Source organism: Pyrus communis, chromosome 9 (assembly GCF_041283825.1).
Source record: "Pyrus communis isolate YQ-2024b chromosome 9, ASM4128382v1, whole genome shotgun sequence".
Classification (NCBI taxonomy): Eukaryota; Viridiplantae; Streptophyta; class Magnoliopsida; order Rosales; family Rosaceae; genus Pyrus; species Pyrus communis.
The window spans coordinates 3,984,368-4,087,250 of NC_142573.1; the positions used below are offsets into that span (position 1 = coordinate 3,984,368).

General features: G+C 38.1%; 12 protein-coding genes and 1 pseudogene across 30 annotated transcripts; 6 read left to right on the forward strand and 7 right to left on the reverse strand.

Moving 5' to 3' along the window:
• The first annotated feature begins 8,576 nt into the window (after positions 1-8,576).
• LOC137738876 (uncharacterized) lies at positions 8,577-10,519 on the forward strand. Its single transcript, XM_088699975.1, has 2 exons — positions 8,577-9,059; positions 9,624-10,519. The coding sequence occupies exons 1-2, from the start codon at positions 8,897-8,899 to the stop codon at positions 10,343-10,345; spliced, it is 885 nt and encodes a 294-aa protein (XP_088556101.1). The 5' UTR covers positions 8,577-8,896; the 3' UTR covers positions 10,346-10,519.
• A 5,500-nt stretch (positions 10,520-16,019) lies between these two features.
• LOC137738881 (uncharacterized) lies at positions 16,020-23,320 on the forward strand. The gene is made up of 3 exons (XM_088700532.1): positions 16,020-16,510; positions 17,097-17,264; positions 22,393-23,320. The coding sequence occupies exons 1-3, from the start codon at positions 16,348-16,350 to the stop codon at positions 23,169-23,171; spliced, it is 1,110 nt and encodes a 369-aa protein (XP_088556658.1). The 5' UTR covers positions 16,020-16,347; the 3' UTR covers positions 23,172-23,320.
• A 7,157-nt stretch (positions 23,321-30,477) lies between these two features.
• LOC137739076 (auxin transport protein BIG) lies at positions 30,478-49,223 on the forward strand. Its single transcript, XM_068478560.2, has 14 exons — positions 30,478-30,885; positions 31,147-31,253; positions 31,640-31,805; positions 31,900-37,973; positions 38,096-38,713; positions 38,841-39,021; positions 39,522-39,756; positions 39,846-44,390; positions 44,493-44,715; positions 45,032-45,433; positions 45,975-46,118; positions 46,213-47,232; positions 47,578-48,084; positions 48,187-49,223. Exons 1-14 carry the CDS (start codon positions 30,627-30,629, stop codon positions 49,009-49,011), a joined length of 15,306 nt encoding a protein of 5,101 aa, XP_068334661.2. The 5' UTR covers positions 30,478-30,626; the 3' UTR covers positions 49,012-49,223.
• A 422-nt stretch (positions 49,224-49,645) lies between these two features.
• Positions 49,646-51,211, reverse strand: LOC137739974 (uncharacterized). Its single transcript, XM_068479744.2, has 4 exons — positions 50,996-51,211; positions 50,761-50,868; positions 50,213-50,287; positions 49,646-50,051 (listed from the first exon to the last, which is right to left on the reverse strand). Exons 1-4 carry the CDS (start codon positions 51,127-51,129, stop codon positions 49,820-49,822), a joined length of 549 nt encoding a protein of 182 aa, XP_068335845.2. The 5' UTR covers positions 51,130-51,211; the 3' UTR covers positions 49,646-49,819.
• A 3,813-nt stretch (positions 51,212-55,024) lies between these two features.
• LOC137740089 (rhamnogalacturonan I rhamnosyltransferase 1) lies at positions 55,025-58,786 on the forward strand. 2 transcript variants are annotated; one of them, XM_088700280.1, is made up of 9 exons: positions 55,025-55,524; positions 55,623-56,257; positions 56,540-56,607; positions 56,729-56,814; positions 56,925-57,078; positions 57,170-57,459; positions 57,550-57,754; positions 57,845-58,002; positions 58,155-58,786. In XM_088700280.1, the coding sequence occupies exons 2-9, from the start codon at positions 55,954-55,956 to the stop codon at positions 58,405-58,407; spliced, it is 1,518 nt and encodes a 505-aa protein (XP_088556406.1). In that variant the 5' UTR covers positions 55,025-55,524; positions 55,623-55,953; the 3' UTR covers positions 58,408-58,786. The 2 variants fall into 2 exon arrangements, with proteins under 2 accessions (XP_088556406.1, XP_068335990.2); XM_068479889.2 differs by having other exon boundaries at positions 55,082-56,257.
• A 1,255-nt stretch (positions 58,787-60,041) lies between these two features.
• On the reverse strand, positions 60,042-63,607 carry LOC137739967 (transcription factor BIM2). 14 transcript variants are annotated; one of them, XM_088700561.1, is made up of 8 exons: positions 63,375-63,607; positions 63,201-63,291; positions 62,987-63,071; positions 62,350-62,419; positions 62,151-62,246; positions 61,029-61,438; positions 60,529-60,658; positions 60,042-60,423 (listed from the first exon to the last, which is right to left on the reverse strand). In XM_088700561.1, exons 4-8 carry the CDS (start codon positions 62,410-62,412, stop codon positions 60,313-60,315), a joined length of 810 nt encoding a protein of 269 aa, XP_088556687.1. In that variant the 5' UTR covers positions 62,413-62,419; positions 62,987-63,071; positions 63,201-63,291; positions 63,375-63,607; the 3' UTR covers positions 60,042-60,312. The 14 variants fall into 14 exon arrangements, with proteins under 14 accessions (XP_088556687.1, XP_068335829.2, XP_068335830.2 ...); XM_068479728.2 differs by having other exon boundaries at positions 63,218-63,291; positions 63,375-63,575; XM_068479729.2 differs by having other exon boundaries at positions 63,218-63,281; positions 63,375-63,566.
• A 5,217-nt stretch (positions 63,608-68,824) lies between these two features.
• Positions 68,825-73,137, reverse strand: LOC137739897 (O-fucosyltransferase 27). Of its 3 annotated transcripts, none has more exons than XM_068479637.2 (10): positions 72,761-73,137; positions 72,242-72,326; positions 71,798-71,868; positions 71,618-71,706; positions 71,287-71,530; positions 71,057-71,169; positions 70,823-70,913; positions 70,589-70,717; positions 69,831-70,381; positions 68,825-69,712 (listed from the first exon to the last, which is right to left on the reverse strand). In XM_068479637.2, exons 1-10 carry the CDS (start codon positions 72,959-72,961, stop codon positions 69,226-69,228), a joined length of 2,061 nt encoding a protein of 686 aa, XP_068335738.2. In that variant the 5' UTR covers positions 72,962-73,137; the 3' UTR covers positions 68,825-69,225. The 3 variants fall into 3 exon arrangements, with proteins under 3 accessions (XP_068335738.2, XP_088556549.1, XP_068335739.2); XM_088700423.1 differs by having other exon boundaries at positions 71,618-71,725; positions 72,761-72,944; XM_068479638.2 differs by lacking the exon at positions 72,761-73,137 and having other exon boundaries at positions 71,618-71,725; positions 72,242-72,262.
• A 2,273-nt stretch (positions 73,138-75,410) lies between these two features.
• Positions 75,411-78,602, forward strand: LOC137738927 (phosphatidylinositol 4-kinase gamma 7). Of its 2 annotated transcripts, none has more exons than XM_068478393.2 (2): positions 75,411-75,630; positions 76,475-78,602. In XM_068478393.2, exon 2 carries the CDS (start codon positions 76,475-76,477, stop codon positions 78,353-78,355), a length of 1,881 nt encoding a protein of 626 aa, XP_068334494.2. In that variant the 5' UTR covers positions 75,411-75,630; the 3' UTR covers positions 78,356-78,602. The 2 variants fall into 2 exon arrangements, with proteins under 2 accessions (XP_068334494.2, XP_068334493.2); XM_068478392.2 differs by having other exon boundaries at positions 75,412-75,630; positions 76,195-78,602.
• Positions 78,603-78,645: 43 nt separating this feature from the next.
• CRLK2 (Protein kinase superfamily protein) lies at positions 78,646-82,280 on the reverse strand. Its single transcript, XM_068478394.2, has 8 exons — positions 81,701-82,280; positions 80,617-81,007; positions 80,277-80,430; positions 79,880-80,006; positions 79,581-79,666; positions 79,428-79,499; positions 79,118-79,321; positions 78,646-79,029 (listed from the first exon to the last, which is right to left on the reverse strand). Exons 2-8 carry the CDS (start codon positions 80,940-80,942, stop codon positions 78,727-78,729), a joined length of 1,272 nt encoding a protein of 423 aa, XP_068334495.2. The 5' UTR covers positions 80,943-81,007; positions 81,701-82,280; the 3' UTR covers positions 78,646-78,726.
• A 2,818-nt stretch (positions 82,281-85,098) lies between these two features.
• Positions 85,099-86,828, forward strand: LOC137738949 (GDSL esterase/lipase 7-like). Its single transcript, XM_068478418.2, has 5 exons — positions 85,099-85,398; positions 85,485-85,609; positions 85,837-86,085; positions 86,198-86,450; positions 86,537-86,828. The coding sequence occupies exons 1-5, from the start codon at positions 85,140-85,142 to the stop codon at positions 86,749-86,751; spliced, it is 1,101 nt and encodes a 366-aa protein (XP_068334519.2). The 5' UTR covers positions 85,099-85,139; the 3' UTR covers positions 86,752-86,828.
• Positions 86,829-86,921: 93 nt separating this feature from the next.
• LOC137738898 (uncharacterized) lies at positions 86,922-88,613 on the reverse strand. Its single transcript, XM_088700598.1, has 4 exons — positions 88,340-88,613; positions 88,194-88,240; positions 87,796-87,952; positions 86,922-87,356 (listed from the first exon to the last, which is right to left on the reverse strand). Exons 1-4 carry the CDS (start codon positions 88,419-88,421, stop codon positions 87,169-87,171), a joined length of 474 nt encoding a protein of 157 aa, XP_088556724.1. The 5' UTR covers positions 88,422-88,613; the 3' UTR covers positions 86,922-87,168.
• Positions 88,614-90,897: 2,284 nt separating this feature from the next.
• Positions 90,898-92,939, reverse strand: LOC148694062 (uncharacterized). Its single transcript, XM_088700771.1, has 5 exons — positions 92,804-92,939; positions 92,634-92,686; positions 92,283-92,436; positions 91,656-91,717; positions 90,898-91,446 (listed from the first exon to the last, which is right to left on the reverse strand). Exons 1-5 carry the CDS (start codon positions 92,889-92,891, stop codon positions 91,159-91,161), a joined length of 645 nt encoding a protein of 214 aa, XP_088556897.1. The 5' UTR covers positions 92,892-92,939; the 3' UTR covers positions 90,898-91,158.
• Positions 92,940-98,818: 5,879 nt separating this feature from the next.
• Positions 98,819-101,109, reverse strand: LOC137740248 (F-box/kelch-repeat protein At5g15710 pseudogene; annotated as a pseudogene). Its single transcript, XR_015966134.1, has one exon. The product of XR_015966134.1 is annotated as an F-box/kelch-repeat protein At5g15710 pseudogene (transcript).
• Between the last annotated feature and the right edge of the window lie 1,774 nt (positions 101,110-102,883).

Here is a 102,883-nt window from a genome sequence, read left to right on the forward strand (position 1 = left end):
TAATAATAGTTGTAGGCTATGATTTTAACTTAATCAGTACCCAAATGTAAAATTTTATGCTTATTTCCGCAAATACTATTAACAATTTAACATGGAGTTTTAATTTTTTTATGAAATTTTTGTAGTTGGTTGGGTTTGTAAGATGAATATTAGTATTCTGAGACACACTTGTTAGTCCAACTTCAAGCAAATTTGCAATTAGCAAGTCCATTACCTACACATGACAGCACTACATTACACATACCCTGTGACTCTTCACTACATCAGTTGTCCCCACCTAGCTTCAGTACACAGCACCCTATCCATGTGGATCCTGATTTCCACCTTGACAGACTAAGTGTGGTTCTATCAATACCAATGAATGTACATCCCATGCAAACAAGGTCTAAGAATGGGAAAAAGAAAGCTTTGTTACCTACTGTTACTTCAAAACCCAAAACATTCAAAACTACATCACAAGTTTCCGAATGGCAGATTGCAATGCAAGAGGAAATAGCAGCTCTTCACTCTCAACAGACTTGGTCTTTAGTCCCATTACCACTTGATAAGAATTTAGTTGGGTGCAAATGGATCTACAAAATAAATAAAAAATGCAGATGGGTTTGTGGCAAAGTACAAGGCACGGCTTGTAGCACCAGGGTATAGCCAAGAAGAGGGTGTTGATTATTTGGAGACTTTCAGTCTTGTGGTAAAACCAACAACTATAAGGCTGATCTTTGCCTTAGCTGCTCAATTCAAGTGGTCTCTTAGGCAGCTCAATGTTAAAAACATCTTCTTACATGGCATACTTCAAGATGAATATATATGGCACAGCCTCCCGATTTTTAGAGTGAAACACATCCCTCAAACTATGTTTGCAAACTTCACAAATCATTATATGGTCTAAAACAGGCTCCTCGAGCCTGGAATGAAAGATTCACCAGCTTTTTACCAAGTTTGGGATTTCAAGTTTCACAGGATGATCCCTCGTTGTTTATACAACAGTCTTCAAAGGGCACTGTGTTATTACTTTTGTATGTTGATGATGTCATTTTCACAGGTAGTAACTCTCAATTGATCAACCACGCGATCACAACCCTCACTACAGAATTCGAAATGAAGGATTTGGGTCTCTTGCACTACTTCCTGGGATTGTAAATTAGCTACACCTCAAAAGGATTGTTTGTGTCCCAAACAAAGTATATTAATGAGTTGGTTAATAAAGTCGACCTACAGGACTCTAAACCGTGTGCTACACTATGTCTACCATATCACAGGCTCATCAAGGATGATGGGAAGCCGTATCATAGTCCTGAACAATATAGGAGTGTTGTTGGAGCTCTTTAGTATCTTACTTTTACGAGATCCGACATAGCATTTTTAGTCAATCAAGCTTGTTAATTCATGCACAATCCCATGATTTCTCATGTTATTGCAGTTAAGAGAATCATTCGATATCTTAAATGGACATCCACTTATGGCATTCATTTTAAACCAGGACCAATGCAGTTGCAATCTTATAGTGATGCAAATTGGGCAGGTGATGCAAACGATCGAAGATCAACTTCAAGATTTGTTGTATTTCTTGGTTCAAACCCCATCTTATGGGCATCAATGAAGCAACACACGGTATCCCGATCATCCACAAAAGCTGAATATAGAGCTTTGGCAATCACAGCTGCAGAACTTGCTTGGATTCGATAACTATTCTATGATATGCATATACCTTTATATTCCTCTCCCATGATATATTGTGATAATGTCTCAGCTATTGCACTATCTATAAATCTTGTGTTTCATGCAAAATCCAAACACGTTGAGATCGACTATCATTTTGTCCGTGAGAGAGTCACTAAAGTTGATCTTCAAGTTCAACATGTGTTTTCGACAGACCAGTCAGCAGATATACTAACAAAGGGCTTGTCTGCACCATTATTTCAGCAACATTGCCACAATCTGATGCTTAGTGTCCTCGAGCATCAGCTTGATGGGGGATGTAAGAAGGATAAAGTTCAAGAGTGCGATCCAAGTGAGGAAATTAAATAGGTTGAAAAACAAGGCCACTTGTCAAGAGATTAAATAGGTTGTTATACTTATAGTTAGTTAGTTGGAATCTGGTGCTTTGGTTAGAGGGAGTTAGTTGATATAGGGAGGTAGTTAAAAAGGATTACTTGCTCTGTAAGTTTGGTATCAAAAACTCCTATATAAGTGAACAATGTAAACCATATGGTTCCTAATGAAGAAAACATTTCACTGATACAACTTTCTCTCTTCTCCTTCATCTTTCTCTATCTTAGAAACTGCAATTGTAGCTATCTCAACACTATCTAGTTGCGACCTTCCTTGCAAAGGAAGGAATCTTAACGGAGTCTTCAACCCTTCCCCAAAAGCTATGAATAAACTTTTAACGACGACGGTCCAATTATGCCCACTAACTTTGACCTTATTGTTATCGGAGCGGGCCTCCCTAGATCAGTGACAGCCATTACAACTTCTACTGCCGAAAAAATTGTTCTTCATGTACCTTGACACTAACCATTTTTATGGTGACCACTGCGCCTTTCTTCCCATTGATGATTTAACTGTCTTCCTAAATTCTCATGTTTCCCAACCCTTCACCACTACTGTTGAGGAAAAGCTTTAGAGTACACAACTCTAACACAAGTGTTGGAGAGACAACATAAGTAAACAAATTACTTGTATTACACACACAAAATATTACAACACACAAACTCTTAATGACACTTTTTGAAGTTATGACACTCACTCTTTCTAGAGACAAACTCTAAACCTCTCACACTCCTCACAAGACTACTCCTACTTCTCACTCTCACTTAGTCTTCTTAATTGATTGGTTGGTTGTTGATGATACAAATGGTGTGGATGCCTTCTCCTTTTATAGGCATGGATGGAACCTCGGAAAAGCATGAAAACATCATGCTAGAGATATCTAGATAATTCCACTACCTTCCTAAGCTAGAATTATCTACACTAATCTTGGATGTTGGTGAAAACCTCATCATTCTTTTAGACTCTTCCACCAACTTAAGAAACAACATTCTAGTCATTTCTATAAATGACTACTCTAACTTGGATAATCTAGCTAACCAACCTTAGTAAATGTTCTAGAATTCTTTATTCTAGATTTGTGTAGGTCCTTTAATGAGATGGGGTTGATTTCTTTAACAACTACTACCACCAATTTGATCACCTCTACAAGTACAAGCCATGATGATTGCATCGCCTTACCCCTCACCCACCAGTTGTTCTACGCCGATACAGAGACCGTTACATATGCCCCTCAAGTCCTTGCACAACATAATATAAGTAAACCTCGGTCAAATAATATAAACTTGAACTCCATTTTAAGCATTGTGAGATAAAGGAATGTGCCAGAAACTATTATGTTAAATTCATTACCATTCAAATATGTGATGTTTATTAATAAGCATTTTAGGAATATCTCTGACTATGTTTTTAGATTAACATGCGCTTAGCAAGAGAAAATTGTCACGGAGAAACGGTTGCCCAAACTTAAGGCTGCAATTTTGAGTGCTTAGAAGTGCTTGGAAGATTGCAACTATGTTAAGGGATTGGTGAGTGACGATCATACGTGGAGTTGGTCTGCATTTTTTAGTTGTACAGTAGTTGTATAGACAGTCCATTTTTCTACGTTAGAAGTACAAATTCTTTTTGTTTTCATCTTGTTTTTACTCTCTTTAATTGTCTGAACTGCAATACATTTCTGCAGCTTGATGAATGGTGGGACTCCCACCCACCATAATTGTTGCCTATCCCTAGGTGGAAGCAACCAGCAACAATTGTTGTTGACTGGGTCTGAGTCGATGGATTAAATGTTGCTGCATGGCATAATCATGTGAAGCATCTCCTTGAAGTTTATGATCAGGAACACTTGTGAATATTATTCGAGTACTCAGCAAACAAGATTTTCTGGGGATGTAACTGGTCTTCCTGTTAGCAGTCCCACATCGGTAGGGGAAGTCAACAAGGATGGCTATAAATATGATTATCCTACTCTAACTAACACCAAAGTCTTTTGTGGTAAAATCTCACACATGACGGATTGAGGTGATAAAATTGGGGATTTTATCGGTCTTGTTAGAGTGGCCCCCCGAGCCCCTCGATCTCTACAAAGCCCTTTGTTTCATTCATTCTCGCATCGCTAAAAACACCTTTTCATTCATTCTCGCATCACTAAAAACACCTACAAAGGCTTGGTAGAAACTCAAGCTCGACTTTATGCTTGGAAGGTTTATCTCTAACAGTCAGACCACATTAATTTTCATGATTGGCTTCATTTTAATTTCACCACTAAATCACTCATATTGGGAGGGTTTAGAGTAGATGTTAGCATTTTCCGTTGCTTGTTGGTTTATTTGGTATTGGCGAAATACATTTGTTTTCAAGCAAGATTTTGCAATGTTTGATGAGCCTACCGTCGCTATTTGTGCATATTTTCATGAATGGTTAGCCTTCTAATACTCACAAAATTGATAAACGTCGTAAGACTGAATCTTTGCTCCACTGGGAAGCTCTTCATTCAAAATTGATTGAAACTTAATGTTGATGGTTGTGTTGACCCTAAAAAATTACAAAGCCTTCGTGGCACGCAGGCCAAGTAACTAATGAGCTAACTACGTCCTTCGGTTGATGCGGGGCATACCAACTCGTCAGCCGAGCCTGGCTGAGGAGTACAATTTGTTGATGTTGCGTTGAGCGCGTTGCTGACTTCTTAATCTTGCGATTGTGGCCGAGAAAGGAACAAGTCTTGGCCTTTGGATTCTCGAGCCTGAAGACAAGGCTGCTAATTCTGCGAAGTTCACGAATCGTCAACGCCGGATTCGGTCACAGTGATTATATTTGTGAGAGTATTAGCACGTCGAATCGATACCAGACTATATGGACACAAGTACTCAAAGATGATGTATGTCTTGATGGTAAATGTGGTTCGGCCGTCAGAATGTTAAACTCTGAAACTTACTTGTGAGTATCCAATCATAAAACCACTCGGCGTTCAATGCGCCGAATGTAGTAACTTGTAACACCTTACTTCACCGAGAATGCTAATAAGATGACATCTGCCAATAAGGATTTGGAAACCCTTCTCGACCGAGACTTCGATAGGTAACCAGTCGGCCTCGACGCAGTGCTGTTTATCCAAACTGAAGGTGTTCCTTGGTCGATTGATTCCACGACAATAGTGTTGTTTATCCAAACTGAAGGTGTTCGCCAGTTGTCTTCACAGTGCTGTTTATCCAAACTGAAGATGTGTTGGTGGAAAAAGAAAATAAAAAAATCTCAAGTTGTTTGAGAGGTTTGCGCAGGGTAATTGTGTGTTGAATTGGAGGGGGCTTGAATGATGCATTTTTCTCTCTATTTATAGCAACAAATCCTTCTCAAGGTCGAGTTAAAACCATACTCGGACTAGGACTCCTCACCCCAATCTATCTTATCTCGGCCAATCCTCCTTCCATTAGGATTTTGAACTCAGCCCTTTATCAGGCCACATTCACTTCCAAGTTTTAACGTCCTTATCCAGCCAAGAATCCTTACTGTATCAGGACTCAACTTCTTCATCCATCCGCTTCGCAATAGGGTTCATCCACTTTCTATTCATCTGGAATATTCCTTTTCCAAACAGGACTTGGCCGACCTTGGTTAGGCGGCCCATGAACCGGACGGTTTATAGCAATCCTCGAGCAGAGCTTCTGGGCCAAGAACAATTCTATACTTTGCCCAACCCAATAATTTTAGGTCCAAACAGGTTGTAAGAAGGAAAAGAATGCTCCTTACATAACTAACCGGCAGCCGTGCCAGAGGCAATATGCGTATGGAATCATATACTGAGGATATCGTCACTTCTATGTTACGATTTGAGGAGAGAAAGGCAGAGTAGGGAAGCCGGTCAAGAGGAACAATTCCTAATCTTAGCCGGGAGGCAGGGGTAGCCTGGCAGACCAGATAATTTTTTTTTCCAAATTAATTTTTTATATAGAAGGACAAGGATACATTGTATCATAAAGTTATAACTTGGTCCCTTATTGAATGAAAGGGCAGGCTTCTGCTTTGAATAATACCACTTCAAACTTCAGTCCAATTATTGTCTTCCTGTTCTGAAAATTGACAACTCCCTGTGATGAAAAAACATCTCATGTATTATTGTACGGTTGAAAATTGCTGCTTTACACTATACATTTAAAGTGATTAGAAATTCCATGAAAATTTACAAACAAAACCACATAGGGATGTGTCATAGGCTGAAAAGGAGTAAGGATGTTTGTACATAGGCTGAAAAGGAGTAGGGATGTTTGTAAGTTCCTTCCCCACAGCAAAACCACATATCAAAAGGATTACAAACACAGCTAACAAATCAATAAACACAAAATCATCATTATATCAACGATTATATCACATGCACGTCAATTAAATAATTCTCATGTTCAACTAAGGTCACTAAAAGCCCCCTATTTGGCCTAATTAGATATGATCTTCGTGGTGATATGGTATTTGTAATAGCTCATGATTTAAAAAAAAAAAATTCAGATTTAAACCCTTGTGGTGATAGGGTATTTAGAAGGCAGGTGAGGAGCCGGGTGATATAATATTAGACACTGCAATTGTAGGCTCGGACGACTCAAGGAGAAAAAGGTTGCTCGCACCACTACAGGAAAATTACAAATCAACATTGCAGAGGTAACATGCATGGTCTTCTCTTCTGCCATGAAAAATTCATGTTGCTTTCATATAATTAACTAATTAACTAGTTATTAGTGTTAATTATTCTCTAACATTTCCTTCCTCCATCGTTTTCTTCTTCTTCAGATCAAAGTTTCAATCTTTTTTTTTTTTTTTAAATACCTTTTACTTTAACAATATTAGCGATTCCAATTCTACTAGCTAGTTTTAGGTTGTATTTTAATTAGCTCGTGTGCTTCTGTTGCAGGACGTGTTTGGGGAAAAAGCGAGCATACTTGAACCGGCAGGAGCTGTAGTAAAAGTAGCCTCTATGAAAAAACATAATGAACTCCTTGTAACGAAACAACGTCGTTTGACTCGTTTCATTTAACTTTTTTGTTTTTCTCAAGTGCAAAAGCGACGTGGTTTTGTTAAAAAAAATTAAAAAAAAAAACTAAAACGGAGCAACGCCCCACTGAAGAAAACCAAAATGCAGCACCGCAGCACCAGAGCAGAGGGGTGGAAACCTGGATTTTGGGAACGAACTCCGGCGACCGGAGGTGCGAACACACCTCCTTGCACCTCTGTGGCTTCGCCAATGCAGGTCTCAATATTATTTACGAGGAGTTCATGATAATTACTTTAAAGTGTTAATAACAATTCTCTTTCTTATTCTTAGGTCTGGTACATCCTACAATCTTAAAATATATATAAATTCACTAACATAGAATGGGAAAATGCCATATGTCACCATTTGGAAATTGGTGAGACATGAAAAAGTCCTTGAACCTCGCTCCCCACGCAAGGCAGGCTTAAACTCGCCCGTGATGAGAAGACATGTCTTTTGTGAATGACAGGAAATTGGACGAAACCATCCCTTCTCTTTTTTTTTGTTAGTAAAAGCATCCCATGCATTATATCTTCACTGACTATTTCGAACACAAAACATCAATACAAGTAAACAGTCTGTTGGAGTTTGAGATCCTCCTGTCTCACATTGGTCAATAGTATTTTTTCACTAGTCTTTATATAGGCTTATTCCTTTTTCTTAGTAATTAGAACTTGGACTATTTGGAAATGGATGGAAGGCTTGGGCCTTATGGTTGTGTGGATTAGGCTTGATGATTATACTATAATATTAATATTAATTAATATTAATTAATCAAGACAAGGGCCTATATAACTGGAGTCCTCAGTTCCATCAAAAATCATCTTTTCTTCTTCCTTATCTTCCGTACAAACTTTCCAGAGAGTAAACACACAAAGCAATTCGCTAGAGTTCTATAATCCAGTGCGGATTGTAGAATTAGGTAGTTGTATCCTGGTCGAGCGGATTGTAGAATTAGGTAGTTGTATCCTGGTCGAGCAAACGTTGTAGAACCACAAGCAAACGAGTGGGACGGAAATACTGTTCGAAGGACATAGCGTTTGCGCTAGCCTCTACCTTCAATTCATTCAAGTTAGTATCATATTAATTTTTTGTAATTATTGTGTTATTGCATTCTGTATTGCAAGTATTTTTGAATAATAAAGTATAAGTATTTCAGTTCTATATTTCTATTATTTTATTGTTTCTAAATTGTTCTCCAACACAGTCAACATTCTTATTACATTAGTAAAATGAAAACTTCTTTCTTTTATTCAATAATTATTATGAGTTGTGTATATTGATCAACCTGTAAGTAGATACAAACACTAATAATACAATTAGTTAGGAAAAAAAAATCAGTTTTTTTTTTCAAGTTTCTCAACTAACCGGGACCCAAGTATTCCCTTGGCGTTCTTACACCAATAAAGAAACAACAACGAAACACACAGGAACACAAAAATTGGGGACCTCTTTTTATCTACTTGCCCACGATCACAAATATTACCTTTTTTTTCTTGTATGGTTTGGTGGTAGGAAATGAAACCTAGCTACATTAACTTCTTCTGATTTGCAGTTGACTGGTTTTTCCATGAGTGTAATACTGTAGCTCGATGGACCCCAGGCTATATAATATTCGAAAATAGTCGTTCCTTATTTGTCTGTCAATCACAATCAATTTGAAGAGTTAATTTTGCGTACATCTAAAGTGTGTATAATCCTACAGAGAATATTTACATTAGTTACAATAAGACCTCAGCATTTGATATAACTAAAAAGCAACCTGTATCAACTCATTCTTTGAGTCAAGAATATCAGAGCTTCTTAGAGGGGGAATAGATAGGCTATAAAACCATGTCTTGGTTTTTTACAGTTATCTTTCTTGTTACTGCTCTTACATTTCATACTCCTTCAGAGGCTAGCCATGAGAACGATCCTTCTGCAGTTGCTGTAGGCACTGTCTACTGTGACACATGTTTCCAAGAGGATTTTTCACATACCAGCCATTTCATTTCAGGTAAATTAATCTCAAAATTTCAACAAGTTCTTCATCAAATTTATTTTTATATTGTAGTTCGGCTATAAAACAGAAGTCCGTTCAATGATTTCCGTACACCTTCTCCTCCATACACTCATGTTTATTTTGTAATCTTTAAATTCGAATGAATCAAAGAAAATCAAAAGAAAGAAATAAAAAGGGTACAAAATGAAAAAAAAAAAAAAAAAAAGGGTAAAATCCAAGAAAATGACTGAAAACCTTTATACAAGTATTTCCTATATATGAATCAACTATACAACTATGAAAAGTAAATAACAAATCTATTACGAAAAAGCTCGCCTAATTCCTTGGCGGTAAGACTCTGCTTTCAATCACGATTTCTTTCCAACAGACAACGAGTGTAGGGATATTATTTCTCTTGAAGAAAAGTTGGAGGATATGTCATTTGTATGTGTTGATATCATTGTCACCAAGTATGTATGTTATCAGTAACTTCGATTTTATTGTTAGTCAACAAAACGTCCCAACATGTTATGCATGCATTATCCACAATATCAGTAATCTGGTGGGGTTTCTGTGCAGGGGCATCTGTTGGTGTGGAATGCAAAGATGGGACTTCAACAAAACCAAGTTTCAAGGCAGAAGTGAAAACAAATAGCCATGGACAATTCAAAGTCCAACTGCCCTTCTCAGTGAGTAAACATGGCAAGAAAATTGAAGGATGCTCCGTGAAACTAATCAGCAGCAGTGAACCCTACTGTGCTGTGGCATCATCAGCTACTTCATCTTCCCTACATCTCAAGGCAAGAAAGCAAGGGACACACATATTCTCTGCTGGTTTCTTCACCTTCAAGCCTCCCAAGCAACCCAGCTTATGCAACCAGAAACCCAGCATTCAGAATTCCAAAAAATTAAATTCCCAGAAGTTCTCATTCCCTCCTACTGATGTGATGGCGTTCCCATCCCCCTCTCAGGTGGACCCCACAATGCCCGATCTCCCTCTCATCCCAAACGATCTCCCAGGACTCCCAGGACTCCCAGGACTACCAGGTCTCCCAGGTCTCCCAGGCCTCCCAGGTCTCCCAGGACTCCCAGGCCTCCCAGGCCTCCCAGGTCTCCCAGGACTCCCAGGCCTCCCAGGTCTCCCAGGACTTCCTGGAACTCCAGGTTTGCCCCATGTTTGTGGAAAACCTTCATGTGGGTCCTGCAACTGCAAAACTTCAAAGAATGGGCAACTAGGTGATAATAAAGAAGTAACCCATCTAGATTCTCCACCAGCAGTTTCAGCACCATGGTTCCCGTAAACGTGCCTCCTATACCTGGTTCCTGTTGGGTTCCTATCCTATTGGGTGCTACCCGTTTAAGTATAATAAGCCCATTAAGGTATTCTGAGTTGTAGTTTCCTGAACTTCTATGTATTTAGGTCTCTTCCTACTCATCTGAGAATTATGAATGAAATGTTGAATGTTTTAGTGTTACATGTACTCTTCCCCTTTTCTCTCTACTTCTGCCTCTTTCAGAATGGGTCCCATCTAGTTTCACTTTATGACCGTCACCGCCACCTCCAACCCTCCTGTTCCTCCTCCATTCCCATTCCCAGTCTCACCTGCGCATCGGATGCCCGGAATCCCCTAGCTTGTTCTTCAAAACAAAGTATTCACCTTGATTTAAGCTAATTACTATATTTAACTACGAATCGTGTATAATTACCTTCGAAATAGTGTTTTACATGTTTGTTTAAGTTTTTAATTATGTAAAAGTTCTTGTATGGTTGGTTGTGCAAGTGTCGGAACAGTATATGTTTTACATAGTAGGGTTTGTATGTTTGTGCTTTTTGTAATGAGCATGCGGTGGACACAAAATTATTGTAAGGGTAATGGTAGTGCTAGGCCGACTAAAATTTTAAATTAAATTTGCAAATCAAATTATATGTTATTAATAGAAAATAAGTACGATAATCAATACTTAACTAATAATCTAATTATCAACAACCACATCATTTGGTTTACAAAATTTGGTTTAAAAATTGGGAACTTTAACGAAAAGCTCTCCGTACTGTTAACTTTAATGAAAAATCATATTTTTACATTAAAAAGTCAATCATGGTACTATTCACTTTACCCTTTACTTTGTCATTTTCGTTAAAACTCAAAGTTTTCAAGCCCTTTTCATTAATTTTCTTTTAAAAATTTGGTCTTCTTAGCATTACCTTACTTAGAATAAGGTATGGTTCCTATCATCTGACACACTTGATTTACTGTGTAAAGAATCTCAATTTGTGGTGAGATTTTGCACTAATATTTTCATAATACTACCTTGTATATAAGATAATTTTAACTATAAATCAGAGTCTCATATATATACAATTATACCATAAATTTTGAACCCCATATATGCATTTCAACTACTAACATCATTCTCCAAAACACATACAAGGGAAGGAAACAGAGATGAAAGAAAGTTTGAAGCAAGTGAGTAGGGTTTATATACATAGAAGTAGTTTCATTCACAAAATAAGAAAGGTTAAGGTATTCCCAGTTAAGTGATTACTTCATGTCTCGTTCATAGACAGATATGAGTACAGCGATGTAGTACGATACACTTATTAGTTCAAGACATATGATTATATCGTAGAAAAAAGACAAATGCACAAACCCAAATTGAAGAAAGAGATGCTTGAGTCTCTTACGCCACTTTGAAACTGATTCAGTATAACTTCTCACTAGTCCGGAGAGAAGCAGGGATTCAGAGATAAAATAATATTATAATTGAATATTAACCAACGATGAAAAATGATATAGTTGTTGGTTGGGTAACCTTTGCCGAGAGAAGAAAAACAGAAGTGGGTCGATGGTCATGCTTTACTATACGGGCCATTGAGAAACCTGTTAAAAGACCAATGAAATGAAGTTATGAACCGTTTCATTAAAAGGAGCCCAATAGCTGTACGGACGATAACGTCTCAGAATTAGGTCATCTTCTTCGAGCGCGACAAGCCATATCACATACCCTTTCCTGTTTTCCGATCGACTTCAACTCCTATTTCGACCGAGTAGTAGGGTAATGATTTTGTGACTAAGGTTTTGGGTTCTGGAGAATAATTTTGTGACTAGGGTTTAGGGTTTTGGATTGTTTTCACAAAATCATTTCACTTTAGCCACCTGCTATGATTTTAACTTAATGAGTAGCCAATGTAAAATTTTATGCTTATTTTCATCAAATATTATTAACAATTTAATGCTTATTTTCTCGGGATCTCTCTGTTCTTCCTGGATCAAATTTGCCACTTCTTCAAAGCCCTGGTCTCATTGATTCTTGCATCACTGAAAACACTTACACAGGCCTGATAGAAAAGGCTTAAGCTCGACTTTCTGTTAGGAAGATGAATTCGTTATCTCTTGCTGGTTGGGCCACTCTTGTTCAGTTTGTCACCTTCGTTATATCCCATGTAGACAATGGAATTTACCAATTACCATTTGTGATCAACTTGACAAGTTGAATAAGAATTTCATATGCGGCTCCACTCAATCCAAAACTAAAGTTAACTTGGTTAAATGGAGCTAGTTTTGCCTTCCGAAGTCTCTTGGTGGGCTTGGGGATTGATGCATGTGGATAATGGTATTTGGGCAATAATAATTCTTACATAACTAACCTCCAGCCCTGCCTGAGGCAATACATGTATGGGGTACACTATACATTTAGAGTGATCTAAAACTCCTTGAGAATCTACCATACATTGTGTTGCATTGACGAACGGGTGAAATTTAAAGAAGCAAAATTTTATACTTTTATTTATTACATTTGTCACATCCTGGCCTCGAGTTCGACTCCACCGTAGCACGATATTGTCCGCTTTAGGCCCCAACCACGCCCTTATGGTTTTGTTTCTGGGAACTCACACGAGAACTTCCCAGTGGGTCACCCATCATGGGATTGCTCTCGCGCGAACTCGCGTAACTTCAGAGTTCCTACGGAACCCGAATCTAGTGAGCTCCCAAAATGCCTCGTGCTAGGTAGAGATAAGAATATACATATAAGGCATAGAGGATCCACTCACTTGGGCGATGTGGTATCTCACAACATTTATGCTTCAGTGCACAGAAAGTCACAATATGTTATCATGAAGAGAGTTTATGACAGTGTCGAAATCAGCATAGGGTCATTGGTTGTTCTTGACCCTAACAATTACTTAAAAACCCTATGTATATTTGTTTGTATATTGTATTTGACGCCTATAAATAGCTAAGTCAAACTAAATTACAACTTCCTCCTTCTACATCTTCTATTTTATTCTTTCATATTAGTCTTCCTTTTCTCTCTTCTTCTTGTATGAAATACTTTAGCTGAAAAGTTTTGGTAGTCTTCAACATTACTCCATTATATCCTGCATCCACCCTCGACCCACTTGTACAAATAATAGTAGTTTTTGACATATGATGGCATAAATTTTTGGCATATATTGACAAGAATTGACAGGTGATTATTAGGTGCTCGACGAAATGGTCTAATGAAGCTTTTTTGGTTGATATTATGACTCTATTATTTGGAAATCCTAACTACACTACTGGTTCATGATAATTATTTTAAAATGTTAATAATAACTCTCTTTCTTATTCTCAATAGCTCGGCTACATCCCTACAACTATAAATATGCATAAATTCACTCATAGAATGAGAAAATGCCATGTTTCAAGTGTGACATGTAGATTATAGTTCGAATAATAATAGACCATCCAGTCAGAAGTAAATAAATTACAATAAACAGTATTATCTTATATGTTTCAAATTTGACACCATTTGAAAATTGGTGAGACCTGAAAACGTCCTCAAACCTAGCGCCCATCTCACTCCCCCACAAGGCTTAACTCGCCCGTGAGGAGAAGACATGACGTCTTGGAACCCGTGTGATGACAGCGAATTGGACAAAAGCATCCTTTTTTAACTTCGACATGCATTATTACTTCACTAACAATTTCGAGATATGATTCTCGTCGGATCTTCTTTACGAGGATTTTGGAAATTTTTTAATTCTATTCATTTATCGTATATCGTACGGTTAGTTTTTGTTAACTGTTTGTATTCAATTTTAAATAATATAATTTAAAATGATTTTTGACCGCACGATATACAATGAAAAAATATGATTAAAGAGTTTCCGGGATCCTCACAAAGAGGATCCGGTGAGGATCCTATCTTAACAATTTCAAACACAACACGTCAATGCTAGTAAACAATCAACACCGTTTACATCTTATTATATTAGTAAGATGAAAACTTCTCGATTTATTCAATAAATATGAATTTTTTGTACATCGATCAACTGTGAGTAGATAGGAACACAAATATAGATAAATCAAACACTACTGAATTGCCACCCATTTTTAACTGTATAAAAGAAAAACATTTCATCACAAGATAGCAGTGGGGACAGATAGGCTTGTGGTTGTCGTAGATAAAACTTGGACATTCAAGAACCGCCTTACGTTGTCAAAAATTGCAACACGGACAAAGAATGAAACGGCACAGGTTTGTGGGTTTGTGAGCAGCTCAATGCAAAACTTTGTGCAGACAATCTGTCAATTCCAGTGCAGATCCATTTGACAGTACTATTCTGGAGTTGTGCCTTTGTCATGTGGGGGAATATTTCTTGCATGTCACAAGGTACGTTACGATTGTGGACACAAAGACTGTAGTTATATAATGAGTAATATATTTTAGACGAGAATATATTTCCAGTAACACCGAAATGTTTCCCTTTTGTCAGTAGAGAAGTTTTTCACTAAACCTTCAAGCAGTTATTGGAAAATGAGAATTGTTGAAGTAGCCTTAGGTTTCCTCACAAAGCGGAAATTGAATTAAGGACAAAATAAACAGATTGTGGGTAGGAAAGGATATTTCGAAAAAGAAACTTGGTGCAAACACCAACACGAGTGTACGGACAAACCCTAATTTGGATGTTATACACATCATCACATTGGCCAAACTTTCTGTCCTTTTACTGTTGCTTTGTCAGTTGCTGGTGACAATTTAAAGCAAATTTTAATAAGAGAAATGTTAAAGAAATTCTTTGAAAAATGAAATTTTTCATGAACTTCTTGTCATCTTATATTTTTTATACAATATTTTTTAATATTAGCACAGAAATTGACATTAAATTGTGAAGTAACAAAGAATTCATAGTCTCACTTTAAAGGGATATCTATAGCATTTCTCTTTTAATAATGATGCTAATGATTCAGTTAAGTGTCCTTCATAGAAGTAGAAGACATCCCAGAGATTTGGAGGTCACACATACAAATAAAGCCCCTTATTAATGTCACATTATTATGTCATGATAAGATCTTAATTATTCCCTGCTCACATGCCATATTCTGACACCATGGAAAGTTGCCATTTTTGTTTTTGTGAGTTTCAGTTTTCACATGTATTTATGTCCTCCGAGACAACCGCAAATATATCTCATTGTATCTATAATTCTTATCAAGTCTAAGATCCATAATTAAGATATTTTCGTTTATATATATATATATATATATATATATATGTTTATAATCAATATAGTAGGAGCTTATCATTTGTACGCGATAGATACAAGGAGAGATCCTCAGTTATACGGTAAAATCTCACAATACCTGTTTCTAACCAATGTAGTAGGCGCCCATGCATCATTTGTTTCTATGTGAAGAGAAAACATGAATAAATACATGCAGCAACCTGTTGTTGCTGACGGTGTACAGCTTCATACTCATGAAATTTGTGGTCACTCTACTTATCTCGTGAACCAACGGGGACCCAACTATTCTCTTTGGCATTCTTACACCAACAAAGAAACAACCTCAATAAATGTAAAATAAACAAAACACACAGCAACACAAAAATTAGGGACCTCTTTGTTTCTACTTGCCCACCATCACAAATATTACCCTTTTTTTCTTGTATGGTTTGGTGGTAGGAAATGAAACCTAGCTACATTCACTTCTTCTGGTTTGTAGTTGACTGGTTTTTCCATGAGTGAAATAATGAAGCTTGATGGACCGCAGGCTATAAATTTCGAAAACTGTCATTCCTTATTTGTCTGTCAATCACGGTTAATTGAATGAGTAAATTTTGCGTACGTATCGTGAATTGCAGAAAATAGTTGAGCAGTGTTTTTTTTTTTATGCCTAAAAAAGTGTCTAATTCTACAGAGAATATTTATATTAGTTATAAGGCGTCAGTAATTGTATAAAAGGCAGCCTGTATCAACTCATTCTTAGAGTCAGGAATATGAATGCTTCCTAGAGGGGGAATAGATAAGCTCTAAAAGATGTCTTGGCTTACAGTTATCTTTCTGGTTACTACTCTTACATTTCATACTCCTTCAGAGGCTAGCCACGAGAAGAACGATCCTTCTGCAGTTGTTGTAGGCACTGTCTACTGTGACTCATGTTTCCAAGAGGATTTCTCACATACCAGCCATTTCATTTCAGGTAAATTCATCTCAAATTTTGAACAAGTTCTTTTTATATTGTAGTCCGGCTATAGAACAGACGTCTGTTCAATGATTTCCATACACCCCTTCTCTCTCCCTGCATACTCTCATGTTTCTTTTTAATTTTGAAATTTGAATAAATCAAAGAAAAATCAAAAGAAAGAAATAAACAAAGGTGTACAAAAGGAAAAAAATGTAAAATCTAATAAAGTGACTGCTGAGAGATAGAATTGGCCAGAATGAAACATGTCATTACTGCTGATTGTAAACCCTTTATACAGATATTTCGTATGAGAAAAAGTAAATAACGCAAATAAATTACAACAAAATCTCACCTAATCTAACTTATTGACAGTAGGATTCTGCTTTCAATCACAATATATTTCCAACAGACAATAAGTGTTGGGATATTATTTCTCTTAAAGAAAAGATGGAGGATACATCATTTGTATGTGTCGATATCATTGTTGCCAAACAGATATATCATCAGTAACTTGTCGATTTCGTTGTCAGTCAACAAAACGTCCCGACATCATATGAATGCATTCTCCACACATCAATAATCTGATGGGGTTTTTGTGCAGGGGCTTCTGTTGATGTGGAATGCAAAGATGGGAGTTCAACGAAACCAAGTTTTAAGGCACAAGTGAAAACAAATAGCCATGGACAATTCAAAGTCCATCTGCCCTTCTCAGTGAGCAAACAAGTGAAGAAAATTGAAGGATGCTCTGTGAAACTAATCAGCAGCAGTGAACCCTGTTGGGGTTTAAAAATGCTTCACTACTTTGGAGATGTTTATCTCACAAAGAAAAATGTAACGCAGCGGAATTGATAGGCAAGAGAAAGAAAGAATTCTCAAAGTATTACACAAGGTTTTTATTCACTCACAAACTTAGTACAAGAGGAAACACTCAAACACTCTTAGAAGCTTTGTTGCTTCTTCTTACTTCTTACTTGACACTCTCACTTCTTGCTACTTGCTCTCTTGGTTGTTCCAAATGGTGTGGATGCCTTCTCCTTTTATAGGCATGGATGGAACCTTGGAGAAGCATGAAAACATCATGCTAGAGATATCTAGATAATTCCACTACCTTCCTAAGCTAGAATTATCTATACTAATCTTGTATGTTGGTGGAATCCTCACCATTCTTCTAGACTCTTCCACCAACTTGAACTTTGCTAGAATTCTCTAGCATGTGCATGGATCTTTCTTTGTGTATGGGCCGGATCAATTATCTTTGGGCCAAGACAAGATTACAATTCAACATCCCCCCTTAATCTTGTCTTGTGACGCCAATTGAGTTTCTTAGTCTGACAAAGTCTTCTTGTTTGAGTGGCTTGGTGAATATGTCGGCAACTTGGTCTTGAGACTTCACGTATTCCACTTGCACATCCTTTCTTGCAATGCACTCTCTTATGTAGTGATAACGGGTATCTATATGTTTGCTCCTGTCATGGAATACTGGATTCTTTGCTAGAGCTATTGCAGACTTGTTGTCGACATAGATCTTTGTTGGCTCTTCTTGTCGCATTCTTAATTCTTTGAGCAAGTTTCTCAGCCAGATTGCATGGCAGACACATGAAGTAGCAGCTACATATTCAGCTTCGCAGGTAGAGAGAGTGACAATCGGTTGCTTCTTCGACATCCATGTGAATGCAGTGTCTCCCATGAAGAACACAAATCCAGTAGTGCTTTTTCTATCGTCGGAATCTCCTGCCCAATCACTGTCGCTATATCCAACAAGTTTGTAGTTATCAGAACTTGAATAAAACAAACCAAAGTTAACAGTACCTTTGAGGTATCGAAGAATTCTTTTGGCTGTTTTCAAATGTGTAGTTGTGGGATTCTCCATGTGGCGACTGATTAATCCGACAGCATAGAGAATATCTGGTCTTGTGCAAGTCAAGTAGCGCAAGCTTCCAACTAGGCTTTTGAAAAATGTTGGATCTACGCTTTCTCCTTTGTCATACTTAGTTAGTTTGACTCCGCACTCCATTGGCGTGCTCACGAGCTTGCAGTCGTCCATTTTGAACTTTTTCAGTATCTCCTTTGTGTAGCTTTCTTGGGAGATGAAAATTCCTTTTTCGTTCTGCTTGACTTCAATGCCTAGGTAATATGCCATCAACCCGATGTCGGTCATCTCAAATTCTTTGGTCATCACTCTCTTGAACTCTTCAAACATGCTTGGATTACTCCCAGTGAAGATTAGATCATCCACATATAAGCACACAATCAAAATATCTCCATCTTTGACTTTGACGTAGAGAGCATGTTCATGAGGGCACTTGATGAAGTTGTTTTCTTGAAAGTACTTGTCGATGCGACTATTCCATGCTCGTGGCGCTTGTTTTAACCCATAGAGGGCTTTCTTCAGCTTCAGAACTTTGTCTTCATGCCCTTTGATCTCATAGCCTGACGGTTGCTGAATGTAGACTTCTTCTTCAAGGACTCCATTTAGGAAGGCGGACTTCACATCCATTTGTTGAATCTTCCAACTGTTTTGAGCTGCCAAAGAAATTAGTAATCGTATAGTTTCCAACCGAGCAACGGGTGCGAATACCTCATCATAGTCGATTCCGGCTCTTTGACTATAGCCTTTCGCCACTAGTCTTGCCTTGTATCTTTCGACCTCTCCATTGGCATTTTTCTTTGTCTTGTACACCCACTTGACTCCAATGGCTTTGTGTCCTTTCGGAAGAATAGCGAGTTCCCATGTATCATTCTTCTGGATTGCTTCAATTTCTTCATCCATTGCTTTCCTCCACTTAGTATCTTGCACTGCTTCTTGGAAGTCGACTGGTTCACAATCAGCAAAAAGACAGAAAAGTGTAGGATTATCAAGTCTTTCAGCTACCTCATAAAGATCTCGTATACTTCTTGTGCGTGGTACTTCTCTTTCATTTAGACTCCCACTTGACAATGCTGATGCTGATGAATTACCATGATTGGTTGATGTTGGTGAAGCAGGTGGAGTAGTGGATTCTTGTTGAACCTCTCTTGCTTGCTCCATCATCCCTTGTTCATTCTCTTCTTCAAATTGAGGAAAGAAGTGAAGATCACCTGCATGCGGGCCAAAATCCCATTCTCCTTCTTCATCGAACATCACGTCTCGACTGATCACCGTCTTCCCATTGTTTGGATTATACAGCTTATAGCCTTTTGAATTGGTGTCATAGCCGATGAAGATGAACTTCTCACTTTTGTCGTCGAGTTTGGTTCTCCTCTCGTCTGGTACGTGTACATGGGCTATGCTTCCAAAAACTCTTAGATGAGAAATACCTGGTTTTCTTCCACTCCATGCTTCTTGTGGAGTTTTTCCCCACACACTCCTTGTTGGAGACCGATTGGATAGGTAGACAGCACATGTTACAGCTTCTGCCCACAATTCCTTAGGCAATTTCTTGCTTTTGAGCATGCTTCGAGCCATGTCGAGGATGGTTCGATTTTTTCTTTCTGCCACGCCATTTTGTTGAGGGGATCTTGGAACTGTCAAAGGTCGACGAATTCCATTTGCTTCACAAAACTCTTGAAATTCCTTCGAAGTGAATTCTCCTCCTCGATCAGATCTCATGGCTTTGATCTTGCAACCACTCTCATTTTCTACAGCGGCTTTGAACTTCTTGAATGCTCCAAAGACTTCTGATTTTTGCTTCAAGAAATACACCCAGGTTTTTCTTGAAAAATCATCAATGAAGAGAAGGAAATAATTATTTTTACCCAAAGAGCTTGGTTTTATTGGACCGCACACATCGGTGTGAATGAGCTCGAGTGGCTTCTGGGCTCTTGTGGTCGACTCCTTTGGAAAGCTTTTCCTGAACTGTTTCCCAAGTAAACATCCTTCGCAAACTTGATCAGGGTGGCTGATACACGGTAAGCCTCTCACCATCTCCTTCTTGGATAATAACTCCAATCCCCCAAAGTTAAGATGCCCAAAACGAAGATGCCAAAGCCAAGATATGTCTTTGTAACATATCTTAAGACACTTTGCAACATCGTTTTGAATGTTCATGGGAAACATCCTATTCTTTGACATTTTCGCCTTGGCAATTAATCTTCCTTTGTCATCTCTAAGAAAAAGGATATAATTTTTCGTATGAAAATCATAACCTTTTTCTAAGAGTTGACCCAAACTCAAAATGTTGCTTTTCATATTGGGCACGTAGTAGACATTTGAAATTAATTGGTGACCGCCATTTTCCAAGGGAATAAGGATGTTACCTTTTCCTTTTACGGGTATTTTGGATTCATCTCCAAAAGAAACGTTGCCACTCACTGATTCATTGAGCTCTACGAAGATGCTTCTTCTTCCGCACATGTGGTTGCTGGCGCCGGTGTCAAGGTACCATGTATAGTCTTGGTCTCCATCATTGTTCTTGCATGCTAGTAGCACAACACCATTCTCTTCTTTCTCTTCTTTCACATAATTGACCTTCTCATCAAGTCTGCTGTTTGGAGCTCTACATTCCCAAGCATAATGCCCAAACTTTTGACAATTATAGCATTGAACTTGAGATTTTTCATACCTTGAGTTTGAGCGTCCTCTTCCGCGACCTTTTGTTGAGCTTTCTCCTCTTTCGTAGTTGCTATGGTTGTTTAAGTTCCAACCACATCCACGCCCATGTCCACGTCCGCGACCTCGACCACGACTTCTTCCGTATCGGCTTCTCTCGTTGTCGAAGCTTTCTTCTTTCTTCTTTGGCTGAACATGCGTCTTAAGGAGCTGCTCATCATTCCCTTGCCTCTTCTTATGTTTCTCTTCATATGCTTGTAGTGAACCCATTAATTGCTCTATACTAATTTCTTCCAAGTTTTTAGTTTCTTCAATCGTCACGACAATGTGCTCGAACTTGGGGTCCAACGAGCGTAGTATCTTCTCCATAATTCTAACATCTTCTAACTTTTCTCCGTTTCTTTTTAATTGATTGGAAACGGCTAAGACTCTTGAGAAATAATCAGAGATTGATTCAGACCCTTTCATTTGTAGAGATTCGAACTCACCTCTTAATACTTGAAGACGAACCTTTTTCACTTGTTCGGCTCCTTTGTAAGAGGTTTGAAGCTTCTCCCATGCTTGCTTGGCAGAGGTTGCACTCGAGACCTTCTCAAAGCCATTGTCATCTAATGCTTGGTAGATGAGGTAGAGAGCCTTCTTGTCTCTCTTTCTTGAATCTTTCAAACTCTCCTTCTGGGATTGAGACAGAGTAGCTTCATCTTCTGGCTCAGTGTAGCCTTTCTCCACGACTTCCCAGACATCGTGTGCACCCAAAAGGGCCTTCATTTTGATACTCCAATTATCGAAGTTGTTGCTGTCGAGCACTGGAACTTGGAAGGCTGCCATAGCATTGCTAGCCATAGCTCTGGTACCACTTTGTTGGGGTTTAAAAATGCTTCACTACTTTGGAGATGTTTATCTCACAAAGAAAAATGTAACGCAGCGGAATTGATAGGCAAGAGAAAGAAAGAATTCTCAAAGTATTACACAAGGTTTTTATTCACTCACAAACTTAGTACAAGAGGAAACACTCAAACACTCTTAGAAGCTTTGTTGCTTCTTCTTACTTCTTACTTGACACTCTCACTTCTTGCTACTTGCTCTCTTGGTTGTTCCAAATGGTGTGGATGCCTTCTCCTTTTATAGGCATGGATGGAACCTTGGAGAAGCATGAAAACATCATGCTAGAGATATCTAGATAATTCCACTACCTTCCTAAGCTAGAATTATCTATACTAATCTTGTATGTTGGTGGAATCCTCACCATTCTTCTAGACTCTTCCACCAACTTGAACTTTGCTAGAATTCTCTAGCATGTGCATGGATCTTTCTTTGTGTATGGGCCGGATCAATTATCTTTGGGCCAAGACAAGATTACAATTCAACAAACCCTACTGTGCTGTCGCCTCATCAGCCACCTCATCTTCCCTAAACCTCAAGGCAAGAAAGCAAGGGACCCACGTATTCTCTGCTGGTTTCTTCACCTTCAAGCCTCTCAAGCAACCCGGCTTATGCAACCAGAAACCCAGCATTCAGAATTCCAAGAAATTAAATTCCCAGAAGTTCTCATTCCCTCCTACTGATGAGCTGGCATTCCCATCCCCCTCTCAGGCGGACCCCACAATGCCTGATCTCCCCCCCGTCCCTAGGATCCCTTATCTTCCACCACTGCCACAGCTTCCTCCTCTCCCTCCCACCCCAACTGGTCTCCCAGGAGGTCTCCCAGGCCTCCCTGGACTCCCAGGCCTCCCAGGTCTCCCAGGCCTCCCAGGCCTCCCAGGACTTCCTGGAATTCCAGGTTCTCCCCTTGCTGCTGGAAAAACTTCATCTGGGTCGTCCAACTCCAAAACTTCAAAGAATGGGCAACTAGGTGATAATAAAGAAGTAGCCCATCCAGATACTTTCTTTCCACCAATTATCCCTAATCCATTTCAGCCCCCACCAGCTCCATTAATTCCTAATTTGCCTCCTCTTCCAGGTTCTCCACCAGCAGGTCCAGCACCATTGATTCCCAACCTGCCACCTATACCTGGTTTCACTCCATCGCCGTCGCCGCCACCACCAACCCTCCCATTCCTCCCTCCATTCCCATTCCCCCTCCCACCTACGCCTCGGATCCCTGGAATCCCCCCAGCTTCTTCTTCAAAACAAGGCACTTCACCTTGATCTAACCTAATTAATAGATTTAACTACGAATCATGTATAATTAATTTTCAAATAAGGTGTTACATGTTGGTTTAAGTTTTTAATTATGTTAAAATTCTTGTATGGTTGGTTGTGCAATTATCAGAAGAATATATATGTTTTACATAGTAGGGTTTGTGTTTTTTTAACTATCATCTGACAGACTTTTATTTACTTTGTCTAGGATCCTTATTTGTAATGAGAATTTGCCTTACTATTTTCATAATATATACTACTAGCTAGACTCCTTGTATGTAAGAGAATTTAACTGCTAATCATACATGTGCGATTATATCATAAATTTTGAACCGTATATGCATTTCAACTACTAACATCATTCTCCAAACAAACAAAAAACCTGACTCTCCAAACGAAGAATAAAAACTGACCCTTTGAGGATGCCTGAACTTCTTCAAAACACATACAAGGGAAGGAAACAAAAATGAAAGAAAACTTGAAGCAAGCGATCAGGGTGTATATACATAGCAGCAGTTTAAAATAAGAAAAGCTTAAGATACTGTCAATCAAGCCATGTGTCGTTTATAGACAAATACAAATACGGCGATACAATACGTCATATAATTATATCGTAGAAACTCAAACTTTCAAGATAAAAGAGCAGATTCAGAGATAAACATAATATATTATCTCAATTATTAGCCACTTAATTAATAGTACGGTCTAATGGTATTCCTTTTCACTGATAAGTGAGGGGTCTTAGTATTAATTCTCACCAAAGGCAAATTTGAATCACATTATTGCTAGCCTATTGTGAGGTTAAGCCCGGTACAATGATAAATTTTTCAATATGACAAGAAAACAGTTTGGTACATTAAGTGTCATAATATAAGTCATTGGATACTTGAAAAAAAAAATTTCAATCACTTGTATTATGAAAGGTATGTGAGCCGTGTTCCCGGTACACCAAAAAATATCTCTGAAAGGACAACGTTGCATAATTAGGTTGTCTTCTTTGAGCGCGACGAGCCGTATCACATACCTTTCTTGTTTCCATCGAGTTCGATCTACTTCAAGTCCTATTTCAACCGAGTAGCAGGGTAATAGTTTTGTGAAAAAAAAAATGTTTAGGGTTTAGGTTTTGGAGAATAAGTTAGTGACTAGTTACTATGGTTTTGGATTGTTTTCACAAAATTATTCTCCTTTTGGTGAAAAAAAAAATCATCATAACCTTAGCCACCTGCTATGATTTAAACTTAATAAGTACCCATATATAAATTTTATGCTTACTTTCCGCAAATATTATTAACAATTTAACATTGAGTTTTGATAGCGATTTTACCGTCTATGTAAATAGGGTCAAAATCACATGAAATACTTGCAAGAATATAAGAATGTTGTAGTATAGATGTTCATGCAAGATCGTTCTCCTCAATGACTATTTGAATAATTTATGTAGAAACAATTCCTAATTAACTACTTAGAATTAAAATTTGAGAAAAGAGATATTGGAATTGGATAATATTAAAAATGAATTTTAATTAAAAATAATATGATAAAACAAAAAAAGTTTTAAATACCAATTTATAAAAGCACTAGGGTTCCACCATCACCTAGCAATCTATGCATTTTTACCAATTACTTATGATCTACACATGCCACTTTGAAAGTTAGGTTTTCCTAATTTATATTCTACTTGGAACCTCCAACATAGAACGTATATCTAACATGCAACCCGTTCGGACGGTCGGATCAAATCTGAACATGAGAGACTCATTGTGCTTTATGAAAACCCTTTGAAAAACCATGCAACCCTTAAGACGTGGTGTTCATCCTAAGTGAATTCCAATAATTAGTCACAAGAAGCTAACGTCAATTTCAGGGAACATTCCGACCAAAATTGCATTAAATTACTTTTCTAAATATCATAATGGTGATCAGGCATTAAGACAATTAGATAGTTTTAATCACGGTGATTAATAATTCAACGCTTGCATGCAATCAATCATAAGCAATTAAATAAAAATTACATATTCATGCTAAGGCTCAAGGCTTCGCCCTAACAAAACAAATTAGTTATGCATATTCATAATTAAAATCATAGAAAATATTATTAAGAAGAAAATGAATGAAAACACCTTAAAGTAGAAAATCTGAAAGCCTAACAATTACTCTCTGTCTCCAAAGTTGCATAAAAGAAAGCGTACGTAAAAGTGAGAACGACAAAGCAATATGTGCTGCTATGCCATCGCACAAACCTAAATTGTAGTCTTTTGTTCCAATTAGGAAACTAAATAATAATAAAATAACTTAGAAAATAAAGTCTTAATTAAACTAGGAGAATCTGCCAAGTATTTGTCCATCCACGTTTTAGCCTCAAATATCCTCCAAATCCAGCCAATGATAGCTTTTTTTTTTTTTGAAAATCAGGACGTTCTAAACACATCTCCAGAAGGCCATGAACCCATCAGAGGTCAGTTTGGGCTCCAAAAATGCAATTCAAGCCCAAAATGTCACTATTCCAGCACTGCACAGTGCTCATTTATTCTATCACCAGAAAATAACTGTTTAGTGGAAAAATCTAATATTTTGACACAATCGACCTAAGTGACTCACGAACTCCTCCAATTGGAATGACTCCAAAATTCATCCATTTGATTATGTTTTGCTTCAAAGGAAGTCGAAAGTCCTATATTGAAAATACAATTCAAAGTATCAAAATTCTTCCAAAATATTAACCAAAATATACTAAGAATAGGGTTAAATATATAATATAAAATATACTCATCAAGTTTTAATATTTTATGAATTTTTTTGTAGGTGGTTTGGTTTGTATGATGAATATTATCGTGCTGAGACACACTACTTGCTAGTCCAACTTCAAGCAAATTTGTAGTTTGCAAGTCCATTCTCTCTATCTGCAGGGACCTTCCTTGCAAAGGAAGGAATCTTAACGGAGTCTTCAACCCTTCCCCAAAAGCTATGAATAAACTCTTTAATGATGATGGTCCAATTAAGCCTATTAACTTTGACCTTTATTAAACGGGCCTCCCTGGATCAGTGATAGCCACCGCAGTTTCTACTACCGGGAAAGCTCTTCTTCACCTTGACACTAATCACTTTATGGTGGCTACTTCGCCTCTCTTCCCCTTGATGATTTGACCTTCCTAAATTCTCATGCTTCCCAACCCTCCACTATTACCACCACCAATTTCACCTCTACAAGTACAGGCCATGATATGTTGCGTCGCCTTACCCCTCACCCGCCGGTTGCTGTACTCCGACATTGAGACCGTTACGTACGCCCCTCAAGTCCTTGCACAACATAACCCCAAAAGACTCCACATTGACCTTACTGGGCCTAGGGTTTTGTTTCGTGCAGACAAAGCCGCAGACCTTCTGTCGAAATCGGAAACTGCCATACACTTTGTTGGCAATGCCAATTTGATAATTTATTCACTAGTTAAGAGAAACAACTTATATAATACGGATACATTGTCATATGACGTTCTGTGCAAAAAAAATAAGAACGAAAACTTAAATTGTCATTATTATAATTGCATGGGACACCACCGTAACGGTGTAGCAAAGTCATATAAGTCATTCTTCCAGTTTGAGATATGTTAGTTAGAAGTTATCTATCACAGTAATGCACATGAAATACAACATATTTGTAATACCCAAAAACAATTGTAAAACATCTTTCAAGTTCTAAGTACTAAAAAAGAAACATCTTTGTGAGCATGCCCCTCTTTTTTGGGCTCACAAAGAAACAAAAAACGGTGCTGGCGGATCTTGTATTATCACCTAATTACCAACTTCATTTTACTTTCTTGTTTTCCCTGCTTCTACCGCCACCGTTTGAAGACGACCCAACTCCAACTCTTACTCCTGTTGAATCCCACAACGGCCACAAAAAAAAGAAAAGTAATACTTTAAATATCCTAACCCCACTTTAACTAACACCAATGCCTTTTGTTGCTTGCACCTTCGAGCTGCTGTTGTTGCTGCCAATAGTCCCTGTAGAAATGGGGTGCCCTTTGGGAGCAGTTCGTTTGACTCCTCGGTTGATAAGTCTGTACTTCTGCAAAAACCACAAAGAGGATATATATTTTTTCCATGAGATTCAGTACTACATCTATCATCAATGAGGTCAAAGTCAGTTTTATGTGGGACGATTACACAATTGCATAATATTACTAATTTACCTGATATAATATAGGTAGACGATGAACTTCACATGATTTCAGGACCTGGGCTGGGGGTAAATGACCTAACTAGTTGGTTTGTTTGCGCTGACACTGTTTCATCGGGCAAGTTAAAGTTTTATCTGGGTCTCTAGCAGTTATTCCTATATCTGAAGTCTTGTGTTCGAATCTCTCATCTCCTAATATCACTTGCATTAAAACAAAAACAAAAACAAAAATATATATGTATTCAGAGTTTCAAACCAACCTGCAGATCGATGACTCTTGACTTGGTCGTTGGTTAGCCCATCGACCTGCATGACAACTTGTATTTGCTTTGGAGTTGCCTCTGCTCAACAATAAGCTCATAAACAAACTACATATTAGTATCAAGCAAAAAACTTGCAGTACTAGATATCATATCCCACCATAAAGAATTACTCAAATATTTCTATGAACATATTGTCACAACTCATTAGCCTCACCTTCAGGACCTCCAAGTAAACTCAAGGCCTCCAGAAACAGTGCTTGGAGCTCCGGCGTCCAGCTCCTCGTTCTTCATGTTTGGCAGCGCTAGTGGCAGTGGAAGCTGTGACTGTGGCTGTGGCTGGGACTCCGGTTCTGCCTGTGGTTTTGACTCTTATCTCAAAATCGTCGGGCGCCATGTTCAAATCACATGGGAACGGCGTAGGGTTGGCTCTCTTTGTTCATCGCCACCATTCCCATCCGACTAGATGATTGGGAACATTAAGGTCATCACCTTTTTCAAAATAATTAAAATGAGTCAAATTATTAGATGAAATTAGTAGTGAACATTTGCATGTCTATGTCACCTTGTTTACCTGCTTGTGATCAGTAGTATCTATAACGGAGGAGACGAGCTCTTGTATTTTTTTTGAACGCACTCCGCCGTTCGGATTGATGATCGCTGAGTTTCGATCTGTCATTCCTGAGGACTTCTATAGCTATATGATCACAACAACAACAACAACAAAATTGAATAAGAAAAAAAAATCATGTAAACCCATTAGAGGTAACTTTACTTGTATCAAACCCTTCAACTAATTTCTTAAAGAGAAATAAGGAATAAAAATAAAATAAGGGCCTGCCGCATGTGTAAAATTCAGTAAAAACAAGTAGCACCCTTCCGTTTCATACAATATTAATGAGGCAAAAATAAATAAATCAAAATAAATCAAACCTTTCAACTATTTACTTAAAAGAGAAATAGGAAAGAAAATAAGGATCATGTGTATATATTTGAGAACAAACAGATAGCACTCTCACCGTTTCGGTAACAGGAGCACACGAGGAGAAAAGAAAAAAGATCAATCAATATAAACCCAAGAGAGGTAATTAATACATATCAAATCATTCAACTCTTTTCTCTAAAAAGAGAAATAGGGTAAAAAATATAAATAAGGGCCGACCAGATATGGATTAAACAGGTAGCACGCATGTCATCAAATCATTTGCAATAACAGAGTTCTTACATTATGGTGTGGTTCAAATTTCGTCGATAACTAATATAATAAAATTTATTGTTTGTCAATAATAATAAAAAGCACACGATGAGGCAAAAAAAATTAATCAAAATAAACCCATGAGAGGTAATTATTTAACATATATCAAACCGTCCAACTATTTTCTTAAAGAGTAATAGGAAAAAAATTAGAGCCAGCCAAATGTGTAAATGCATAAACAAACAGATAACGCGCTCATCGTCTAACAAGAGAAGCACACATTAAGGCATCTCCGTTCTAAACGCCTCTAATTTACGGAGCTCTTCTGGATGTTTTTGTGAAACATATCCAATGTTAGCCAGTTTAAGACCCAATGTAAGCTCTGGAGGATTTGAAGAAGCCATTTTTTTTTTTGTCACTCTAAATTCTAGAGGCCGATCTTGCTAGCTAGCTATGTTATCTCTTTCTCCCTCTCACAGATATTGGTTGGTGGTGGAGATTAGAGGACAGAGAGGGATGGTTCATACAAAGAGAGGGAAAGTATAGGATGGAGTGAAAAGTGAAGAAGAGAATCCACAAAGTTCAATTGATGCTATTTGCTTTAATAAAAGTGCATTTTATTGACCCAAAAGAAAAAAGTGCATTTGGAAATCCCAACAAGACAAGTTAGATTGATTAAATTACATATTCGCCCATACACTCTCTTAGATTTAGAAAACTAAATACTAACTTGTAGAATTAAAAAAATAAAATAAACAAGAAAGGAAAAAATGTAGGTCATTTTTTTTTTCCTTTTTGGCTACATATTTCTAATAAAATTAATTAATTTGTTCAGGCAATTCTTATATGAGTTTTTTTGATAAAATTAAAGATTATTCTGTTTGTCTGAAGAGGAGAGGAGTTCGACAGGGAAGGTTGAAGAGATTCAGTCACAAGGAAAGATGCATTTCATATAAATAATTAACACCACAAGGACTTCATTACAAAGTAGTATTCACAAGCTAATTATAATTAGGGTAATGTTAGGGAGATCAATTTTTTTTTAAACCAAATAATGTGGTTGTAGACGATTGGATTATTAATTAAATATCAATTAACATGCTTATTTCTTATTGGTAACATATCATTTGGTTTGCACATCTGATTTAAAATTTTAATCTTCGTAACATTACCCTTATAATTAATTCACTTTAAATCAAAGTAATAAGATAATTTTGTTCAGGCGAATTTAGTAGTGTGATCTTATAATTAAACAAAACTTTAAAATAATATGGTAATTAAATTTGATCTTAATTTTTTATTGTCCGATCTAATAGAAGAAATTAATGGCAAAAAACTAACAAAAATATGCGCTGGTGAAAATAAGTGTATGAATAACACTATACTTTGTTCTTTTGTTGTTTGTTTTAATAGTTAAAAACAAATCTTTTACTTTTTACTAAGGACTCGTTTAGATGTGCTTTTAATATGACTAAAAGCGCTTTTAGAAAAAAAAATATTTTTGAATTCCAAAAACACTTTAGGTATTTTTTTAAAATTTACTTACATTTTTAATAAAAATTAATTCAAAAAATAATTTCATCAAAAACACTTTCAATTATTTTAAAATACCTCATTCGTCACTTAAAAATCCTCTCCGCCGCCTTTAAAACATTTTTATTTTCTTCCCTTCCCTTCCCTGAACCCATTTTTAATATACTCCCTCACTACTTCCGACCCCAAACAACACTCCTCCCTCCTCCTCCTCCTCCTCCTCCTCCCCCCCCGCCCCCTCCCTCTCTCTCTCGCTCTCTGATGCACTGACCATCTCACCGATCGTCTCGCTCGCCATGGCCGAGACCTTCGCCAGACTCTCCGAGTCTGTCTACTCGGACGGCAAGCCTATCTCGTCCACTGATCTCCTACAGAGACTGCGCTCCTCCTCCGACTCGATCAGACCTGGACTCGAGAACCTTCTCCCGATTCTAAAACGCGGCGTTGAGGCCGACGGAGACGGCAAGCTAGGGCTCCAATTATGGACCGATTCGCAAATTCAAGCTGTGTATTCGATTGCCTACGCCGTCGCTTCCGCCTCTCGTTCTCTGTTGGGTACTGTGGCCTTCTTTTCATCTTCTTCTACGTGAAATTAGTTGCCTTTTGTTTGTTTTTTGAGTCTTGATGCTTTCTTGTTAATATAGAAGTAGACGATATTCGAAGTAGTTATTTCTAAGTTGCAGCTACTTTTCTATGTATTTCTAGTATTTTTTATTTTATTTTATTTCTTATAAATCTTAAAGATTGCAATTTTGGAGCGTTAATGAAGTGTTTTGGTAATAAGTTTACTTAATCTTGTTGTGATTGCGTGTACAGTGGATCAAGCGGATGCTATAATAGTTGCCATTGTGCAACAGTCGTTGGAATTTGCGGTATGTTATTTGGAAAGATCAGAATTTAGCACCGAAGATATGAGCATTCAGGTTAGTTAGTTCTTCTTCCCATATCAAGTTGCTATGGCTAGTTTAGTTTGAATGTTACTTTTGCGCGTTAATCATTTGAAAGGCAGCTGGTTTTATTTTTTGAGGGCTATGAATTATTCATGCACATTTTGCTATTATTCTCTAATATCAGCTTGTATGGTTATTGGTGCTACAAAACAGATTACTTGGTTTTCATATTTGTTAAATCAGCTATTATGGTGGGGATCAAACTTTTTTTTCTAGTGCAGTGCATTATTGAATTAATTGTCTTTTCTTATTGGTTGGCGCATTTTATGAGTGGTGATATGTGTTTATGCACGCTTGGGGAGGGGGTGAACGGTGGCTCTAAATTTTCTTTATAATCCAACTTTTGTTTGGTTTTGCAGAATAATATGGCGCATCTTTTGGAGATGGCATTGATCGATGGAATGGATAAAACACCTGGCGCACTGCGACCTTGCTCTGTAGATAGCCTGGTGGACTTGTTGCCATCTGTTACCCATAATTCTTGTGGTAATGATCTTGACAACCACAATAAGTGTGGTCCTCAAGGTAAGAGCTTTGCTCATAAGAATTGATGTCTTCTAGTGTTATTGCATCATGGTTTACTTGATACTGATGAGATACTTTTAATGTGTCTGAGAAGGTGTCAATTGTTCAAGGGCAGAGAAACCAGTGGATCGTCTGTTTTTGTCTTTAGCTTCTGAGTGCATACAATCAGATAGGCAGACCACTGGGTTTGGTGGGCCTGCTTTCCACCAGGATTTCAACAAATTAGTTTTTCTATCTCAGCATTGGGCAGCTGTTCACACAGGGTGCATTCAACGTTTGATTTTGCTCTGCAAGGGACTCATTGCGCTCCCAGATATGTTTGATGAGAAGAGTGCTGGGACATACGTCTGTAAGAGGTTGTCTTTTAGTTTGAGGATCATAAAGTTACTTGGAAGTCTCACAAAGGACATCCCATATATTGAATATGATGCGTCATTGGTGCAAGCAGTTGCTTCTTTTGCTGATGCAGTGCCTGGGTTGTTTAGGCCTTGCTTCGAGTTTGTAAATAGCCACGTTGCAGTTGAGGGTAGTTTTGAGAGCCTCAGTCTTTTGCTATTGGAAGACTTTCTTGAACTTGTTCGCGTTACTTTCTGCACCAGCAGTGTTTTCCTGAATGTCCAAGTCTGTGTGGTAGCTTCCATGCTAGACAATTTAGATGCTTCTGTATGGAGATATAACAAGGCTGCTGCTAACCTGAAGCCCCCACTAGCTTATTTTCCACGTATTGTTGTGTACATGTTGATGCTCATTCAAGACCTCAAGAGACAGACTAGTCGGGCTGTCAATTGGAAGGAGTTAGACACAGAGCTTACTGGAAGTAGTGCCAATTTTATTGATTCTCCTTCGTGCCTTGTTCATTCTGAGAAAATTCCTTTACTCCAAAGGTACACATTTGAACATCTTGTGCAAATAATATTCCCTTCCTCAAAACAATGGATGGACGATCTGATGCATCTTATCTTTTTCCTTCATTCCGAGGGAGTAAAACTGAGACCAAAAGTGGAGAGGTCATATTCTAGCTGTGCAAAAACTACTTGCAGCTCTGAATTAGAAAATGTGGTTTGCCATGAAGATGAGGCCCTTTTCGGAGACCTTTTCTCTGAGAGTGTTCGTGGGTCTACAGACGGATATGATCAGCCATCCGTGGTTGCTAATTCTAGCTCCAGCCAGAGTAATATGCCAATGGAAGCTGCTATGGAACTGTTGAGCTTTGTTAAAGTGTGCATCTTCTCTCCTGAATGGCATCCGTCTGTTTTTGAGGATGGCTGTGCAAAGCTTAGCAAAGGCCATATTGATATTTTTCTGTCCTTACTCCACAGCCAGGGATATCCCGAGGATAGGACTCCTGAGTGCCATTCCCTTTCACATGAAGAGAAAAAGATTGGGCATACCCATGAACTTTGTTTTGATTTGTTGCAAGACCTGGTCACCCGCCATGCATTATCTGATTCGATAGAAGAGGACTTGGTTGAGAAGATTTTGAATGTTGAGAATGATATTTTCGTTTACAATAATCAGACCCTTACCTTGCTAGCTCACACCCTTTTCTGTAGGGTGGGTTTGGCTGGTAGCGGCTTGAGAACCCAAATTTTCAGGGGGTTTGTAGATTTTGTTGTTGAGAAGACCAAAACTGTTTCTTTAAAATGCCCTACCTTGAAGGAACTTCTAGAGGCCCTTCCATCTGCTTTTCACATTGAGATTCTTCTTGTGGCATTTCACTTATCGTCCAAAGAGGAAAAGGTATCACAGGCGAACTTAATTTTTTCTGCTCTTCAAGCGATTGGTGCTCCAACTTTGGGTTTTAACAGTACGCATTTGTCTTGCTGGGCTTTACTGGTTTCAAGGTTAGTTTTAGTGCTTCGACATATGGTATTCTACCCACAGACATATCCTTCATCCTTGCTTGTACATCTGCGGTCCAAATTGAGGGAGGCTCCGTACACCAATGCACAGCTTGGGGTGAATGATCATTTGTCATCTTGGGTCTCAGTGATATTTAAGAATGTAATGAGTGCATCATTTGAAGAAGAGTCCGATATCAGTCCCTTGATTCATCAGCTGATTGATACATCTGCCTTCCCTGCTTTGCTGTCCATAGATTATGTGAATATTGACTCCTTATGCTTGAACTGGGATGAGATTTGTTCAACCATGTCCTTAATTCTGGGGTTGTGGAAAGGCAAACAGGCTGCAGTGGTGGAGGATCTTATTGTTGAAAGATACATTTTCATACTTTGTTGGGATTTTCCAACAATCGGTACTTCAAAGGACCATCAGGTTCTTTCAAGTAGCAATCCACAGAATCTTGACATTTCTGACATGGAAAATTTCATTTTCTTCAGCCATTCAATTCTAGGTCATCAGGCCGCTGTTGGTGCAAAAACTAATTCTGAAGTTATAGTTCAGCTGCTTCAGCTCTTACATACTGAACATATATCTGATCACACTGAGGAATTAGGCTGGGGTTTCTTGAGAAATGCAACGTGGCTGTCTTTGGCACTCTCCTTGCTTGATGTTGGGATCTGGAGGTATGGCATGAAGAATAAAGTCCCAGGAGTGGGTTCAAACTGGATAGAGAACACGTCTAAGGACAATGAGTATGTTGCTGTTGCTGAAGGGCTGATTGCCTCTTTAATGAATTCTGATCAAGTTTCAATATTGTTGAAGACATTTTCATCTTTGCTGAACAGTTACTTACTGGCTTATCAGAAAGCTTTTGTTGCTACCTTTGGTAATAGCCAGAAGGATGCTGATGGGTTTTCGCCATTATTGCTTTTTAAGCATTCAGGATTTGACAAATGCCTTCAGGATGAGCTAGGAAAGACTGGCACTTATTCTTTCCGTCTGGAGTCTCTCATTGACCCTTTGGCAAAGTTTGATGTTATTATTGACAAAAGAGCTTCAGGAATTTTATGTAGGGCCTCCTGGGAATGGATGCTGCATGGTTTCCCATTGAATCTTCGGACTTCCAGTGGTTTCCTCTTTTCTTGCATTCTTAACATTAGAGGGATCGTTTCCATTCTGGTTGGTCTGCTTAAAATGAAAGATATGATAGGAAATGTCTGCTTGGAGACTGAAGTGCTCCATCAAATTCTTGATATGGTAGTGACAATCAAGTTTGATAGGATTTTTGAAAGCATTCATGGGAAATGCGAAACCATATATGACAGCTTGAGTGTAGGCTTGGGAGCAACAGATTTTGCCAATTTAATTCTATTAGAGCACCTAGAAGGATTTTTAAGGGATATCAATGCCAGAGGAGTAAGTGACAGCAGTATCCATGAGTGCATAGTTACCAAAGCTATTGATACGATGGATAGCCTAAGAAAAGACCCTGTAAAAGTTGATTATTTTAAACTCTATCTTGGTATAGAAGATGTCCCCGAGCAGGTGAAGAAGCTATTTGGTGTGCAGCGTGGTGATCTACTGGTTCTAATTGACACTCTACACAATTGTGACTCTGAAACAGTTAACATAAAGGTTCTTAACTTTTTTGTTGCTCTGTTAACTGGTGAGCTGTTTCCTGGTCTTGAACAGAAGATCCAAAACAAATTTCTTGGCATGGACTTGGTTTTGCTTTCCAAATGGTTGGAGAAGAGGCTGTTAGGTTGTGTTACGGAAACTTCAGGTGGAGTTAATAGTGCAAAAGGAAGTTCCGTCTCTCTCAGAGAGTCAACCATGAACTTTATTTTATGCATTGTATCCTCACCTTCTAATTTGAAATCAACAGAACTGCAGAGTCATATTTTTGAAGCTATTCTGGTTTCCCTTGAACCTGCATTTTTGCAATTTGATATTCATGTTGCCAAATCATTTTTCCAGTTCGTTGTTCAACTATCTAAGGGGGATGCTTCAGTGAGATTGCTTTTAAAGCGGACCATAATGCTGATGGAGAAGCTTGCTGGCAATGATTCCCTGCTACCAGGCCTGAAGTTTCTTTTTGGCTTTTTCGGGAGTGTCTTAAGCGATTGTGGGTCTGGCAAGAACACCCAGGAAAGGTCGTCTGGGAAGTCTCTGCCTGTAAATGCTCTTGGTGTGGGATCTATGGCTCCAAGGCCAGTAGGATCAAGGAAAAACTCCGAGGCATTGGTCCTTTCTTCTAATCAAGAAGGTGGTTCCATGGCTCTTGAATGTGACGCAACTTCTGTAGATGAGGATGAGGATGATGGAACTTCTGATGGTGAGGTGGCCAGCCTGGACAAGGATGATGAAGAGGATACTAACAGTGAAAGGGCCCTTGCTTCTAAAGTTTGCACATTTACTTCTAGTGGTAGCAATTTCATGGAACAACACTGGTACTTCTGTTATACATGTGATCTAACAGTGTCAAAGGGCTGTTGCTCTGTGTGTGCAAAAGTTTGTCATCGCGGTCATCGTGTTGTTTATTCTCGCTCTAGTCGTTTCTTTTGTGATTGTGGAGCTGGGGGTGTTAGAGGAAGCAACTGTCAGTGCTTAAAGCCACGCAAATTCACTGGAAGTAGTAACGCGCCAGTCCGTAGTGCTAGTAATTTCCAGGCTTTCTTACCCTTCACGGATGATGGAGAGCAGCTGCCTGAAAGTGATTCAGATTTTGATGAGGATACTAGTACTGATGTAGATAACTCTCTCAGACTATCCATCCCCAGGGAGCTTCAAGATGCGATCGCGCCATTACTTGAAGAACTTGATGTTGAAGGTCAGGTGCTTGAACTTTGCTCTTCATTGTTCGCATATATAACTTGTAAACGAGACTCCAACATGTCAAAAGATATTAAAATCACTCTTGGTAGAGACAAAATGCTTTCTTTTGGTGTTGATCTCTTGCAATTGAAGAAGGCATATAAAAGTGGGTCCTTAGACCTGAAGATAAAGGCCGACTATTCAAATGCCAAGGAACTTAAATCACATTTAGCTAGTGGGTCTCTTGTCAAATCCTTGCTCAGTGTCAGTCTTCGAGGGCGACTCGCTGTTGGAGAAGGTGATAAGGTTGCTATATTTGATGTTGAGCAGTTGATTGGACAGGCCACCATTGCACCAGTGACAGCAGACAAGACCAATGTTAAGCCTCTCTCTAAGAATGTTATTCGGTTTGAAATTGTGCATCTTACTTTCAATCCAGTGGTAGAGAATTATCTTGCAGTAGCAGGATATGAAGATTGCCAGGTCCTCACAGTGAATCCTCGTGGTGAAGTGACTGATCGTCTTGCCATTGAACTGGCACTGCAAGGTGCACATATTAGACGGGTTGACTGGGTTCCAGGTTCTCAGGTTCAGTTGATGGTCGTTACCAACAAATTTGTCAAAATATATGATCTATCTCAGGACAACATCAGTCCTATACACTACTTCACTCTGCCAGATGATGTGATTGTGGATGCAACACTTGTTGTGGCTTCTCAGGGAAGGATGTTTCTTATTGTTCTCTCAGAACATGGAAAGCTGTTCAGGCTAGAATTGTCAGTCGAAGGTAATATGGGGGCTACACCTTTGAAGGAAGTAATCCCGATACAGGATAAAGTAATAGACGTGAAGGGCTCATCGTTGTACTTTTCTTCAACGTACAAATTACTTTTCCTATCTTATCAAGATGGCACTACCTTGTTAGGACGGCTAAGCCCCAATGCCTCATCTCTAAGTGAAATATCTACCATTTATGAGGAGGAACAAGATGGTAAACAGCGGTCTGCTGGACTTCATCGTTGGAAGGAATTGCTGGCTGGCAGTGGTTTATTTGTTTGCTTCTCAAGTATAAAATTGAACTCTGCCATTGCTGTATCAATTGGATCGCATGAGTTATTTGCACAAAACTTGCGACATGCAGTGGGTTCTACTTCACCTCTAGTTGGAGTCACTGCTTATAAGCCTTTATCCAAAGATAAGATTCACTGTCTTGTTTTACACGATGATGGTAGCCTTCAGATATACTCGCATACCCCAATGGGAGTTGATGCCGATGCTAGTGCAACAGCGGAGAAAGTGAAAAAATTGGGTTCCAGAATTCTCAGCAACAAGGCTTATGCTGGCACTAACCCAGAATTCCCACTTGACTTTTTCGAGAAAACAGTGTGCATAACAGCAGATGTGAAACTGGGTGGTGATGCCATCAGAAATGGTGATTCTGAAGGGGCTAAGCTGAGCTTGGCATCTGAGGATGGCTTTCTAGAAAGTCCAAGCCCTGCAGGATGTAAGGTAATTGTTGCTAGGATCTAGTGACCTGACACTCATGGCATGCTTTAGTTCGGATGTTTCGGTTTTCATCTCCTTTCTTCTATAGTTTATGGTTCTAACATTACTTCTTTTTTTCCCCTCAGATATCCGTCTTCAATTTGAACCCTGATATCATCATGGTTGGGCTTCGTGTGCATGTGGGTAATACATCAGCAAACCATATACCTTCTGATATAACTATTTTCCATAGGGCGATTAAATTAGATGAGGGCATGCGGTCTTGGTATGATATACCGTTTACAGTTGCTGAGTCACTCCTTGCTGATGAAGAATTTACAATCTCTGTTGGACCCACATTTAATGGATCTGCTTTGCCTAGAATTGACTGTCTTGAAGTATATGGTAGAGCTAAAGATGAATTTGGCTGGAAAGAGAAAATGGATGCCATACTTGATATGGAAGCTCGTGTCCTTGGTTGTAATTCGTTGCTTTCAGGATCTGGGAAAAAACGCCGGTCAATGCAGTCTGCTCCTATGCAGGAGCAGGTCATAGCTGATGGTCTTAAGATTCTATCCAGGATTTACTCATTGTGTAGATCTCGTGGTTGCTCAAGAGTTGAGGAAATTAGTCCGGAGCTGAGCAAACTCAGGTGCAAGCAGTTATTGGAAAAAATATTTGAGAGTGATCGAGAGCCCTTGTTGCAGGCTGCTGCTTGCCATGTCTTGCAGGCTGTGTTCACCAAAAAGGACACTTACTATCAAGTATGTGAATTAGCAATTAATAAATTACCCACTGTTGATCTATGACAGTTAGCAATTCTATCAGCGTCCTTATTTATGCATGAGGAAATGAAGAAATTTGTTTGTTAACTGACATCGTCTTCTTCAGGTTAAGGACACCATGCAGCTTCTTGGAGTGGTGAAATCAACCTCTGTACTCTCTTCAAGGCTTGGGGTTGGTGGTACTGCAGGGGCATGGATAATTGAAGAGTTTACAGCCCAGATGCGTGCTGTATCTAAGATTGCATTGCATCGGCGATCGAATCTGGCGACTTTCTTGGAGATACATGGTAGTTTCACATTATCCAGTGCACTGAATTGCTTACATTTTTAAGAATTCACTCTCTTGTGTTGAATGTAGTATATAAACCTTAAGCAGGAACCAGATCTTCATATAAATAACATAGGGTACATGTCCAATCAATATAGTTAATTGTTTAAGTTATTTACATCTGATTCATGGTAGGTTACTTTCCATAATATTTATTCAAGTGCTTGTTGAATCACTTCCTTTGTAGTTTCTCTTGTAAAGTTGATATGATTCTTGTACATTAATCATATGGATTGTTGAATTACTTTTATGTTATTTCTCCTGCAAAGTTTTGCTAAAATGTTATGTTGGAATTTTCGTGATGTTAGCTTGGTTAATTTTTGTACACCCAAACTTTGGGTGGTGTTACAAGTTTAAGTATAAGTTTCAGTTTGTTATCACGAGTTGCTGTATTCATCCTGCATCTGTCATTTATTTCATTTGCAATTAACGGATCTGTGATTCCTATCCCTCATCCAGGTTCTGAAGTTATTGATGGGCTTATTCAAGTTCTTTGGGGAATTTTGGACTTAGAGCAGCTTGACACTCAAACAATGAACAACATTGTTATTTCTTCTGTAGAGCTCATTTATTGTTATGCTGAATGCCTGGCATTACATGGAAAGGATACAGGGGTACACTCTGTTGGACCTGCTGCTGTATTATTCAAAAAGCTTCTCTTTTTGTCCAATGAGGCTGTTCAAACATCAACAAGGTAGTAAATTCTTATTATTTATTTATTTATGTCTTCAACTTGATTTTAGCTTATTCTATTATTCACTTGGACTACCATTTCTGTTTCAGCTTGGCAATATCTTCAAGGTTGCTTCAGGTTCCATTTCCAAAGCAAACTATGTTGGCCACCGATGATGTTGCAGAAAATGCAGTATCTGCACCTGTGCATGCCGGCACAACTGGTGGAAATGCCCAAGTCACAACTGAAGAAGATTCAATCACTTCATCCGTTCAATACTGTTGTGATGGTTGCACCACTGTTCCTATACTCAGAAGGCGATGGCATTGTACTATTTGTCCTGATTTTGATCTGTGTGAGGCATGCTATGAAGTACTGGATGCAGATCGTCTCCCTCTACCACACTCCAGAGATCATCCTATGACAGCAATACCCATTGAAGTGGAATCATTAGGCAGAGATGGCAATGAGTTTCACTTCACACCAGATGATGTAAGTGATTCAAGCATATTGCCAACATCTGCAGATGCCAGGACTCAGAATTCTGCCTCATCAATTCATGTCCTGGAACCCAATGAGTCTGGGGAGTTTTCTGCTTCAGTGAATGACTCTGTTTCAATTTCTGCTTCGAAACGGGCTTTAAATTCCTTACTTCTGTTTGAGCTTCTTGAACAATTAAAAGGGTGGATGCAATCGATGTCGGGGGTCCAGGCAATCCCTGTTATGCAGCTCTTCTACAGATTATCATCTGCTGTTGGTGGGCCTTTCATAGACATCTCGAAGCCTGAAAGCTTAGATTTGGAGAAATTGATTAGATGGTTTCTGGATGAGCTTAATCTGAACCAACCTTTTGTTGCCAAATCCCGCTCTACATTTGGGGAAGTTGCAATACTTGTTTTCATGTTCTTTACGTTGATGTTACGAAACTGGCACCAGCCTGGCAGTGATGGTTCTACACCAAAACCTAGTGGGACAACAGATACACATGATAAAAGCATCATCCAGATTTCGCCCTCCACCTTGGTTGCTGCTTCATCTTCCTTGGATGATCAAGAGAAAAATGACTTTGCATCCCAGCTGCTCCGAGCATGCAATTCTCTTAGGCAACAATCTGTTGTCAATTACCTGATGGAGATACTACAACAGCTAGTGCATGTTTTCAAGTCCCCTTCTGTTAGTTATGAAAACGCAGGACCTGGTTCTGGATGTAGTGCTCTATTAACAGTTCGAAGGGATGTAGCAGCTGGCAATTTTTCTCCTTTCTTTTCAGACTCATATGCAAAAGCCCACCGTACCGATATCTTTGCGGACTACCATAGATTGTTGTTGGAGAATACCTTCCGGCTGGTGTACACCTTGGTTAGACCTGAAAAGCAAGACAAGACTGGGGAGAAAGAGAAGGTTTCAAAGATCTCTTCTGGCAAGGATCTGAAGCTAGATGGATATCAAGATGTTCTCTGCGGTTACATTAACAATCCTCACACAACTTTTGTGAGAAGATATGCAAGGAGGCTTTTCCTCCATCTCTGTGGAAGCAAAACTCACTATTACACTGTGCGAGACTCCTGGCAATTCTCAAGTGAGATGAAAAATCTTTTCAAGCATGTAAACAAGTCGGGCGGGTTTCAAAGTCATTTGTCATATGAGAGAAGTGTTAAGATAGTTAAGTGCCTCTCTACTATGGCTGAAGTAGCTGCAGCACGACCTCGGAACTGGCAGAAGTACTGTTTGAAACATTCAGATTTCCTACCATTCTTGATTAATGGAGTGTTCTATCTTGGAGAAGAGTCAGTTATTCAGATTTTGAAGCTGTTGAATCTTTCCTTTTACACAGGAAAGGAGATTGGTCATTCGTTAAAGAAAACTGAAGCTGTGGATTCAGGTATGAATTCAAACAAATCAGGGACACAATCTCATGATCCCAAAAAGAAGAAGAAAGGTGAAGAAGGAACGGAATCTGGTTCGGAAAAGTCCTATGTGGATGTGGAGTCTCTGATAAATATCTTCACTGACAGGGGTGGAGATGTCTTGAAGCAATTCATTGATTGCTTTTTGCTTGAATGGAATTCTAGTTCTGTGCGTGCAGAGGCCAAGTGTGTTCTTTATGGTGTGTGGCATCATGCTAAGTCATCATTCAAGGAAACTTTGGTAGTGACTCTCTTGGAGAAAGTAAAATGTCTACCAATGTATGGTCAAAATATAGTTGAGTATACTGAACTTATCACATGGTTGCTGGGTAAAGCTCCGGATGACAGCTCAAAGCAACAGAGCAGTGAGCTTGTGGATCGATGCTTAACCCCTGATGTAGTCAAATGCATCTTTGAGACACTTCATTCACAAAATGAGCTTTTAGCTAATCATCCAAATTCCCGCATATACAACACTTTAAGTGGATTAGTCGAATTTGATGGGTACTATCTTGAGAGTGAGCCTTGTGTTGCCTGCAGTTCTCCAGAGGTGCCATACAGCAGGATGAAGCTAGAAAGTCTGAAATCTGAAACAAAGTTCACTGACAATCGCATCATAGTGAAATGCACTGGGAGTTACACCATCCAGACAGTGACCATGAACGTTCATGATGCGCGGAAGTCTAAATCAGTGAAAGTTTTGAACCTGTATTACAACAACCGACCTGTGGCTGACTTGTCAGAGTTGAAAAATAATTGGTCTCTTTGGAAACGTGCCAAGAGTTGCCATCTTACTTTCAATCAGACTGAACTGAAAGTGGACTTTCCCATTCCAATAACAGCTTGTAACTTCATGATTGAGCTGGATTCCTTCTATGAAAATCTCCAGGCTTTGTCTCTTGAACCATTGCAATGCCCACGTTGCAGTCGACCTGTCACTGATAAGCATGGTATATGTGGCAATTGCCATGAGAATGCTTATCAGTGCAGGCAATGCCGCAACATTAATTATGAAAATCTGGACTCCTTTCTATGCAACGAGTGTGGCTATAGTAAATATGGTAGATTTGAGTTCAACTTCATGGCAAAGCCAAGTTTTGCATTTGATGACATGGAGAATGATGAAGATATGAAGAGAGGGTTGGCTGCTATAGAAACTGAATCAGAAAATGCTCATAGGAAATATCAGCAACTTCTAGGATTCAAGAAGCCCCTGCTTAAGATTGTGTCGAGTGTCGGTGAGATTGAAATAGACTCGCAACAGAAGGATTCGGTGCAGCAAATGATGGTCTCCTTACCTGGGCCTGTATGTAAGATTAATCGTAAAATAGCTCTTCTTGGTGTCCTGTATGGTGAGAAGTGCAAAGCAGCTTTTGATTCTGTCAGCAAAAGTGTCCAGACACTGCAAGGGTTACGCCGGGTTTTGATGAATTATTTGCACCAGAAACAGTCTGTTAACAGAGTGGCTGCTTCCAGATTTGTGGTTTCCAGGTCTCCAAATAATTGCTATGGCTGTGCTTCTACATTTGCGACACAGTGTCTTGAAATCCTACAGGTCCTATCAAAGCATCCAAATTCCAAGAAACAACTTGTTGCTGCTGGCATTTTAACGGAACTATTTGAAAATAACATTCATCAAGGTCCTAAAACAGCTCGTGTCCAAGCTAGGGCCGTTCTTTGTGCATTCTCTGAGGGTGATATAAATGCAGTGACCGAGTTGAACAGCTTAATTCAGAAAAAGGTTACGTACTGCCTTGAACATCATCGCTCCATGGACGTTGCTCTGGCCACTCGTGAAGAGTTGTCATTGCTGTCAGAAGTATGTTCTCTCACTGATGAATTTTGGGAATCAAGATTGCGTGTGGTTTTTCAGCTGCTATTTTCTTCTATCAAATTGGGTGCTAAGCATCCTGCCATTTCTGAGCATGTCATTCTTCCTTGTCTGAGGGTTATATCTCAGGCATGTACTCCTCCAAAACCTGAAGTACCAGATAAAGAGCCTAATACAGGAAAAGCTAACACTGGTTCGCAGATCAAGGACGAAAGTAATTCAAGTATGTCTGGATCTTTGGGCGGACATAGTGGTGGTACCAAGTCAGCAGAACCACTAGATAAGAACTGGGATACATCTCAGAAGACTCAGGACATTCAATTATTAAGCTATGCGGAGTGGGAGAAGGGAGCATCATATCTTGATTTTGTTAGAAGGCAGTACAAAGTGTCCCTGTCTGTTAAAGGTGGTAGCCAGAAGACTCGACCTCAGAGACAAGAATTCCTGGCTCTTAAATATGCACTCAGGTGGAAGAGGCGTACTGGTAAGACAGCTAAGAATGACTTGTCAGCATTTGAGCTGGGGTCTTGGGTTACGGAACTTGCTCTTAGTGCTTGCTCTCAATCTATAAGGTCAGAGATGTGCATGTTGATAACTCTGCTCTGTGCTCAGAGTACATCAAGACGATTTCGGTTATTGAACTTATTAGTGTCCTTGCTACCAGCAACTCTTTCTGCTGGTGAAAGTGCTGCGGAATATTTTGACTGTCTGTTCAAGATGATAGATTCAGAAGAGGCTCGCCTGTTTTTGACTGTGCGTGGATGTCTTGGAACAATTTGTAAACTAATTACTCAAGAAGTAGGCAATGTTGAATCTCTAGAAAGGAGCATGCGTATTGACATTTCTCAAGGATTCATACTTCACAAGCTTATAGAGCTGCTGGATAAATTTTTGCAGGTTCCGAATATTCGATCCAGGTATGACTGGTTTCTTTACTAATTTCAAATTTTGTGCTTAACTGATTCCATTTTTTTCAAACAACTTTCGTGCTTAACAAATTTTGTTTGTATTAATGTCAGATTCATGCGAGACAATTTGCTGTCGGAAGTTCTTGAGGCTCTTATTGTTATTCGCGGCTTGGTAGTGCAGAAGACAAAGTTAATTAGTGATTGCAATCGGCTTCTAAATGACCTTTTAGATAGCCTTCTGCTTGAAAGCAGCGAAAATAAAAGGCAGTTCATTAGAGCCTGTGTCTGTGGTTTGCAAAACCATGGGGAGGAGAGAAAGGGACGAACTTGTCTGGTATGGATGATAAACCAACACTCGGATTTTCTCTGCTTTGTAAATGATGCTTTTAGACTGGTTTATCAAAATAACTCATCAAAGTTATAATATACTGATACCTAATTATACTTTTGTAGTAGGTAAAATTTTTGCTGTCTAGATAAAAGTCAATATTTCTTGGGTTCTTTATAGTTTGTACAAGGCTTACGTTCTCATAATTGCATGCGTTCTTCGCTTTCTTTTTTGTTGTGTTTCTGTATATGTAAGCATGGGGTTCGTTTGTTTTGCTTTCACTGACTTAGGTGCCAGCACTAACATTCAACTATATGAACAGTTTATCCTGGAGCAGCTCTGCAATCTGATATGCCCATCAAAACCAGAGCCAGTGTATCTGCTGGTTCTTAACAAGGCACATACACAAGAAGAGTTCATCAGGGGATCTATGACAAAGAATCCCTATTCTAGCTCTGAGATTGGTCCTCTGATGCGTGATGTCAAGAACAAAATTTGCCATCAGTTGGATATGCTAGGTCTTGTTGAAGATGACTATGGGATGGAATTACTAGTTGCTGGGAACATCATCTCTCTTGATTTGAGCATAGCTCAAGTCTATGAGCAAGTCTGGAAGAAGTCAAGTCAATCTTCGAATGCCATGGCCAATACGACATTGTTATCGCCTAATGCTGTCCCATCAGCTAGAGACTCTCCGCCTATGACAGTGACCTATCGGCTTCAGGTTTGTTATAGCTGTGTATTTTCCCATGTACAAGTCTGCATACTGATAAGGATTTTCTTCTAAATGACAAAGGAGTCGCCTTTTCTCCATTTCTGTACCAATATATGATATATAGGCTGTTTGGTCACACTTCCATTCAAATTGCATAAATGAAGTTCAAACAAAACTGACATTTAAATTCCATAGAAAAACGAAGTTATTTCTCTATCAAATCATGTATAATCTCTAACAGATCATGTAAAGCATAGATTTAAGATGTTATGCTTCACCCAATCATTTTAAATTCATTTTGTGTTAAATTTTGAATCCATCTATGAATTTTGCTAAAATCTAAAGATAGGTACTCATTATAATCTTTCAGCCAACTTAAGCTTGATATTGAAACTAATCTCATATTTCAAAATCATTCATCCAAATGCAACCTGACATCATTTTTTCCCAATGGATCAATACGTCACGTTTTCTATTATTTTTGGTCTTGCGACTCTTACCTTGATATTCTTTTGATCATAACTATTCTCTTTTGGGGTACAATTTCCAGGGCTTAGATGGTGAAGCAACTGAGCCTATGATTAAAGAATTGGAAGAAGATAGAGAGGAGTCACAAGATCCAGAGGTTGAGTTTGCCATTGCAGGTGCTGTTCGTGAGTATGGTGGGCTGGAAATTATATTGAGCATGATCCAGGTGCATTTCCTATTTCATTATTCCTACTTGACATTTGAAGTGAAACCTTTTGCTACATATTGTTGAAATAACTGACTTTTAATATGATTTACAGCGTCTGCGAGATGATTTCAAGTCCAACCAAGAGCAGTTGGTAGCTGTTCTAAATCTCCTCATGCATTGTTGTAAAATAAGAGAGAACAGGCGAGCTTTGCTGAGGTTAGGAGCTTTAGGTCTACTCCTTGAAACGGCGAGACGTGCCTTTTCTGTTGATGCCATGGAGCCAGCTGAAGGCATACTTCTCATTGTTGAGAGTCTGACTCTGGAAGCTAATGAAAGTGATAACATTAGCATCACACAAAGTGCTCTTACTGTCACTAGTGAAGAGACGGGTGAACAGGCCAAGAAAATAGTCCTCATGTTTCTGGAGAGATTATCTCATCCTTTGGGTCTTAAGAAATCGAACAAACAGCAGAGGAACAATGAGATGGTTGCAAGAATCTTGCCCTACTTGACATATGGTGAACCTGCTGCAATGGAAGCGCTTATCCAGCACTTCAGCCCACCCTTGCAGGACTGGAGGGAATACGACCGGCTGGAAAGAGAACATGAAGATGACCCTAAAGATGAAAGCATCGCCCAGCAAGCTGCCAAGCAGAGGTTCACGCTGGAAAATTTTGTAAGGGTATCTGAGTCTCTTAAAACAAGTTCCTGCGGTGACAGATTGAAAGACATTATTCTTGAGAGGGGTATTACTGGCGTTGCAGTTAGACATCTGAGTGATAGTTTTTCAGTTGCAGGACAGGCTGGCTTTAAATCTAGTGCAGAATGGGCAACAGGCTTAAAACTGCCATCTGTCCCACTGATATTGTCTATGCTGAGAGGCTTGTCAACAGGACATTTGGCCACTCAAAAGTGTATTGATGAGGGGGGAATTTTACCTTTGCTTCATGCTTTGGAAGGGGTCCCGGGGGAAAACGAGATAGGCGCTAGGGCTGAAAACTTATTGGACACCCTTTCAAATAAGGAGGGAAAAGGAGATGGCTTTTTGGAGGAGAAGGTGCGGAGGTTGAGACATGCCACTAGGGATGAAATGAGGCGTAGAGCTCTAAGGAAAAGAGAGGAATTGCTTCAGGTAATTCATTGAGCATTTTTTTAATAGTTATTGAAAATTCTTTTTATAGTTTATTTATGAATTATATGAAAGCAGGTGCTGACTGAAGTAGATTGTTATCAGGTTACAGAATTTGATATGGAAAATGAGGGTAGAAAATAGCTATTCTCGACTTAAAACAGGAGTTTAGTTTTCCTTAGGGTCAGCGAGTGAAAGCAATACGATTCTCATGGTAAATTAGGATAGAATTTAGTCCTTAATGTATTTATTTTCTTATTTGACGTTCGTGTAATTAGTATTGAGAAAATGAGTAGAACTAATTACTAGCGGTGAAACTGATGGTTCCTTTCGTATCCAAATACTCAGGATCTTGGAATGCGACAAGAGCTAGCTTCAGACGGTGGTGAGCGTATTGTTGTTTCACGACCATTACTTGAAGGTTTAGAAGACGTGGAGGAAGAGGAGGAGGATGGCTTAGCATGCATGGTTTGCCGAGAGGGTTACAGTTTGAGGCCCACTGACCTACTTGGTGTTTACTCTTACAGCAAGCGAGTGAATTTAGGTGCAGGGACTTCTGGAAGCGCACGTGGGGAGTGTGTTTATACAACTGTTAGTTATTTCAACATTATTCATTTCCAGTGCCATCAGGAAGCCAAGAGAGCAGATGCTGCTTTGAAAAATCCAAAGAAAGAGTGGGAAGGAGCAACTCTTAGAAACAATGAATCTCTTTGCAATTCTTTGTTTCCTGTGAGAGGTCCATCTGTTCCTTTACCTCAGTATATTCGCTATGTTGACCAGTTCTGGGACAACCTCAATGCTCTTGGGCGTGCTGATGGGAGCCGTCTTCGGCTGTTGACTTATGACATTGTTCTGGTACAGTATTTTCCTTCACTTTTTTCTGTCTTGTTATTTAACCTTTCTGTTGTATATTATCTTGAATGTGGACCTTATATTTATGAATGTTTTGTTATGTAGATGCTAGCTCGTTTTGCGACCGGGGCATCATTTAGTGCAGAAAGCAGAGGGGGCGGAAGGGAAAGCAACTCCAGATTTCTTCCTTTCATGATCCAAATGGCACGTCACCTTCTTGATCAGGGAAGCCCATCTCAACGTAATACAATAGCCAAGTCTCTGAAAGCATATTTGTCATCGTCTGCATCAGATTCTAGGCCTTCCACTCCTGAGAAACAACCGTCTATGGGTTCTGAAGAAACTGTCCAGTTTATGATGGTGAATTCACTTCTTTCGGAATCTCATGAATCTTGGTTGCAACACCGCTGTGCCTTCTTGCAGCGTGGAATATACCATGCCTACATGCAGCACACTCATGGCCGGTCAGCTGGTCGCACATCATCCAGTTCATCTCCTATAGTCAAGATAGAGTCTGGTGATACAAGCCAAAGTCCTAGTGCAGAGATCGGGGGTGCTGATGAGCTTTTGTCCGTCATTCGACCAATGCTTGTCTACACTGGCTTGATTGAGCAGCTCCAACGTTTCTTCAAGGTCAAAAAACCAGCAAATGCGGCACCCACCCGAGCAGAAGGTACATCAAAAGTATCCAAAGGGGACGACAGTGGAAGCTTGGAAGCTTGGGAGGTAGTGATGAAAGAGCGGCTTTTGAACGTGAACGAGATGGTGGATTTATCAAAAGAAATGTTGTCGTGGCTTGACGAGATGAGTTCCGCAAGCGATTTGCAGGAGGCGTTTGACATAATTGGTGTATTAGCTGATGTGCTGTCTGGTGGCATTACCAACTGCGAGGACTTTGTACGTGCAGCAATCGATGCGGGGAGAGGCTGAGAGTTGGGTTAAACTACCGGCGTCATATGCGTTGCTGTCGTAGTATCTGCCGGGCTTTCTTTTAATTTAGGCGATAGTGATGATTGTAAAATTACATACCCCATGAAAAATGGGGTTCAGAATCTTGAGACTACGTGCATATCTCTGTATCTTCTGTGTGTTGTGCGCATATGGCTTCTTGGTAGTAAAATTATTTTTTTTTCTCCCTAAAATCTGCAATTTTGATAAATTTATGTGTTTCGCCCTACGAGTCTACTGCGACAATTTTGACAATTTTACTTTTAAGTGTAAGCTTCTCTTCAAATTCGAGTTTTGTGTGGGAAGTTGCTTGCAGATCGGTTTAACTCACATCAATCTATAGACTCGTTTGGAAGTGCCTTCAAAATGACTGAAGTTGTTTTTGGTGAAATTGATTTTAGAGTTAGGACCCCAAAATAACCAGATGTGCTTCTCGCAAAGTGTTTTTTCAAGATCCACTTAATTTTTTTTACTAAAAATTGGGTTAAAAAATATTTTCACCAAAAGTGTTTTCAATCATTTTAAAAGCACTTTCAAACACATCTGCAATTATTACGGGACTTAGCAATGAAAGTGAGGAGATTAGGAGAGAAGCCGAACTCATTTCAATAGGAAATTCTTGATAAGTATGTATGTATTGAACCCGTAGAGAAAAAAAGTGTTTAATGCAAAAGAAGGAACCCTCTCTCCGAGGTGTTTAATACATGATACACCAGGCAAACCAAATGTGGTTCTCTTTTTTTCGGCCACCAACAGAAAGGGGCCGAAAGAACCCTAAAGTTACGGTGCCCTAATTCATTGCATCGTAGTCGTCCAGCTTGTCATTGTACTGCAGCACCTTTCTTCTAATCTTCGATGAATCCACCCATGTAATGAAATCTTCCATATTCCTTGTCACCAGGAACGCTGGGTCAGTAACAGTTTCTGGACCGACACGGATGTGTCCTTGCTCGATGTATGTGACAGCTTCTTTCAGGTGTTCAGCAAACTTCAATCGAACCAAAACAGTTGAAAGCCTCCGTCTGAAAACATAGACATGGTAAGCCATCATCACTCGTGATAGTGTCAAATAAACTAGTGACACTAGCAATTACTAAGGCAGAATGTGTTCCAACTTTTGTTGCAAACTTTTCTGTCAATAGTTTCGTAAGAATTCATCGAGCGTAAGGAAGGAGAAGATTACCTGCAAAGGGATGACACCGACAAGCGTTCACACAACGCCAAGCTTTGCTTGGATGGTATCACACCGATATTGTACCTGTCATCAACATAAACCCTTTAAGTATAGAGCACGTAAGATGATGCTAAAACAGACATAAACCTATTGAGTTTAGATCATACAATATCCAAGTCATCTACAACCGGAACCTCTTTGAATAGATCCCGAACACTTCTCTCTTTATGTCACACAATAACGAACACAATTCGGGGGTAAAGTTTCTCAATTTCGATACACCCATACATCCCAAACACTTCTCTCTTTATGTCAACACAATAGCGACCAAACTTGAGGGGTTAAACTTTCTAAATTTCGACTCGATCACTACTTTGTTTTTCGATAACCCATAGTGTAACACATAATGTCCATAAGAAACACTCCTTAGGACCTAATTGACCAAAATTTGGCAACTTTTTATGGGTTTCTTATGCAGCTTTGAAATATTAATACTTTCAACTGACACATCAATTCAACCAATGCAGCACCAGAAGCACACAAAAAATAAGACTCACAGTTTTTCCAAGAGCATATCGGTCATTTCGATCCGATACGGATCGTTCGGGTTCAACTGCTTCAATATGTGCACCAGCTTCTGCACCATCCGGCACAAACCCGAGTACCTATTTTCCAATTTTCCAATTTTTTTTCAAATTTTTAATTGGAAAGAAACAAAACCCAGTTCATCGGAAGATTAATCGACTGATAAAACCTGAAAGAAATTAAGGGGAAAAAAAAATGAAGTCCTACTTTTTGTAGTCGTCGCGACCGGTGACATGGTAGCGCTGCAGAACCTGAGTTTCTCTGTGACCTGCTTCTCTTTTCCAGTCCAAGAAGTTAACTTTCTTCAGCAGCTTCTTCTCATGAAACTTGAGCTGCCTCATGCTTCCTTCGCGCAGAGAGAGAGAGACGAAAGAGCTAAAACCCTAGCTGGAGTAACAAAGGGGATAAAGTGTTGCAAAACCCTAGATTGGGACGAGAATTTCAATCTTAATTACCAGGCAAGCCCATTTGAATATTTGGATCGGGCCTTAAAGCCCAAACACCTCAAGCCCTTTTACATTTATGCTAAATATTCAACAACGTTTGCTTATTGAACTCAGTAATGTTATCTTACTGCGCTTGTAAAAGATCACGCAAAAACTCAACAATGACGTAATTCACAGTTTTTAATTGATTTTTGATGAAGATATAGTCATACGAGTATTAAAAATAGGAAGTCTTAACGAAATACTTTTGGTACTGTTCACTTTTAACGTTAAAGACATTTTAACTCTAAAAAGTCACTCATAGTATTATTCACTTACAACATTTTTTTTATCATTTTGATTAAAACTCAAAGTTTTTAAGCGTTTTTCATTAGTTTTCATTTAAAAATAAAAATAAAAAATGCATGTGGTCCAATATCCTAATGGATAAGGTGTTAAGTTTTCACTCAGACGTTCCGGATTCAAAACACTCCATCTCTTAAATTGTTGTAATAATTTCATATCATTCAACTCTTTTTAATAAGAATAACATTTTTTTTTTTTTTTTTTTTGAGAAAAAGTCATAGAAGTATAAGTAAGACCACTTTAAATTTGCTCAACTCAATGACGAGAATGAATAGCATATGTAGGGGGAGATAAAGGAGAAGGGTGGTGCTACCTACATAATTTTTTTTTACCTTCCACGTATTTCTCTCAATTTCTGATCGTCGGATCGAATAAATTGAAGAATATCAAATGACATAAATTAATAAGGATGTGTGAAAAATAAAAAAAAAATGTATAGGGATGGCGCCACCCAAATGAGAACTTGCGCGGGGTATCATAACTGTGACAAACCGTTTAAAAAATACATATCTTTGTATCATTACTACGAGACACTACAATGACAGTATACCAATGTTATAGAAATTTCTATGAGAAAAAAAATACATAAAAATCACTTTAATTATCCCATGGTCGCTTGAATGATTCTTGTACGCAAATCATTGATCGTGTAGAGCAACTGAATTACACAGTTTTTATGGCGAAAGTTCATGGTTTGCCCAAGACTCAGATGAGGGCACCGCTCATTTACATGGTAAAGCACAACAAAATGAAGAAAAGTTTCACTTTTTGGCCAAAAAGTGAATGTGAATGATGAGTGATGGAAGAACAATGCACAAGCATGTTATCTATTAATATTTAGACGTAGATGTGAGTTATGTGGGTTAATTTAACGCTTGATTTACCCTTTCGTTATATATAATGGAGTTGAGATCTTCTTCGGATTTCATTGTCTAGAGTTTAAGAATCAAGAAATTCAAATTGTTCAAAAGAGAGATCGGGCCCTTGTTTTGTGCGAAGTAGGCCAGTAAAATGGAGAGATTTTTCAGTGTGATCGTCACAAGAGATGGTACACTACGTGTCCTTATATAAATGGTGGCTTATGTGTGTTAAAAGTTTAATAACTTAAAAATTAAAATTTTTCACCACTTGCATAAAAGCACGTGGTGTATCATTTGTATTTCCTTCACAACTAAAAATTTCTCCAGTAAAATGGATTAATAAGAACCATATGATTCAATTTATTTAGTTCGCAATTCCTTATCTTTGAGATCCGGACAGTAAGATCAGGAGAAGATATTCGTTATAATGGATTAGAATTCGCTTTCTCAAAAACAAATGAATATGTGTTGCATTTTCAGACCAAATGACATTCAAAACCAAATTGGTCAGTTTCCCCAACCAAAAAAAAAAAAGAAAAAAAAGGCCAAATTGGTCTGTCAAATGACTGACAGATATCACGGGGATTTGTCACAATCGCAAACTCCGAACCTTCTCTCTCTCTCTCTCTCTAAGCAAAACATGAGCACAGAGTCACAGGACTCTCACTGACTTAAATGAGAGAAATAACAAGGCAATTGGCTACTTTACCCCTAAATGTAAGAAAAGAAACTTGTATACAACGGATAAGTCACTATTGCGGTAATCGTAAATCAATCATATACTATATATACTATAAAATCGCATGATAATGTTTTATCGGCTTGAATTACTATCACAATGATATCTCCGAGAGCTATTAACAGCTAGCCAAAACTGTCCAAAACAAAACTTGTGTTGGTTTAATGTCCACATGCGGTGACAGGGAAGTAGTCAGGCACCGCAACAACTAAATTAAGCTCTGGACATTGCCCCATCACTGTTTGCAGGTTGCAAACTTGCAAGTGGCAATCACAAGGTTTACCTTCATTTGCCCATCACTAAAATGCAATGCCTGATTGCAGAGCAATAAAATAGCAATGCAAAACAATGTAACCACTCAATTGAACTTTCAACATTTGTTTATAAAAAGAAAAAAAAAAAAAAAATATATATATATATATATATATATTGCAGATTCATGACACCATTTTTTTTTTACACAATCTTTTAACGTTTTTGTGGGGTTCATCCCGTAATATATTTTAACGATCCGAGCCCTTTTTCTTTTAGAACACCATTCATATCATCCTTGCAAAAATATTAGATAGTTCCAGAACTATTACAGTATTCATTTGTAGTAAATAAAATAGACGAATACAATTCTACAAAGAAATCGTAAACCCTTAATCCAACGGTCATATAGTTTCAAATTTGGGTGATATTTTATAGACATAATTTTTTTTAAGGGAAGACCTAAGAGGTCGACGATTCAGATCGTTAAAATACATTACTGAGTGAGTTCCACAAGAATATGTGTGTGTAAAAAAAAATAGTATGTCGTATCCGTCTCATATATATATATATATATATATATATGCTTTTTTTTTTTTTTTGAAATGAGCAAACAAAAAGGCCCCAAACAAATAGATGATTGTACCTTTTACCCAAAGGATTACCTAGCATGATTGTTTTGGCATCAGTTGTACAAAAAATGGACATCTCATAACTAGTAATATTTGGATTGGTTAAAAACTTTGTCCTCTTACAATAATTGTGTCTTTGATTTTTTCCAAGAAGTCATATGGTATGTAGTTCAGCTTTCTTTATCAATATATATATATTCCCAACTTTGGAATTCCCAATGTGAACAGAAAAGCTCTACTTAATTTTGTTTTAATACATCGATATACTTTTGCACTAAGGGAATGAGGAGTTTGGCTAATGGATAACCTAATTTGGTATTGAATTCGCCATCTATGAGATACCAACCTAAGACTTCTCACTTCCAAATGAAGAAGAATATCACCAGACTGTAGTACTGAGTGACAAAAACTCTACTTAATTAGGTAAAATGAATGATATGTCAAAACCAATAAATTAAAATAAAGAGCAAATGCATCCATTTTACCACAATGGAAACTACACCCACCCGGATCAGGATCCTCTCTTGAGCAAAGGGTGAAGATCATCTTGATCAAGTTCATTGGATCGTTGAAACTTTATCCAACGGCTACAATTATTATAATTTTTAGAGGAGCCCCCTGTTTGTAACCGTTGGATAAAATTTCAACAGCCGAATGAGTTTGGTCAAAAAGATCCTCATCCTTTGCTCAGGAGAGGATCCTAATCCTACCTACCCTAACGCAACCAAATTAGACAAAATTTTGAGTGTCGTGGATTGTATACACTTTAATAGAAAGTTAATTCTCTCTAAATTAACAAGGGATAAAAAAAAGTTTCTATTTTTTAAATTTAACAGTATATTTACGCTAAGAAATGAGGAGTTTGAGTAAACTACACAATAAACAAGTCATAATAATTTAGAACTGAAGTCGGCAGAAATAAAAAATCAAACATAAAAACTTTCACTTACAAATGAAAATGAACAACATTAAATCGCATAAACATGGTTTTAATTTTGTTTACAGGAGTCAACATATTTGACAAAATAAAACATATAAAAAACGAATTACTTTGGTCATACGGCAAAACAACTGACAAGTGAGTATAGCATCCATTAATTCTAGTACTTTGTAATTAGATTCTGGTTACAAAATCCACTTCCCTACCAACAACAATCTAAAAAAATAATCAAAAAACAAGGGTGACTTGTATTTGATTTCATCTCTGTCCTTTCTTACCAAGTATTTCTGGTGTTTTTTTTTTTCAGAAAGATTGTAATCTCAGTCTTTGGTGTTCTTCTTTGGCTCGGCCTGCTGCAATAGATGCGTTCTCTCCAGCCTTGATTCAGCCCTTTTTTCTGCTTCAGTTTCTCATTGAAACTTCTACGACTCTCTTTCCAGCCACCACATTCTTCAAGTTTCCCGGCGACACTCGCCGGATTATTGGCCGGAATCTCACCGGAAAATCAAAGAGCAACGCAAAGTGAGTGTTGGGCTTGTCGAGATTGGTCATAAAGTTGCATTCTTTGAACTCTTTTTGGAGATTTACTGTTTTTCCTGTCTGGGTTTTGATTGGTGAAGCTTTTCAACAATGGCGGAAGCTTCATAGCCGTACGAGGGGGAAAGTGTGTTTTTTGGGGTGGTTCCAGGGAAAATCTGAGTGTTGGGTTTTGATTATTTTAGTGCCGGACTTAACCAGAACCAAGAAAGATTTAATCTTTTTTTATTCTTTCGAGGTGGTTTCGGATATGTCAATAACTACTCGAGCATCCATTGACATTCATCTGTGAAATATTTTATGTTGAATTGCAACAAGTTTGGTGCTTGAATGGTTGAATGGTTGAATGGTTGACTGGTTGAATGGTTAAATGATCGGTTGAAAAATTGAATGAGTTTTTTTTAGATCCTTAAAATGTGCAAAGCTGAGGACTTTGAGAAGTTTAATTACAGAGAAGCAATGAAGGTGGGATTTAAGTTGATGGGGAGAGTTAAAAGGTTGAAGAGCTCAATGTTGAAGATGAACTCATGGCTGCTGATCATCCGGGCGATCGTTACAGCGTTGGTGTGGGCGTCGGCGGTGCAGCTGGTTGGGATTTGGCTGATTAAGGGGCCTAGTTTGTTCAATGTTTGGCGTCCTTGCACTCAGTTGGAATTGCCTGTTCATGCTGCTGAATTGGCTAACAAGCTTCCAATGCCAATTGTTCTCCCACCAAAGAGTATGTTTTGATCTTGTCTGATGAAAAATCTAGATCGATTTCGTGTTTAATATTTTGCACACCCTCGTTTATTTCTCCTTTGGTTTATTCAATCGAAAGAATGGAAATAAACAAGGTATGCAGGGGCAGGCGAGAAAAATTGTGCACGGAAATCGTTTCTCCTTAGAGAACTGATGTTTGAGGGAGCACATTGAATTTTCATTCTTCATTCTAATCAGTTGCTTGCATGCTAAATTGTTTGGATGAATAAAAGTTGTGATTTACGGGTGCTGTTTGTTTCAGGGGTCTACAAAAACAATGGCTATCTCATGGTTTCTTGCAATGGAGGATTGAATCAAATGCGAGCGGCAGTGAGTTGCTAGCTACCTACTTCATCACAATTCTGAACATTCTTTCCTTTGGTTTTGATGTTTTATCGCGGTTCTGTCTCCCACCACCATGTTATTTTGCTCATTGTTCGATTTCCTGCAGATCTGTGATATGGTTGCAGTTGCCAGATACTTGAATGTCACACTTATAGTTCCCGAGCTAGATAAAAACTCCTTTTGGGCTGCAAGGTAGGTCAATTTGTTTTCGAGTAAAATTACAAGGAATCCATAATCTCATTGTAAACCCTTTTATATGAATAAGGAAAATCTGAATGTCCCCTTGTGTTGGCACTTGGCAGTGAGTTTCAGGACATTTTTGATGTTGATCATTTCATTACATCCTTGAGAGACGAGGTTCGGATATTAAGGAAATTGCCACCGAAGCTCAGGAAAAGAGCTGTATACTCAATGCCACCAGTTAGTTGGTCTAACATGTCCTACTACCTTCATCAGGTTGGTTAGAATCCGAGCATCATTCTGTTTCCTTTTTGGTTTATGATCATTCTAAGCAGTTGAACTAACTTCTAGAGGTGTTTTCCAACAGATCCTGCCTCTGGTGCAGAAGTATAAAGTAGTACATTTGAATAAAACTGATGCTCGAGTAGCTAACAATGGGCTACCTCTTGAGTTCCAGAAGCTGCGCTGCCGAGTTAATTTCCATGCTCTGAGATTCACTTCCCAGATAGAGGAAATCGGTAGAAAGCTTCTCAGGATTTTGAGAGAAAAGGGCCCTTTTCTGGCTCTTCATCTCCGATATGAAATGGATATGTTGGCATTCTCTGGCTGCAGTCATGGTTGCAGCAATGATGAGGAGGAAGAACTCACCAAAATGCGGTAAATCCTCTTTCCATTTTTAATCTTTTTGTGCATCAGTCATTACTAGTTTTTCAATTATTAACCTCTTTTAATTATGGAAATTGTTAGATATGCTAACCCCTTGTGGAAGATCAAAGACATAAATTCAGAAACAAAAAGGCTAGAAGGCTTGTGCCCCCTAACACCAGAGGAAACTGCTCTGGTGTTGGTTGCACTTGGAATTGATCACAACGTCCAGATTTATATCGCCTCTGGAGAAATGTATGGCGGAAACAGAAGGATGCAAGGTTTAAAAGCTGCTTTTCCGAATTTGGTAAGTAGAAGGAAGAAGAAGAAGCAACCTATTCAACAATTATACATCATAGGACTGCCATAACAGTTATCTTGAACTTTGGTGCAACAGGTCAGAAAAGAGACGCTGCTGGAGCCTTCGGATTTGAGGTTTTTCCCAAACCACTCTTCCCAAATGGCAGCGTTGGACTATCTAGTCTCCTTAGAGAGTGACATATTTATTCCTACGTACGATGGAAACATGGCTAAAGTTGTTGAAGGCCAACGCAGGTAAATACATGTTCAGTCCCCATCTCCATAGATTACTATAGTTCAGAACATCGTCTAACCTTTTAACTTTTTAGCAAGATAAGATCTGTTAATTTCAAATGATGTTTTGATCCGAGATATAAGTTTCTCCTTGGCTTTTTTTCATGCTTCAGATTCTTGGGTTTCAAAAGGACAGTTTTATTAGACAGAAGGCTACTGATTGGATTAATAGAACAATTCAGCACCGGCTCATTGAGCTGGGATGAGTTCTCTTACATTGTGAAGGAAGCTCACGCCAATCGGATGGGGAGCCCAAAGAAGCGAGTTCCGATCCCAGATAAACCAAAGGAGGAAGATTACTTCTACTCAAATCCACATGAATGTTTGCATCTGTTAGATGAACCCTTGAGAACCACAGGATCTTAGCATGACAAAGAGATTGTTTTTTTCCCCTTCAAAATTATCTGCATTTTGTACCATTGAGAATTTTTCACAGGCAGTAGTTTAATGTACATAGAATTGGGTTGGGGGGTTTCGATCTTGGAGCCACTGCTTCGGGGGAAGGATTTAGGACGTCACGCTGCGTTCTAGAGGTGCATGTAAGTCTCTCCCTCGGCTTCGGATACTCTTCATCAAAAAGCATTTGGAAAAATTTATAGAGTTTTCATTAATGAATCAAGGTTTTATGGAGAGAATACCAAATAAGATCATTGTAATTAAATAAGGGGCAATGTAGTTCACTTCCCTCAAAATCTCTCATGTACTTGTGCAAGCATATTTTTTTGCAACAAGATATTCACACCTACCCCTCTCTCTCTCTCTCTCTCTCTCTCTCTCTCTCTTAAAATGACTCTAGTATTGGTGAACTAATCCATGGTCATATCATCCGAATGGAATTGAGATTCTCTTTGAATTTCTGTATTCAAAGTCGACAGACCTAAATATCTGGACCACTCATTTTAAATCATGCAATCTTCATTAGTTTATTTCACTGGCTCATCTTACACAAACTAATAGTCTGAATCTATTTTTCTCTTTCTTCAACTATTCAACTCTCTGAATCCTTAGACACTAAATACTAAAAATCCGGAAAGAATGTCGACTATGCTGATTCCATAAGAAAATAATTAACAAAAACTTCAATTACTTTTGTGGATAAAATACAAAAAGTGAACTTGATGAACTAGGCATGCGTAAGCTATTGAGATTGGTGGGGCCAAAAGCATCCAATGTTGACAGCAACATGACATCTGGAAAGCTGATGTTTCTAAGGTAATGATCCCCATCATTTCATATCCTTAATTTCTTATTAGTTTAGGAGTCTGCACCAAACCTTGTTTCTCGAACGAGGATTTTTCTTGGATTTTTTTTGTGAGAATTTTAGGAATTTTCAAATCGTATTCGTTCATTGTATAATGTACGGTTATTTTAAATATTTTTATTTAAAATTAAATATAACTAGTATCTAATAAAAACTGATCGCACGATATACGATAAACGAATACGATTTGAGAATTCCTAGAATCCTCACAAGAGGATCCTCCTGATTGTTTCTCCTGCATTGTTTAGTTTCTCGGTTATACCTAGGTTGCTTAGTTCCCATTAAAATAAAATATGTGTATTATTTTAGAAGTTAGGGTACACCAACCCCATGCTTCAAGCATAATATTAAAGAAGAAATCATGCCTAATAGAATGCGGCGAACTTTTAATAAAAATGTTACTGTAACAGTATTTCAGATTATTATTATTATTTAAAATCATGATATTGTATGATTCAAATATTATCACAAGGCTTCTCAATGTATGTTTTCTTTGAACAAATTGTTTTTAGAGTTTTAGTCGTTGAATTCTTAGCTAAGAGTTCAACAGTTATGAAACTCAGTACATGTTATGAGCCAGTTCATTCTAGAATTTTTCTTCAGTGTGGTTTAGAGAGCAAGAGAAACCATGTTAGTTGAAATAAGTGATCCAAGAAAACTTGGTGCCCTAAAATCCAATTTCGTAATATTGGATAGTATGTAACAACTCCGTCTTAATAAATGAACGAAACAGCAAGAGAACATAAGAAGGACCGAAAGCCGCTTCACTTTTGATGCATGGAACCATCCATCTGAAACTTCAAAAGTACCAACAAATGAATATCTCACACTTCTATCTAGGGAAAATCCATGCACAAAGGAGCACAAACCATCTACAATTGACCTTTAGCCTAGTTGTTCTGTTGCCCATGTAATTTCCAAACAAAATGTGACCTGCCCGAGAACCCCGTCACCCCAATAAAACCACGAAAACCAAATATCACACTAGGAAAAGCTAGAAACTTTCTAGCCTAGCCGTCTCTTGTTCTGAACCGCTTATGAGCCGGTTCAAATCCCCCATCACAGCTACTTACTTGAGCCTGTGTCATCATTTGATTGTTCATGGATCGATTTGCATGTGCCTGAACAAACAAATATCAAGGGATAAGGGAAATATTGTGAATTCCTATTGGTAGCAGATGTAGAAACAATGGTGTTTAGCATGATGGTGGAGATTCTAAACGAACCTTCGAACTAGATGCTACAGATGTCAGCCCACTGTCAGCTCGATTCGCGACATCCATTTGAACAGAGATGCTGGCCAGGGACAAGTCCAGGCCAGCAGATTGCAGTGCCTGCGTCAGATTGTTCAAAACCCTGCTCAACACAAAACCTACCTCAGAAACCGTGGAATGATACTTTACAATAAAAACCCTTATTATGACAACTTCTTGTAACATGCCAATCGACTTTCAAGTCTCTGCTGGTAACACTTTCAAAGTTTTAACACAAAATATCAACCTAGAAGCATGCTTTCCATAGAAAACAATCAGGGAAATACAAGCACACATAATCAGTGCATGAATCAGTCAATGATGGCTATGTGGCATGGCTACTGTGTCAAAGATAATATAGCACAGGAAACAAGCTTGAAACATGGCTGGTCCTCCAAGAAGATAAACATGTTAATTAAAAAATTTGGTAGCTGGTGCAATAATGTTATCGAGAGATATTTCTGGGAGCTCACCCTTGAGAGTAGGCACTTGAGATGCTACCAGATCCACTATGTTCATCCTGTTTATTCAGTTTACCATCTGAAACGGTTGAAGATGTTATACCCGCCAACGATGGGAATTGGGGTTGAGAAGCCATGTTCCGAACATCAGTAATAGATTCCTGCAACGGCTGTGTTGGTACTCCACTCCCAACAGAATCAAAGATGCTTTGTTGCTGCACATTAGGAACTGATTGAGTAGCTAGCCCGGCAATGTGATCCAGTGCTTTGTAAACAACAGTGGAACCCAAGTCAGATTCCACTGAGTTTTGAGCGTTGGGGAGCATTGCTGGTGAGACAACCACATTATTCTCATGACCTGAACCATTGTTCATAACTTGAGACTGGTCTGCTAAATTTTCTCCAGACCTATTATGATTTCTCTGTGGCAAACAGACAAATGGGAGGTCACTAAGTTTCCGCAGGGCAGACTGCTATAATCAATACACTAGGCAATCTAGATATATTTGGTAACACCATGACAGTTGCTAGCTATATTATTTCTTAAAGTCCAAAGTAACCTTCAAAAATCCTAAATAAGCCCAAAAATATATAGAGTTGGAGTCATCGCCCGTACGGTCTTGTTCTCCAGTAACAGTAAAAGAGCCTCTCTGCCTAGATTTGGGTGCATGTTGCAACTGTTTTGTGCAGGTGTCTATGTGGTGTTTGTCTCATGTACCATATACATGTTATGAAGTCAAGCACAACAGAATTTTATAGTTTTCCAATTTTGTTCTTTCACCCGTAATGTGAATTAAAGGACATAAACTGCAGCTTCCGTCTACTAATTTGAAAATTACACAAAAGAACTATTGCAAAAGATACAGTCCGACAGTGAATCCCGTGGCATAAAGGCAAGTTTCTATTGTCACTAGTTGGACATGCTTGTTAGCACATGCCAATCCAAAGTATGTCTAGTACATGTCGTCTACTGTTCAAAACAGGTCCTTTCACTTTTTTCAGGTTCAAAGTAACACCTATAGAGATTGACAATGAAATACAAAACTGATAAAGACGTATGACTCCAATACCATAGCACATGCAAGCAAACACTACCTCACACACAGAAACAGATATCGAGCATTAGAATTTTACCCATGGCACCAGTTTGGTTGGCTCCGGACTCCACCCTTGGTATGACCCCTCGTATAAATTTACCCTCTCCTGTAAAAATTGTACATACTCTATAACCTGCATATAGATAAAGTAATATTTCAACATGATGCTCAACACATTCCACCAAAATAATAAGATAACGAGGATAAAACATTAAAAACACGATTGGAATGCATACCTCCAACAACAATGAAGCCTTATCTCTTTTCTGATCATTTTGGGGTATGATATCTCTCAACATCTGAAATCTGCCACAGAAATATATATTGCCCAGGTGAGTGAAGAGTTTACACCCATGCTACTAGAACAAAAAGACCCGCATGGCACAAAACAGCAGCAAAAAAGGATAAAACTTTATACGACAACAAGAAGGGAGGGAAGACTACAATTGAAATTCAACACAAAATGCTTTCATTAGAAACAAACAAACAAACAACCACTGGGTAATCGCTTCTCAAATTTGCTAACTTGCATGACCAATTCGCAAATTGAGTTTCGAATAGCCAATAGGCTTGGAAATTGTTTGCCTACAAGGTATCAAACATTTTGAAGAATTTGGTAATCGTAAAGTTTCGATTTTTAAGAAGAAAAAAAATCACTTTAATTTAACAACTCCTAATTTGAGAATAACATTCAACAAAATATGTACTGTCAACTTTTCCAGTAGATACATTGTGACAATTGGCATTCGAATCAGAAAATTTTCAAGTTCAAGCAACACGGAAAATCGAATAATATAAAACCAAAATCGACAAAGAACAATTAAAGGAGTGCTTGAATTAGAAAGGGTAAAGCTTTGAGCTTGAAGAGCTTGCCTCTCATTAATCTTGCTCCTCCGACGCTGCTCGGTTTCGGAATGTTTGGACCGGTTCTTCTCCCTGCCTTGCCCTTCTACCTTCACTGCCAATTCCCCTATCAATTCCTCATGAGCTTCACTTGCATACCAATTTATTATTTTTCAAAAAAATAAAATTCTTTATTTCTTCAAAATAATATAAAATAAAAACCAACAGTCAACTCATAGCTCACAGAGGAGAGAGAGAGACCTCCATGAGACACTTCATCGTCGTCTTCAAATTCATCGTGGTTGCCCGTTGAAGCTTTCGCCATCTACGACAGCCTAAATTACATAAATTTCTCCCGAAATTAAATATAAATACACAAAAAAAAAAATGATGACAATATTACAGAGAGAGAGAGTACTGAGGAGCTCGGGGAGGAAGGCGCGGCGTGAGGGTGAGAGGTGGCGATGGTGGCGGCGGAAATGCGGAGGTCCGGGACCAATATGGGGGCCCGAATTGGGTCCAACGGAGCTGGAAATAGTGGAAAAAGAGTCTGGTTTTTGGTGGAGCTTTTTGTGCTGATGCGTTGTCGTTTTGGAGTTTTGTATTTGAGCCAACGGTTACAGTGAGACAACCATAGAAATTTGGAGCCCTAGGTGGCTACTCCTACTGTTTCTGTCGTTTTCCTAAATCATTAATAAATTATTATTAAATATTAAACATTAAATCTTGATTCACACTGAGTATTACGGTCTGTTGATATTTCTTTTCACTTGGACCTAAGAGATCATAGGTTCGAATCTCATAAATGTCAAATTCGAGATCATAGGTTCAAATCTCATAAATGAAAATTTTGAGATCATAGGTTCAAATCTCATAAATGACAAATTCGATATCAAATTAGGTTGTTCAAACATTAAATTTTGATTATTCACTCAATTAATCTTATTTTTTATTTCTTCAATTAATCTTAATTTATTAATTAATATTCTTCTGTAGTGCCCGCCACTATTTCTAACGTGACCCGCCACCGCGCCTAATTGGCGCATTTTTTCTTTGTTGTACGCCTAATTTGTTTTATTTTGTTTAGGTTTGAATCTCGTAAATGACGAAGTCGATATCAAATTAGGCTGTTTATTATGTGGTTTAACCGAACTCTCTCTCCCCTTAGTATAAAAATATCAATGTACTCAAAAAAAATAAAAAAAAATAAATCTTGATTATTCTCTCGATTAATCTTATTTTTTTTATTTTTTTTCTTCAATTAATCTTAATTTATTAATTAATATTATTCTGTAGTGCCCGCCACTATTTCTAACGTGACCCGCCGCGCCTAATTGGTGCATTTTTTCTTTGTTGGACGCCTAATTTGTTTTATTTTGCCCACTTGATTATCATATTAATATTATAAAATATTATGTAAAAAAAAAAAATGAGATGATAAAAAGTACATTGAGAGTTACATTTTTTTGTGAGTCTCCTTAATATTTATCTTCCAATTTACGATAAAGAGATTTGAATTTGTGTGCAAGAATGCAATAAAATATACGCATTATTCTGGTCAACTGGCGTATCCTGTAACTTTAACCTGACACTGTTCAAGAATTCTGATGGTCATCATAGTTAAGCACGTGATTTGTTTTTTTTTAACAATAGTGACGTAGGGGAACGGGAGGGGAAAATGACTCTTCAAGTATATGAGTTAGAGTAAATGTCCTTAACCAACTGAGTTACAAATTATTTGCAATACATGATTTGCTTTTATATAAATACAAGGTTGATTATTTGATATAATATTTTACATTAATTATATTCTTGCTACATCAACAGTGTGACAATTGATGTAAGTCATGTGGCTTATCACATATCTTACATAATTTCTCCATCATTGGATTGTAAAAATGGAAAATAATAATCGCACACCGTTTTCCTCTCCTTCCACACTTGTTGATACACCAAACACTTTGATTTCCGGCCAGATGTTTCCGTTTATTTTATTCAATTCGATGCCAAAAAATGAAGAGAGATGTGTAAGAGGAGAAAAAAAGCGTGTTGTTATCATTTTCCACGACAATTAACTTCTAGGAGATCTCAAGGGCTTCAGGTCAAAGAGAGCCATAGTACTCTTCTTCCTTGGCTATGCTTGGAACAGGTTGAGACTCATGGTATGAGCCGTTGGTATGCCGTAAGTTCAAGTCCAAACTAGCCAATTGTTACTTTGTTTGAGAAGTGCTTAGCAGCGGCTAGATTCCACGCCTCCGGTCCATCCTCCGGTCTTGCACTCCTTGAACGCTTCGTCTCTCCGTGGAAGCAACCGGACAACGACCTCAACAAGGACATGAACCAACTCGCCATGTTCTTACTCATGGTTTTGATCTTAACTTGGAAGGCAAGGAACTGATGAGGTTGTGTTTCTCCTGGTTTTGTTGCTGCTACTTGGACTTCTGTCTTTGCTTTATATACAGCTTCTTTTTCTTGGAGCTCAAGTTTTTACTTGTTGAAAAATCAAATACTTTAGGCCATGGCATGGGGTTTTTTACTTTTCCTGTTGACACTTTGTTGACCAAAGTCTCCCTGTAGACGAATTTTTCGTGTTCACACTCCCATAATTTAGCAGCAAGTTTCTTGGAAGCCAAAGGTTCTCTTGAGAGGCAAACAAAGATTAACCAACATGAACTTCAAAACCTAATTATATATCTTTCTAAGGCTCCACATAACTTTGACCAAGAAAAGAAATCTAACCAATACTTGAACGAGGAAAAACTCGAGTAGGGCATTCAGAGCACGTTGATGACGTCAACAGTTGGGAGAATTCTGGTAAAAATCTAAGAGCTTTTTTGGTATTTTACTTGAGTCCAATTTTTTAAATTCAAAAACAATTTTCAAGTTTTAGGCCTTAAAAACTTGTTTGGTATGACTATTTTAAAAAACAGAACTCAAAACTAACTCAAAAATATAGTATATTCTCTAAAAGCACATAAAGTGAGTTTTTAAAGTTTTTAAACTTAAACTCACTCATTTCTTTTCTCTTCCTCCTCTCCTCTCACTCCAAATCTATCTCTCTTTTATTCTTTCTCGCACCCATTTCTTTCTTTTCTTTTTTTTTTACCTTTTTAGTCTCTCCTCCAATCCGCTCTCTTCATTCTCCTAGTTCTTTTTCTCACTCCTCTTCCTCTCTGTCTCCTCTGATCCTTTCACTTCTTTCTCTTTCCTCCAATCATCTCTTACTTTCTTTCCTCATCTATCCCCTTTCTCTCTCAGACCCCCTCTTTTTTTATCTCTTTGTCTAGTTTAAGTTGTAAGATTTAGAATTTTTAAATAGTATACCAAACAAGTTTTTGAATTTTAAAGAAAATTGTTTTCAAGAAAAATTCTTAAGAAATGTTTTGAGAAATTATAAAAAAAATTTAAATAAGATACCAAACAAGCCCTAAGGTTTTATGTATTTTAATCTCATTTGATTGTATTGTGGTGGCCCTATGAAGCTTTTGTCATCTCCTATTACCTAAATTACATAAAATTCTCCCAAAATTAAATAAAAAACAAAAAAAAAATGAAGACAATTTTACAGGGAGAGTACTGAGGAGCTCGGGAAGGAGGGCGCGGTGTGAGAGTGAGAGGTGGCGGTGAAAATGCGGAGGTCCAGGGCCAAGATGGGTGCCCGAAATAGGTCCGTCGGAGCTGGAAATAGTGGAAAAAGGGTCTGGTGTTGGGAGCTTTTTGTGCTGATGTGTTTTCGTTTTGGAGTTTTGTTTTTGCGACAATGGTTATAGTAGGACAAACAACCATAGACCTTTGGAGCCCTAGGTCGCGACTCTTACCGTTTCTGTTTTTGATATTTTACTAAAGAAAAGAGAGTGGACTTAACTTCACAATATACTAGTATTAATATGATTCAAATTCATCTTTGTTGATAATCGAACCTAAGACCTCTCACTTACCGTCATACTAAGTGGGACTCTTACTGTTTATGTCGATTCCTAAATCATTATTTTTCTTAAGAATTAATTATTAAGTAAATTAAACATTTAATCTTGATTATTCTCACAATTAATCTTAATTTAATTAATATTAGAGTTTTTATCACAAATGGTCTTGAAATTGACACACATCAGTACAATGCAGTTGCGGACAAATTAGCCAATTTAGGGCTTTTCTCGTCTTCACTTGGTTGACATACCGCTCCTTCTATAGAGATTCTTCATTTTCTGCATTCAGATTTCTTGGACATGCTGGCCTATAGGTTTGTCTCTCCTTCTTGATGTGTGATTTTCATTTTTAATTAATCTTTTGGATTTTCAATTTTTGTTTTGCAACTTGTCTTGCAAGTTTTTACCTTTTAGGTTTTATATTAGAGGGGTTTGCTCCTATATCCACCCCTCTTTTTCTTGTATTTTCTTTTTCAAGAGTGGTACAGTGTATGTCCTCCCATTTTCTTGTATTTCTTTTTCAAGAGGGGTAAGGTGTTAGGTGTACGTCCCTCCCCTTTTCTTGTATTTTTGTTTTTCTTGCTTTATAAGGTGTAAAGTTTATGTCCCTTTAGACTAGGTGTAACTTGTTTTTTCTATATCAATAAATTTCCCAAAAAAAAAAAAAAAAAAAAAACTTGGCATTGTCCAAGATTTCTGATGGTCATCATAGTTAAGCATGTGATCTTTTTTTTCCCTAATGATACAAGTGATGTAGGGGAGGGGGAGCAGAAAAATGACTCTTCGAGTATATGAGACAGAGTAAATTCTCTTAATCAACTATGTTACAAGTTCTTTACAATATGTTGTTTGTTTTTATATAAGTACAAGGTTGATCATTTGATATAATATTTTACATCAATTATTACATATCTTACATAATGCCTCCACCATTGGATTGTAGCAATGGAAAATAATAATCGCACACTATTTTTCTCTCCTTCCACACTTGTTGATGCACAAAATTGACACTTTGGTTTCCGGCGAGGAGTTTTCATTAAATTTCTTCGCTTCAATAACCAAACATGAAAATAGGTGTGTAAGAGGAGAAAAAGAGCGTATCGTTGTCATTTCCCACTACAATTAACTTATAGAAGATCTCATAGGCTTCAAGTCAAAGAGATCCATAGTACCCTTCTTCCTTGGCTGTCTGGAACAAGTTGAGACTCATATGATATGAGCCGTTGGTATGCCATAAGTTCAAGTCCAAACTAGCCAATTGTTACTTTATTTGAGAAGTGCTTAGCAGCAGTGGCTACATTCCACGCCTCCGGTCCATCCTCCGGCCTTCCGCTCCTCGAACGCTTCGTCTCTCCATGGAAGCAACGGGACAACGACCTCAACAAGGACATGAACCAACTCGCCTTGTTCTTACTCATGGTTTTGATCTTAACTTGGCTTTAAAGGAGGCTTTCAAACAAGGAAGGCAGGAACTGATGGGGTTGTGTTTCTCCTGGTTTTGTTGCTGCCACTTGGACTTCTATCTTTGCTTTATATATAAATTATTTTTCTTGGAGCTCAAGTTGTGACCGATGTCTCCCGTAATTTCTCGGCAAGTTCCAGGAACCCAAAGATTTTCTTGAGAGGCAAACAAAGATTAACCAACAGAACTTCAAAACCCATTTATGTATCTTTCTAAGGCCCCACATCAACTTTGACCAAGAAAAAAAATTTGACCAACACTTGAACAAGGAGAAAAACTCGTGTGGGAGCATTCAGAGCACGCCAATGACGTCAGCAGTAGAGAAATTCTCGCAAAAACATGATCTTATGTATTCTAGTCTCACTCGACCCCAAGTTGATCCAACCTGATGTGAGAGTTGTCCTAATCAAGCATTTCTACACAAGTTTTTTCTCTCGAATGAGTACAGTAGGTAGTGCTGCACACTTTATGACGAAGATATGCAAAGAATTAATTCAATTGCCCAAGACTGACAAAGACATTTACCCTTCTGCTCGACATACTTCAATACTTGTATCAGTTTGAAGCAGAGTAAAAAATCTTTTGGAAAAATTAGAGGTTTCCTGAAAGAGATCATCTAAAGCTATACTTTGATGGAGAACATATCAGCTTACATCAAAATTGGCTGTGGGGTTAAATAATGACTTTATTTTACCTAAAAGGGTTCAAAGATGGGACAAATTAACACGTGGTCATTCCTGTTCTTGAACCACGGTTGGGAAGCTTGCATTCCGTTTTGAAATTGGCATCGAAGATGATTCCAAACTTGCTTGGATCATACTAATGAAGCTATCTTTTTATGTACAGAACTGCCGGCAATTGATGCCACTCAATCGGCCTCACTACCGTTCTCCACCCTCAAGCTCTTCTTGATCCTCCAACTGAGTTTCTTCTTTGTTGCTTATGTCTCCATTGCCACCATCATGATCTCCATTATTTTTCCGGAAGAACAATCCCGATGAGGTGGAGTCATCTTCATCTATAGTTTCTTCATTTTCCTTGTCTTTTGACTGCAATGTCAAATCATTCTCCATCCAAGCAGGGCAATAGTGCACAACTCCAAGAGCGGAAAGAACTTGAGAATGACTAGGAGTTGAAGCATGAGGTGATGACGTGGCATTAATTGATTTTCCAGCAGGATCGTGCCTTAAGCAAGAACATTCCGGGACTGGATGAGAAATAAAAGACAGCGGTTTTGATCTTGCTGAAGCTTCTATTAATCCATCAACTAATCTCTTCCTCAAATGCTTGCGCACTGACATCAGCCAAGTATGGTTTGCATGGTATAGATGGTCATGAATTTCATGTAAAAGCTTGGCGACTTCTTTTCTGCATTCAGAAAAACACAAGAAAGAATTTTTAAGAAAACACAGACAATCGTCATCATCAAGGGAGCAACTGAATGTAGCAATTCCTCACACACCTATGTCCAGATAAAAGTACGTACCTGTCTGGTCTATATGTCTTTGATTCAGCTGATTGATAGAGTCGGTGTCCCATTACCAAGCTCGCAAAATTTGGGTGTCCCTTACCATCAATATCGAATCCAGGGATAAACACATCAGCTTCAATGCATATCACATAATCAATTGCTTCCAACAGAAGTTTATGAGCATTGGTCCTTAATTCGATAACTGTACTATCAGGCTCGTTATCACTCTCAGCTACCCAACCCCACCAACCTTCAATGTTATAGGATTTGGGCCTGGCCGGGGGTGGTGGAAGTGGGCGAGGGCGTGGGCCTGCATTTTTCCATGCTTCCATTTTCATCTCTTCCTTAATCATTGGTGGACTCCTGGGATTGCGATCAACAAGGTTAGTTTCGCGACCATACATCCTACCAAGCTCCCACGGCATGCTGAGGGAAGTCCTATCAACGACATTTTCAAACATTGCACGAAGAGGGATCAATGTCCTTTGGCCACCAAAGATTTCTCCCCCCGAGACATATATTATTGTGTCCCACAAGTACCCATATGCACGAAGAATAATACCAATCTGTAGCAATCCAAGGAATATACACAAAGGGTTCAATAAGAGGCCATTTCTTATTAAAGGGTGTAGACAATATTTTTCTCGAGATAATTCTGTGCTAAATAGAATTGCAGTGTATATTAGAACTAACTTTGTAATATTCACTCCATCGTTAGGGTGCTGTTCTGATTATGATCATTAATTTTGTTTTGTAGCCACATCGTATCTTACCTCTTCCGGCATCAGTGGGCAAGAACCTTTAAGGCGCTGTTCTGCAGAATTCACAGAAAGCTTTCCCTTGACAATTCCACGTTTTAGCATCCATTGTCTTTTGTGCTGAATGAGTTCAGTGTGTACATCCTTGGGAAGACAAACACATGCAAATTAAACGCTATGAAAGAGTTCCAAAAATTAATTTATCATGCAATTGAGGGTCAAATGCCATGAAAGGTTCAAAGCAAATACCTGGAAGAGTTCAGCACAACCATGAAATGCCAAAGCCTCCCGGGTCATTCCAGGGTCAAATGCAATGAATGGCTGTCCAGGAGCCTTTAATCTAAAGAGATAGTAAATATACGTTAAAAGCTTTGGTGATGAGAAAAAATTAGATACCACATACTTGGAGAGAGAGAGAGAGAGAGAGAGAGAGAGAGAGAGAGAGAGAGTGAGTGAGTGAGTGAATGGGAGCTGGTAAATGACCTTTGTAAAATTTTGGTGGCAAGTTCCTGGACCTCCTGCCGGAACCTAAGAGCATGAAAAGCAACCCTACATCTCAGCCTCTGATATCCTTCAAGATCGGGTGGCAGGATAGCCTGTATTCCATCCAAACGAGGTAGTAATTATTGTATCATCAAACCAAGAAATACAATTTTCAGTTCCACAAACCCAAGTTATGAGTACACTGCAATAAAGAGAGTAGGCACTGTTACCTGCAAGCATCCACCATCAGAAACAACTAGTTCAACTACTAAATGCTTCTTCAAAACTGGAAGAACATGGTTCTTATAGTAATACGGAGAAGCAGAGTAAGGCACTTTAAACACCGGAATGTTCTTTTTTCTCCTTTGCCCTTTGAGATTTTTGGGAAGCGTCTTCACAACTTTGACATCTTTTGACAAGGCTGCCATGAATTGGTCCTCGTTGTAGAGATAGGCAAAACTCTTAAACTGAGAGCTACATAAAAACATAAGACGCAAACAATAAGTACGACTACATCAACTTTAGGTCATCAACAAACCAAACCGATCCAAAAAGCCAAACCTGATGCCCTTGCTGCTCGTGGTTGATTGGATCTCAGGAATCACTAACGTTGCATTAAGAAACCGAGAAACCACAACCACATCACATATCTGAAAAATCAATAAAATGCTGCAGCTGTAAACTTATAAGACAATTGAATACAATGAAAGGCTATTCATACATGACTGATGACACCCTTACCGAATTCCTGATCTCATGAAATCCGCCTTGTATCCTGACAAAGATAAACCCGTTGGTGTCTGAACCGGGATCTGTGACACAAACACTTTTCGCTTTAGAATGATTCCATGTTTGTTCACATAGATAATTAAACATCCTTTCAAGGTTTCAACATTCAAATTTTAGACATAAAGCATATCCTCCTGGGCCGTAGTAATCACGATTATAATAACAATGATCAATCTAATCCGAGGACCCCACTGGTTGTGTTAAACCTACAATCCGACATAAAGTAAGAGTGTAAACTTTCTTTTTCTTAGGAGAAAGAAAGTGTTATCATCAACCTTTTGGTAACATTGATTCTGCAGAGAAAATCCTTAAACCGAAATAACTGTCTAACAAAAGCCTCCACAAAGCATTAAACCAATACAGAAATCACTATAGCAAGATGAAAAGTAGGCTAACCGGCATAATGTCCTCTGGGATTTGCATTCGGCTGCAAAGAGTCGAGATGCCGAACCGGACCCCATAGCCTTCTATACATTGGGCTCTGCACTCCAAAGTAGAAGGATAAGTGAAGCTGATTTCGGAAAACCAACAAAATTGATACGGAAAAACATAATTGATATAAAAACAAAAAAAAAAGGGATCCACACTAAATTCACAAACTCAAACGAAAGCGATATCAGAAAACCAACAAAATCGATTCCTATATATCCTGCCTGAATTTTCCAAAATACCAAAGAAAAATTCCCCAAAAAATCAATGTCACCAAAGCAACACTGATTGCCACTTTTAGAGCAAGAACAAGACTTTCCCAGAAGAAAACAACGAAACTGTCAAAACCCAGAAACAGAAACACACTCAGGAGTCAAGCTCCACAAAAACATGAGAGAGAAAGAGAGAGGAGAGAGAGAGCATTTAAGCAGAGCAGATGAAACTTGAGAAAGATGAGATCTTTGATGGAGGGTAAGTGAAATTTACATTCTTGGAAAAATTCAAGCTTTCACCAATGGCTCTTCTGGGGAAGATTGTGATGGAGGAGTGGAACTCTGAAGCAGCAGCCCCTTCTGTGAATCTGGCCAGCAGAAAGTGCACAAAGAGAGAGATAGCTGAGAGAAACAGTCCAACCAGTCCAACCCATTTCATCTTCGACTTCAGAATCATCTTCCCCTCCCCTTTCATTGAAACCCCACTTCAGGATCGGAACCTCCAACTCCAACCAGATTTTACAGGAGCAGAGGGGAGAGAGAGAGAGAGAGAGAGAGAGGGTTTTGTTTGAGCAGAAGGAAAAGTCACAGAGAGACGGGGAGGGGAGGCACGTGCGGCACGTATGTTGCTTGAATGTTTGAGTTGACTGAGAGAGACCAGACGCGGCATTTTATTACATTAAATATTTGATGTTTTTCATAAATCTCTGTCTAGTAATACCCCACTCTCGGCTATAGCGCGTGTGTAACACCTCCGGACCCAATGGGAAACGAGGGCATGAGGGTGTAGGATAAGCAATGGAGAAGTGTTGGATACATCCGGTGATGCTGTATGATTGGGAAGCAATGTGGGATGGAGTTCGAGTTTAGTCACGTGCGGTAAAGGTTGTATCTTTTTGTCATGAAGAGGTTTTGTAAGAGCAGCTCCAGCGGGAGCTCCAGCCCGAGGGACAAGCTGAGAAACAGGGCTTGAATGCCCAAGTGATGAAGCTCAACGTGTGTTGGCGAGCGAGCCTAAGCAGGCCCAAGGAAAAGGTCCGTGGATTCGTGCCAACCTGAGCGCTTGAAGGTAATCTGACATGGACTGACATGGCGTTGGGATGCCATCATTCTTTCGCTTTGGCTCTTTCTCTATCTTTTCTCACAGAGTTTTACATAAGGTTTTGGATTTAGGTTTTCTCTGAGGAACGGAGGAGAGCGAAAGAGGAGGTTGCGTGGAGAGATCTTATGTCAACTAGCTTTGATTTGGTGGTGTTTGGGGCTCCGTTGAAGCTTTGGATTTTAACTGCTGCTTGCTCTACCATCTGCTTTATGCTTCTATGCTTTTTCCGATAGAGATTCAACCCAGTGATTCGACCTGTTTCGATGAATTTGAGACCAAAAAGGTACATGGGTTTTTGGTTATTTTCTCTAAATCTTTGTTAAACCCTTGTGGGTTTTTCGATTCTGGGTTGATTTTTTTAGTTTTTTTTTAATTTAAATCTTACTAGTTGTTGAAATTTGTAGGATTTGTTTGGATTGCAATATTTTGGGGCTTTTCATATAAAAAAAATAATATTTTATTACCAATTACCAGGGCTATTCAGTGTAGGGGTGGAGATATAAAATGCGGTAACTATTTATTAAGGGCAATTACTATTCACTGGGTGGATAGCATAGTTGATAGCCCTAGGGGGCCTCCACCACACTGGAAGTGTTCTAATAGGAGACGACTCTGCCATTTTTGTGACGTCTTGTGTTAATAAAACTAAAGATATGTAAAATAAATAACATAATATAATTTTTTATCATAAAATGTTAACCGTGACATAGTACTCGTATCATATGTAAGTCATTTTCTTGTAATAGTTGGTATTTGTGCGAGTATATGTGTGGATTATAAATCAAACGGTGTTTGTGAAAAGGAAAGAAAGGAGCTTTTGGGTGGAAGGATGAGGTGCGGTTTGAAGAGTAGGAACTGTTTTGGGGTGGGGCAGAATCAATGGAAAGTAAATGCGGTTAGAAATTCTTGCTTGACTATGAAATTTCAATAGGGGAAGAAGAAACTGATGAAAATGCAGTGATGTCGACAAATGAAGAAATTTTTAAATGCAATAAAAAATACGGTTTTTTGTATCTATATTATTCGTCATGTAATAATAATATCTATAATCGATTACTCATCAAAATCTTTGAGTAGGACTGGCATGAAAGTGTGCAGATAATGCCATTACACGGGAATCTCGATTTTGATAATAGTGCTTGAGAATTCGGGGACTTAAAAGGATAAGATTTTATTCTTCTTTTCCTCTCCTTTCTATTTAAACGGCTCAAGATTCATTTTGTAAAAAGATAAAAAAAATAGAGAGAGAAAACAAAAATGTGAGGAGGAGAGAGAAAAAGGAAGGAGAAGAATCTCAAAACCAAAAAAAATACCTGTAGAAATGTATAATTACCCACAACCAAAGAAGTAATAAATGGTAGTTTTTTTTTAAAAAAAAAGTAATAAATGGCTTTACTTTGGATAAATTTTTAGTTGTGAAGGGAATACAGATGATATATCATATGCTTTTATATAAGTTGTGGAAAATTTTATTTTTTAAGTTATTAACTTTTTAACACACATATCTCATCATTTATATAGCGACACGTAATGTACTATCTATTGTGACGGTCACATTGAAAAATCTCTTTTTATTTTGAGTTCTAGATGTTTCTCGGGACCCACCGCTGTAAACACAACCGCCACGCGTCGGCAATCGCAAACTCTCATCCAGTCATCCTTCACTGCGATTGGCCGTCAGGGCGCGTAGTAATCACACACACGAGAATCACATCAGATCAACGTCAACATCAAACGAACCAGGCAACCCCACGTGGCGCAATCAGCGCGCGCATAGTGTCCCTGCCCGTACTTTAAAAAGCGACCTCAATTAGTCGTCAAACCCCTTTCCGCTTCTCGCGAGAGGGAGGTAGAGAAGAACTCCGGGGAGAGTGAGAGAGAGGACGAAACTGTCACGGATTTTGAGGTCCGATCGATCGCCGCCGTCGATATTTGATCGTATCCGATCTCCACCGTCCGTCGGTCTCTGATTCCCTCTCGTCTCAGCGGCGGTGGATCTCCGGTTAGGCTCCGCCGTCCGGTTCTCAATCTCGCGGTCTCCGGTAAGTCTCACAAGTTTGCTTTTTTTTTTTTTTTTTCTGAGCTCAGCATTAGGAGACACAAATACTTGGCGAATTTTGCAATTTCGAACCCCGATTAGCCTTTGAATCTTGTGTTTGTGTTGGTACTGCAAGTTTTATGATCAATTTCTATGAATTTCATACTTGCAAGTTGTTTTTCTTATACAAATTAAACGATTACTGGAAATTTCTAAGTTACCGATTTTGGAGGAGAAATATTGAAAAAAATAAAATAAAAAGTAAGAAGCTTCTGGATAGGGGAATTGAATGGACAAGAAATTGAAATTGGATTCTTGGGGTTGCATTTTTGGATTGAAAGTTCATGATGCAGACTGTTTTTGGTGATTTGAATTTTCGGAGAGGAGAGTTACGTTGTTTTCCCCTTATATGTAATTTGTATGTATGTATTATTGGGCCACCAAATGATTGAATTATTTTGAGATAGTTTTATGTATTTAAAGAAGGTTTATCTTTGAATTTCGTTTCTTTTGTGAAATTTCTGTTTAATGAAATAATTTAACGAATATGATCTTTTGGAATGGCCAGCATTATCTCCAATGTAGAAAAATTTGCAAAAGTAGGTGGCTTCTTCGATGTAGCTTTTTCCAATGTGAAAATCGCAGTTGTCTTCTACTTGGTTTGATTATGATTGTTTACGGTGCAAACATTCTCCGTCAATTGGTGCCGGCGTTTGAGATTGGCGTCTGCTTGAGAGAGAAGCTCTCTTCTGCTGCCGCTGCCTCTACTGCCGGCATTGGAACTTGCCATTGCCACTTCTTTGATTCCTTGCATGTCTCCTGAATTGCATAAACCTGTACGTAACCAGATGGCAGTTGCAACCTTCAAAGGACCTCTTAATGGTGAGTACCATGGGGATAAGAAATTTGAGAGAAGAAATTCTGGCAAGAGACGTGTTTTTGTGCAGACTGAAGCCGGTTCTGTTTTGGGTATAGAGCTAGATAGGAGTGATAATGCACACACGGTGAAGAGGAAATTGCGGCTTGCACTTGATGTCCCAACTGATGAGAGTTCATTGGTATGTGGTGACATGGTGTTGAAGAATGATCTCAGCATTGTTAGAAATGATTCTCCTCTTCTTCTCACCAAGAACTTCTTGCACAGAAGCTCCTCTACCCCTTGTCTTTCACCTACCGGGAAGGATCTTCAGCAGAGGGATCAGAGCGGTCCAATTGAGGTACTGGGATACTCGGATCAGTTTGCCAGAACAAAAAAGCTGGTTCGGGATATTGTGAAGGCAATAAGAAATGAGATTGATCCCGTTCCAGTTCACGGTGGTCTTGGAGGTGCATATTATTTTAGAAATTGCGATGGTGAAAATATTGCTATTGTGAAACCGACGGATGAGGAACCTTATGCTCCAAACAACCCGAAAGGTTTTGTTGGGAAAGCTCTTGGACAACCAGGTCTCAAACGTTCAGTGCGGGTTGGGGAGACAGGATTTAGAGAAGTTGCAGCATTCCTTCTTGACTACGACAATTTTGCTAACGTCCCTGCCACTGCACTTGTGAAAATCACGCATTCCGTTTTTAATGTTAATGATGGAGTGAAGGGTAGTATGCATCAAAATGGAAAGCAAGCAAGCAAGATTGCATCATTGCAGCAATTCATTCCTCATGATTTTAACGCCAGTGATCATGGGTTTTCTAGCTTCCCTGTTGCTGCTGTGCACAGAATAGGGATCCTAGATATCCGGACTCTTAACACGGACAGGCATGCTGGGAACCTTCTGGTTAGAAAGCTTGATGGTGCTGGGAAGTTTGGTCAGGTGGAGCTTGTACCCATCGATCATGGCCTTTGTCTGCCCGAAAGCTTGGAGGATCCATACTTTGAGTGGATACACTGGCCTCAGGCATCAATTCCTTTCTCAGATGATGAGCTTGCATATATCGATAAACTTGATCCTTTGAAGGATTCCGATATGCTTAGAATGGAGCTACCCATGATTCGAGATGCATGCCTACGCGTCTTGGTTCTTTGCACGATTTTCCTCAAGGGAGCTGCAGCTTTTGGCCTCTGTCTTTCTGAGATTGGTGAGATGATGAGTAGGGAGTTTCGTGGTCATGAGGAGGAGCCGAGCGAACTTGAGGTAATATGCATCAAAGCAAAGAAACTGTTAGAGGAGGAAATATCTTATTCTGAACAGAAAGCAATCAAGGAGGAGGTTCAATTTGACCTAGACTGTGGGGAGGAGCTGGATTTGAGTCCAAGTAAGGAAATGAAAATGGAAAGTGAAAGGAATTGCCCTTTTGGACCAAAAGGTGCAAACAGAAGATATACACTTACCAAACTAGAGGAGAGTGCGGAGGAAGACATTGAAGGGCTCGAAGATAATGAATTACCTTTGAGGATGGATGAATGTGTTAACGTGGTGCGGGATCAGATTCTAAATGTTTCGAAGCTGTCAGCATCATTGAGAAACATCAGCATTGGGGAGAAGAGTTGGCGACACCTGGGTTCAACGCAGAAGAATGGCTACTTGGCTGGCATATCATCTGGAAACAGGAGCGTGAATGAGCAGCTGCCTGTGAGCAGCAGTTTTGTGAAGCTAGCGGATATGAACGAAGAGGAATGGATGCGGTTTCTTGAGAATTTCCAGAGGTTGCTGCGTCCTGCTTTCGCTAATCGCAAAGCAGGGAATGCGGGTCAGAGGCAGAGACAGAGGCTAGGGACTTCATGCCAGTTTTGAGGCCTTAGTTTGTTTGATAAATAAATCGAGTTAAGAGTTCTTGTAAGGTTCGATGCTTGGTGGTGTTATTTTATCTGTTTCAGAAGTTTTTTCGCGGGAAGAACTGCTTCAAGAGCCTGAACTACCCTTTGAGAGTCGGCCAATGGAAGGCGAGAACTGTCTTTTCGTTTGCTTGATGTTTTTAACCTTCAGGCTGTGTTGGCTTCTTGACTTTGTGTGGAGAGTGAATAAATTTGTTTCAAGCATATATATATATATATATATATGTATGTATCACTAAGACGGGAAAATTCTACAATATTTTGGTGTATGATATTCAACGTTAAAATGAACAGACGCAAGCTCAAAACTGGAAACAAAATTCTTCTTGTTCATTCAGTTACTCTTTCGTTCACGCTCGCTATTCTACTCAGCTCCACCTGCTGAACTTCTATTCGACTTACAGCCCTTGAAAACTCTTCACCTGCAAAAGACATGGTATCTTTTTTAGCGAGACGCCGCTGTTTTATCTTCAATATAGCCTGTGACACTTCTGCTATGGAAGGCCGCTTTCTCGGTAATTGATGTAAGCATTTGTGAGCAACTCTAGCTAGCATCCTCACTTCTTCGATGTTGCATTCTCCAACCAGTTGCTTATCAAGTATTTCATCAACGCCATCTGGAGCCATAGCAGCCTTGGGGGAAAGTGGAAGTAAGTTAAAACAGTTGGGCAACAAAGTAACCGTAAGAATAAATTTGTTTTGCAGAGTGCAAGGAACTCACGAGATTAATGTATTCCATCAAGTTCTGGTGAGGGTGGATGGCTGTAATTAGCTCAAATATAATAATTCCGAAACTGTAGATGTCGCTCTTCATTGTAAACTGGTTTGTAGATATGTATACTGGATCTATGTAGCCGTAGGTACCTTTCAGACCAGAATTCCGGCCATCATAGACCTCTTCCTTGGACAATCCGAAATCAGCAACCTGTTAAATGCACCGGAGAAGGCAAGGATAGAATGACATGAGCACATAAAGAACATAACTTTCACCATTGACTACCGTGCATGTTGATCCAAATACACCAGATTACCTTAGCTCTCAACGACTCGTCTAACAGTATATTTGCAGATTTTAAGTCACGATGTATAACTGGTGGGACCGCCTGTCAAAAAAAACTTCGAATGAATTAGATGAACAAATGAACTTGTCCGGTAACAAAATGAGGATACACTAAATATCATACCCCTTCATGAAGGTAATCAATTCCATGTGAAATGTCAAGAGCAATTTGTAGCCTTTCATCCCAGCTCAAAACCTGTTGTTCTTCACCTACATGAACGTAGAGCAAGATGATTCTCAAATCAACCGAAATCCTTCCCGATATAAGTTTTAGTCTAAGGTTTGAGGAACTGAAACAAGAAAAGACTGGAAGATGTCTCTAGGTCTAGGTCAAATCAATGAACGGAACCTCTGAGTATGATTTAGCCCTCAATCAAACTTAATATGCTATTTCAATGTATATGCAGAAGATTCTGAGCTTACTGTACAGAAGGTTTGATAAGCTTCCGTTACTCATGAACTCGTAGATTAGCATACGCTGCCCTTTATCTACACAATATCCTACTAGATTCACTAGATTCCGATGATGCAGTCTTCCTAGCAGAGATACCTGCAATAGGACCACCGAAAAATTAAAAACTCGATCTGCTTCAAGGGTTATAAACCTCATGATAAGTATCACAGATAGTACAATAATTAGGTTAGCAGATTGTTGAAATTTTAATTTCTACTTGTATTATTTTCGACCAAAGGGCAAAAAGTTACGTTATGGTTGCGAATTCTACAATATGTGTCAGAGTATTTTTATATCAGCTCTGTAGGCATGAAGGAAAATTGTCCACCACAAATCCTACTCGAAATATACTTCGTGAGTCTTTACCTCTGTTTGGAACTCTTTCTCTCCCTGCTTAGAATTCGAAGCAAGGACCTTAACAGCTACTACCTCTCCAGCAGGCATTTTTGCTTTATAGACCGGACCAAATGAACCTTGTCCCAAAAGTGTTGTGAAATTCTGAGTAGCTTTCTGTACATCTCTGAAAAAGGTATCAAGCATTAGATACGCCACAAATCATAGGATCTCATTCCAAATACCTTACAGGGACTATAAACCTAATAAAGAAACCGCTTCCAGAAAATGGAAAATAAGAAACATTACACCAGTATGTAACTTTTGTGTAGCTCGAAAGGTTCGAGCTCTTGCAGAGTTTAGAAATTCATACTTGTAAGAGTATCTATGTACGCCTGATGCAGAAGCAAATCGATCTTTGCTGTGATGACTCCACCAAGAGAGCGGAGAACTTTTTTGATGGTTCTCGGGTCCTTGAATAGCTTTGGAAGTTGAAAGAGACGCACTATAGTCAGTGGTTGTACTTAAGCCATTTGTGCGTATAGGTAGAGTGGTAAGACTACGCTCATTAGCACATTGTTGTAGATTAGCACGCTTTTTATACCACCTTATGCCAAAAAATATGAGTACAGCAATCAAAATGCCGAGGGCTAGACCAACAGAGACGCCAATGATAACAAGATCAGTTTGATGAACCATTCTTTGGTCTCTTCTGAAATTCAGGCAATGAGAACATCTTGCAGGGCATAAATGCCACAGGTTATCTGCCATAGGATCGGCAAACACATTAATGGACACTCAAATTCGTTCTCAAATATTGTACTAACATGACAAGTTGAGTTCAGAACACAGTAATTTGAATGCCACAGACATCTCTAAATTGAGATGATGACTGCAAGTACAATCAGTCGAGCACAAGCAATGTGATCGAAAATCTTTATTTTCTTACCTTGCCCCGATCCAAAACGGAATTGGCGCATTTCCAAAATTTAAACTGTACAACTTTTTCAGGAGAAATAACATGTCCGTGAATATTATGCATAAAAATTGTATCTTGCTTGTTTCACTAAAGATATAAAAAGCACAGCAAGATGAATCCCTTTTTTATTTTTCCATTAACTGCTTTATTTGTTCATATGTATGCTGAAGATCAATGGCAGAAACTTATTTGCATAAAAAAACGATAATTCACCATACACACACACACACACACACATATAACATATAGATGTGTGTACATATACATATACATATACATATACATATATATCGAAATTAACTACCAAAAACCAATTTTCCCAATTCCCACAACCCCAATTGTATTACATGCTCTATCATCAAAAACCAGGACAAACCCAGAAATCAGAACCAACCCAGATGCCCAAATAAGCAGAAATTCACAAAGTCAAGACTGACAGAGGCAGACCCATCAAAGTTGACGAAGAACAATCACATACCTCACCAGCTGAAAACCCAGTAACGAATTCTGATCCATTTGTTTCTTTGACTCTGATTCTCTGAACCGTTATTGCAGATACTGGGTCAAGGTTGACGACTCAAAGGGCAGTGACCCAGTTGAAGAAAAATAGAAAAACTGCAGAAAAAGAAAGAAAACTGAAAGCAAAAGCCAAAAACAGGCGTCCTAGTAGGACTCGCAGTTGATGGAATAAAACAAGGACGCGGTTTTTGACGGGCTTAAACTGCTTGAAACCGGTTGGGTGGGGCGATTAAAAGGAAAATATGAGTAAATGGGTGGGGAAAAATTGAACTAAACCCAACATAGTGTGCAGAAAGCAAAGCCGGTAAAGTTGTAGACTTTGTGGTCGTTTTCGGCCGTACTACCAATTGCCAATGCCTCGTCAATTTTTAGATGTAATCCGCCTTTAATTCTTATGTTTTCTTTTTCTTTGGTTTGATCGTTTTGTCGCTTTGAGCGCAAGCTTTGGCTAATCTGAAGTAAATATAGGGTCGTCTAAAACTGCTTTTCAGAAAGCACTTACATTCAAAAGCAAATTCGGTTTGTCTAAAGCTAGTTGTGTCGATTAGCACTCGGTTATTGTATTTTGTGGAAGTGCTTCTTGAAAGAGCACCTACCATAAACTTTTAATGAAAGTGCTTTAAGATCTAGGATGTACATATTAAGTTTTTTCTTTACCAAATATAGTCGAAAACATATTCAGTGTCAGATAAGAGCTCGTTTAGAAGTGTTTTTAAAACAATTGAAAATACTTTTAGAGAAAATATATTTTTGGGTTACAAAAGCACTTCAAGTGCTTCATGAAAAAGCACCAGTTATGATATTCCTGTAAGAAACCAATTATGGTCTTCCTGTAAGAAGCACTAGTTATGTGCTTATTGCAGGAAGCAATTTAAGTATTTTTATAGGATTCACTTGCATATTTACTAAGGATTGATTCTAAAAACAATTTAACCAAAAACGTTTTCAGCCATTTAAAAACACTTCCAAACAAGTCATAACTTATTTAGTTTTTTCAAAAGCACTTTGAAACCCAAGTGGTAAATAATATTTACTTCTATAGTCAAAATTCTACTCCTTTAATATCTTTTGTATAAATGAAAATCATAATCTCTTCCTCTCTCTAAAAAAATTTGCCCCATATTTTTACTATATAAGGTCAATGATTAGAAAGAAAACTATCTTGCATGTTCTCATGTGTAACCCCAACCTTTGGCTTCTCCAACTTAGATTAGCAAGTGGGTTATGTTATGGTAGACTGGTACTTAATTATTACAAAATTATTAATTTAGCTACAAATATATGCATATTATTATTATTATTATTATTGAGTCAACTAATATGCTCAATCAAAAGCATATTTCTTTGGGCGTGCTGACCTGGTCTAAGTGGGGTCCATCGTGTCACGAATATTATTTAATTTGAATAAGAAAAGTTGGAACATTTATTAATTATTAACAATTCCTCCATTACTGATGCGTATTCTTAACACGATGCTATAATTTGGAGATAACCACCCCCCCCCCCCCCCCACCCCCTCAAAAAGGAGAATGTCTCTAAGAGCTCTCTGTATAGACGTGTGAATCGTGATTGATTTGAGATATTGTTATGATAACATCTTATTGTATGAGAATTATTGATGCGAAACTTACTATTACAATTTTAAGAATATAAGTTGACTTGACACCAATGCTAGGATACCCATGTATTCATCGACATATTTTTCAATGTTTTCGGGATACATAACTGTACAACATATGTCATTATACAATTAGATGAAGATTTTTTTACTCAAGTATCCCTCTAATTATATAATAACATCTCATGTAACGACTCATTTCCTAATCACATTGAAATGCTCTCGTAGTCATGATTTATTACCATTATGTCCCAACCATTCAATTATTAAAGAGGTACGGAGATTTAAAACAATGTAACATTCTTCGCATGGTTAGGTAGAATTGAAGAGGATTGGGTATATAAAAGACATGACCTACCCTACTCGAGCCTTGTTTGTAGGCTTGGGTCTTGGGTGGTTGTGTTGCTTCCAATGGGTGCTTGTCAATTTATGAAAAAAGCACACATCTTAATCCTAATTCACTATACTAAAGCACTAACCATTAGCCAATTGCCATACTTGTCTGCCTTTTTTGAAATGGAAATAGGTCAGAAAGTTTCTTGGGGACCAATTAGACCTGGAAAACGGATATTGTTTATCAAATTCGTATTGTTTTTGTGTCATATTCATTATCTTAATAGATTCTATCGCGTCAAACTTATTATCTGAACGGATCATGTCTTGCCAAAAAATTTCATGCCTAATGTCTAAACCTAGCAAACGGGTTATATTTTTGTCGTTTACGTGTCATACCTGTTTTCTTAAAAGGTTATTAATGTGTGATTCGATAACAATTTGAATCGTTAACAGATTCTTAATGTTGATCCAATAATGAGTCGATTAATTAACGAGTTAACTCAAAATATGTTATTTTCGTATCATTTTGTATGGCCAAGGTACATATTACATAAGTGGATTATTATAGCTTCAATGTCCTTGTTTAGTTTCTTAGCAAGGCACTTAATTTACGCTTAATGGGTCTTTCATTGAATTAGTACTCTTGTCAGACTCTTGGTCCTTATCCCCAAGATTAATATTAGGAGACTAAATTTGTAGATAAAATTTTGTAAATTAAATGACATGAAAGTTGATGATTAGATTATTATTTAAGCGTTGATAAACGTGCTCATTTCCTACTGATGACACGTCATTTAGTTTACAAATTTAGTCTTCTTAGCATTACTTTATTTACAAATTCGATATGAATTTTAAAATCTGATTGTCAACAATAATTTTTATTATCACTCGTCGTACTTGTTCCAATTCATCACATCTTTTTTTAGTAAAGATTGGACGGATCATCTTACTGTTTGAATTATTCATTTAAAATATATTCTTTTATACTCTAGCTACTACTAATCTAAATAGCGGGAAGGAGACTCAAACTTGAATCAATAATAAAACCCTCAGCAAGCGCAATCGATGACCCAAAACCCTAACTTGCAGCATCAGTTAGTTTTGGGAGCTCGTATGGTCACATGAGACGTGATTTTGGAGCCCCAAAATTCATAAAGTAACTTTTCACCCCGAGACAAAAAAGGGAAAACTCAAAGCAACGATCACAAGTTTGCTTCAATTCACTTCACTTTCCATGAGAGTTAAACAAACCATCACATATCAGTTACCATTACCTGTACCAAAACTGCAGTTCCCACCTTACTAAAAGATCACACCAACTGATCTTCCACGTGAACTGACCAATACATCAACACACATACACACACATATATATAGATATGTACACACACACACAAACACACACACATATATATGAGTTATAGCAGAAAAATAAGCATTGCAAATGTTCCAGAATACGAGAATGAAATCAGTGTCACTTATTTTCTCGTTCATAGTTATGTTCTTGCATTTTCACTCATTGCAGATGCATAGTTTGCCAATTGCACCAGCGCTGTATGTGTTTGGGGATTCACTTTTTGACAGTGGTAACAATAACTTTTTACCAACTATTTGTAAGGCAGACTACTTGCCTTATGGGGTGAATTTTGTTAAGGGAGTCACTGGAAGATTTACCAACGGAAGAACAGTAGCAGATTTTACAGGTAATTTTTCATTTATTGGCTCTAATTTTGCACTGTGGTTTCTAACTTTCTGTTTTAATATCTTTTTCTTTCCCTCTTTCTTTTAGATGAGTTTCTTGGCCTACCATATCCTCCCCCATACATGAGCATACATAGATCGGCGACAGCGCTTACAGGCCTGAATTATGCATCTGGCTCTTGTGGCATTCTGCCAGAAACTGGAAGCCAATATGTAAGTTTAGGCATGAGTTAGTGAAATTAATTAATTATTAGATGAAGTTGGTTTAGTTAATTGGATGCTCTTTAATTAACATCTATTTTTTCATCACGTTTGTTAACAAGATCGTTAATTTTAGAACCATTAAAATCCAATTAATCACAGCTAGGCAACATGCTTGGCAGGCAAGCAAGCTATATATATATGAGCTTTTTCTTTATCTTCTTTTTCTTGTTTTACAGGGAAAATGTTTGAATCTAAAGGACCAGATGGATTTGTTTCGAAGAACCGTGAAGTCGGACTTGCCAGGACAAATAAAAAATCAAACTGATCTTCTGCAGTACTTGTCCAAATCTATATTTCTGTTTTCTGTTGGCAGCAATGATTTCATCAACAACTACCTCGAACCTGAAGTTTTCGATACAAGCAAACGCTACTCTCCTCAACAATTTGCACAGATCTTAATGGTTACAATTGCTCATCATATGGAGGTACCAATATCCGATCTCTTTTTCTCTGCTTATATTCGGTACTAATTGAAAAGTATAATAACACCATGTATAATAAATAATAATTAGCTGGTTCTTGTTGCAAATGTCGCAGAGGTTATACAACCTAGGAGCCAGGAAAGTAGTCATGTTTGAAATTGGTCCACTTGGATGCATTCCATCCATTGCAAAAACACACAAACACAGTGGAAACTGTGTGGAAAGTACAAATGAGCTAGCCTCGATTTTCAATGACAAGCTTCGTGCAACACTTGCGAATTTAACAACCACTTTCCAAGGTTCTTTCTTTGTTCTCGGTCGAGCAAACTGGATTGGCTACGATGCAATTACAAGTCCTGTTAAATATGGTAAATTTCAAAACATAAGTTGTTCTCCCCCATTTCATTACAATTCAACATATACTTTTATTGATTTATATGTATCGATCGAGTAGGGCTAATGGATGGAAGCAATCCATGCTGTACTACTTGGGAAAATGGGACTTCAGGGTGCATTCCATTGCTTAGACCGTGCTTCGAACCAAATAACCACTTCTTTTGGGATGCTTATCATCTAACGGAATATGCAGGCTCAGTTATAGCAACAGGTTGCTTCAATGGCTCAACCGTTTGCACCCCTTTAAACATTAAGCAACTTGTGAAAATGTAATAAAGTTAATATTTGTACTCATTAGTGATTAAGATTGTTTATCAATCTAGCTTGCTCAAGGCTCTTGGTTTATGGAATCATGGATTTACTACTGCAACTAAATGTTCGCGCATAAAGAATACAGTAAATTAAATTGTATGAAGGAGGAAAAGGACACAAATTTAACTTAATTAGCAGAATTATGATATCATTACTTCACAGAACAAGTCTAACTACAAATTATAAGCAGAGGGGCGGCTGTATGAAGGCACACTTAATGTACACAACACTACTTGTTATAGCTCCTAAGCGTGATTATATGAAAAGAAAACAAATCAATTAAAGAAGCACACACCAGTATTCTATATATAGACTAGCTAGCTATAGGGGCCCGATCACTATATAATTAAACCGGTCGGTTTCGAGATCGAGTCAGTCTCAATGCTGTGGCTCATGATTGTTTATGGGCGGTTTGCGGCGCCGATCTCTTCCCTGATAATCTTTAGCCATCAGGTTTAATGCCTCTCTTGTTGCCTTAAGAAGCCTTCTTGTTTCCTCTGTCAACTTAGGATCATCAGTTTCATCATACTTTGTAGTCTCTTCACAAGCATAAGCACTTTCCTTATCTGTAATCAGAAAACAAAAAGGATTAACATCTTTCTCAATCAACCATTGAAGCAGTATGGTAAGTTTCATTTTTGCATCCAAACAAACACATGTATCGCAACCTTCTTAAGCTTCAAAGCAAGAAATTCCCTCCAATATGCATATATCTTCAATTTTGAGTGATAATTAATACATACAACCAAACTAACTTACTACCACATGATATATCTATCATATACATATTTTCAGTACAGTGCGCATCTGATAACAACGAGATGGCAGAGGTACATAAACTGATCGAAGATTGAATTACATTTGGTTTTCAGTGATTTTCTCAATTCTTATAAGCAGTAGTAGTATAAGTATTACTTTTATCATAGTCGATCCAAGCTTAAAATTTTACACATAGATCTCCCTATCCTACGAAGTCATAGTTTCCATCAGAACAACGGGCTGTACCTGAATTCGTTGATGTAGTAGAACTAAGGGTATCTCCATTCGGCCCAACTGCTCTTGCAGGCTCTAACTTCCTAAACACTTTGTGTGCCACCATTTTTCTTCCTCCAAGCCCCATCATCCTTGACCCAGCTATTGAAATTCCACGCTCGATTATTTCCTGCACATACACTTTATATGGCTTAGCTTACAAATGACTAATTGGTAAGGGAACATGAAACAAGAGAAGCTCTATTTGCACTCCTCAATGAGCCTCTTGCACTTGTCAGGATTGCGCAAATATTACAAGAGTGTCATTTTGTGCACTTCACCATGAAAGTGCAAGAAGCTCTAGTGCCATAAGCTGTCTAAAGAGTGCAAATATATAGTATTGCCCTACAAGGATCGTGAATAACAAGTACCTGTTGATCAAATGGTCCATTTCCGGTAACTGAAAGCACTTTCTTACCTGCAAAAGGTGAGTATACATAAGAACCCTCAGATACAAATCTATAAGAAATCCCAAAATCAAATTAATGGACTAATAGGAGAAGATTGAGCTATCTACCTTGATGAGCATGTATGGTAAACTCGCCTAGGGCATGCATAAAAAAAAGAAGCCCGACTACGAAGCTTGTAAGCTGTTGCATATCTTTGTTATTTCTTCCTTAACCAGTCGTTGGATTAACAAAAAGAGGGGAAATTAATTTGGAGAGACTAATGGGGGTTTTATAGAGACCCGCGAGTCAAAGATAGGGTTTCAGTACGTACCTCGGCTGCATAAAATATGCACACAGACATGAGAGATTTTTTATTGTGCCGAAAACAGTTTGGTACGCTAAGTGTATAACAAAAGTGATTGGAAATATGAAAAAAAAATTCTAACCACCTTGATTACGAGGTTTGGTGTACTCGACCATATTCTCGGGACAATGAAAATTTTCTCCACAGACAGGAACTTGGGAAGAACGCAAAGCTAAATAATCTAATGAATTAAATATTCAAAAGAAAACAGCGTTTTCGGTTTTCAAAACTTTGAATGTGGTTTCACTTTCATCGTCAGTCTCAGTCTCACGAGTAAATTTTAGACGGAACCTGCAGAGTTTAGCAGGCAGGTTATTAAACGTATGATGATACATATTAAATTAATGAAAGTAACTAGGGTTTCTAACTTTTGAGCATGTCTCTCCTGCCATGCATGCTCGAAGCTAGATGAGTCACTAACATTAACCCCTACAGGCTACAGGTGTAATTTTAGTATTGTTTGAACCTGATTTTACACTATCGGCCTGAGCAATCGAGACCGTAGAATGAGTAAAATTCTGAGCCATTGGATTGGAAGAAGGTTGAGATAATTGATTAATAATTTGTCTAGATAATATTATGATTTTAATAATCACGATGTTATCTGGAGAATTATTAAGAAAATTATTTCTAAAAATGTGGAGATAATTAAGGAGTCCAAAAGATTAAATGCTATAAGATTAGAAGATCGAAGATAAGTTTTTGATATCAAATTGTGTGCACTTGGTCTGGATAGTTTTTCAAGTTCTTCAATCGCATTAAGAAACCCAAATCATGCCGTTATTTTGCAATATTGGGATTCTATTCTAATGCATGGTTATGTGCAAGTGGCTTAAATATCGTGCGGCTATGCATTTTCAGAGAAGGTGTTTTGCATGTGTGCGTGTGGTTGGAAGAAAAGCATGTGGCATGCATGGTTGCACACGGGCAAATAGGTGGTGATAGGCTTTGGCCTATCATGAGATAAGGAAATGGCCACGTGGAATGCATCCAGAAGATAAGAAGGGAAAAACATGGGCTTTTTGAATAACGGTGATAATACCGAAGCAAAGTCAGGTGATGATGGCTTTCTGTCATTTGCTAAAGATAGGCTCTCGCTTATCTAGTTTGAATTGAAATCAAATTCTACTAGTGAAGCCGCACCACACATCTGCTTCCTAAATACAAGGTTGCGAACACCATTCAAGGGACCTCCAACTCAACACACAACTGCCCTGCGCAAAACCCCTCAAACATCTTGAGATTTTTTATTTTCTTTTTTCCGCTGACACATCTTCAGTTTGGATAAACAGCACTGTGAAGGCAACCGGCGAACATCTTCAGTTTGGATAAACAGCACTGCGTCGAGGTCAACTGGTTATCTATCCAAGTCTCGGTCGAGAAGGATTTTCGAATCCTTGTTGGCAGAGGTCATCTCATTAGCCTTCTCGGCGAAGTGAGGTGTTACCATGTTACTACATTCGGCACCCTGAGAGCCAAATTTGATATTGAACTTCGTAGAACTAGCAGCCTTATCTTCAGGCTCGAGAATTTAAGGGCCGAGATTTGTTCCTTCCTCGGCCGCAGTCGCAAGATAAAGAAGTCAACAACGCGCTCAATGCAACATCAACAAATTTTACTCCTCGGCCGACCTCGGCTGACGAGTTGGCACACCCCGCGTTCAACCGAACGACGTAGTTAGCTTATTAGTTACTCGTTCTGCGCGTCACGTAGGCTTTGTAATTTTTAGGACCAACAAGTATACTGATTAATTAAGTTCAGGACCACTCTTGTCCAAAAAAAGAGGTTCAGGACCACTCTGAGAGAATCAGAGATATTTCTCAATTAAGTGGGGAAGACGTGAAAGGATCTGATCATTATTCAGCTTCAGCAATAGTAAAGTTTGTGTTAATTAATTGTACCAATTATCATTGGCATTGTGCAAGGTAACTAAGTGTAGTGTAAAATTTTCATGGAGATCATACTTTGTAAAACTTACTAGCAATAAGAGATCAAGTTGAATAGTCCGATATTAGTTGGTATGATATTGAGTTTTGTGAACTCAGGATCTTGATGGGTACCAAGATCTGAATGTCCTTAAGTAACTGAGTTATAAGCTCTTTGCAATTAATTTACTAATTAAGCCAACCAAAAAGTATGAGACAACCCATTTTAGAAAGGGCAACTTGAGTACCCAGACACACAATTACCTATAGGGCAAGCTTACCTTTTACCAAGTTTTTCATGAAGAGAATCCCATGAATTGAACTATATAAAGGGAGAAAAAAATCACAAATAAGTTACTTAATTAGCAGCATTATGATATACATCATACTTGACAGAACTAGTCTAACTACCGATTAGCAGCTGAGGCGAGCTGTATGATATGAAGTCATGCACACTTTTATTTCAGAGCACTATTTGTTATAGTTTCCTAAGCTTGATAAAAACAAAGAAAATAAATTAAAGAAACACACAGTAATACACCGTATTCTATGTAGGCTAGCTATAGTGGACTGATCTGTAGATATTCCTAGGTGGGCAAAATTGTGAGCCTAGCTAGCTAAACCCGTACGTTTGAAAAAGATTGAGTGCTACTCAATCTCAAGCCCGTGGCTCAAAATTGTGAATCGGCGGCTTGCGGCTTCCCATTCGATGATAATCTTTATGCATCAGGTTTACTATCTCTCTTGTCGCCTTAAGAAGCCTTCTTGCTTCATCTGTCAACTTATGATCATCTGTTTCGTCATAAGTTGTACTCTTTGGAGCCTTGGTTGTTGGCCGCTTTGTCTTGAAATTTTGGGAGTGATTTGGTTTAAGATCTCTGGGAATTTCCAAACTACCGGCAGAAGTACTTTTCAATGCTGTCAGCTCCAGTGTCTTCATATCATCCTGGTTCATGTGTAAACATATAACCAAGTTAGAATCAAATTAAAGTCAAAAGTTAAGCTGTTGGAATAGGCTAGTTATAGGGTTCGAACCCTCCACTGTTAAAAAATAATAAAGCCAAAATTGGAAGTAATTCTGAAAGTTTGTGTGTGTGTGTGTGTGAGATAGAGAGAGAGAGAGAGAGAGAGAGAGAGAGAGAGAGAGAGCTGTACTTGGTTTAATTTGTTTTGAGGTTTTCCATGGGAATTGCTTGAAGCTTTAGAATTATCCTTGCCTGCAATTAGAGAACAAGTATATAACATGAATCATGTATAATTCACCACCTTTCTCAAAACCAACATCTCAAAATTGGTTCCACAACCATTATAAAACAATATGGTAATCCCATAGTTTTCCATCCATTACTCAAATATATTGCAAGGAAGCATCAAATTAAGCAAAGAAAACCCCCTCCAACATATATATATATATATATATATATATATATATATATTCTTTGAATACTAATACATACAACTACACTAGCTAGCTATATATAGCTACTACATGATATAACTATTCCACATATGTTTTCACAAGAGCATCTGACACCACAAGCCGGGGAAGGCAGATAATCTAAGATCGATCAAAGTTTTCTCAATTGTGTTTGGGAGGATGGCGTGCAGGCCCGTGATAATCAGCACCAAAAGCTACAAAATCATGATGAGAAACTTTGGAGTACTTCTTAGAACTAGTAGTACTAGTATCACTTTTATCACGATCTCCAAGTTTACATTTTACATTTAGATCTCCCTTTCCTTCAAAGGCACAATTTCCATCAGAACTACTACGGTTTGCACCTGAATTCTTGAAGGTGGTACTAGCCTCTTCATTCAGCTGCCCAGCTGGTCTTGCTGGCTCTAATTTCCTTAACACTTTGTGTGCCACCATTTTCCTTCCTCCAAGCCATATCATCCTTGACCCAGCTATTGAAATTCCATCAACATTTGGTTCCTGCATACTTATATGGATTAGCTTATATATCAATTTAAATCATATAGAACAAGAGAAGCGCTCACTATTCACATACTCCCCAGAAAGCTTCTTGCACTTCTGAAACACAGTTCAAATAACACCATTCAGTATAGTGGTGCTATTTGAGGAGTGCAAGAAACTCTCTGAGGAGCGTTCAAGGTTAAAGTATGCTTTACCTTTTGATCAGGCAATACTGCATGTTTCCCAGTCACGGAAATATCTCCTTTACCTACACATTAAACAGGAGTTCTATAAGGGAAAATACTCCATAAAGTTCTATGCATGAGAAATCCCCAGCCCGAATATATAGAAGAGAAAAAGCTATAGATATCTAGTACATATCTACCTTGATGAGCATGTGCAGTGCTAGACTGGCCTAGGGCATGCATAACAAAAAGAAGCCCTACTACCAAGCTTGTAAGCTGTAGCATCATTGTGTTTAGTTTCTTCTTAGCCTTAACCTTCTAGCAAAACGGTAGCGATCTTAGATTGACAACAAAAAGAGAGGAAACTGGGAGAGACTTATGTTGGTTTTATAGAGAGAGTTCAAACCCAAGTACAAGCTAGGGTTCAGACATGTACTTATCTGCATAAAATATAATTCTCGAGAGTACCGGCAGGACTTGGAAGAACTCGAAACTAATTCATTTAATCTATAAAGTATTCGAAACTCTCATGTGCAGCCAAGAAAAGTATTCGAGAAGAGAGATTATATTCACACACCCCAAATTACTTATTCTATACTTTTTTCCTTTTTTAATATTTTCTACATACCATTAACATTTAGAAAAATATTAAAAATTTAGAAGGATGTGCGAGAAGTAATTTTGAATATTTGAATATAATCTCCCTTTGATAAAACAGTGAAAGTTAAACAACTTTTCCAGTTTTCAAAACTTTAAATGTGGTTTCACAAGTCAATTCTACATAATCTTTAGCCAACAACATTCTCCGGATCCTTTTGATGAGGATTCTAAGAATCTGTAAATCGTGTCCATTTATCGTATATTGTACGATTAGTTTTATCAAGTACTATTTGTGTTTAATTTTAAATAAAATTATTTAAATTATTTCTGACCGCACAATGTACGATGAACGGATACGATTCACGGATCTCTGGAATCCTCACAAAGAGGATCCAATGAGGATCCGGATTCAATCTTTAGTGGTTAACAGGCCATAAAACATACGATGATTCATATGAAATGAAATTAATATGTATAGGGTTTTTAATTTTTTTGGTTCATGTCTTTATTGGCATGCATGCAACGAAGTAATTAATTTAAGGTAGGCTTAAAGAATGAGTCACTAAGACCATCTCCAACAATGGCTTATAACTTAAAATTTTCCCTTTTTTTTCTCCCAAAACCCACTCCAACCCATGTGCTAAATAAAACCTAAAACCCAAAACTTAAAAGAAGGCCAAATACCGGCCTGTTTTTAGGCCAAAAGTCATTATGGGTCTTACCTGTTGTGAGTGAAACACAGGCTGTGAAGCCCAGTTCCCTTTTCGCCACTCGCCCACGTGTCGCACGCGCCAGGCATTTCAGCCCAGCCGACAACCCCACGTGGGGTGTTCCCTCAGCAATCATTCCAAAAAGCAGCCCAACGGCTACTTTTTATATCCAACAGTGACATTTAACTGGGCCGTTGGTTAATCCAACGGTCCAGGTTCAATTTTTTTTTTTTAGTTTTATATTTATGTATTTATTGAATCCAACGGCTTAGATCAAATATAATTAAATATAACGGTAAAAAAAAAAGATCTAACGGTTCAAATTTAAATCCAACGGTTAGAATAATTTTAAAAAATTATTTAACTTAAAATTCAACCAAAAACTCTATAAATACCTATGTATTTGTTCAAACATCCACACAAAACTCACTTTTCTCCTACAATTCTTCCAATTTTTCTTTATACCATTTATTCTCATTTCCAGAATTTTCAAGATGACAAAAGAGCATGTTAGAGGTTGTAATTGGACCTTTGACGAAGATATTGTTTTATGTTTGGCATGAATTTCGATTAGCGAAGATGGTGTCGTCGCACCAATCAAAATAGAAAGGTTTTATGGGGTAAAATCGTTGATAAGTTCCATGAAAACTCCAACGCCGGTCGAAGGGAAGTTGGTGGTGTTTATGATCGGTGGAAGATTATCAACAAAGCGTGCACTTTGTGGAAAGGAAGCTTGGAGAGAGCCATGGTTGACATGCCTAGTGGAAGGGGCGCCTCAGAAATTGTGAGTTTATTTGTTGATATTTTAGTTGTCATGTACATAATAGTATTTTACAATTAATTGTTTTTATGTATTTGTTGCATATGGTGACAAAGCAATGGCAATTTACAAGACAATAACTACACCAAAAAATCAAGCTTTTAAGTTGCATCATGCTTGGAACATCCTCAAGGATTGTCCGAGGTGGGGAACTGATGCGAACCAACAATGTGGAAGATTATTTCATAATGAAGCCCCACCCCCAAATGATGTCAATGAAGGTGTGAATTTTGCCGACAATGAAGGTGTCGAACAAATGACCCCAACTTCTTCTTTTGCAAGGCCCCCGGGTAGAGATAAGCAAAAGGAAGCAAAGAGAAAAGGGAAGTCCCAAGATCCGACATGTGCACAATTTGCTAGCGAAATGGCAATAATGAACGAAATCTAGTGCCGTCGGCAAGAAGAATCGGCCCAAATGCTTTTGGCCATGAAGGAAGAAGGGGATAGGGAGCAAGAAAGGTACAAAACTAATTTGATAATGGAGGACCTCGACAAATACACTCTAGAGAGGAAGAGATACTTACGTGGTAAGCAAAAGGAAATTTTACGAAGGAATGCCACAAGGAGTATATTTCAAGATGATGATTCATCTCAAGACTATCACCTAAGTCCATCACCAAGTCAGGATGGTGAATATCATTATTAAGTTTATTTAGTCTATGAGTTTTCGATTGTATTAAGTTTATGTAGTTTATTAATTGTTTTTTTTATTTTTTAAGTTTATGTGGTTTATTAATTGTCTTTTTTATTTTTTAAGTTTATGTGGTTTATTAAATGTCGTTGGTATTAAGTTTATGTGGTTTATCTTGATTTTCATGTATTGATTTAGTGATTTTTCAAAATTTATCGGAATTTAAATATTTTTAGGTTAAAATGTTCATAAAATTAATTTAGGATAGTCTACATAAATTTTTTTTTTTTAAAAGTTAATTTAAAAAAAAAAAGCCTTAATTCATTCTTTGATAATATGGGACTAAAATTTTAAGCCAAAAGGGTTGGAGTAGAAAAGCTGTTTCTGGGCTAAAACCTAAATTTTTTGGGCTAAATATTTTTAGGTTTTAGGTCACCATTGGAGATGGTCTAACAACCCCTTGTAGTATATGCTGATATGATCAGGGTAGCTCGAGAAAAGGCTAGACAGTACTTATCCAAACTAAATTGTAAATCGAAGTAGTTAAGTGCAGGACCACCATAATTTGAGGAAGGTCAAAATATCAGATATTAGCACTAGTAAAAGGGTAAAATTAAGTATAAGCTAATTACAATTGTACTAGTTTTATTTGGCATTTTGCAAGGAAAGCATGTTGGTATCAGTGTGTAATATTCATGGAAATCTTACTTTTGCAAGCTTAATTATATATCACCAAATTGAATGGTAATCAGATATGAGCTGTTACTTTTCATTTAATTACTAAACCAACTAAAACTAAGTGAAAATATGATTAGATAATTATAATCGGCCCAGTATATCGTAGCTGCAAGGATCATGTCAGTCAGAGATTCGGTCCTCATGCACCTTTCGATATAAATTACAAACAAGTAGAAGCCAGAGACTTTTAAACAAAGCTGGTTTACCTTCTCTTTGGATACCTTTTAAGACCTCTGCCAGAAGTAAATTTCTTTGTCTTTGTACAGCGGAGAATATTCATTGTGTTCACAACACATCAAATGCTTCAACATGATTAGCTCAACTGACTCGTTTCTTCCTAATCCTTTGCTTGAAATTATACATTCAAATTGAAGAAATCGAAAAAGAATTACACACCAAAAATAAATAAGAATACAAAAAACAAAATTTCTGCATATACTACTGTAGTAATAAAAATAATAGTCGTAAAAATTTAAAGAAAAAGCAACAATTGTTGTATTTGGATGTAGCAAAATTAGGTATGTTGGAATAAAACTAATTAATTGGAAATTTGTGAATTGCATATATGATTAAGAGTTAAGAGGGAAGGAGGTGGTGGGTAGGCAAGCCTGCATAGTTCCCGAAGAGGGCATGAGAAGCATCAAAGCAATGCATCAAATTAAGAGCCTGCAGAAACACTGACAAGTGATTTCGCATAGAATTGCTCAAAACACATCCCCTTAAACAAATTAGGGTTCCTATTTCCTATGGCGTGTTGGAATTTTAGAACACGAGGGCGTGACCTCCAACTATGTGATAGTGCTTTCATCTTGAGAACAGTGCATATGGTGTGCTTTCTAGTTGGTTCCAGACATATTGGCCGGCATAGCACACAACAAATATTGCTTTATTAACAAACACCTTCTCAAACTATAATTCTCATAGAAAATATTGGCTTACTTGAAAATCAAAATCTCAAATAGGAACCATATTTAGAACCTTTATATTTTTTAATTAAATGATTGTATTGATAAAATGTCGATAATATTTACAAATAACGTTCCAATAACAAAATATTTTTAACATGTTATTGAGACATCAACATTGTCTACAAAATCCATCGTATCACAAAGACTTTTAACGAAAACAAACTTCGATCTTGCTCAAAAAAATATCATGCAAGTTTGTTGGCTAGCTCTGAATGCAGTCTGCAGTAACAAATAACAAAACGTACTAAGACCACCACAGAAATTTACAGGGAAAAAAATTCTACAGCTAGCTAATGGAAATGGAAATATTGGCATGGGAAAAGTCGATTCCTGTTACCAATATTGTCTTTGTCTCCATAGTTGTTTGGGGAGATATTTGACATAGTTATCCGAATAGTCAACAATCTACCCACAGAAAATTGATGAGGAGCACAAACCTTTGTGCTGGTTCCGAGCTACCACGTATGGTTATAGACACAATACAAAATTGGATGAGAGACATGCATCTCGTCTCACGCAATAATCTTAATTTCTGTACCAGCTCAGGTGAAGCTTTTGAGATTTAGGAAGTTGTATATGCATGTCGTACCACGGTTACCTTCAAAGCATGGGATTGATCAACACTAAAATCAGAATCTGATTCATTGGTCTCGAAAAGGACACAACACATGCATGCTTGTGTGCACATATCTATATATGTCGGTTAGGATATTGGAGGACCCATTTTTTTACGTTCACATTTTATAGGGTTCATTTTATAATTTTTCTAAATACGATTCGAATTGCCTGTATTTTAATTCATCATTCATAGATTATCTTTATAAAAAAATTTAGATAAATCCAAAACCATTAAGATATTCATTTATAATGAAAAAACTTGACGAATACATTTTAAAAAAAAAAAAAAAAAAAATTAAATGACCATCATTTAATTAGACGGTCATATGCTTCTAAATTTGAGTGATTTTTTTATAGATTTTATTTTTGAGGGAAGATTTAAAAGATAGATAGTTGGATCATTAAAATACACACACACACACATGCTCACCCGTGATATACTTGATGTGATGATAATGTGTTAGAAATGTTAGAATGTGAGCATTCAATATGAAATCAATTAGAGGCACATAAAATTTTAAGCACTTTATGCAAGACTTTCATCTCTAGTATAAGATACTATCAAAATATCCTAAGCACTTTAAAGAAGTATTCAAAAATTATTGTGTGACGAGAAAGTATATGTGACCTGACTCGTAAATACAACGTGCTCTAATACTATGCTAGAATGTAAATATTTAAATAAAAAACACTTGACAATACATGTGGAAGTTTATGCAAGACTATATTCGGTGTGGGATACTCTCAACAAGAAACATGATCAATTTACAATATGCGAACTTGTAAAGGGATCCATTTGAGAACCCAATAACAAAATGTTCATTTTCTCTTTTTTTTTTATTTTTTTATACAAGATCAAAGATCCCTTTAGATTGCACTCGATTTTTTTTCTTTGGTATACCATGTACACAAGAACAACTTTGTTCATTTGTTACTTGTTTTTTTAAGGCAAAGGTGGAAATGCATATACCCATGTTGATGGGGGAGGGACCAAAACCCAATGGGCTCTAATCATTTGAAAGCCAGTGGTCCATTTTACTAGGTCACAACTCCAAAATTCATTTTTGCCTGGGAAATGGAACTGATTGAAAAAAGAGACCTATAACACCAACCAAAAGAGAGATAAGGAATTTACCTGAAATGATCAAGGCACGGAAACACTTCAAAATATACAAGTTGGTTTGTTAATCGTTTCAAAACGTTTACAAGAATTTGAAAAGTTGCCTTCTTACAGTTTTTAACCCGATCGACCATGTTCTTTCTCCACCAAGACCAGCCTTTGTCTCAAAAGTAAAGCCTTGTTCAATCACCGGACAACAGACATAACAGGGCTCTTGTACTAGGTAATATCGCCACGTGCAGTCGATAATATCTCATTTACAAAACTGGTTTTCTGGGATGTACTCACATTGCAATCCACGAGGCCTTTCAACTCAACAACTCAAAAGATTAGCCAACAAGTCCAGAGTCAAATACCTTGAATCCATTGAGAATCAATTTTTTGATGTAGCAAAGAATGGATCAAGAGAACGATGCCAACTGGAGATGATATCCGCTAAAAATTCTCTGACTTGTAATTGCAAAAACCGGAGAGCAAAATTTTCTGCTTAGTATATGGAAGCATCAAATCTCGGCTCATAGAAACAAACCTGGCTGTTGTATGACTGCAGAGCACAGCCTGCTATCCATGACCACACCTTCTTATCAACGTCGTAAAGAAGACCCTTCCCTTGGTTCCAAGATGTGAAGCAAATCAAGTTATCCTGTCCAGAGCACTCGAACCTCTCAGCTGATAACCTTAACAGAGATCGGAAATATTTTGGAGGCATCCTGCTAATCTCCACCCATACAAATTTAGCATGATCCAGTTCCCAGATTCTCATACTCTGAAGAGTACTATAAAGACCAATCCTTCCAACTAGAAACAGACGCTTCTGGGTGCCAGCAACCAAATAACCATCCAATAGAGACCGCGGGAACTTAGCTGGAATGTGTTCCCAGTACCCTGTGTCCAGTCGATACATCATCAAGCCAAGTGGAGAAAGGGTTTCCAAATATAATCTGGAGTCACAATATGCCATCTTTGACGAGCAAAGATTAACTGCAGGCATTATCTGGTGAATTGACCATGTATTGAGCTTCGAATCATATACTTCAGTGGGCAGTGATTTGTCACCATAAATATCACTAGTAGCTATAACTTTAAACGACCGGTCCTTCCTATCAACAACCATTATTAGCTGCCTTTGCTGATTATAATGCATACTTGGTAATGTCCTCCAAGTTTGTGTAAGAGGGTTACAAACCAAGGCTCTAAAATTTAAGCCATCAAGCCCGGAAAAGCAAACTAAGCCAGCCGAAGAACCAACTAACCAAAACGCCCACTGTGGCAAAAATGTGAATGGAATCCTGTACCACGTTTTTAATGGCAAGCTGAAGACTGAGCATTGTGGGGTCTGAGAGTTCTTCCAGAATGTGAGAAGACAAGGCCCATGAGACGGCACTTGTGAGTGAAACTTAAGAAAGCTTCTATCTTGTAGAATTGTATTCCACCGTTTACATACACAGCGGAGCCTAAAAATCATGAACGGCGGAATTCTAGCTAAAATCTCATTCAACAAATCCTCGGGTAACATTGCCCATATATTATCCTCCATGTGAACATCAGGTTGAACTGGTTTCCCAAATGTAGAAGCCGTTTCTTCATCTAGTCCTCGAGGCTTTGTCTTAACCACCTTTTGCCTAGAAGGACTTGTATTCCTTGATCTTACACAACCCACTGGACTCGTGTTCCTCGACCCGCCACCTCTAAGCGGAGACACTTGCTTCAGGCACCTATCATCTACACTCGAAACCCCATTTCCCATAGATTTCGAATTCGTTACAGCAGACACAGATTCAGAAGATTCCCCAGAACCATCCATGGTGGTAAAACCCCAACCAACCCAAATTTCACTCCTACGGTTCAACCCTAGTCCCCAGTTCCTAAATCCTAACCATGCTTCCTACCCGAAAAGATCAAAAATTTCAATGCCAACTACGAACTTCCAGCACCGAACAACAAAACCCAGAATTCAAAAACTAAAATCTCTAACAATCACAGCATTACAATTGAGATTATACAAAAAAGCCCTAATCTTCACTCAGATCCAAAACTCATAATCTTTGCAGATTGCAAGATTGGTTAAGTTAATGATAGAACCTTTCAAAGCAAAGATCAATTACCAGCACAAACTCAAGCTTTTCACCTTGTGATTTGAGATGGGTTTCCTCATGATTCAGCAATCTTCCATGGCTTCTGCTTGGCGAAGGAAACAGCTTGTTGGAGGAGCACAGATGAGTAAATTCAGGCATAGAAATTAGGGGAAAGACCTTGGGGGTGTCCTAATTTCAAGACTATTTCTTTTTTACATTTTAGTTTGATTTTACTTTGTCACTATTTGACAAAATGGACAAAGAAGAATCCACAAAAATGTTTCTACAGGTTCTAATCTGCTGCTAAGTTATCTGCATGATTTTGATGTCTATCCAATGATAGGGTGCCACGTTAGAGAAGTAATGTGTCAAGGATTTGATTCTTTTTCTGCTAGTTGATAATGAAGTTTGACTGGGGACCTATCAAGCAAACTGGACGGCAGTGATTGGTGGTTAGGTGTGGTCGGGTAAATAGAAGATAAGTAGTAAATTTTTGCTCGAAAAGGTGACTTTACCTCTTTAGTCTTTGCAATTAGATTATTGGGGTCCACTAAATTGCCGGTACTTTTGTCACGATGGGCTCCACTTATGTTTCTAGTGGTTTGTTTAACTTGTTTTGGCTTTAATCTACAGAAATGCACCAAACGGATGCATTGTTGTTTACCACATGTCAACGGTAAGCAGAGGTGTGTATTGGAGAAGGATTCTCTTTTCTACTCATCTTTCTCTCATTTTTTTTTTTGAACGGTTATAATTAATTTATGTAAAATGAAAGTGTAAGAGGAGAGGAAGAGGGAAGATAATCTTTTTCTGTGCATCTTCTAATATGGAGTAGCTGAGAGGAGGTGTTTGGTCTGGTTTAACCTTTCATATCTCAGAACTGTGTAAAACTAAAATTTTTGTATATAAATTAACATTTGGGAGATTAGATCTCGAGAATTCCTCCAACTTGAGATAAATCTTGCTAAAAGTTGCAAAGTGTGAGCTGTTAGTCAATAGCAAACCAGTCAACCAGTCGCTCATATCCTGGAAAAGCCTTTTTGAATACTAATATAGTATCCTGATTTTACGAAGATTCAAATGAAAATAGGAAAAATTTGCTGCAAGTCTTCCATACAATCTTATGAAAAAAAACAAATGCTGCATTTTCTATAGTCTAACTCTTTCTTGTTACCAATGGTTGATGAGGGTAAAACCCTAAGAAAGAATATGAAACAATCCAACTTCATCTTCAGCTATTATTCATCAAGTTCCCTCAAATGGATTTTGTTGTAATGGATAAACGAGTACCTTTTTGGATACTAATGTTGTATCCTTGATTTTAAGTGGGGTGTGGTGCAAGTGTTGCTGGGAGGAGAGACTATTTGATCTAAGGGTGGTGTTATCCACACACTTCTTTTTACCTTCTATACACTTCTCTCAATTTTCGATCGTCAGATTGAATGAATTAAAAAAAAAAAAAAATCAAATGACATAAATTAATATGGTATGTGTCGGATGTAAAAAAAAAATTATGTGTATAGCACAATCCTTGATCCAATATTGGGGATATTATAAGGTCTCAAGGCGTTTTCTCCAATTCAAGGTAAATCTTGCATGATAGTCGTAGATTGTGAGTAATTTATCATCTAGAATAATATATACATTAGATGATCCACTATTTACATTCCCTAGTATCCTGCGAGAATTTCAAAATATCTCAATTTATACGTTTTGCATAGATCTGTGATCGACGGCCATATTTTATTTACTTGGCAGCAAGGATTTTGTTACTTGTGATCCAAGCTTCCCCACTCTATATAAATATCAATATACCAGGGCCGCAAACCCTAGAAAAAGGATAGAAACCTAAATTGGCTTAAATTTTGCTTTTCATCGTCTGTTTACTTTTGTTCACTTGCCCTAGCGGTCGTGACAAATTTTGGCATGGAGGTTGAACGTTTTTCTAATCGCCATAAAACTTCATAGCAGGAATTGATAAACTTGACATATAACCTGAA

Coding starts and splice junctions, on each gene's coding strand:
- LOC137740089 (XM_088700280.1), top strand. CDS start 55,954: ATGTGCAAAGCTGAGGACTTTGAGAAGTTTAATTACAGAGAAGCAATG. Junction 56,608..56,728: donor TGAATCAAATGCGAGCGGCA/GTGAGTTGCTAG, acceptor GATTTCCTGCAG/ATCTGTGATATGGTTGCAGT. Junction 57,079..57,169: donor TGTCCTACTACCTTCATCAG/GTTGGTTAGAAT, acceptor GTTTTCCAACAG/ATCCTGCCTCTGGTGCAGAA.
- LOC148694062 (XM_088700771.1), bottom strand. CDS start 92,891: ATGATGCTACAGCTTACAAGCTTGGTAGTAGGGCTTCTTTTTGTTATG. Junction 92,687..92,803: donor CACTGCACATGCTCATCAAG/GTAGATATGTAC, acceptor TTTAATGTGTAG/GTAAAGGAGATATTTCCGTG. Junction 91,447..91,655: donor CTCAAAACAAATTAAACCAA/GTACAGCTCTCT, acceptor CACATGAACCAG/GATGATATGAAGACACTGGA.
- LOC137739076 (XM_068478560.2), top strand. CDS start 30,627: ATGGCCGAGACCTTCGCCAGACTCTCCGAGTCTGTCTACTCGGACGGC. Junction 30,886..31,146: donor CGCCTCTCGTTCTCTGTTGG/GTACTGTGGCCT, acceptor TTGCGTGTACAG/TGGATCAAGCGGATGCTATA. Junction 46,119..46,212: donor TTATATTGAGCATGATCCAG/GTGCATTTCCTA, acceptor TATGATTTACAG/CGTCTGCGAGATGATTTCAA.
- LOC137738898 (XM_088700598.1), bottom strand. CDS start 88,421: ATGCAACAGCTTACAAGCTTCGTAGTCGGGCTTCTTTTTTTTATGCAT. Junction 88,241..88,339: donor TACCATACATGCTCATCAAG/GTAGATAGCTCA, acceptor CACCTTTTGCAG/GTAAGAAAGTGCTTTCAGTT. Junction 87,953..88,193: donor ATGGACCATTTGATCAACAG/GTACTTGTTATT, acceptor GTGTATGTGCAG/GAAATAATCGAGCGTGGAAT.
- LOC137738927 (XM_068478392.2), top strand. CDS start 76,439: ATGTCTCCTGAATTGCATAAACCTGTACGTAACCAGATGGCAGTTGCA.
- LOC137739897 (XM_068479637.2), bottom strand. CDS start 72,961: ATGAAAGGGGAGGGGAAGATGATTCTGAAGTCGAAGATGAAATGGGTT. Junction 71,869..72,241: donor TCCCAGAGGACATTATGCCG/GTTAGCCTACTT, acceptor TTTGTGTCACAG/ATCCCGGTTCAGACACCAAC. Junction 71,707..71,797: donor TTCATGAGATCAGGAATTCG/GTAAGGGTGTCA, acceptor TTGATTTTTCAG/ATATGTGATGTGGTTGTGGT.
- LOC137739974 (XM_068479744.2), bottom strand. CDS start 51,129: ATGAGGCAGCTCAAGTTTCATGAGAAGAAGCTGCTGAAGAAAGTTAAC. Junction 50,288..50,760: donor GATATGCTCTTGGAAAAACT/GTGAGTCTTATT, acceptor TGTTGATGACAG/GTACAATATCGGTGTGATAC. Junction 50,052..50,212: donor TCGGTGTCATCCCTTTGCAG/GTAATCTTCTCC, acceptor CTATGTTTTCAG/ACGGAGGCTTTCAACTGTTT.
- LOC137738876 (XM_088699975.1), top strand. CDS start 8,897: ATGTCTTGGTTTTTTACAGTTATCTTTCTTGTTACTGCTCTTACATTT. Junction 9,060..9,623: donor TACCAGCCATTTCATTTCAG/GTAAATTAATCT, acceptor GTTTCTGTGCAG/GGGCATCTGTTGGTGTGGAA.
- LOC137739967 (XM_088700555.1), bottom strand. CDS start 63,281: ATGGCGAAAGCTTCAACGGGCAACCACGATGAATTTGAAGACGACGAT. Junction 62,420..62,986: donor AGGAGCAAGATTAATGAGAG/GCAAGCTCTTCA, acceptor TTTCTGTGGCAG/ATTTCAGATGTTGAGAGATA. Junction 61,439..62,150: donor CAACCAAACTGGTGCCATGG/GTAAAATTCTAA, acceptor TGTTTGCCACAG/AGAAATCATAATAGGTCTGG.
- LOC137738949 (XM_068478418.2), top strand. CDS start 85,140: ATGTTCCAGAATACGAGAATGAAATCAGTGTCACTTATTTTCTCGTTC. Junction 85,610..85,836: donor CAGAAACTGGAAGCCAATAT/GTAAGTTTAGGC, acceptor CTTGTTTTACAG/GGAAAATGTTTGAATCTAAA. Junction 86,451..86,536: donor TACAAGTCCTGTTAAATATG/GTAAATTTCAAA, acceptor TCGATCGAGTAG/GGCTAATGGATGGAAGCAAT.
- LOC137738881 (XM_088700532.1), top strand. CDS start 16,348: ATGTCTTGGCTTACAGTTATCTTTCTGGTTACTACTCTTACATTTCAT. Junction 16,511..17,096: donor TACCAGCCATTTCATTTCAG/GTAAATTCATCT, acceptor GTTTTTGTGCAG/GGGCTTCTGTTGATGTGGAA. Junction 17,265..22,392: donor GAAACTAATCAGCAGCAGTG/AACCCTGTTGGG, acceptor TACAATTCAACA/AACCCTACTGTGCTGTCGCC.
- CRLK2 (XM_068478394.2), bottom strand. CDS start 80,942: ATGGTTCATCAAACTGATCTTGTTATCATTGGCGTCTCTGTTGGTCTA. Junction 80,431..80,616: donor GTACATAGATACTCTTACAA/GTATGAATTTCT, acceptor TACCTTTTTCAG/AGATGTACAGAAAGCTACTC. Junction 79,030..79,117: donor TGATGGAATACATTAATCTC/GTGAGTTCCTTG, acceptor CTTTCCCCCAAG/GCTGCTATGGCTCCAGATGG.